We start from the raw sequence: 144,179 nt of genomic DNA on the forward strand, positions 1-144,179 counted from the left end.
AAAGAAAGAATAAGAGCCTGACTAGCTTAGGGTAAGAGTTCTAAACCTAAAGAATCTTAGGATTAAAGAATAAAAACAACAGTTTTAGTTATCCATGGGGTGGAAAGTTATCTCAAAACTCCTCTGATTTTTATTGAAAATAACTCTTCTTATATAAGGAGGACAAAAGTTGGATCAAGCTCTTTCCAGCCGGCATACAGGCACACCTATTTTACAAAAGTAAAGTACATGATTACATAAGAACAAATAACTAAAGCATAAAGCTAAAGCATACACTTATTACAAAATGACAAACAACTTTAAAAAGTTAAAGGCAAAAGCTTAAAGCAAAAGCTAAAGACACCCATTATTACAAGATGACAAATATCTTAAAGAGAGATGGAGCCATCTTCAGATGATGATTCAGTCTCATCAGGGTCACGATTAGGGTCCTTGTCTTTCTTGAAGATTCTCTCTAGATGAGAACATCCTGGAACACATGGCCAAGGGCAATATTGTCCTTTTGCTAGAGGAATATCTTGTGGAGATATTGGAACTGGTTGAGGATAATGTTCAAGTTGATCAGGCTGAGAGGAAAATGGTGGATATGGAGAAGAGGATGAGCCAAGTTCATATGGCGATGGTGAAGGTACCGGGGTAAAATCTTCATAAGGATCTTGGGAATCTTGGAATAAGAAGTCAGTGTAATCTGGCTTTTCTTCTTTTATGATGATTCCACGATTGAGAGGTTGGGAATGTAAGGATGGTGTAGGGATCATGAACATTTCATGTTTTGGTCCAAGAGATATGTGGAGGATATCTGGTTGGTCTGGAGGAATATGGTTGAGTTCCATGAGGAAGTTCTTCACGGAAGTTTTGATGTGGAAATCTTATTTAAGACAGGCAATGTGAGGAACAGTGTTCCATTCATAACTCTGATTTTGTGTCCAAAAATCCTTGGTATGAGGATGTTGGAAGTATGGACGATGGATGATAAAAACAAAAGTGCATTGTTTTCCTTCTTGGTCTGGGAGTTCTAAAAGATGGTGCGTGTCAGCAATCTATTGTAGCTTTCTGCGCCACCATGGTAATGGTGAAAACCATTAAAAAAGAGTCCAGGTGAGAGAGGTAGAAAACTCTGGGTCATTGAGTTTGGAGAGAAGCGGTAAGACTGGGAAAACCATTTTTGTGGCATATAGAACAGTAAGACACCATGTATACCAAAGCTCATCTTCGATAATATCTCTGTGAGGTGTAATTACTAATCCTGTGAAAGCTGGGGAAAAACATAGGTTCTTTACTCATCGTATAGATGTTCATAAAAAACCTAAAGAGGAATTTTTTGGCGAAGTCTTGGATCTGGTGAGGTGATTGAAAAGTCATGTTGAGTGGGAAAGACTTCTGGGTGAGAGCTGTTTTAGGGAGTGAACTAGCCATGACAATGATTGGGAAGGAAATATGAGAAGTGAGACAGAAGAATTGGAGAGGTTTTGGTTTTGGAGGTTTGGATAGTAAGTCTGGGATGAGGTTATGATCTCCTTTTATATAGCTGAAGTAAGGTTTTTTCTAGAACAACCTTCTGCTTAAAGTTCAAGATATTGGGAAAAGCTGAATTATCCAGTCTGATCAAGAATCTACGACCAATAAAATGGAATTCAAATTTCTTGATACCATTTTTCACGGCTAAGATCTCTGTATAGACTGTGTGATAATGCTTTTGTGCATTAGGAAATTGTCCACTGGCATAAGCAATAAAGTGTTCTTTTCCATTGCATTCTTCAAGGAGAATGGCCCCCCATGATTTGTCACTTCCGTCTGTCTGTAGAATTCGCTTGCCATCTGTGATAAGTTTTAGAGGTGGTGGATTTTGGGCAATCTGTTTTAATTGCTTTACAGCATCTGTGTGGATTTCTGACCAGGATGGTGGATTCTTTTTTAGAACAACAGACAACTTACTTATATGGTGATTGACATGTGGCAAGAAATCACGGATGTAATTGATGATTCCAAGAAATTGTTGGACTTACTTTTTTGTAAAGTTACTTTCGGGAAAGTGGAGTAACTCTTGTGCAATGTGGGGTCCAGGCTGATAATGGCCATCTTGGATTTTCATGCCAAGAAAGTCAATAGAGGTTGTCGCAATCATGCTTTTCTTGTCAGAGATCATGATTCCATGCTCTTGAATGATTTGGAAAAATTGTTGGAGTAACTTGTGATGTTCATCATAAGTACCTGAAAAAAGAAGTAAATCATCAATGTAAACAAGGGTATGGTGCAGGATTGGTTGAAAGATAGTGGTCATGGCCTTTTGAAAAATGGAAGGGGCAGTTTTGAGGTCAAAAGTAAAGACTGTCCATTGGTAATGGGCATTTGGAATACAAAAAGTAGTTTTGTATCGTTCAAAGGGGTGAATGCCAAGTTGCCAAAAACCGGACTTCAAGTCAAATTTTGAAAAGATTCGAACATTTTTGAGGTGGACAAAAAGGGTGTGTCTGTTGGGTGATGGAAATTTTTGATCTTGGAGAAAATTATTGAGTGGTTGATAGTCAGTGACTAATCGTTTTTTTCCACGAAGAATTTCAGACCTTTTTTCAACATAAAAAGCTTGACAAGCCCATTGAGAATTTGTGGGCTCAATGAGGCCTTGTTTTAGAAATTGGGCACATTCTTGTTGGGCCAAAATAAGGTCTTGTGAGGTCATTCCTGTATGGGTAGCTTTGGTTGGGTTGATGTCTTCATTTTGTTTGAAAGGTAAGGATATGAAGAACTTTGGGTTTTTCCACAACAGGCTTGAATGGGTAAAAAGGCTGTGGTTTTCAGGGCAAAATTTGAGAAATTGGTTTGTAATGGCCTGGTATGAGGTTTGTAATCATGGATTTGTAACGGAGACCAGAGGAAGTAATCTGGACATTTTTTGCTTGATGTAGGATGTCAAAACCTACAAGAAGCAAAGATGAACCAATCAGTGTTATCCAAACAACACAATTAGGAAATAACTGGATTTCTATTGGATGCTTAGTAACTAATTTAGTTGTAAAGATCTTTCCGTCTGCTGCTTTGAAGTGTTCCTCTTGAGTTTTCCAATACTCAGTAGGAAGAATAGCAGGATCTAGCATGCTTCGCTGAGCACCAGTGTCGAGAAAACCAATGGCTGTGATAGGTTTATGATATCTGGAAGGGATAATTTGGATTTTGACAGAAGGTATAGGTATGGTACGATCATGAATGAGAATGGAGGAAGGTTGGACTATGTAGATGGGTTCAAAATCAAAACTGTCTGAATCACTAGAGTATGCTGGTAAGGCAAAGATTGTATCATCATTTGGCTCTTCTTGTTCAGAAAATAAGTGTTCAACTTGATCTGTGGTTGGGGAAAATTCTGTAGTGGATTCCAGGTGTTGGATAAGCTTGATTGCTTTATGAGGTTTAACTGGGCAATCTTTGGCAAAATGACCTTTCTTTATGCAAATGAAACATTTGCTTTTCCTTTTGTTAAGAAAATCTATGGAGGAGGATTGTCTCTTTCAAAAAAATCTAAATTTTTTAAGACGCCGTTTCCTGGATGGGAATGGGAATCTGGATTTCTTGAAATGAGACTTTTTCTTCGGTGCACAGTCACACTTCTTTGAATCTTTGCATTTGATGGCCAAATAAGGCTTTTTACAAGTAGATCTGAAAGGTTCTTTGTCTTTGATGAGTTCCTGGAAGAATTTCTTTTGTTCACATAATTTGTCAAGACATCTCAGAGCAATGTGGAATAATTTCCCCAATGATAATGTGTCAATGTTCAGCTTGTGAGCAGTTAACTGATGCTGGATCTCTGGTTGTAATTCTTCTGAAAGAGAGGCCAAAAATACATGTCTGAGGGTAGCATCATTGAATCCATTTACCTTATAATAAAGCAAAGACATTCACTTATAGTGGTAATGAAGATCTTTTGTGTTAAGGGAACAACATTTCATGTTGAGATAATCACGTCTTGCGGCTTCAAAAGTAGCACTTGGTTCTCCAATAAATTGATCATGGAGAATGGCTAAAGCCTGAGAGAAATCAGAAATCTAGATGAACTGAAGTTGTCTATATTGTCCAAGACTATCAAACCAATCTCGAAGAGAACCTGTAAACCGCATATTAAATTCTCATAGAACAGATTGGGTTGTTGCATCTGGAGCTAGCATCTGGAGATCAATCCAAGCAGACAACTCTTGTAGTCTTTCTCTCCACTTTGTGGGAGGAATATCATCAAAAGTAAACCATGGTCCATTTGAGGGTTTGGATACTTTTGGCTGAGGTGGAATTGACTGAGAAGATTCACCAGTTTCACCAGTTTCTTGATTTTCTTCATCAGTGTCAACAGGTTCAGTTCTTGGGCCAATGTCAGTGGCACCAGACTATTCAGTAGGCTCTGCCATGAGAAGTTTGGAAATATCAGCTAGATTTGAATCATAAGTGTCTGAATCAGACAAGTCAGATGACTTAATGGATGATGAATCTGATTGTGAAGGGGAATTTTAGTAGAAGAATCTAGAGATGGAGAATGGGAGATTTGATGAGCAGAATATTAGTACACGAGTTATTTTTCTAGGGAAATAGAAGTTTGGATTAGCGGTGATTGAGTAGATTCAGGTAAAGAAGTTGGTGATGGTTCAAATCTGGATGTCTGAGGATTTTACTGAGGAATAGGTTTTGGAACCGGGACTGATTTTGGTGTTTTCTTTGGTTTTGATTGAGGTCGGAGACTAGGAGGAAACAAGGTATGGGTCATGCCAAAAAGTTTCGAAGGTTCATATGTTCTGGAAGAAGTTGATGGTAAGAAAGGATGATATGTAGGGTTAATTACCAGTAATGGAGCAGAGCTCGTAAAAAGGGTAGGCTGGACCTTTTCTGAATCAATCCTAGCAATTTTAGCTTTCGGGACTATAAACTCGTTGGGCAATCATAGCCTGAAGTTCAGAGTTAAGTTGAGTAACTTTGTTATGAAGATTTTGATAAATCTGATTTAACTTATCTGATATAGTATTAACCTTTTTCTCAACCTGGTTGGTTTTGTGAGTAATGTTGTCTAACTTATGATGCAAGGTAGTGAGTGCTTGGTTTTGTCCAACAGTATTTTGAGTCTGCCAGTTTAAGACTGCCTCAAAAGAACGAGGTTCTTCCAAATGGCCAGCAGGAGTTACTGCAGATGGGACAAATGGTTTGGAAACAAAACTTTTTTGTTAGTCAATTTTTTTTTCCAAAGGTGGAAACTGTGCTTGGTATTTTGTAGAGGTTGATGGGGAAAACATCATACAGGACTGGATTTTAGGAACAGAATTAACAGGGGTGGTTTCATGGGTTGATTGTGTTCTGCAATTGAGCAAAGTGGGTTCATGTTTTCGAATCCAAGCAAGACCTTCGTTGTAGATGGGTAAAGTCGCTTGAGAATCAGGCTCAAGTGGATCTTCAGGATGAGCAGCATGGTATCGACAAGCTGGAAAAATAATCTTTTTAGACTTGCGCTTGCATCTTCTGGGTTCGTCATCATCTTCTTCAATATCTTCCCAACAAGGACAGCCTGCATCACAGTTGCCTGAGGCTGGGACATCCCATAAGAAATGTCCATGGAGTTTTGCTGGGTATATGGGAAAACCTTGATCATTAAAGGCTTGAATGGGTAGGTTTTCTTGTTCTATATGTACAGAAGTGATCATTGAAGGATAGGTAAAAGATAATCTGGGTGGTTCTGAGGATGAACTGGGTGGTGGTTTAAAAGTAAGACGAACAGTTCCATCTGAATTTTTCTAAAAATGACTTTCAGAAGTTTGTATGGGTTCAGAATTTTGATGAAATTGTTCATAATTGGATAACCATTCTAAAGGCATGAGTTTGATCAATTCGTGTTGAGGAATTTGCCTTGGTATTTGAATAATGGTTGGGATCTCTTCAGATTCTGTAAGAATCATAAGAGCTTCTGAATTTGCAGTTTGTGGAGTAGGCAAATCCAAAGCATGATTTTGCAGCCTATAAACAAGCTGATGGTGCAGGGTAGCTATTTTAGCTGAGGTTATTTGTTCATCTCCTTGGAGTTAGATCTAGACCTTTAAAGTGGTGGCAAGATTGGAATCAAGAAGTGAAAGATTAAAGTTAGGATAAAAAGTAAGCAAAGCACTTCCAGCATGGAGGGTGGTGAGAACTGTGACAATGATGGCATACTGGATGTATTCTTTAGGATGAGGTCGTTTGGTGGAAATCAGGGTCTTAATACTTCTAGTAAAAGAAGGTTTTTTATACAGTGATATGGACTGATGAGAGGTAAAGAAGATTCATTGATTTAAATAGATTCAGGAACATAGGAATATTCAACAAGATTCTCTATCTTACTGGTTGTTTGCTTAGTACAAGATTTAGGTAAAGAAATAGTAGAAGAGAGAGTAACTGGAGAACATACAAAAGTAGGAGTAGCTGAGGATGAGGATGAAGCCAAGAGATGAAGACTTTCTATTCTTTAATTCTTTGATTCCTAAGGCATTGAATTCTTATAACCTATACCAAAAATCTGGGAATGGAGTGTATGGCTCTGATACCAACTGGAGCTTCTAAGTACGTGGCGTTGTTATACCAGAGCAATGATAATAGAGTTATCCTTTGGACCAGTAGTCTGCATGCTCGGGTTTCCAGCCGATATACCCAGAAAACGAGAATGACGTGGTTACAAGATACCAGACATTCCGTTCTTACGATGAACTAAGAGCATAGACAACCCAAAAAGACACAGACTCTCCTTGGTCACTTAGTCTAAAGGCAGGGTTCCGTCTATTATCTCAGAACAAAGAAAGAATAAGAGCCTGACTAGCTTTCTGGTGCACAAGATCCTTTTTCAAGGCAAGTGCAGAGCAAACTTACAGAAGATAGACATTTGAACAAGGGTAAAAGTTCTAAACCTAAAGAATCTTAGGATACTAAAAGCTTAAAGCAAAAGCTAAAGACACCCATTATTACAAGATGACAAATATCTTAAAGAGAGATGGAGCCATCTTCAGATGATGATTCAGTCTCATCAGGGTCACGATCAGGGTTCTTATCTTTCTTGAAGATTCTCTCTGGATGAGAACATCCTAGAACACATGGCCAAGGGTAATATTGTCCTTTTGCTTAGGTTTAGAACTCTTCTGCAAGTATGCTCTACACTTGCCTTGAAAAAGGATCTTGTGCAGCAGAAAGCTACTCAGGCTCTTATTCTTGCTTTGTTCTGAGATAATAGACGGAACCCTGCCTTTAGACTAAGTGACCAAGGAGAGTATGTGTCTTTTTGGGTTGTCTATGTCTTAGTTCATCATAAAACGATCATGTGTCTTCTACTCTTTCTTTACCTAAATCTTGTACTAAGCAAACAGCCAGTAAGATAGAAAATCTTGTTGAATATTCCTATGTTCCTGAATTTGTTCAAATCAATAAATCTTCTTTACCTTTCATTAGTCCATATCACCTGTATAAAAAACCTTCTTTTACCAGAAGTATTAAGACCCTGATTTCCACCAAACGACCTCATCCTAAAGAATACATCCAGTCGTCCCGACTCGATCAGTGTGCTTTGCAAGCTACTACAGCTGAACAATATCTCACTCTTGAGATCCCCTCAGAGTTGATCTCTACATGGAAACGTGAAGGCTATACACATCTTCACCTTGGAGGTGTTCGCCTTATCCTCACTCTTCATGGCCGGAAAGGCTTACCTGTTACGGCTAGAATTGCTTTACTTGACACCAGGTTTAAGCAATATCAGCATGCCATCATTGGCACAGTTCTCACCACCCTCCATGCCGGAAGTGCTTTGCTTACCTTTTATCCCAACTTTAATCTTTCATTTCTTGATTCCAATTTTGCCACCACTTTAAAGGTCCAGATCCAACTCCAAGGAGCTAAACAAATAACCTCAACTAAAATAGCTACCCTGCACCATCAGTTTGTTTATAGGCTGCAAAATCATGGTTTGGATTTGCGTACTCCACAAACTGCAAATTCAGAAGCTCTTATGATTCTTGCAAAATCTGAAGAGATCCCAACCATTATTCAAATACAAAGGCAAAGACTGTATCATCATTTGGCTCTTCTTATTCAGAAAACAAGTGTTCAACTTGCGGACAGTGATGTCACAGACATAGCACTGCTCATCATCTCCTACATTATTAAAATTTCTATATTTTGAACTAGAACTTTGATTAGTTCGTTCTCTCTCGATATAACTCAAAATTATGCATATGATATATCATTGGAAAGCTCTCTGAATTAACTTTCAAATGATATGAAATGTTTAGAAAACTAGGTATTGTATCAATAGTTATGAGTAAACAAACTACGGGTTCATGGATTAGGATTTTTGTTTTCTCATAACTTAGGCCACATAGATTTCTGCATTTAATCCAGATATATTCATGTGATTTTAAACCAAAAATCGAGGCCTAACAATTATTGATTTAGTACATACCATTGAAGCGTGTTCTAGATGTGAAAACATATATATCATTAAAGAACATGGCATGTTTCATGCAAATACATTCAAAACATAACCCTCATTGGCTCTGATTTTTGTATATATTTCAGCATACAAAATTAATGGGAGATCTAAGAGCATGCCTTTTGATCCCTAGATGCAAAAGGATCATAACGAGGTTAAGTCATTGTAGACACAGAGGATAATCTCATGGAAAATCCTCATGCCACTCTATGCATATGATCAGAGGATAATCATAATAAAAGAAAATCCCCCCATATCACATTGTAAGAGCTCGTTGCCTTTTCTCTCTCTCGTTTTCACTCTCTGTATTTTCTAATATGTTCTACGTATTTTTTTTTTATCTCTCACACACTTGTATTTTAGATAGAGTAGGTGTGCTTATATAGAAGCTAAAAAGAGTGATTGAAGTTAACCAAAAGACTTCGTAACTCTTAAGTCCAATTAGACTTACAACAATCATATGGAACTCTATCTAAAAGAGGCTTCTAGATGTTCTTTATATTGGACAAGGAGCCATGCCCGGGAAAAATTTCCAATTCAGTAGCAAAGTAGGCAATGAATTCAGCTTGTCCTTTTATAAACCTTATCCTGACAACTTCTCCTTTGTGGTCATCTAATTTGGAGACTATTCACCATAGTACATGTCTTTCTCTAAATGAGAATAATCTTTCTCTTATCTTTGTCGGGTTTTAATAAAGAATTATGATCCACTTTTTGTTTTCTTCTTTCCTTTCCTCTCATTATCATTATAATATAGTGAAAAATTGCTGACTTAATTATTGACATCAAAATAAAAAAACTCAATCATAGCCACTCATTAAGCGATGAGAGAATTTAAAGACAAAGAGCTTCAATTTTTTTTCTATTTTAATAAAGATGAATGTGAATTTAATATCATTGTCCCATTTCTCACATCATATATACTCATTTATTTTCACTCTAATAATTTTATTCGATTTAAATTTATACAAGTCTATTCATATTGTTAAATGTAATTTCATATGAATAATTTATACATATGAAATTATTGTTAAAACAATAATGATTGAAATTTTTACATTTAAGTCTAAATTGTTTTGTGACATTCATCCATTAGATAGTGAATTTTGATAAAAATAATATTCTACCATTCACTAGATGAATAATATATCAACTCAATTGTTGGGATCCCTGACATTATTCTTTTTAAAAATCATGATATTATTAATTAGGATTATTTTATTCATTTTTTCGTTATTAATTCAAATCCTATCCTAATCTTACACGAAACACAATACAATAGAACACTAATAAAATAATATTATTATAACCAAGAAAAATTTATTAATTAAGTAATGTTAACTATTAAGTAATTGACTCATAATTTTGTATGTTTATAATTTTATATGTTGACCTAAATCAAGATTAAGAAAACAAATTATTCAATCAAGATTTTAATTTACCCATAAGAATAAAGAAAGGACATTCACTTTGCACACGTAAATATCATATAAGTTTACATTGCAACACATATCATTAGAATGACTTGTATAATAATGTAAAATGCAAAATGCCAATAAAATTATTCAACACTTTGCACACATAAATATCATATAAGTTTACATTGCAACAAAAGTTCATTTTATTAGAATAACTTGTATAATAAGTAAAATGCAAATAAAATATCTTAGGCTTTATTTTAGAGTAATAGAAGATATTTTTAGGACAATAAGCCAAAAGTATCAGCTTTATTTTCTTTCTACACTTCATTTTCGACTTATGAGGTGGGCTCCATCGACAATTTTGGCTAATACTACCAACGCCGCCCCCCCCCCCCAATGGCTGCTGGAAATTCAAGGCTGAATTCAGACATTTTTGCCTATTGAATATTCATACGTGGGTAAAAGGTTACTTACACAAAATGAAAGGTAAAGAAGCGGGCAGCTTTAGCATGGACCATTTATTTAATTAATATAACAATGAATAATCTTTGTTCACAGATCTTATCAAGAGATAGCATGGCCATTTGAAAAATCTTTCCCAGAGAGATATCAGCTATACTCAGATTTGTGGCTGTGAGTTTTCTTTGAAGATCGGGTTGTAACTCAGGGGGAAGAGAGGCAATGAAGACATGTTTAAGAGATGGCTCATTGAACCCATTTAGCTTGTAGAATAGAATACTCATTCTTTTATAATGAGCATCCAGAAGGTGTCTTTTGAGAGAACAACATTTCATCTGATGGTATTCTTTTCTGTCTGCTTCAGTGGAAACAGTTTTTTCACTGATGAATTGCTCATGAATAATATTGAGGGCTGTACCAACTGGGGATTCCATGAATTGGAGTTGTCTATATTCTCCTAAGCTTTCTAGCCAGTCTCGTAAAGAACCCGTGGAGCGGGCCATGAATTCACGAAGAACGGCTTGAGGTTGAGCATTAGGCTTGGTACCTTGGAGATCAATCCAAGCAGCAAATTCTTGAAGTCTAGCAGCCCATTTGTGACGGGGAATGTCATCAAATGTAAACCAAGATGCTGAAGATGGTTCTGTTGAGTGTTCATGAACTGGTGGTGGTATGGGTTCTGTTTGAGATGCTTGGTCAGAAGGATTGTGTCATCAACAATGGGTGTTGAAGTAGAGGCACTTGGATCTGCAGTTTCAGTGGCCATTAATCTGCCTGTAATGTCAGCATATTCAGACTCGGAGTCAATGGAGGCATTTGATGAGTCATAAGAGGAGGACGAACATGAATTGTGTGTTTCAGGCTCAGAAGAGTCGGAGGAATCTGAAGATTGGGTCTGGATAGTATGATAATGATACTGATCCATTGGGCCTTTATCTTTTTTAAGAGGCTCGGGACGGTCTTGTGGTGATTCGTCTGGAGGGATTGTAGATGTAGAGGAAGAGGAAGTGGCCTTGGGACGTGGTTCGGAGATTTGGACTTTAGATCGTGCCTTTTTGGGTGAAGATGGTTGAGGAGTCGGTTGAAGATGGGAGAAACCAAAAAACTGGTTGTAAACAGGTTGTTGAGGTCTAGATGGTGTGTAGAAAGGTGCATAGGTGTCAAAGAATGGAGGAGATACTGGTGTAGGTTGTGGTTGAGTGAAAAGGGAAGGTCGGGATTTTTCAGCATCAATCTTGGACAACTCAGCTTTGAGTTTTTTTATCTCAGCTTCTTTTTTGTTAAACTCTGGACCCCAGATATGATTGTTGATCATTCATCTGAGATCGGCATCTAACTCAGAGATGCGGTCTTAGAGATGTAGGTACATCTGATCAAGACGATGGCTGATGGAGTCAACTTTAGTTTCAGTCTGGGAGACTTGATTTGCAACACGGTCAATTTTCTTACCGAGTTGTTGGAGAGTATGATTTTGAGCATTGGCATTTTCGGTTTGCCAATTCAAAACAGCTTCATACTGTTTTGGTTCTTCAGGTTGCCCAGAGGCTGTAATTGGAGATTGAACAAAAGGTTTGGAGGTGACACGGGTTTGTGTGTCTGTCTGTTTTTCAAGTGGAGGAAAGGATTCTTCATAGGAATGACATGAAAACATAAGGCAAGATCTGATTGGATGGACAGGAGGTTTGGGATCTGGTGGAGGATGTGGAGGAAAGGATTTGCAAGATGATGGTGGATAAGAAGATTTTTTCTTTTTCTTTATCTTTCTCCGCATAATTTCCAATTCTTCGTCAATATCCGTATCATCCAAGCAAGGACAATCTGGGTTGCACATATGGGCTTCAGGAACATCCCATAGAAAATGACCATTGATTTTATCAGGATATACTGGATACCCTTCGGAGGAAAACCCATGAATAGGAAGTTTCTTTTCTTGAGCAGTTTGAACTGCTGTGATCATAGCAGTATAGGAAAGCTGTGGACTGTTTGAAACAAGCTCGGTGTCAGGAGTTTGAAAAGACAGTTTGACTTGACCATTTGGTCGTCTGTCAAACGTGGCTTCTGTGGTTTGTACTGGTTCTGAATTTTGGTGAAAATGCTCATAGTTGGTTAGCCATTCAAGAGGCATGAGCTTGAGCAAGTCTTGTTTCTGGATTTGTTTGGGGATTTGGATAATGGTTGGAATTGTGTCTGTGTCTGCCAAGATCATCAAGAGATAGACTATTTGATGATGGAGGGTTGCAATCTTTGATGTGGGTGTTTGTTCTGCTCCTTGGAGCTGGATCTGGACTTTAAGGTTTGTTGGAAGGTTGGGATCCTCAAGAGAGAGGTTGAAATTGGGTAAAAGGTTAATAAGACACTGCCAGCATGAAGGGTTGTCAAAACGGTGCCTACAACAGCGTGTTGGTACTCCTTGAACCTGGTGTCTAGGAGAGCAATTCTAGCTGTAACAGGTAAGCCTTTTCGACCATGAAGAGTGAGAATTAATCGTACACCACCAAGATGGAGGTGTGTGTAGCCTTCTCGTTTCCAGTTGGCGACGAGATCTGAAGGTATTTCCATAGTGACATATTGTTCACTCTGTGAGGCTTGTAGAGCACACTGGTCCAGTCTAGAAGACTGGATATACTCTTTTGGGAGTGGTCTTTTAGTGGAGATGAGGGTCCGAATACTTCTAGTGAAAGAAGTTTTCTGTTTGTAGAGATTGTAAGGACTCATGATGGGAAACTGGGACTCATGGATTTGAGCAGATTCTGGAATATAAGAATATTCAACAAGATTCTCGATTTTGGAGGTTATGTGTTTAGAGCATGATTTGGGAAGAGAGAGAGTAGAAGAAAGAGAAATATGAGATGAAGAGGATGTAGAAATTGAAGATGTATTTGTTTCCATGGTTGATGAATCTTCTTCTAGGAGATCAAATTCAAATTACTAATGATACCACCTCAACAAGCCTAATTCTCTCTATTATTTCTCCTATTCATAATTATTCAAAAGTTAAAATTTTTGTTCTTAATAAAAATTTTAAATTTGATAATCTTCACCTTAAAAATAGCATTTATTTTTTATTAGAAATTACTAATTCTCTTTATTATTACTCCCATTCATAATTATTAAAAAAATTAAGATTTGTTTTCTTAATAAAAATTCTAAAATAGATAATTTTCACCTTAAAAACAACATTTATTTTTCGATAAAAATTCCATATTTGATAATCTTCACATACAGTAGAATTAATGGTTTCACCAATTAATTCTTTATTTTGCTAATCCTTCTAAAAAAAATTAAATACTTTCACTTTCCAAAAAAGAATACTCTATTGAAATTGTTAACATTAGCAGAGACTTTTAATACTCCGTTAAAACTCTATTAATAACCTCAAAACTAATAGACATAGAATCAATAATAATCTCAACTAAAAAATTTCTTGCTCTCTTTGCTACGAAGAAAATTATTTTCCGATCATCTAACCATCATATTCATTTCAACTAGCTAACTTTTTAGATACTATTATTCTATTATTTATTTTAAATTATTATTGTTCTTATTTTTTACAAATTTAATTTATTTTTATTTTTTAAAATGACATACGACTCATATAATCTACTATATTTTTATTTTATATTCTTTTGAGAGTTGATGTTCTTTAATGTACAAAAACTTTAAAAAGAAATTCACTTAGTGCCTCAAATCCTTAAAGCCTGCCCTCGCAAGTTATGCAATTTGTTCCTCTTGACGAGAATTTTGAAACGATTTAATTTACGTCCAAACCAATGTCTTTGATCCTATCAAGATATCCTACATCAGATCTGTGAGTTGATTTTGAATGTTGATATTGATGAATTTTTTTTCAACTTATCAACCACTCAAAGTTCCACGAAGTGGGCCAATTTAACATGGACAAAAATTGATTCAAGATTGAAGAGACATTGAAAAGAACTAATTAACTGGATGAAATTATAGCAGCATAATGTTCAGACCATAAACAAAAGAGCTATTAATTAATCAACATTAATTCATAGAGTATATTTGTAATAAAAATATATTTTAATTAATTAAAATTTCATTATATTTTACAAATCAATTAATTGAATATATTAGTTAATTCACTAAATAAACATTAAATAAACCAAAACAATGAATACATTGTACTAATATTCTTAATTGAATATATTAGTTAATTCACAAATATACATTAAATAAACCAAAACAATGAATACATTGTACTAATATTCTTAATTACTTATTGAATTACCATGATAGAAATTATGTAAGTTAAGAGGTTTCAAATTATGAAGAAATTAAATCATTGCGAACACCACTAAAAATCCAGCTGAGGATGATACAACAGATTTGGAGCTCAATTAGACTAATTGGTATTTTCTTTAGTTAGACTAATTTATATTATTATTACTACTATTATTTTATTTTAAATCTTGCTTTAGAGTTGATAATAAATATAACTAGCATAATCTTCGTGAATCGATCCCTACTCGCTCTGTACTAATTATTTATACTAGTAGTAAGATTTTAAATTTAGTGCACCCTAACGACACTACCAAATTTTTGGCGCTGTTGCTGAGGACTAACGTCTAGTTTGTTTATTATCACTATTTTATTTTATTATTTTTACTTATTTTTTCTCTTATTCTATTTTTATTTTATTTTAATTAGTTATTTTCTATTTTATATTTAGACTTTCATGAGCATAGAGAACATTTAGCTGAAACTCGAACAACTTAGAGCAACCTCGTCACATTCAGAGCCAGGCAGCCCAGAACCTGAAACAATGGCTGAGAACAACTAAACACTTAAAGAATTGGCAGCTCCTAACTTGGACCAACAACCATTATGCATTTAGAATCCCAATCCTCATGTAAACTTCGAACTCAAATATGGGATGATTCATCTTCTTCCTACTTTTCATGGTCTTGCAGGAGAGGACCCAAATAAGCACTTGAAGGAGTTCCATGTGGTATGCTCCACAATGAAACCAACCAGAGTTTCTGAAGAGTAAGTTAAGTAGATGGTCTTCCCATTCTCTTTGGCGGATTTAGCCAAGGAATGGCTTTACTATCTTCCCTCCGGTACTATCGCCACATGGAATTAGATGAGTCGACCATTTTTAGAGAAATACTTTCCAGCATCAAAAGCTGGCAGCATTCAAAAAGAAATTTGTTGAATCCAACAATATAATGGAGAGTCACTTTACGACTATTGGGAACGATTCAAAAAGTTATGTGCTAGTTGCCCCCACCATCAGATAAGTGATCAACTCCTTATTCAATACTTTTATGAGGGTCTAATGCTTATGGATAGGAGTATGATTAATGCCGCTAGTGGAGGAGCACTCATGGATAAGACACCAGAAGCAGCCTGAAATTTCATTAATGCCACTTCAATGGCTCTCTAATTATGAGCAGTTTCATCAGAATTCTGAACCAATCAAGGGAGTGAGATGGTCCTATGGAGGTGTGGTAGATGTTTGATGGGGCTGGATGAACATTGGTTAGGAAGTCTGGATAGTTGGTGGTGGTTCAAGATGTTTTGAAGTTGTTTATGCCACCATGTAACACTAGGAACGATCTATTGCCACCACCTAAGCGAGTCAATGAGGTAAGTACTACTTCCCTAGAACAACAAGTTTCAAATCTTACATCTTTGGTGCAACAATTAGTCCTAGAGCAACAGGTGAGACTGTGTGGCATATCTTCCATGGTCGGGAATGTGACTAATATGTGCCTTGCTCTCCAAGAGGGTTCACATGAGTAGGCCAACGTAGTTGAGGGGTTCCTAGGGCAACCAAGACAAAGGTATGATTTCTACTCTAATTTTTACAATTAAGGGTGGAAGGATCACCTTAATCTTAGGCATAGGAACCAATAGTAAGGCATTTCTAATTTGGCACCATATCGACCACCGAGCTACCCCCAACAGCGGGTGCAATAGCCTTACCAAGTTCGGCCACCTCCACCTCCTCAAAGTCAAGGTACGTCTTTGGAAGATTTTGTAAAAACTCTCGCTACTAACTCTATACAGTTCCAACAGACTACCCAGACACAGATCCAACACTTTGAGAATCAAATTGGCCAACTGGCCACATCTATGAGTATGATAGAGGCTAGAACGTTAGGAAAGTTATCTTCTTAACCAAAAATTAATCCAAAGGAAAATACTGGTGCTATGTCTCTTAGGAGCGGAAAGCAGTTGGAACCATTATTAGCTAAGCCATCAAAGGTGTCCACAACATCATCACACTCTATGACAAATCTATCCCCTGAGGCTCTTCATTTAATAAGGAAAGACGATTCCCACTCTGCATTGTCAGTCGACCTATCTAGTCAGGTAAGTACCCCATCGCCTTGAATTAAGACCCTTTCCACCATTTCCTAGCAGGTTTAAACAATCCAAAAAAGAGGAACAAGAAAAGGAGATCCTTGAGACCTTTCGTAAAGTAGTGGTAAATATTCCTCTACTTGATGCTATTAAACAGGTGTCGCGTTATGCAAAGTTTTTTAAGGAATTATGCAGCAACAAGCAAAAGTTGAGTGGTCACTAAGTCTAAAGGCAGGGTTTCGTCTATTGTCTCAGAACAAAGAAAGATAAGAGCTTAACTAGCTTTCTGATGCACATGATCCTTTTTCAAGGCAAGTGCAGAGCATACTTACAAAAGATAGACATTGAACAAGGGTAAGAGTTCTAAACCTAAAGAATCTTAGGATTAAAGAATAGAAATGAAGGTTTTAGTTATCCATAGGGTGGAATATTGAAACTTGAAATGTTATCAAAAACCTCTTGATCTTTTATTCAAAATAACTCTCCTTATATAAGGATAAGAAGGAGAAAAGACAAACAAGTTGGATCAACCTCTTTCCAGCTGGCATACAGGCACACATATTTTACAAAAGTAAAGTACATGATTACATAAGGACAAACAACTTTTAAAAAGCTAAAGCAAAAATCTAAAGCGTAAAGCTAAAGCAGACACTTATTACAAAATGACAAAAAACTTTTAAAAAGTTAAAGTTAAAAGCTAAAGACACTCATTATTACAAGATGACAAATATCTTAAAGAGAGATGGAGCCATCTTCAGATGATGATTCAGACTCATCAGGGTCACGATCAGGGTCCTTGTCTTTCTTGAAGATTCTCTCTCGATGAGAACATCCTGGAACACATGGCCAAGGGCAATATTGTCCTTTTGGTAGAGGAATATCTTGTGGAGATGAAGGAACTAGTTGAGGATAATGTTCAGGCTGGTTAGGCTGAGAGGAAAATGGTGGATATGGAGAAGAGGATGATCCAAGTTTATATGGTGATGGTGAAGGTACCGGGGTAAAATCTTCATAAGGATCTTGGGAATCTTAGAATAAGAAGTCAGTGTAATCTGGTTTTTCTTCTTTTATGATGATTCCACGGTTGGGAGGTTGGGAATGTAAGGATGGAGTAAGGATCATAAACATTTCATGTTTTGGTCCAAGAGATGTGTGGAGGATTTCTGGCTGGTCTGGAGGAATATGGTTGAGTTTCATAAAGAAGTTTTTCAAGGAAGTCTTGATCTTTAAATCTTGTTCGAGACAGGCAATGTGAGGGACTGTCATCCATTCATAATTCTGATTCTGGATCCAAAAATCTCTGGTATGAGGATGTTGGAAATATGGACGGTGAATGATAAAAACAGAAGTGAACTGTTGTCCTTCTTGGTCTGGAAGGTCGAGAAGGTGGTGTGTCTCAGCAATCTGTTGCAGCTTCTTGCGCCACCATGGTAATGGTGAAAGCCATTTAAAAAGAGTCCAGGTAAGGGAGGTGGATAACTTTGGATTATTGAGTCTGTTGAGAAGGGGTAAAACAGGGAAAACGATTTTTTGTGGCATACAGAATAGTAAGACACCATGTGTACCAAAGTTCATCTTCGGTAATATCTCTACTCATCTGATAGATGTTCATAAAAAAGCTACAGAGGAATTTCCTAGCAAAGTCTTGAATTGAGTGAGGTGACTGAAAAGTCATGTTGAGTGGGAAAGACTTCTGGGTGACAGCTGTTTTAGGGAGTGAACTAGCCATGGCAATGATCGGGAAAGAAATCTGAGAAGTGATACAAAAGAACTGGGAAGGTTGGGATTTTGGAGGTCTGGATAGTAAGTCTGGAATAAGGTTATGATATCCTTTTATATGCTGGACATGGTAATCATATCTTGAAAACCATTCTTTAAGCCGAAGGAGGGTTTTTTCTGGGACAACTTTCTGCTTAAAGGTCAAGCTATTGGGAAAAACTGAATTATCTAGTCTGATCAAGAATCTATGACCAATCAAATGGAATTCAAATTTCTTGATACCATTTTTCATGGCTAAGATTTCTTTGTAGACTGTGTGATAATGCTTTTGTGCATTAGAAAATTGTCCACTTGCATAAGCAATAAAGTGTTCTTTTCCATTGCATTCTTCAAGGAGGATGGCCCCCCATGACTCATCACTGGCGTATGTTTGCAGGATTTGCTTGCCGTCTGTAATCAGCTTTAGAGGTGGCGGATTCTGAGCAATCTGCTTTAATTGCTTTACAACATCTGTGTGGATATCTGGCTAGGATGGTGGATTCTTTTTTAGAAGGGCAGACAACTTGCTTGTGTGGTGATTGACATGTGGCAGGAGATCACGGATGTAATTGATGATTCCAAGGAATTGTTGGACTTGCTTTTTGGTAAAGTTACTTTCGGAAAAGTGGAGTAGCTCTTGTGCAATGTGGGGTCTAGGCTGATAATGGCCATCTTGGATTTTCATGCTAAGAAAGTCAACATAAGTTTTTGCAATCGTGCTTTTCTTTTCAGAGATCATGATTCCATGCTCTTGAATGATTTGGAAAAATTGTTAGAGTAACTTGTGATGTTCATCATGAGTACTTGAAAGAAGGAGCAAATCATCAATGTAAACAAGGGTATGGTGCAGGATTGGTTGAAAGATGGTGGTCATGGCCTTTTGAAAAATGGAAGGGGCAGTTTTGAGGCCAAAAGGAAGGACTGTCCATTGGTAATTTAGAATACAAAAAGCATTTTTGTATCGTTCTGAGGGGTGAATGCCAAGTTGCCAAAAACTAGAATTCAAATTGAATTTTGAAAAGAGTCGAGCATTTTTTAGGTGGACAAAAAGGGTGTGTCTGTTGGGTAATGGAAATTTATGATCTTGGAGGAAATTGTTGAGTGGCTGATAGTCAATGACTAATCGTTTTTTTCCATGAAGAATTTTAGACCTTTTTTCAACATACAAAGCTTGACAAGCCAATTGAGAATTTGTGGGTTCAATGAGGCCTTGTTTTAGCAATTGGGCACATTCTTGTTAGGCCAAAATAAGGTCTTGTGGGGTAATTCCTGTATGGGTAGCTTTGGTTGGGTTGTTGTCTTCATTTTGTTTGAAAGGTAAGGATATGAAGAACTTTGGGTTTTTCCACAATGGGTTTGGATGGGTAAAAAAACTGTGGTTTTCAGGGAAAAATTGGAGAATTTGATCTGTAATGGTCTGGTATGAAGGTGGTGAATTGGCTAAAGAATAAATCTTTAGAGTGCTGGTGAATGGTTTAATCATGGATTTGTAACGGAGACTAGAGGAAGTAATTTGGACATTTTTTGCTTGATGTAGGATATCAAACCCTAGGAGGAGATCTTTGTTTGGCAAAGATGAACCAATTAGTTTGATCCAAACAACACAATTAAGAAATAACTAGATTCCTATTGGATGTTTAGTAACTAATTTAGTTGTAAAGATCTTTCTGTTTACTGCTTTGAAGTGTTCCTCTTGAGTTTTTCAATACTCAGTAGGAAGAATAGCAGGATTAAGCATGCTTCACTGAGCACCAGTGTCGAGAAAACCAATGGCTGAGATAGGTTTATGATATCTGGAAGGGATAATTTGGATTTTGACAGAAGGTATGGGTATGGTACGGTCATGAATGAGAATGGAGGAATGTTGGACTGTGTAGATGGGTTCAAAATCAGAACTGTCTGAATCACTGGAGTCTACTGGTAAGGCAAAGACTGTATCATCATTTGGCTCTTCTTGTTCAAAAAACAGGTGTTCAACTTGATCTGTGGTGGGGAAAATTTTGTAGTGGATTCCAGGTGTTGGATAAGCTTGATTGCTTTCTGAGGTTTAACTGGGCAATCTTTGGTCAAATGACCTTTCTTTTTGCAAATGAAACATCTGCTTTTCCTTCTGTCAGGAAACCGTTTGGAATGGGATTGCCTTTTTCTGAAAAAGCAAAACTGTTTGGTACGCTGTTTCCTGGATGGAAATGGGAATCTGGACTTCTTGAAGTGAGACTTTCTCTTGGGTGAGCAGTCACACTTCTTTCGATCTTTGCACTTGATAGCCAAGTAAGGCTTTTTGCAAGCAGATCTGAAAGGTTCTTTGTCTTTGATGAGTTCCTAGAAGAACTTTTTTTGTTCACACAATTTGTCAAGACATCCCAGAGCAATTTGGAATAATTTTCCCAATGATAATGTGTCAATGTTGAGCCTATGAGCAGCCAACTGACGCCGAATTTCTGGTTGTAATTCTTCTGGAAGAGATGCCAGAAATACATGCCTGAGTGTGGGATCATTGAATCCATTCAGCTTATAATAGAGCAAAGACATTCGCTTGTAGTGGTAATGAAGATCTTTTGTGTTGAGAGAACAACATTTCGTGTTGGGAGAACAACATTTCATGTTGAGATAATCACGTCTTACGGCTTCAAAAGTAGCACTTGGTTCTCCAATAAATTGATCATTGAGAACGGCTAAAGCCTAAGAGACATCAGAAATCTAGATGAACTGAAGTTGTCTATACTGTCCAAGACTGTCAAACCAATCTCGAAGAGAACCCGTAAATCGAGTACTGAATTCTCTTAGAACAGATTGGGTTGTTGCGTCTGGATCTAACATTTGGAGATCAATCCAAGCAGACAACTCTTGTAGTCTTTCTCCCCACTTCGTGGGAGGAATATCATCAAAAGTAAACCATTGACCATTGGAAGATTCACCAGTTTCACCAGTTTCTTTATTTTCTTCATCAGTGTCAACAAGTTCAGTAGGTTCTGCCATGAGGAGTTTGGAAATATCAGCCAGATTAAATCAGAACTGTCTGAATCTGACAAATCAGATGACTCAATGGATGATGAATCTGATTGTGAAGGGGAATTTTCAGTAGAGGAATCTAGAGATGGTGAATGGGAAAGTTATTGAGCAGAATACTGGGACATGGGTTGTTTTTCTAGGGAAATAGAAGTTTGAATTGGTAGTGGTGGTGTAGATTCAAGTAAAGAAGTTGGGGATGGAGAGGGTGATGGTTCAAATCTAGAGGTCTGAGGATTTTGCGGAGGAATGGGTTTTTGACTGGAGCTGGTTTTGGTGTCTTCTTTGGTTTTGGTTGAGGTCGTGGATGTGGAGGAAACAAAGTATGGGTTATACCAAAAAGTTTAGAAGGTTCATATGTGCGAGAGGAAAAAAATGGCAAGAAGGGATGATAGGTAGGATTAATTACTAGTAATGGAGCAGAACTTGTAAACAGGGTAGGTTGGACCCTTTCTGAGTCAATTCTGGCAATTTCAGCTTTCAAAGCTCTTATCTCAGCTTATTTTTTATCAAAATCAGGACCATAGACTCGTTGAGCAAGCATAGCCCGAAGTTTAGAGTCAAGTTGAGTAACTCTGTTATGAAGATTTTGATAAATCTGATTTAACTTATCTGAGATAGTATCAACCTTTTTCTCAACCTGGTTGGTTTTGTGTGTAATGTGGTCTACCTTATGATGCAAGGTAATGAGTGCTTGGTTCTGTGCAACAGTATTTGAGTTTGCCAGTTTAAGACTGCCTCAAAAGAACGAGGTTCTTCTAAACGGCCAGCAGGAGTCACTGCAGAGGGAACATATGGTTTTGAGATGAAATTCTTTTGTTGGTCAGTTTGTTTTTCCAAAGGTGGGAACTGGACTTGGTATTCTGTAAATGTTGAGGGGGAAAACATCATACAGGACTGTATTTTGGGAGTGGAACTAACATGGGTAGTCTCATGGGTTGATTGAAGTCTGCAGCTGAGCAAAGCGGGTTCATGTTTTCGGATCCAGGCAAGACCTTTATCATAGATGGGTAAAGGTGCTTGAGAATCACGCTCAGGTGGATCTTCAGGATGAGCAGCATGATAGCAGCAAGCTGGATAAATGATCTTTTTAGACTTGCGCTTGAGTCTTTTTGGTTCGTCATCATTTTCTTCAATATCTTCCCAACAAGGACAGCCTGTATCACAGTTGCTAGAGGTTGGGACATCCCATAAGAAATGTCCATGGAGTTTTGCTGGGTAGATAGGAAAACCTTGATCATTAAAGGTTTGAATGGGTAGGTTTTCTTGTTCTGTGTGTACAGAAGTGATCATTGAAGAATAGGTAAAAGATAACCTGGGTGGTTCTGAAGACGAACTAGGTGGTGGTTTGAAAGTAAGACAAACAGTTCCATCTGAATTTTTCTGAAAATGACTTTCAGAAGTTTGTATGGGTTCGGAATTTTGATGAAATTGTTCATAATTGGACAACCATTCTAAAGGCATGAGTTTGATTAATTCTTGTCGGGGAATTGGCCTTGGGATTTGAATGATGGTTGGAATCTTTTCAGATTCTACAAGAATCATAAGAGCTTCTGAATTTGCAGTTTGTGGAGTAGGCAAATCCAAAGCATGATTTTGCAGCCTATAAACAAGCTGATAGTGCATGGTAGCTATTTTAGCTGAGGTGATTTGTTCAGCTCCTTGGAGTTGGATCTGGACCTTTAAAGTGGTGGTCAAATTGGAATCCGGCATGGAGGGTGGTTAGGACAATGCCAATGATGGCATGCTGATATTGCTTAAACCTGGTGTCAAGTAAAGCAATCCTGGCGGTGACAGGTAAGCCTTTTCTCCCCATGAAGAGTGAGAATAAGACGAACACCTCCAAGGTGAAGATGTGTATAGCCTTCACGTTTCCATGTAGAGATCAATTCTGAGGGGATCTCAGGAGTGACATATTGTTCAACTGTGGTAGCTTGCAAAGTACACTGATCAAGTCGAGATGACTGGATATATTCCTTCGGATGGGGTCGTTTGGTGAAATCAGGGTTTTGATACTTCTGGTAAAGGAAGGTTTTTTATACAAGTGATAGAAGAGGTAAAAAGGATTCATTGATTTGAACAGATTTAGGAACATAGGAGTATTCAACAAGATTTTCTATTTTACTGGCTGTTTGTTTAGTACAGGATTTAGGTAAAGAAAGACTAGAAGAAAGAGTAACTGGAGAAGATGACGAAGCAGGAGTAGCTGAGGATGATAATGAAGCAATAAGATTAAGATTTTCTATTCTTTAAAGCTTTGATTCTGAAGGTATTGAACTCTTATAACTTATACTAATATATGAGAATTTCGAGCATGGCTCTGATACCAACTGGGGATAATTTGGATTTTGACAGAAGGTATGGGTATGGTACGGTCATGAATGAGAATGGAGGAAGGTTGGACTGTGTAGATGGGTTCAAAATCAAAACTATCTGAATCACTAGAGTCTGCTGGTAAGGCAAATACTGTATCATCATTTGGGTCTTCTTGTTCAGAAAACAGGTGTTCAACTTGATCTGTGGTTGGGGAAAATTCTGTAGTGGATTCCAGGTGTTGGATAAGCTGACTGTGCACCTATTAGGTACTTGCTCACTAAAAAAGATGCTAAGTCATATCTTATTCGATGGATACTTCTATTGCAAGAATTTGACTTAGAGATTTTAGACAAGAGAGGTTCTGAGAATTTGGTGGCAGATTGTTTGAGTCGACTTACCCATAACGAAGATGCACTTCCAATGGATGAGAACTTTTGAGATGAGCAGTTACTACAAGTAGGTACAATTCCTCCTTGGTACGCATATATTGTAAATTACTTGGTTACCAGAATAGTTCCAGAGGAGTTGACCCGTGCACAAAAGGCCAAGATCAAGAGTGATGCAAAGTATTATGTGTAGGATGAACCACATGTTGAATACTCTTACATCCCTAAGTCAGCATAGATTAATGAGTCACAATTCCCAATAATGAGCCCTTACCAACTCTATAAACAAAAAACCTCTTTAACCAAAAGCATTCGAACCCTGATCTCTACAAAAAGACCTATTCCTAAAGAGTATATTCAATCCTCTAGACTAGATCAATGTGCTCTTCAAGCCTCCCAAAGTGAACAATATGTTACACTTGAAATACCTACTGAATCTCATTACCAGTTGGAAATGAGAAGGGTATACGCACCTTCATCTTGGAGGTGTAAGATTAATTCTCACTTTGCATGGAAGAAAAGGTTTGCCAATTTTGACCAGAATTGCCTTGCTAGACACCCGATTCAAGGAATACCAACACGCTGTCATCGGTACTGTTTTAAAAACACTCCATGCTGGAAGTGTTTTGTTAACCTTCTATCCTAATTTCAACATGTCCCTTGAAGACCCAAATCTGCAAACAACCATAAAAGTTTAGGTTGAGCTCCAAGGAGTAGATCAAATATCTATTTTTAAAAAAAGCTACACTTTATCACCAAATAGTGTATCGATTATAGAATCATGCACTGGATCTCCCCACTTCACAAACAACCACAGATGCATTAATGATCCTTGCAGATACATACACAATCCCAACCATCATTCAGATTCCAAAGCAAATCCAAAAACAAGAATTGCTCAAGTTAATGCCATTGGAATGGCTTTCCAATTATGAGCAATTTCATCAGAATTCAGAACCAATCCAAACTTCTGAAGCTATCTTTCATAGAAGATCTGATGGCCAAGTTAAATTATCTTTTCAGCAACCAGGACAATCTTCAGCTCCAGAAGCTCCAAGGCTTTCTTATACAGCCATGATCAAAGCTGTATCAATAGGACAAGAAGAAAATCTTCCAATCCATGGTTTTTCTTCAGAAGGATAACTAGTATATCCTGATAAAATTAATGATCACTTCTTATAGGATGTTCCTGAAGCCCATATGTGCAATCCAAATTGCCCTTTTTTGGATGATCCTTATGATGATAATGAAGATTTTGAAATCATGAGGCGACAAAAAAGGCAGAAAAAGTCTTCTCACCCAAAAACTCCTTGTAAAACTTATTCTCTAGAGCCACCGGATGATCCAGCCTCAAGCTAACCTTTGCTGATTTATAAAAAAGCCCTCAGATGGATAGAAAAGGAAGACAAAAAGGCCATTCAACAAGAACCCATTCCTTCTCCACCAAAACTCAGATCGTGTTTAATGTTTTCTTCCTCCAGCCAGTCTTACCAAGAGTCTTTTCCCCCTCTGGAAAAACAAACAGATCCACAAACAAATGTTATTTCTCAACCTTTTGTGCAATCACCCATAACTTCCTCTAGCCAACCAGAACCCCCAAAACAATATGAGGCGGTCCTAAATTGGCAAACTCAAAATGCCAATGCTTAAAACCAGGCACTTCATAATCTTGGTAGAAAGATTGATAAGGTGGCAACACAAGTGTCAAAAACTGAAACAAAGGTGGATTCAATTAGTGCTCAGCTTGAACAGAATTATCTAAATCTTCAAAACAGAATCTCTAAGTTAAATACTAATCTCAGAACGATGATCAATAATCATATTTGGGGTCCAGAATTTAACAAAAAAGAAGCAGAGATTAGAAAGCTCAAAGTAGAATTAGCCAAAATTGATGCAAAGAAAGAACAACCATCTCTTTTCACCAAAACTCAATCTTTACCCATTCGTGCTCTCGAGTCTTCTCTATAGAAAACAAGAACCTACTCAATCTACTCCAAAGAAGCCAGCAACAAAAGTCAAAATCTCGAAACCAAGACCGAGAGAAACCTCACCTGTGCTAGAAGACTCTCCAAAAGCAACTCCAGAGCCATCAAAGAAAGATAAGGCTCCTGTTCACCTATACTATTACCAAAGTGTTGGTTTACAAGACAATGGTACTGATTCAAACTCATCTTCCAATGATAGTTCCAGTTCCTATGAACAATCTTCTTCAGACTTAGAATCTCAATATGCAGACATCTCTGGATTACTCATGGTCCAACCAAGTACATCTACACCAGGTGTGCATGAGTCAGATGAGGAAAGTGACGATAAAGACCAGACTGAACTAGTTCCCCCTTTCTCAGCCTCTGAGTCTTCTTCTAAACCATTTTCAACACCATGGTTTACTTTTGATGATATTCCTTGCCACAAATGACCAGTTAGATACTAAGAGTTTGCTGCATGGATTGATGTCCAAATGACACGACCTAATGCTCAGTCTTAAGCAGTTCTCTGAGAATTCTGTTCAGGATTTACCGGTTCATTACGAGATTGGTTTGAAAGTCTAGGAGAATACAGACAACTTCAACCAATTTAAACTACTCCCACCACAGCTCTTGCAGTCATTCATTGTTATTGGAGAACCAACTGCAGCAAATGAGGCAGCCAGAAAAGAATTTCATCAGATGAAATGTTGCTCCCTTAAACGCAACCATCTGGAGATACATTACAAAAGGATGAGCATGCTCTACTACAAGCTAAATGGATTCAATGATCCAACCTTAAAGCATGTTTTCATTGCTTCACTTCCTCCAAAACTCCAGCCAGAACTTCAAAGACAGATAACGGCTTTCAACCTAGACATAGCCAACATCTCTCTTAGAAAAATCTTCCAGTTGACTATGTTATGTCTCGACAAGATATGTGAACAGAAAGATTTCTTCAAAGACCTCATTGAAAACAAGCAACCCTTTGCTTTAGCCTGCAAAAAGCCGCATCTAAAGATTCAGTGCAAAGATGACAAGGTCATTTCTAGAAGCACTCTTACAAATCTTCTTCCAAGAAATTCAAAAAGCCCTAAAAGAAGTATAACAAATGCTTTATCTGCAAGAAACAAGGTCATTTTACCAGAAACTGTCCAAACAAGTCTGCCAAAGCTGTTCGTCTTATGCAACATTTACAACAATCTTCAATGCTTTCTGATCAAGAAGATGTTGAATCAAATTTCTCTGAACAGACAGAACAAGATGATCAAATGGCATTTATCCTTGCAGAATCCACAAATGATTCTGACATTGAGGAAATTTATGTTATCTCTATTGTTCAGGAAATCAGTCAAGCTCATTCTAATCCTACTATACCCTCAGTAAAAATTTCAGTCCTCCCTTTAAAGTTCCATAAACCTATTCCTGTCATTGGTTTTCTTGACACAGGTGCACAACGAAGCATGCTTAATCCTCCATTCTTCTTGTTGGGAAAATCACACAAAATTCTTCAAAGCAGCCAATGGTGAGATCTTTGAAACCTCTTTGATTACCAAAAAACCCATTGGAATCCAGTTTTTTTGCAAATTGTGTCATATGGAAAAAATTCGTTGGTTCAGATTTACCAGATAAAGACCTTCTCATAGGGTTTGATATTTTTCATCTAGTTAAAAAGCTTTACATCACACCAACTGGAATCAAGTTCAAACAAATGTTTTTGCCTTATACAGATGTTTTACGTTTGTATACTCTCTCTAATACAATTCCTCGCTATTCCTCCATTACACAAAAACTTCTTCAGTTCTGTCCTGAAAACCATTCTCAGTTCAATCATCCTTTTCCTCTCTGGAAGAATAGTGAGTTCTTCATTCATCTCCCCTTCAAACTAAATGAAGTTATCAATCCCACAAAAGCAACTCATCCAGGAATGTCACCTTCTGATCTTCTTTTAGCCAAACAAGAGTGTGATCAATTGCTACAGCAAGGGTTCATTGAGCCAACAACTTCAGATTGGGCATCTCAAGCTTTTTATGTTGAAAAAAAGGTCTGAATTAGTTCGAGGAAAAAAGAGATTAGTCATTGATTATCAGCCTCTGAATGCTTTTCTCAGAGATGATAAATTTCCTCTTCCAAAAATCCAGTCTTTGTTCGTGCATCTTCAAGGTGCCACAGTCTTTTCCAAATTTGATCTTAAAGCGGGTTTTTGGTAACTTGGCATTTCACCCACTGATAGACCTAAAACAGCCTTTTGCATTCCAAATGGCCATTACCAATGGACGGTAATGCCTTTTGGTCTTAAAGTTGCACCTTCCCTTTTTCAAAAAGCAATGGTCAAAATATTTTCTCCCATCCTCCATCATGCTTTGGTGTATATCGATGACATTTTGTTGTTTTCCACTAACCACCAGACCCACCAAAAGTTACTTTCGGATTTCTTTGACATTGTGCAATCACATGGCATAATGCTTTTTGAAAAGAAAAGTAGCATTGGAAAGGAATCCATTGACTTTCTTGGCATGGTCTTAAAAGATGGTCACTACCATCCAGGGCCACACATTGTAGAAGAATTGACAAAATTTCCGAATACAGATCTCAATAAAATGAAAATTCAACAGTTCCTAGGAATTATGAATTATTTGAGAGACTTTATTCCCAAAGTTGTGGTCCACACCAGCAAATTGTCACGCATGCTAAAAAAGCAAGCTCCACCATGGGGTCCCGAACAGACAATAGATATCCAACAGCTCAAAAAGATTTCCCAGTTACCACCAACACTCAAGATTCCAACAACAGGACAAAGAATTCTCCAGATAGATGGCAGTGATGAATACTAGAGTGCAGTTCTTTTAGAAAAAATTGGAGAACCAGAATTCTATTGTGCTCATGCAAGTGGACAATTCAAGGATGCAGAGAAGAATTACCATGTCATTTACAAAGAGATTTTAGTGGTTAAGTATGGAATCAAAAAATTTGAATTCCATCTGATCAGCCATAATTTCCTTATCAAGATGGAAAACTCATCTTTTCCAAAGATTCTTAACTTTAAGAACAAATTGCTACCTGATAAACAATTGCTTAACTTGAAAGCTTGGTTTGCCAAGTATGATTTCACAGTCCAACACATCAAAGGTGATAAAAATCTCATCCCTGATTTTCTCACCCGTCCGTCTATGAATAAACCCACTCTTGTCACTTCTATTTCGGCAATCCTAATCATAGCCATGAATCGTTCTCTTCCTTTCAAAGCTTGAACCCAAAAGACTTTCCCTCTCAATCTCTCCTTCAAGATGAGCAGCATGGTATTGGCAAGCTGGAAAAATAATCTTTTTAGACTTGCGCTTGCATCTTCCCAACAAGGACAACCTGCATCATAGTTGTCTAAGGCTGGGACATCCCAAAAGAAATGTCCATGGAGTTTTGCTAGGTATATGGGAAAACCTTGATCATTAAAGGCTTGAATGGGTAGGTTTTCTTGTTCTGTATGTACAGAAGTGATCATTGAAGAATAGGTAAAAGATAATCTTGGTGGTTCTGAGGACGAATTGGGTGGTGGTTTAAAAGTAAAATGAACAGTTCCATCTGAATTTTTCTGAAAATGACTTTCAGAAGTTTGTATGGGTTCAGAATTTTGATGAAATTGTTCATAATTGGATAACCATTCTAAAGGCATGAGTTTGATCAATTCATGTCGAGGAATTTGCCTTGGTATTTGAATAATGGTTGGGATCTCTTCAGATTCTACAAGAATCATAAGAGCTTCTGAATTTGCAGTTTGTGGAGTAGGCAAATCCAAAACATGATTTTGCAGCCTATAAACAAGCTGATGGTGCAGGGTGGCTATTTTAGCTAAGGTTATTTGTTCATCTCCTTGGAGTTGGATCTAGACCTTTAAAGTGGTGGCAAGATTGGAATCAAGAAGTGAAAGATTAAAGTTGGGATAAAAGGTAAGCAAAGCACTTCCAGCATGGAGGGTGGTGAGAACTGTGCCAATGATGGCATGCTGATATTGCTTAAACCTGGTGTCAAGTAAAGCAATTTTAGCCATAACAGGTAAGCCTTTCCGGCCATGAAGAGTGAGGATAAGGCGGACACCTCCAAGGTGAAGATGTGTATAGCCTTCACGTTTCCATGTAGAGATCAACTCTGAGGGGATCTCAAGAGTGACATATTGTTCAGCTGTAGTAGCTTACAAAGCACACTGATCGAGTCGGGACGATTGGATGTATTCTTTAGGATGAGGACGTTTGGTGGAAATCAAGGTCTTAATACTTCTAGTAAATGAAGGTTTTTTATACGGTGAGAGGTAAAGAGTCTGGTCTGCACGGTCCTGTTTTCTAAATCAACGTTTTCCTGACCAAAATAGTATAATTTAAGGCTTTTTCTATTTTGCTCTCTAGAACTTCAGGCGCAGAGAGAACTTCTCATTTATGGCTTCCACTTCATCTTCCCCTCCTGTTACTCTTTCTTCTACTCTTTCTTTGCCCAGATCTTGCACTTCTCATACCACTAATAAGATTGAAAACCTTGTCAAATATTCCTATATCCCTGAATCAGCCCAAATAAGTGAGTCCTCCTACCCTCTTATTAGCCTTTATTAGTTGTACAAACAACCTAACTCCTTTACCCGCAGTATCCGCACCCTCATCTCTACCAGACGCCCTCACCCTAAAGAATATATCCAGTCTTCCCGCCTGGATCAGTGTGCTCTTCAGGCCACCTCTGCTGAGCAATATGTCACTCTGGAGATTCCCTCCGCGTTGCTCTCCAATTGGAAACGAGAAGGTTATACTCATCTTCATCTTGGAGGCATCAGATTAATCCTTACTCTTCATGGAAGAAAAGGGTTACCGGTTACAGCTCGTATTGCTATGCTTGACACCCGGTTTAAACAGTACCAAGATGCTGTTATTGGCACTGTTCTTACAACCCTCCATGCAGGAAGTGTTTTGCTTACCTTTTACCCAAACTTCAATATTTCTCTCCAAGATCCCAACTTGCCCACAACCTTGAAGGTTCAAGTCCAAATTCAAGGTGCTGACCAAATTTCTTCTGCCAAAATTGCCACCTTACACCACCAATTGGTCTATAGGCTTCAAAATCATGCCTTAGATCTACCCACTCCTGAACATCATTCTGATACCCTCATGGTCTTAGCCGAATCTGACCAGATCCCAACCATAATCCAGATCCCAAGACAAATTCCCCGCCATGAGCTCATCAAGCTTATGCCTCTTGAATGGATCTCCAACTATGAACAGTTCCATAACAATACAGCTCCAATTCAGACCTCATGGTCTTAGCTGAATCTGACCAAATCCCAACCATAATCTAGATCCCAAGACAAATTCCCCGCCATGAGCTTATCAAGCTTATGCCTCTTGAATGGATCTCCAACTATGAATAGTTCTATAACAATACAGCTCCAATTCAGACCTCTGAAAGCATGTTTGAAAGACGCCAAGATGGAACAGTCCGAATGACTTTTAAATCATCTCCAAGTGCTCCACAAGAGCCTCCTCGACTCTCCTTTACCTATTCTTCAATGCTCACAGCTGTCCAGACAGCCCAAGAAGATCTGCCCATTTCAGGGTTCACTTCTGAAGGATACCCTATTTATCCAGCCAAGCAAAATGGCCATTTCCTATGGGATGCCCCTGGCTCCGGCATGTGTGACCCAAATTGTCCCTGCTGGGATGATTGGGAAGAGGATGATGATTATGCCACCACAAGGAAAAAGAAACCCAAAAAGAAAAAATCTCCAGTCTCATGCCACCCCTATGATCCTAAACCACCACAAGATCCTCCACCTCCACCAGCTCCATTACCCTTTTACCAAAAAGAACTCAAATGGATTGCAAAGCATTGTAAATCTGAGACTCCATCACCAATCTCACTTCCCATACCACCACTCACTTGTATGATGTTTTCATCCACTTCTTCAGCCTATTCTTCCTCTTTTCCTCCTTTAGACACTCACACAGATTCCCAACGACATGTCGTGTCTAAACCCTTTGTCCCTTCACCAATTACCTCATCTGGCCACCTAGAACCTCCCAAACCTTTTGAATCAATCCTCAACTGGCAAACCCAAAATGCCAGAGCACAGAATGATACTTTGTTGAATATCAACTCCAAAGTTGAGAACATCAGTTTACGAACTGAACAACTTGAGACAAAAGTTGACTCCATCTTTGCACAGATGCAGCAGATCCACCAAAATCTCCAGTCTCGAATTACCCAACTCGATTATGAACTACGAGCTATGCTTGCCCAGCGCTATTATGGCCCAGAATTTGACCAAAAGGAAAGGGAAATCAGACGCTTAAAAGCTGAACTTGATCAGATTGAATCTGAAAAACAAAGACCTACCCTTTTTACCACATCACCTCCTATCCCTTCCATAGGTCCAACTTATCATCCTTTTGCCTCTATGCTTTCTCCCATCAGACAGTATGATCCTTCCAAGTTATTTGGCATGACCCATACTCTTTTCAGAGACAATCCCTTACCACCACCACCTAAACCTAAACCAAAGCCTAAACCTCAACCGCGACCCGTCATATTTCATCCATCATCCATTACCATCCCTGGTCAACACTCTCCTGGTCATACTCCGGCATCGCCACCAGTACCTCCACCACCAACTGAATCCCAACCACCTTCTCAATCCAAAGATAAACAACCAATGCACCAGTTTAGTGCCCATACAGTCGACCACTCTTCTACTACAGATGACCAAACTTCTTATTCAAATCTAGCTGTTTCTGATAACCATACTGAGACTGACATAGAATCTTCAGTATCCACTAGTGATTCTGAAAAGTCCTATGCTGATATCACCAGAATCTTGATGGCCCAACCTGATCACCCTCCTCAAGGCCAAACCTCCCATACAGAACCGTACGTCGATATTCCCTCAGAAGTTGAAGAAGAGATGCTTGAATCTTCTACAACCACTCAACCTCCTCCAACTCAAGCCCAAACCAGTCCACCCAGTCAAAAATCTTCTAATGGCCCATGGTTCACATTTGATGATCTTCCATCTCATAAATGGCGTGATCATCTTAATGAAATGTCTGCTTGGATTGACCTTCAAATGCTACGTCCAAGAGCCACAACTCAACCAGTCCTTAGAGAGTTTGCTACTCGTTTTATGGGTGCTCTAAGAGATTGGTTTGATTCTTTAGGCAACTACAGACAATTGCAGTTTGTTCAATTACCAGAAGTCTCAAGTGCCCTTACGGTTATCCATGATCAATTCCTTGGAGACCCCTCTGCAGTCTTTGAAGTTGCACGACGAGACTATCTCAACATGAAATGTTGTTCCCTTAATGCTAAGGATCTTGACTTCCATTACAAGTGGATGTCTTTGCTATTCTATAAACTTAATGGATTCAATGAACCGACATTAAAGCATGTCTTTCTAGCCTCTCTTCCAGATGAACTCCAACCCGACATCCAACGACAACTCACAGCCTCCAATCTTTCCCTTGACAACATCTCTCTTGGCAAAATCTTCCAGCTTGCGAAAACTTGTCTCGATAAACTCTGCGAATAGAAGCAGTTTTTCAAAGAACTGTTGAAAGACAAAGAACCATTCCGGACTGCCTGCAAAAAGCCTTACTTGCAGATCAAATGCAAGCAGAAGAAGGATTGTGATTGCAGTCCTAAAAAGAAAAGGCATTTTAAGAAATTCAGAAATCCAGAATTTTCATCCAGACCTCGTCGATCCAGAAAGCCTTACAGCTTCTTCCGAAAGAAGTCATCTTCTTCCAAAGACTTTAAACGGAGACAATCAAGCAGATGTTTCATCTGCAAGAAGAAAGGCCATTATGCTAAAGATTGTCCCAACAAACGAGAAAAATCTATTCGGTTAGTTGAGCATCTCCAAGCCACTACAGATTACTCTCCAGAAAAGGATGAACTGAAATTCTATTTCTCTGAACAAGACGAACCCAATGATGACACAGTGTTCGCACTGCAGAACTCCTCTGATGATTCAGACAGTGATCAATCCCAAGTTATTTTCCATCAACAGTTATTGTCCCTTGACACTACTATTCCTATACCATCCATCAAACTCCAAATCTTGCCCTCGAAGTTCCAAAGGCTCATTCCAGCAATTGGTCTCATCGACACTGGCGCCCAATGCAGCATGTTAAACCCACATCTTCTTCCACCAGAATACTGGACAGACTATGAAGAACATTTCAAAGCTGTCAATGGCAAACTCTTCACCACCTCTTTGATTACCAAAAAACTCATTGGTATTCAAATCTTCCCAAATTGTGTCATTTGGAGCAAAGTTATCGGTTCAACTCTTCCTAATAAGGATATCTTGTTAGGTTTTGACATCCTTCACCAACTCAAACACCTCCAAATCCTTCCCAATGGAATTCGAGTCAAGTCCATGTTCAAACCTTTCACAGACATTCTAAAACTCTACAATCTGTCTGAAACCCCTTAACCCTACCAGGATATTTCAAACAAGCTTTTGAGTTTCTATCCCAAGTCCCATTCTGAGTTCACCCATCCAAACCCATTGTGGAAAAATAAGTCTTTCTTCATTAATTTACCTTTCAAACTCAATGAAGACATTAACCCAACCAAAGCTACTCATCCAGGAATGAGTCCTTCTGACTTACTCCTAGCCCAACAGGAATGTTCCCAATTGTTAGCCCAAGGTTTAATCGAACCCACACATTCTCAATGGGCTTGCCAAGCCTTTTATGTTGAAAAGCATTCTGAAATTGTCAGAGGCAAGAAACGCCTAGTTATTGACTACCAGCCATTAAACATGTTTTTACAAGATGACAAGTTTTCCTTGCCCCGTCGACAAAGCATGTTTACTTTTCTAAAAAATGCCCAGATCTTTTCAAAATTTGATTTAAAATCAGGTTTCTAGCAATTAGGCATTGAACCCTCTAAGCGTTACAAAACTGCTTTTTATATCCCAAATGCCCATTTCCAATGGACCGTCCTACCCTTTGACCTCAAAACTGCCCCATCCATGTTCCAAAAATCCATGGTCAACATCTTTCAGCCTATTCTGCATCATGCATTAATTTATATTGATGATATTTTGCTTTTTTCAGGATCACATGATGAACATCGTCAGCTGTTAACTCAATTCTATGATATTGTCCAAAGTCATGGAATTATGTTATCGGCCAAGAAAAGTCCCATTGCTACCGACAATATTGAATCCTTGGTATGATCATAAAAGATGACCATTATCAGCTAGGAAAGCATATTGCCCAAGAATTGCTTCATTTTCCAAATCAGCAACTTTCCAAAAAGCAAGTTCAACAGTTTCTCGGCATCATCAATTACATCAGAGACTTCATCTCACATGTGGATCACTACACTCATCACCTTGCGACTTTATTGAAAAAGAAGCCCCCAGAATGGCATGCTGACCACACAAATGATGTCACTACTCTCAAGCAAATTGCGCAAAATCCGCCTCCTTTAAAGTTGATTACTGATGGAAAGCGCATATTGCAGACAGACGCAAGTGATGACTCATGGGGTGCCATCCTCCTTGAAGATATCAATGGAAAAGAACACTTCATCGCTTACGCTAGCGGACAATTTTCTAACACACAAAAGCATTACCATAGCGTGTTCAAAGAAATCTTAGCGGTAAAGAATGGCATCAAAAAATTTGAGTATCATCTTATTGGACACCATTTTCTCATCCATATGGACAGTTCAACCTTCCCCAATATTCTCAATTTCAAAGGTAAAACTGTTCCCGAAAAAATGTTACTCAGATTAAAAGATTGGTTTTCCAAATATGACTTTTCGGTCAAGCATATAAAGGGATCCCAGAACCTCATCCCTGATATGCTATCCAGACTCTCAAAACCAGAAAAACCTCTCACCCTGTTTTCCACTACATACCACTTTCTGATCATCTCCATGGCTACATCACTACCCCCAGAAGCTCTCACCAAGAAACCTTTTCCCTTTAATAAAACCTTTTCTTCTGTCTTTGCCATCGAAGAGTTTACAAGAAAAGCTCTCTTTCGCTTCTCCATGAAAGCCTACCTTGTAACATAACCCTTTCCATTTTCCTCCTTCCACCCAGAAAATCTGTTCCTTATAGGTTTAACCCTTGATCCATCCAGAGAAACCACTGAAGATGTGTTATGGTATATCTGGTGCCTAACAGTCCTTTATGCCACTAAGTTAGTCCTACAAATTTCTCCCACTTTGGAACATCTCCTTGACCCAAACAAAGCCACTTCTCTTACTTGGACATTACTTGAATGGTTCTCCCCAATACCATGGTGGAGAAAAAAGCTACAGCAATTGTCCGAGATCTACAATCTTGAACGTATGCCTACCCCTGAAGCACAATTGTTCACCTCAGTATTTATTATCCACAGGCCATACTTCCAACATCCCGATACAAATCTCTTTTGGACTCAAGACCAGGTATATAAATGGTTTACTGCACCTCACCCAGCTGTCATTGACAATGAAATCCAAGATGTCCTTTACAACTACCTTTGCCAATTAAACCACCAACCTCCGCCACTTAAAGACATCTTCCACACCTCCTTAGGCCCACAACATGACCTCCTCATGATCCCCACTCCATCCGCCATATCTAAACCTAAGTCCACAGGTATCATCATTAAAGAAGAACGACCCGACTACACTGACTTTCTATACCAAGACTCCCAAGACCCATGGGAAGATTTCCTTCCCCTCAGTCAACATCTCAAACAGTTTCCACAACCATCCATGAATGAACCAGGATCCTCATCCCAACCTCCCAAAGCTGACACGGCCACTAAACCCTTCAAAGTTGACAAAGCCACTCAAACATCACCTAGGCCAGGATACCGAAGAGATTGTCCTTATCCCCCTTGCCGTGGTCCCCAGTGTAAGCATCCAAAGCTCTCCAAAACCTTTTTCCCAAAATCCAACTGTGACACTGACCCCGATGAAACTGAAATCTCATCCGAAGACGATTATATGAATCTCCGCTCTCCATAAAGTTGTTTGCCTTGTTGCTTTCAATAAAGTAGTTTGTCTTGTTGTAATAATTATGTTTTATTTTATGGTTTTGTCTTGGCTTGCCTTACGCTTTGGCTTTTGCCAGTTGTAAAAGTCTTTGTAAGCATGCTTTATCTTTTGTCCATTTGTCCAAGTCTTGATCGGTGGGCTTGGCTTTCTAAAAAGGTGTGCTACAGGTCATAATCACTTGAGAAGTCATGTTACTTTTGCTTTTGAAAAAAGATAGGGGTCCTATCCTATCTTCTCTAAGAATTCTCCTATATAAAGGATTCTCCCCTTGCTTGTAAACTATAGAAGTTTGAAGCAATAAACTCTCGTGTGTTTTTATCACTATGAATCTCTAAACCTCTCTCCTCTCTCTGCAAATGAAGCTCTCTAGAGAAAGAAAAAGAATAAAGCATTAAATTTGTTCATTTTGAAACTTAAGGAAGTATGCTCTGCACTTGCCTCTAGCAAGGATCCTGTGCATCAGAAAACTTATGATGATTTCTTATCTGGTTTGGTACCCTATTTTAGACTAAAAGAAAGTCTGTTTTGGGTTATATAACCCGAGATAAAAAATTATTTAAAAGTTTTTCTGATTCCCCATTTGAGTATATCGACGGGAAACCGACGACGTAAATTCCAGAGGTGATCCTGAATAGGCACTAGTCTGGTCTGCACTGTTGGATAACTAGTCAAGTACTTTCTCAATGGTATCAGGGCCATACCCATCCTTGAAACTTATTTAAAAGTTTTTCTGATTCCCCATTTGAGTATATCGACGGGAAACCGATGATGTAAATTCCAGAGGTGATCCTGAATAGGCACTAGTCTGGTCTGCACTGTCGGATAACAAATCACGTACTTTCTCGACGGGAAACCAATGACGTAAATTCCAGAGGTGATCCTGAATAGGCACTAGTCTAGTCTGCACTGTCGGATAACAAGTCACGTACTTTCTCAATGGTATCAGAGCTCTTATATGGACTGATGAGAGGTAAAGAAGATTCATTGATTTGAACAGATTCAGGAACATAGGAATATTCAACAAGATTCTCTATCTTACTGGCTGTTTGCTTAGTATAAGATTTAGGTAAATAAAGGGTAGAAGAGAGAGTAACTGGAGAAGATACAGAAGTAGGAGTAGCTGAGGATGAGGATGAGGATGAAGCCATGAGATGAAGACTTTCTATTCTTTAATTCTTTGATTCCTAAGGCATTGAACTCTTATAACCTATACCAAAAATCTGGGAATGGAGTGTATGGCTCTGATACCAACTAGAGCTTCTAAGCACGTGGCGTTGTTATACCAGAGCAATGATAATAGAGTTATCCTTTGGACCAGTAGTCTGCATGCTCGGGTTTCCAGCCGATATACCTAGAAAACGAGAATGACGTGGTTACAAGATACCAGACATTCCATTCTTACGATGAACTAAGAGCATAGACAACCCAAAAAGACATAGACTCTCCTTGGTCACTTAGTTTAAAGGCAGGGTTCCATCTATTATCTCAGAACAAAGAAAGAATAAGAGCCTGACTAGCTTTCTGGTGCACAAGATCCTTTTTCAAGGCAAGTGCAGAGCATACTTACATGATTCAGTCTCATTAGGGTCACGATCAGGGTTCTTGTCTTTCTTGAAGATTCTCTCTGGATGAGAACATCCTAGAACACATGGCCAAGGGCAATATTGTCCTTTTTCTTAGGTTTAGAACTCTTACCCTTGTTCAAATGTCTATCTTCTGCAAGTATGCTCTGCACTTGCCTTGAAAAAGGATCTTGTGCACCAGAAAGCTACTCAGGCTCTTATTCTTGCTTTGTTATAAGATAATAGACGGAACCCTGCCTTTAGACTAAGTGACCAAGGAGAGTATGTGTCTTTTTGGGTTGTCTATGTCTTAGTTCATCGTAAAACAATCATGTGTCTTCTACTCTTTCTTTACCTAAATCTTGTACTAAGCAAACAGCCAGTAAGATAGAAAATCTTGTTGAATATTCCTATGTTCCTGAATCCGTTCAAGTCAATGAATCTTCTTTACCTCTCATCAGTCCATATCACCTGTATAAAAAACCTTCTTTTACCAGAAGTATTAAGACCCTGATTTCCACCAAACGACCTCATCCTAAAGAATACATCCAGTTGTCTCGACTCGATCAGTGTGCTTTGCAAGCTACTACAGCTGAACAATATGTCACTCTTGAGATCCCCTCAGAGTTGATCTCTACATGGAAACGTGAAGGCTATACACATCTTCACCTTGGAGGTGTCCGCCTTATCCTCACTCTTCATGGCCGGAAAGGCTTACCTGTTACAGCTAGAATTGCTTTACTTGACACCAGGTTTAAGCAATATCAGCATGCCATCATTGGCACAGTTCTCACCACCCTCCATGCGGGAAGTGCTTTGCTTACCTTTTATCCTAACTTTAATCTTTCACTTCTTGATTCCAATTTTGCCACCACTTTAGAGGTCCAGATCCAACTCCAAGGAGCTGAACAAATAACCTCAGCTAAAATAGCTACCCTGCACCATCAGCTTGTTTATAGGCTGCAAAATCATGGTTTGGATTTGTGTACTCCACAAACTGCAAATTCAGAAACTCTTATGATTCTTGCAGAATCTGAAGAGATCCCAACCATTATTCAAATACAAAGGCAAAGACTGTATCATCATTTGGCTCTTCTTATTCAGAAAACAAGTGTTCAACTTGCGGACAGTGATGTCACAGACATAGCACTGCTCATCATCTCCTACATTATTAAAATTTCTATATTTTGAACTAGAAGTTTGATTAGTTCGTTCTCTCTCAATATAACTCAAAATTATACATATGATATATCATTGGAAAGCTCTCTGAATTATCTTTCAAATGATATGAAATGTTTAGAAAACTAAGTATTGTATCAATAGTTATGAGTAAAACAAACTACGGGTTCATGGATTAGGATTTTTGTTTTCTCATAACTTAGGCCACATAGATTTCTACATTTAATCCACATATATTCATGTGATTTTAAACCAAAAATCGAGGCCTAACAATTATTGATTTAGTACATACCATTGAAGTGTGTTCTAGATGTGAAAACATATATATCATTAAAGAACATGGCATGTTTCATGCAAATACATTCAAAACAAAACATAACCCTCATTGGCTTTGATACCAATGTTGATTTTTGTATATATTTCAACATACAAAATTAATGGGAGATCTAAGAGCATGCCTTTTGATCCCTGGATGCAAAAGGATCATATTATGTCATTGTAGAGACAGAGGATAATCTCATGGAAAATCCTCATGCCACTCTATGCATTTGATCAGAGGATAATCATAATAAAAGAAAATCCCCCCATATCACATTGTAAGAGCTAGTTGCCTTTTCTCTCTCTCGTTTTCACTCTGTATTTTCTAATACGTTCTACGTATTTTTTTTTATCTCTCCCACACTTGTATTTTAGATAGAGTAGGTGTGCTTATATAGAAGCTAAAAAGAGTGATTGAAGTTAACCAAAAGACTTCGTAACTCTCAAGTCCAATTAGACTTACAACAATTACATGGAACTCTATCTAAAAGAGGCTTCTAGATGTTCTTTATATTGGACAAGGAGCCATGCTTGGGAAAACTTTCCAATTCAGTAGCAAAGTAGGCAATGAAAACTTATCCTGAAAACTTCTCCTTTGTGGTCGTCTAATTTGGAGACTATTCACCATAGTACATGTCTTTCTCTAAATGAGAATAGTCTTTCTCTTATCTTTGTCGGGTTTTAATTAAGAATTATGATCCACTTTTTGTTTTTTTCTTTCCTTTCCTCTCATTATCATTATAATATAGTGAAAAATGGCTGACTTAATTATTGACATCAAAATAAAAAACTCAATCGTAGCCACTCATTAAGAGATGAGAGAAATTAAAGACAAAGAGCTTCAATTTGTTTTCTATTTTAATAAAGATGAATGTGAATTTAATATCATTCTCCCATTTCTCACATCATATATACTCATTTATTTTCACTCTAATAATTTTATTCGATTTAAATTTATACAAGTCTATTCATATTGTTAAATGTAATTTCATATGAATAATTTATACATATGAAATTATTCTTAAAACAATAATGATTGAAGTTTTTACATTTCAGTCTAAATTGTTATGTGACATTCATCCATTAGATAGTGAATTTTGATAAAAATAATATTCTACCATTCACTAGATGAATAATATATCAACTCAATTGTTGGGATCCCTGACATTATTCTTTTTAAAAATCATGAAATTATTAATTAGGATTATTTTATTCATTTTTTCGTTATTAATGTTAACTATTAAGTAATTGACTCATAATTTTGTATGTTTATAATTTTATATGTTGACCTAAATCAAGATTAAGAAAACAAATTATTCAATCAAGATTTTAATTTACCCATAAGAATAAAGAAAGGACATTCACTTTGCACACGTAAATATCATATAAGTTTACATTACAACACATATCATTAGAATGACTTATATAATAATGTAAAATGCAAAATGCCAATAAAATATCTCAGGCTTTATTTTAGAGTAATAGAAGATATTTTTAGGACAACAAGCCAAAAGTAGCAGCCTTATTCTCTTTGTAGACTTCATTCGTGACTTATCAATAAACCAGATACCCCCGCCCGTGCAGATTGTAGATTTAGCTCACCCTACAATAAAATCAAACCCAAAAGGTAAAAATTAATTGGTCGAGAGATTGTGTTAAGATTTTTTTTTTTAATATTGTGATGGTAATTATTGAATAAAAATATAAATAATTTAATCTTAACATATATATTCACATATGCCAGAGAAGAATATAAAAAGATAGGGGTAAATGATCGGCTCGGAAAGGGCCTAAAATTCAAAACAATGAATAAGAAAACAAGCAATAACAGGCTAGCTAGGATAAGAATTAAGGGCGTACTTAGAGCAATCAAGATCATGTGTAAGTTTATAAGGACATTTACTCCGACAAATGTCAGGAAGCATATTAACACGATCATAGTCGAGTCCAGGGATCCTAGCAGCGCCTTCCTTCACACAATTACATTGGGTCCTTCTATCTTCTGTGGTTTTTGAAGCAGCATTCAAAGCTCTAATGCCTTCACAACAAGCTGGCTGAACAGCCCCACCTAATACACCATAGCTGATGCATGGTGTCAGCCAGATTGTCACTTGCTCACATGTTATTGCTGTTGCTACATTCAGGGGAGCCGTAGTGGCAGCCAACAATAACAATAGCACTGTTGCAAGAGACACTGTGCCATTGTAATTATGGTTTATGCATTGCTTGCTAATCTGGTTCTGTGGCGTTTATATAGAATACAAAAATGAGGTGGGTTCCATCGACAATTTTGGCTAATACTACCAATGCCGCCCCTTCCCCCTCAAGCCCCAAATGGCTGTTGGAAATTTAAGGCTGAATTTAGAAATTTCTTTTTGTTGAATATTCATACGTGGGTAAAAGGTTACTTACACAAAACAAAAGTAATTTAATACCATTCTCCCATTTCTCACATCATATATACTCATTTATTTTCACTCTAACAATTTTATTCAATTTAAATTTATACAAGTCTATTCATATTGTTAAATATAATTTCATATGAATAATTTATACATATGAAATTATTGTTAAAACAATAATGATTGAAATTTTACATTGTTATGTGACATTCATCTTTTGGTTAACTTCAATCACTCTTTTTCATCTCTCACACACTTGTATTTTAGATAGAGTAGGTGTGCTTATATAGAAGCTAAAAAGAGTGATTGAAGTTAACCAAAAGACTTCGTAACTCTCAAGTCCAATTAGACTTACAACAATCATATGGAACTCTATCTAAAAGAGGCTTCTAGATGTTCTTTATATTGGACAAGGAGCCATGCCTGGGAAAACTTTCGAATTTAGTAGCAAAGTAGGCAATGAATTCAGCTTCTCCTTTTATAAACCTTATCCTGACAACTTCTCCTTTGTGGTCATCTAATTTGGAGACTATTCACCATAGTGCATGTCTTTCTCTAAATGAGAATAATCTTTCTCTTATCTTTGTCGGGTTTTAATTAAGAATTATGATCCACTTTTTTTTTCTTTCCTTTCCTCTCATTATCATTATAATATAGTGAAAAATGGCTGACTTAATTATTGACATCAAAAATAAAAAACTCAATCGTAGCCACTCATTAAGAGATGAGAGAAATTAAAGACAAAGAGCTTCAATTTCTTTTCTATTTTAATAAAGATGAATGTGAATTTAATATCATTCTCTCATTTCTCACATCATATATACTCATTTATTTTCACTCTAATAATTTTATTCGATTTAAATTTATACATATGAAATTATTGTTAAAACAATAATTTTGTATGTTTATAATTTTATATGTTGACCTAAATCAAGATTAAGAAAACAAATTATTCAATCAATATTTTAATTTATCCAGATTATATTGTACGTACAAAAGAATGAAGAAAGGACATTCACTTTGCACACATAAATATCATATAAGTTTACATTGCAACAAAAGTTCATTTTATTAGAATAACTTGTATAATAAGTAAAATGCAAATAAAATATCTTAGGCTTTATTTTAGAGTAATAGAAGATATTTTTAGGACAATAAGCCAAAAGTATCAGCTTTATTTTCTTTCTACACTTCATTTTCGACTTATGAGGTGGGCTCCATCGACAATTTTGGCTAATACTACCAACGCCGCCGCCGCCGCCCCCACCCCCCCCCCCCCCCAAGGGCTGCTGGAAAGTAAAGGCTGAATTCAGACATTTCTGCCTATTGAATATTCATACGTGGGTAAAAGGTAAAGAAGCGGGCAGCTTTAGCACGGAACATTTATTTAATTAATATAACAATGAATAATCTTTTAAGATTTCAAAAATTTTATTTAAGTCAGGTATATATGAAAGCCTAATTCTCTCTATTATTTCTCCTATTCATAATTATTCAAAAGTTAAAATTTTTGTTCTTAATAAAAATTTTAAATTTGATAATCTTCACCTTTTAAAAATAGCATTTATTTTTTATTAGAAATTACTAATTCTCTTTATTATTACTCCCATTCATAATTATTAAAAAAAATTAATTTTCACCTTAAAAACAACATTTATTTTTTGATAAAAATTCCATATTTGATAATCTTCACATACAGTAGAATTAATGGTTTCACCAATTAATTCTTTATTTTGCTAATCCTTCTAAAAAAAATTAAATACTTTCACTTTCCAAAAAAGAATACTCTATTGAAATTGTTAACATTAGCAGAGACTTTTAATATTCCGTTAAAACTCTATTAATAACCTCAAAACTAATAGACATAGAATCAATAATAATCTCAACTAAAAAATTTCTTGCTCTGTTTGCTACGAAGAAAATTATTCTCCGTGAAATCTATTGCCATCATCTAACCATCATATTCATTTCAACTAGCTAATTTTTTAGGTACTATTATTCTATTATTTATTTTAAATTATTATTGTTCTTATTTTTTACAAATTTAATTTATTTTTATTTTTTAAAATGACATACGACTCATATAATCTAATATATTTTTATTTTATATTCTTTGAGAGTTGATGTTCTTTAATGTACAAAAACTTTAAAAAGAAATTCACTTAGTGCCTCAAATCCTTAAAGCCTGCCCTCGCAAGTTATGCAATTTGTTCCTCTTGACGAGAATTTTAAAACGATTTAATTTTCGTCCAAACCAATGTCTTTGATCCTATCAAGATATCCTACATCAGTTCTGTGAGTTGATTTTGATTGAAGGGACATGGAAAAGAACTAATTAACTGGATAAAATTATAGCAGCATAATGTTCGGACCATAAACAAAAGAGCTATTAATTAATCAACATTAATTCATAGAGTATATTTGTAATGAAAATATATTTTAATTAATTAAAATTTCATTATATTTTACAAATCAATTAATTGAATATATTAGTTAATTCACTAAATAAACATTAAATAAACCAAAACAATGAATACATTGTACTAATATTCTTAATTGAATATATTAGTTAATTCACAAATATACATTAAATAAACCAAAACAATGAATACATTGTACTAATATTCTTAATTACTTATTGAATTACCATGATAGAAATGATGTAAGTTAAGAGGTTTCAAATTATGAAGAAATTAAATCACTGCGAACACCACTAAAAATCCAGCTATGATGAAGCTGAGGATGATACAACAGATTTGCAGCCAATTATGTGTAAGGAAGCAGTCAAATCAACAACAACAATTCATAATTTTTTATTATAATTCAAGAATTCAACACTAAAGTTTCTAGATACAATAAGAAAAATTAGAGATGAGAATCAACCATATTTAAATTTTAAGTAACAATATCATAGTTAATTGAATTTGTAATTTTAGTAAATTATTAATTCAAGATATAAATGAGACCTGATAAGTGCATATTTTCTCTATATTTTACTAATTAATTTCTCCATTTTTTCCTTGTTACTGGCCTTAAATATTCTAATTACTTTAGTTAATTTTTTAAATCATATTTTATTATGTTAATTTTTATCTTAGTTTTTATATTCTGTTATTTAGATATATTTTGGGATTAAAGAGGAATTAAATCGGGACATTCAGGAAAGAAATTTGATTGAAAGAATCAGAATAGGAAAAGAATTGAAGATTGGAAAAAAAAAAAAAAAGTGCCTAAGTGATCAAGAATTGGAAAGAATTAAAGAAATAAAGAATATTTTCCAATTAGAGCTTGTACGGGCCAAGCAAAATTGATGATAGAATTGATAGATCATGTGCATGTTTGGTGGTGGTAGATGATCATTTAACCAAAGTTTTCATCATTATTATTTCTTTCTCCTTTAATAGAATTTTTATTATATTATTGTTTGTAGTTTTTATTTCTTTATTTCTTGCTATTTATTTAAAATTCATAAACCTCTTTTTTTATTTATAATTGGTATTTTCTTTAGTTAGACTAATTTATATTATTATTACTACTATTATTTTATTTTAAATCTTGCTTTAGAGTTGATAATAAATATAACTAGCATAATCTTCGTGAATCGATCCTTACTCGCTCTGTACTAATTATTTATACTAGTAGTAAGATTTTAAATTTGGTGCACCCTAACGAAACTACCAAATTTTTGGCGCTGTTGTTGAGGACTAACGTCTAGTTTGTTTATTATCACCATTTTATTTTATTATTTTTACTTATTTTTTCTCTTATTCTATTTTTTATTTTATTTTAATTAGTTATTTTCTATTTTATATTTAGACTTTCATGAGCATAGAGAACATTTAGCTGAAACTCGAACAACTTAGAGCAACCTCGTCACATTCAGAGCCAGGCAGCCCAGAACCCGAAACAATGGCTGAGAACAACAACTAAACACTTAAAGTTGGACCAACAACTATTATGCATTTAGAATCCCAATCCTCATGTAAACTTCGAACTCAAATATGGGATGATTCATCTTCTTCCTACATTTCATGGTCTTGCAGGAGAGGACCCAAATAAGCACTTGAAGGAGTTCCATGTGGTATGCTCCACAATGAAACCAACCAGCGTTTCTGAAGAGTAAGTTAAGCATATGGTCTTCCCATTCTCTTTGGCGGATTTAGCCAAGGAATGGCTTTACTATCTTCCCTCCGGTACTATCACCACATGGAATGAGATGAGTCGGCCATTTTTAGAGAAATACTTTTCAGCATCAAAAGCTGGCAGCATTCAAAAAGAAATTTGTTGAATCCAACAATATAATGGAGAGTCACTTTACGACTATTGGGAACGATTCAAAAAGTTATGTGCTAGTTGCCCCACCATCAGATAAGTGATCAACTACTTATTCAATACTTTTATAAGGGTCTAATGCCTATGGATAGGAGTATGATTAATGCCGCTAGTGGAGGAGCACTCATGGATAAGACACCAGAAGCAGCCTGAAATTTCATTAATGCCACTTCAATGGCTCTCTAATTATGAGCAGTTTCATCAGAATTCTGAACCAATCAAGGGAGTGAGATGGTCCTATGGAGGTGTGGTAGATGTTTGATGGGGGTGGATGAACATTGGTTAGGAAGTCTGGATAGTTGGTGGTGGTTCAAGATGTTTTGAAGTTGTTTATGCCACCATGTAACACTAGGAACGATCTATTGCCACCACCTAAGCGAGTCAATGAGGTAAGTACTACTTCCCTAGAACAACAAGTTTCAAATCTTACATCTTTGGTGCAACAATTAGTCCTAGAGCAACAGGTGAGACTGTGTGGCATATCTTACATGGTCGGGCATGTGACTGATATGTGCCTTGCTCTCCAAGAGGGTTCACATGAGTAGGCCAACGTAGTTGAGGGGTTCCTAGGGCAACCAAGACAAAGGTATGATTTCTACTCTAATTTTTACAATTAAGGGTGGAAGGATCACCTTAATCTTAGGCATAGGAACCAATAGTAAGGCATTTCTAATTTGGCACCATATCGACCACCGAGCTACCCCCAACAGCGGGTGCAATAGCCTTACCAAGTCCGGCCACCTCCACCTCCTCAAAGTCAAGGTACGTCTTTGGAAGATTTTGTAAAAACTCTCGCTACTAACTCTATACAGTTCCAACAGACTACCCAGACACAGATCCAACACTTTGAGAATCAAATTGGCCAACTGGCCACATCTATGAGTATGATAGAGGCTAGAACGTTAGGAAAGTTATCTTGTTAACCAAAAATTAATCCAAAGGAAAATGCTGGTGCTATGTCTCTTAGGAGCGGAAAGCAGTTGGAACCATTATTAGCTAAGCCATCAAAGGTGTCCACAACATCATCACACTGTATGACAAATCTATCCCCTGAGGCTCTTCATTTAATAAGGAAAGACGATTCCCACTCTTCATTGTCAGTCGACCTATCTGGTCAGGTAAGTACCCCATCACCTTGAATTAAGACCCTTTCCACCATTTCCTAGCAGGTTTAAACAATCCAAAAAAGAGGAACAAGAAAAGGAGATCCTTGAGTCCTTTCGTAAAGTAGTGGTAAATATTCCTCTACTTGATGCTATTAAACAGGTGTCGCGTTATGCAAAGTTTTTTAAGGAATTATGCAGCAACAAGCAAAAGTTGAGTGGTCACTAAGTCTAAAGGCAGGGTTCCGTCTATTGTCTCAGAACAAAGAAAGATAAGAGCTTAACTAGCTTTCTGATGCACAGGATCCTTTTTCAAGGCAAGTGCAGAGCATACTTGCAAAAGATAGACATTGAACAAGGGTAAGAGTTCTAAACCTAAAGAATCTTAGGATTAAAGAATAGAAACGAAGGTTTTAGTTATCCATAGGGTGGAATATTGAAACTTGAAATGTTATCAAAAACCTCTTGATCTTTTATTCAAAATAACTCTCCTTATATAAGGATAAGGAGGAGAAAAGACAAACAAGTTGGATCAAGCTCTTTCCAGCTGGCATACAGGCACACATATTTTACAAAAGTAAAGTACATGATTACATAAGGACAAAAAACTTTTAAAAAGCTAAAGCAAAAATCTAAAGCGTAAAGCTAAAGCATACACTTATTACAAAATGACAAAAAACTTTTAAAAAGTTAAAGTTAAAAGCTAAAGACACTCATTATTACAAGATGACAAATATCTTAAAGAGAGATGGAGCCATCTTCAGATGATGATTCAGACTCATCAGGGTCACGATCAGGGTCCTTGTCTTTCTTGAAGATTCTCTCTCGATGAGAACATCCTGGAACACATGGCCAAGGGCAATATTGTCCTTTTGGTAGAGGAATATCTTGTGGAGATGAAGGAACTAGTTGAGGATAATGTTCAGGCTGGTTAGGCTGAGAGGAAAATGGTGGATATGGAGAAGAGGATGATCCAAGTTTATATGGTGATGGTGAAGGTACTGGGGTAAAATCTTCATAAGGATCTTGGGAATCTTAGAATAAGAAGTCAGTGTAATCTGGTTTTTCTTCTTTTATGATGATTCCACGGTTGGGAGGTTGGGAATGTAAGGATGGAGTAAGGATCATAAACATTTCATGTTTTGGTCCAAGAGATGTGTGGAGGATTTCTGGCTGGTCTGGAGGAATATGGTTGAGTTTCATAAGGAAGTTTTTCAAGGAAGTCTTGATCTGGAAATCTTGTTCGAGACAGGCAATGTGAGGGACTATCATCCATTCATAACTCTGATTCTGGATCCAAAAATCTCTGGTATGAGGATTTTGGAAATATGGACGGTGAATGATAAAAACAGAAGTGAACTGTTGTCCTTCTTGGTCTGGAAGGTCGAGAAGGTGGTGTGTCTCAGCAATCTGTTGCAGCTTCTTGCGCCACCATGGTAATGGTGAAAGCCATTTAAAAAGAGTCCAGGTAAGGGAGGTGGATAACTTTGGATTATTGAGTCTGTTGAGAAGGGGTAAAACAGGGAAAACGATTTTTTGTGGCATACAGAATAGTAAGACACCATGTGTACCAAAGTTCATCTTCGGTAATATCTCTACTCATCTGATAGATGTTCATAAAAAAACTAAAGAGGAATTTCCTAGCAAAGTCTTGAATTGAGTGAGGTGACTGAAAAGTCATCTTGAGTGGGAAAGACTTCTAGGTGAGAGCTGTTTTAGGGAGTGAACTAGCCATGGCAATGATCGGGAAAGAAATTTGAGAAGTGATACAAAAAAACTGGGAAGGTTGGGATTTTGGAGGTCTGGATAGTAAGTATGGAATAAGGTTATGATATCCTTTTATATGCTGGACATAGTAATCATATCTTGAAAACCATTCTTTAAGCCGAAGGAGGGTTTTTTTCTGGGACAACTTTCTGCTTAAAGGTCAAGATATTGGGAAAAGCTGAATTATCTAGTCTGATCAAGAATCTATGACCAATCAAATAGAATTCAAATTTCTTGATACCATTTTTCACGGCTAAGATTTCTTTGTAGACTGTGTGATAATGCTTTTGTGCATTAGAAAATTATCCACTTGCATAAGCAATAAAGTGTTCTTTTCCATTGCATTCTTCAAGGAGGATGGCCCCCCATGACTCATCACTGGCGTATGTTTGCAGGATTTGCTTGCCGTCTGTAATCAGCTTTAGAGCTGGCGGATTCTGAGCAATCTGCTTTAATTGCTTTACAGCATCTGTGTGGATATCTGGCTAGGATGGTGGATTCTTTTTTAGAAGGGCAGACAACTTGCTTGTGTGGTGATTGACATGTGGCAGGAAATCACGGATGTAATTGATGATTCCAAGGAATTGTTGGACTTGCTTTTTGGTAAAGTTACTTTCGGAAAAGTGGAGTAACTCTTGTGCAATGTGGGGTCCAGGCTGATAATGGCCATCTTGGATTTTCATGCCAAGAAAGTCAACATAAGTTTTTGCAATCATGCTTTTCTTTTCAGAGATCATGATTCCATGCTCTTGAATGATTTGGAAAAATTGTTGGAGTAACTTGTGATGTTCATCATGAGTACTTGAAAAAAGGAGCAAATCATCAATGTAAACAAGGGTATGGTGTAGGATTGGTTGAAAGATGGTGGTCATGGCCTTTTGAAAAATGGAAGGGGCAATTTTGAGGCCAAAAGGAAGGACTGTCCATTGGTAATTTGGAATACAAAAAGCAGTTTTGTATCGTTCTGAGGGGTGAATGCCAAGTTTCCAAAAACCAGACTTCAAATCGAATTTTGAAAAGAGTCGAGCATTTTTAAGGTGGACAAAAAGGGTGTGTCTGTTGGGTAATGGAAATTTCTGATCTTGGAGGAAATTGTTGAGTGGCTGATAGTCAATGACTAATCATTTTTTTCCACGAAGAATTTTAGACCTTTTTTCAACATACAAAGCTTGACAAGCCCATTGAGAATTTGTGGGTTCAATGAGGCCTTGTTTTAGCAATTGGGCACATTCTTGTTAGGCCAAAATAAGGTCTTGTGGGGTAATTCCTATATGGGTAGCTTTGGTTGCGTTGCTGTCTTCATTTTGTTTGAAAGGTAAGGATAAGAAGAACTTTTGGTTTTTCCATAATGGGTTTGGATGGGTAAAAAAACTGTGGTTTTCAGGGAAAAATTGGAGAATTTGATCTGTAATGGTCTGGTATGAAGGTGGTGAATTGGCTAAAGAATAAATCTTTAGAGTGCTGGTGAATGGTTTAATCATGGATTTGTAATGGAGACTAGAGGAAGTAATTTGGACATTTTTTGCTTGATGTAGGATATCAAACCCTAGAAGGAGATCTTTGTTTGGCAAAGATGAACCAATTAGTTTGATCCAAACAACACAATTATGAAATAACTAGATTCCTATTGGATGTTTAGTAACTAATTTAGTTGTAAAGATCTTTCCGTCTACTGCTTTGAAGTGTTCCTCTTGAGTTTTCCAATACTTAGTAGGAAGAATATAAGGATTAAGCATGCTTCACTGAGCACCAGTGTCGAGAAAACCAATGGCTGAGATAGGTTTATGATATTTGGAAGGGATAATTTAGATTTTGACAGAAGGTATGGGTATGGTATGGTCATGAATGAGAATGGAGGAATGTTGGACTGCGTAGATGGGTTCAAAATCATAACTGTCTGAACCACTGGAGTCTATTGGTAAGGCAAAGACTGTATCATCATTTGGCTCTTCTTGTTCAGAAAACAGGTGTTCAACTTGATCTGTGGTGGGGAAAATTCTGTAGTGGATTCCAGGTGTTGGATAAGCTTGATTGCTTTCTGAGGTTTAACTGGGCAATCTTTGGCAAAATGACCTTTCTTTTTGCAAATGAAACATCTGCTTTTCCTTCTGTCAGGAAACCGTTTGGAATGGGATTGCCTTTTTCTGAAAAAGCGAAACTGTTTGGTATGCCGTTTCCTAGATGGAAATAGGAATCTGGATTTCTTGAAGTGAGACTTTCTCTTGGGTGAGCAGTAACACTTCTTTGGATCTTTGCACTTGATAGCCAAGTAAGGCTTTTTGCAAGAAGATCTGAAAGGTTCTTTGTCTTTGATGAGTTACTGGAAGAACTTTTTTTGTTCACACAATTTGTCAAGACATCCCAGAGCAATCTGGAATAATTTTCCCAATGATAATGTGTCAATGTTAAGCCTATGAGCAGCCAACTGACGCTGAATTTCTGGTTGTAATTCTTCTGGAAGAGATGCCAGAAATACATGCCTGAGTGTGGGATCATTGAATCCATTCAGCTTATAATAGAGCAAAGACATTCGCTTGTAGTGGTAATGAAGATCTTTTGTGTTGAGAGAACAACATTTCATGTTGAGATAATCACGTCTTGCGGCTTCAAAAGTAGCACTTGGTTCTCCAATAAATTGATCATGGAGAACGGCTAAAGCCTGAGAGACATCAGAAATCTAGATGAACTAAAGTTGTCTATACTGTCCAAGACTGTCAAACCAATCTCGAAGAGAACCCGTAAACCGAGTACTGAATTCTCTTAGAACAGATTGGGTTGTTGCGTTTGGATCTAACATTTGGAGATCAATCCAAGCAGACAACTCTTGTAGTCTTTCTCCCCATTTCGTGGGAGGAATATCATCAAAAGTAAACCATGGACCATTGGAAGGTTTGGAAACTTTTGGGTGAGGTGGAATTGGCTGAGAAGATTCACCAGTTTCACCAGTTTCTTTGTTTTCTTCATCAGTGTCAAAAAGTTCAGTTCTTGGGCCAGGGTCAGTGGCACCAGACTATCAAAAAGTAGGTTCTGCCATGAGGAGTTTGGAAATATCAGCCAGATTAAATCAGAATTGTCTAAATTTGACAAATCGGATGACTCAATGGATGATAAATCTGATTGTGAAGGGGAATTTTCAGTAGAGGAATCTAGAGATGGTGAATGGGAAAGTTATTGAGCAGAATACTGGGACATGGGTTGTTTTTCTAGGGAAATAGAAGTTTGAATTGGTGGTGGTGGTGTAGATTCAGGTAAAGAAGTTGGTGATGGTTCAAATCTAAAGGTCTGAGGATTTTGCAGAGGAATGGGTTTTTGAACTGGAGTTGGTTTTGGTGTCTTCTTTGGTTTTGGTTGAGGTCATGGATGTGGAGGAAACAAAGTATGGGTCCCAAAAGAGTATATCCAAATGGCAAGAAGGGATGATAGGTAGGATTAATTACTAGTAATGGAGCAGAACTTGTAAACAGGGTAGGCTGGACCCTTTCTGAGTCAATTCTGGCAATTTCAACTTTCAAAGCTCTTATCTCAGCTTCTTTTTTATCAAAATCAGGACCATAGACTCGTTGAGCAAGCATAGCCCGAAGTTTAGAGTCAAGTTGAGTAACTCTATTATGAAGATTTTGATAAATCTGATTTAACTTATCTAAGATAGTATCAACCTTTTTCTCAACCTGGTTGGTTTTGTGTGTAATGTGGTCTACCTTATGATGCAAGGTAGTGAGTGCTTGGTTCTATGCAACAGCATTTGAGTTTTCCAGTTTAAGACTGCCTCAAAAGAACGAGGTTCTTCTAAACGGCCAGCAGGAGTCATTGCAGAGGGGACATATGGTTTTGAGATGAAATTCTTTTGTTGGTCAGTTTGTTTTTCCAAAGGTGGGAACTGGACTTGGTATTCTGTAGATGTTGAGGGGGAAAACATCATACAGGACTGTATTTTGGGAGTGGGACTAACATGGGTAGTCTCATGGGTTGATTGAAGTCTGCAGCTGAGCAAAGCGGGTTCATGTTTTCGGATCCAGGCAAGACCTTTATCATAGATGGGTAAAGGTGCTTGAGAATCAGGCTCAGGTGGATCTTCAGGATGAGCAGCATGATAACGGCAAGCTGGATAAATGATCTTTTTAGACTTGCGCTTGAGTCTTTTTGGTTCGTCATCATTTCCTTCAATATCTTCCCAACAAGGACAGCCTGCATCACAGTTGCTAGAGGCTGGGACATCCCATAAGAAATGTCCATGGAGTTTTGCTGGGTAGATAGGAAAACCTTGGTCATTAAAGGTTTGAATGGGTAGGTTTTCTTGTTCTGTGTGTACAGAAGTGATCATTGAAGAATATGTAAAAGATAACCTGGGTGGTTCTGAAGACGAACTAGGTGGTGGTTTGAAAGTAAGACGAACAGTTCCATCTGAATTTTTCTGAAAATGACTTTCAGAAGTTTGTATGGGTTCGAAATTTTGATGAAATTATTCATAATTGGACAACCATTCTAAAGGCATGAGTTTGATTAATTCTTGTCGGGGAATTGGCCTTGGGATTTGAATGATGGTTGGGATCTCTTCAGATTCTACAAGAATCATAAGAGCTTCTGAATTTGCAGTTTGTGGAGTAGGCAAATCCAAAGCATGATTTTGCAGCCTATAAACAAGCTAATGGTGCAGGGTAGCTATTTTAGCTGAGGTGATTTGTTCAGCTCCTTGGAGTTGGATCTGGACCTTTAAAGTGGTGGTCAAATTGGAATCCGGCATGGAGGGTGGTTAGGACAGTGCCAATGATGGCATGTTGATATTGCTTAAACCCGGTGTCAAGTAAAGCAATCCTGGCTGTGACAGGTAAGCCTTTTCTCTCCATGAAGAGTGAGAATAAGACGAACACCTCCAAGGTGAACATGTGTATAGCCTTCACGTTTCCATGTAGAGATCAATTCTGAGGGGATCTCAGGAGTGACATATTTTTCAACTGTGGGGATGACTGGATATATTCTTTCGGATGGGGTCGTTTGGTGGAAATCAGGGTTTTGATACTTCTGGTAAATGAACGTTTTTTATACAAGTGATAGGGACTGATGAGAGGTAAAAAGGATTCATTGATTTGAACAGATTTAGGAACATAGGAGTATTCAACAAGATTTTCTATTTTACTGGTTGTTTGTTTAGTACAAGATTTAGGTAAAGAAAGAGTAGAAGAAAGAGTAATTGGAGAAGATGATGAAGCATGAGTAGCTGAGGATGATAATGAAGCCATAAGATTAAGATTTTCTATTCTTTAAAGCTTTGATTATGAAGGCATTGAACTCTTATAACCTATACTAATATATGAGAATTTCGAGCATGGCTCTAATACCAACTGGGGATAATTTGGATTTTGACAGAAGGTATGGGTATGGTACGGTCATGAATGAGAATGGAGGAAGGTTGGACTGTGTAGATGGGTTCAAAATCAAAATGTCTGAATCACTAGAGTCTGCTGGTAAGGCAAAGACTGTATCATCATTTGGCTCTTCTTGTTCAGAAAACAAGTGTTCAAGTTTTCTGTGGTTGGGGAAAATTCTGCAGTCTAGAGGATTGAATATACTCTTTAGGAAGAGGTCTTTTTGTAGAGATCAGGGTTCGAATGCTTCTGGTTAAAGAGGATTTTTGTTTATTTTTAATGTCAATAATTAAGTCAGCCATTTTTCACTATATTATAATGATAATGAGAAGAAAGGAAAGAAAAAAAAGTGGATCATAATTCTTAATTAAAACCCGACAAAGATAAGAGAAAGATTATTCTCATTTAGAGAAAGACATGCACTATGGTGAATAGTCTCCAAATTAGACAACCACAAAGGAGAAGTTGTCAGGATAAGGTTTATAAAAGGAGAAGCTGAATTCATTGCCTACTTTGCTACTGAATTCGAAAGTTTTCCCAGGCATGGCTCCTTGTCCAATATAAAGAACATCTAGAAGCCTCTTTTAGATAGAGTTCCATATGATTGTTGTAAGTCTAATTGGACTTGAGAGTTACGAAGTCTTTTGGTTAACTTCAATCACTCTTTTTAGCTTCTATATAAGCACACCTACTCTATCTAAAATACAAGTGTGTGAGAGATAAAAAAGAGTGATTGAAGTTAACCAAAAGATGAATGTCACATAACAATGTAAAATTTCAATCATTATTGTTTTAACAATAATTTCATATGTATAAATTATTCATATGAAATTATATTTAACAATATGAATAGACTTGTATAAATTTAAATTGAATAAAATTGTTAGAGTGAAAATAAATGAGTATATATGATGTGAGAAATGGGAGAATGGTATTAAATTACTTTTGTTTTGTGTAAGTAACCTTTTACCCGCGTATGAATATTCAACAAAAAGAAATTTCTAAATTCAGCCTTAAATTTCCAACAGCCATTTGGGGCTTGAGGGGGAAGGGGCGGCATTGGTAGTATTAGCCAAAATTATCGATGGAACCCACCTCATTTTTGTATTCTATATAAACGCCACAGAACCAGATTAGCAAGCAATGCATAAACCATAATTACAATGGCACAATGTCTCTTGCAACAGTGCTATTGTTATTGTTGGCTGCCACTACGGCTCCCCTGAATGTAGCAACAGCAATAACATGTGAGCAAGTGACAATCTGGCTGACACCATGCATCAGTTATGGTGTATTAGGTGGGGCTGTTCAGCCAGCTTGTTGTGAAGGCATTAGAGCTTTGAATGCTGCTTAAAAAACCACAGAAGATAGAAGGATCCAATGTAATTGTGTAAAGGAAGGCGCTGCTAGGATCCCTGGACTCGACTATGATCGTGTTAATATGCTTCCTGACATTTGTCGGAGTAAATGTCCTTATAAACTTACACATGATCTTGATTGCTCTAAGTACGCCCTTAATTCTTATCCTAGCTAGCCTGTTATTGCTTATTTTCTTATTCATTGTTTTGAATTTTAGGCCCTTTCCGAGCCGATCATTTACCCTTATCTTTTTATATTCTTCTATGGCATATGTGAATATATATGTTAAGATTAAATTATTTATATTTTTATTCAATAATTACCATCACAATATTAAAAAAATCTTAACACAATCTCTCGACCAATTAATTTTTACCTTTTGGGTGTGATTTTATTGTAGGGTGAGCTAAATCTGCAGTCTGCACGGGGGGTATCTGGTTTATTGATAAGTCACGAATGAAGTCTACAAAGAGAATAAGGCTGCTACTTTTGGCTTGTTGTCCTAAAAATATCTTCTATTACTCTAAAATAAAGCCTGAGATATTTTATTGGCATTTTGCATTTTACATTATTATACAAGTCATTCAAATGATATGTGTTGCAATGTAAACTTATATGATATTTACGTGTGCAAAGTGAATGTCCTTTCTTTATTCTTATGGGTAAATTAAAATCTTGATTGAATAATTTGTTTTCTTAATCTTGATTTAGGTCAACATATAAAATTATAAACATACAAAGTTATGAGTCAATTACTTAATAGTTAACATTACTTAATTAATAAATTTTTCTTGTTTATAATAATATTATTTTATTAGTGTTCTATTGTATTGTGTTCCGTGTAAGATTAGGATAGGATTTGAATTAATAACGAAAAAATGAATAAAATAATCCTAATTAATAATATCATGATTTTTAAAAAGAATAATGTCAGGGATCCCAACAATTGAGTTGATATATTATTCATCTAGTGAATGGTAGAATATTATTTTTATCAAAATTCACTATCTAATGGATGAATGTCACATAACAATTTAGACTTAAATGTAAAAATTTCAATCATTATTATTTTAACAATAATTTCATATGTATAAATTATTCATATGAAATTACATTTAACAATATGAATAGACTTGTATAAATTTAAATCGAATAAAATTATTAGAGTGAAAATAAATGAGTATATATGATGTGAGAAATGGGAGAATGATATTAAATTCACATTCATCTTTATTAAAATAGAAAAAAAATTGAAGCTCTTTGTCTTTAATTTCTCTCATCTCTTAATGAGTGGCTACGATTGAGTTTTTTATTTTGATGTCAATAATTAAGTTAGCCATTTTTCACTATATTATAATGATAGTGAGAAGAAAGGAAAGAAAAAAACAAAAAGTGGATCATAATTCTTAATTAAAACCCGACAAAGATAAGAGAAAGATTATTCTCATTTAGAGAAAGACATGTACTATGGTGAATAGTCTCCAAATTAGACGACCACAAAGGAGAAGTTTTCAGGATAAGGTTTATAAAAGGACAAGCTGAATTCATTGCCTACTTTGCTACTGAATTCGAAAGTTTTCCCAGGCATGGCTCCTTGTCCAATATAAAGAACATCTAGAAGCCTCTTTTAGATAGAGTTCCATGTGATTGTTGTAAGTCTAATTGGACTTGAAAGTTACGAAGTCTTTTGGTTAACTTCAATCACTCTTTTTAGCTTCTATATAAGCACACCTACTCTATCTAAAATACAAGTGTGGGAGAGATAAAAAAAAATACGTAGAACGTATTAGAAAATACAGAGTGAAAACGAGAGAGAGAAAAGGCAATGAGCTCTTACAATGTGATGGGGGGATTTTCTTTTATTGTGATTATCCTCTGATCATATGCATAGAGTGGCATGAGGGTTTTCCATGAGATTATCCTCTATCTCTACAATGACATAACCTCGTTATGATCCTTTTGCATCCAGGGATCAAAAGGCATGCTCTTAGATCTCCCATTAATTTTGTATGTTGAAATATATACAAAAATCAACATTGGTATCAGAGCCAATGAGGGTTATGTTTTGTTTTGAATGTATTTGCATGAAATATGCCATGTTCTTTAATGATATGTACTAAATTAATAATTGTTAGGCCTCGATTTTTGGTTTAAAATCACATGAATATATGTGGATTAAATGCAGAAATCTACATGGCCTAAGTTATGAGAAAACAAAAATCCTAATCCATGATACAATACTTAGTTTTCTAAACTTTCATATCATTTGAAAGATAATTCAGAGAGCTTTCCAATGATATATCATATGCATAATTTTGAGTTATATTGAGAGAGAATGAACTAATCAAAGTTCCAGTTCAAAATATAGAAATTTTAATAATGTAGGAGATGATCAGAAGTGCTATGTCTGTGACATCACTGTCCGCAAGTTGAACACTTGTTTTCTGAATAAGAAGAGACAAATGATGATACAGTCTTTGCCTTTGTATTTGAATAATGGTTGGGATCTCTTCAGATTTTGCAAGAATCATAAGAGCTTCTGAATTTGCAGTTTGTGGAGTACGCAAATCCAAACCATGATTTTGCAACTTATAAACAAGCTGATGGTGCAGGGTAGCTATTTTAGCTGAGGTTATTTGTTCAGCTCCTTGGAGTTGGATCTGGACCTTTAAAGTGGTGGCAAAATTGGAATCAAGAAGTGAAAGATTAAAGTTAGGATAAAAGGTAAGCAAAGAACTTCCCGCATGGAGGGTGGTGAGAACTGTGCCAATGATGGCATGCTGATATTGCTTAAACCTGGTGTCAAGTAAAGCAATTCTAACCGTAACAGGTAAGCCTTTTCATCCATGAAGAGTGAGGATAAGGCGGACACCTCCAAGGTGAAGATGTGTATAGCCTTCATGTTTCCATGTAGAGATCAACTCTGAGGGATCTCAAGAGTGACATATTGTTCAGCTGTAGTAGCTTGCAAAGCACACTGATCGAGTCGAGACGACTGGATGTATTCTTTAGGATGAGGTCGTTTGGTGGAAATCAGGGTCTTAATACTTCTGGTAAAAGAAGGTTTTTTATACAGGTGATATGGACTGATGAGAGGTAAAGAAGATTCATTGATTTGAACAGATTCAGGAACATAGGAATATTCAACAAGATTTTCTATCTTACTGGCTGTTTGCTTAGTACAAGATTTAGGTAAAGAAAGAGTAGAAGACACATGATCGTTTTACGATGAACTAAGACATAGACAACCCAAAAAGACACATACTCTCCTTGGTCACTTAGTCTAAAGGCAGGGTTCCATCTATTATTTCATAACAAAGCAAGAATAAAAGCCTGAGTAGCTTTCTGGTGCACAAGATCCTTTTTCAAGGCAAGTGCAGAGCATACTTGCAGAAGATAGACATTTGAACAAGGCTAAGAGTTCTAAACCTAAGAAAAAGGACAATATTGCCCTTGGCCATGTGTTCTAGGATGTTCTCATCCAGAGAGAATCTTCATGAAAGACAAGAACCCTGATCGTGACCATGATGAGACTGAATCAACATCCGAAGATGGCTCAATCTCTCTTTAAGATATTTGTCATCTTGTAATAATAGGTGTCTTTAGCTTTTGCTTTAAGCTTTTTGGTATCCTAAGATTCTTTAGGTTTAGAACTTTTACCCTTGTTCAAATGTCTATCTTCTGTAAGTATGCTCTGCACTTGCCTTGAAAAAGGATCTTGTGCACCAGAAAGCTAGTCAGGCTCTTATTCTTTCTTTGTTCTGAGATAATAGACAGAACCCTGCCTTTAGACTAAGTGACCAAGGAGAGTCTGTGTCTTTTTGGGTTGTCTATGCTCTTAGTTCATCGTAAGAACGGAATGTCTGGTATCTTGTAAACACGTCATTCTCGTTTTCTAGGTATATCGGCTGGAAACCCGAGCATGCAGACTACTGGTCCAAAGGATAACTCTATTATCATTACTCTGGTATAACAACGCCACGTACTTAGAAGCTCCAGTTGGTATCAGAGCCATAAGAGTTCAATGCCTTAGGAATCAAAGAATTAAAGAATTGAAAGTCTTCATCTCATGGCTTCATCCTCATCCTCAGCTACTCCTACTTCTGTATCTTCTCCAGTTACTCTCTCTTCTACTCTTTCTTTACCTAAATCTTGTACTAAGCAAATAGCCAGTAAGATAGAGAATCTTGTTGAATATTCCTATGTTCCTAAATCTATTCAAATCAATGAATCTTCTTTACCTCTCATCAGTCCATATCACCGTATAAAAAACCTTCTTTTACCAGAAGTATTAAGACCTTGATTTCCACCAAACGACCTCATCCTAAAGAATACATCCAATCGTCCCGACTCGATCAGTGTGCTTTGTAAGCTACTACAGCTGAACAATATGTCACTCTTGAGATCCCCTCAGAGTTGATCTCTACATGGAAACGTGAAGGCTATACACATCTTCACCTTGGAGGTGTCCGCCTTATCCTCACTCTTCATGGCTGGAAAGGCTTACCTGTTACGGTTAGAATTGCTTTACTTGACACCAGGTTTAAGCAATATCAGCATGCCATCATTGGCACAGTTCTCACCACCCTCCATGCGGGAACTGCTTTGCTTACCTTTTATCCTAACTTTAATCTTTCACTTCTTGATTCCAATTTTGCCACCACTTTAAAGGTCCAGATCCAACTCCAAGGAGCTGAACAAATAACCTCAGCTAAAATAGCTACCCTGCACCATCAGCTTGTTTATAGGCTGCAAAATCATGGTTTGGATTTGCCTACTCCACAAACTGCAAATTCAAAAGCTCTTATGATTCTTGTAGAATCTGAAGAGATCCCAACCATTATTCAAATACCAAGGCAAATTCCTCGACACGAATTGATCAAACTCATGCCTTTAGAATGGTTATCCAATTATGAACAATTTCATCAAAATTCTGAACCCATACAAACTTCTGAAAGTCATTTTTAGAAAAATTCAGATGGAACTGTTCATCTTACTTTTAAACCACCACCCAGTTCGTCCTCAGAACCACCCAGATTATCTTTTACCTATTCTTCAATGATCACTTCTGTACATATAGAATAAGAAAACCTACCCATTCAAGCCTTTAATGATCAAGGTTTTCCCATATACCCAGCAAAACTCCATGGACATTTCTTCTGGGATGTCCCAGCCTCAGGCAACTGTGATGCAGGTTGTCCTTGTTGGGAAGATATTAAAGAAGATGATGACGAACCCAGAAGATGCAAGTGCAAGTCTAAAAAGATTATTTTTCCAGCTTGCCGATACCATGCTGCTCATCCTAAAGGAGTGATTGAGAGGGAAAGTCTTTTGGATTCAAGCTTTGAAAGGAAGAGAACGATTCATGGCCTAAATAGAAGTGACAAGAGTGGGTTTATTCATAGACGGACGGGTGAGAAAATCAGGGATGAGATTTTTATCACCTTTGATGTGTTGGACTGTGAAATCATACTTGGCAAACCAAGCTTTCAAGTTAAGCAATTGTTTGTCAGGTAGCAATTTGTTCTTAAAGTTAAGAATCTTTGGAAAAGATGAGTTGTCCATCCTGATAAGGAAATTGTGGCTGATTAGATGGAATTCAAATTTTTTGATTCCATACTTAACTGCTAAAATCTCTTTGTAAATGACATGGTAATTCTTCTCTGCATCCTTGAATTGTCCACTTGCATGAGCACAATAGGATTCTGGTTCTCACTGCCATCTATCTGGAGAATTCTTTGTCATGTTGTTGGAATCTTGAGTGTTGGTTGTGACTGGGAAATCTTTTTGAGCTGTTGGATATCTATTGTCTGTTTGGGACCCCATGGTGGAGCTTGCTTTTTTAGCATGCGTGACAATTTGCTGGTGTGGACCGCAACTTTGGGAATAAAGTCTCTCAAATAATTCACAATTCCAAGGAATTGTAGAATTTTCTTTTTATTGAGATCTGTATTCGGAAATTTTGTCAATTCTTCTACAATGTGTGGCCCTGGATGGTAGTGACCATCTTTTAAGACCATGCCAAGAAAGTCAATGGATTCCTTTCCAATGCTACTTTTCTTTTCAAAAAGCATTATGCCATGTGATTGCACAATGTCAAAGAAATCTGAAAGTAACTTTTGGTGGGTCTGGTGGTTAGTGGAAAACAACAAAATGTCATCGATATACACCAAAGCATGATGGAGGATGGGAGAAAATATTTTGACCATTGCTTTTTGAAAAAAGGGAAGGTGCAACTTTAAGACCAAAAGGCATTACCGTCCATTGGTAATGGGCATTTGGAATGCAAAAGGCTGTTTTAGGTCTATCAGTGGGTGAAATGCCAAGTTGCCAAAAACCTGCTTTAAGATCAAATTTGGAAAAGACTGTGGCACCTTGAAGATGCACGAACAAAGACTGGATTTTTGGAAGAGGAAATTTATCATCTCTGAGAAAAGCATTCAGAGGTTGATAATCAATGACTAATCTCTTTTTTCCTCGAACTAATTCAGACTTTTTTTTCAACATAAAAAGCTTGACATGCCCAATCTGAAGTTGTTGGCTCAATGAGCCCTTGCTGTAGCAATTGATCACATTCTTGTTTGGCTAAAAGAAGATTAGAAGGTGACATTCCTGGATGAGTTGCTTTTGTGGGATTGATAACTTCATTTAGTTTGAAGCGGAGATGAATGAAGAACTTACTATTCTTCCAGAGAGGAAAAGGATGATTGAACTGAGAATGATTTTTTAGGACAGAACTGAAGAAGTTTTTGCGTAATGGAGGAATAGCGAGGAACTGTATTAGAGAGAGTATACAAACATAAAACATCTGTATAAGGCAAAAACATTTGTTTGAACTTGATTCCAGTTGGTGTGATGTACAGCTTTTTAACTAGATGAAAAATATCAAACCCTGTGAGAAGGTCTTTATCTGGTAAATCTGAACCAACGAATTTTTGTCATATGACACAGTTTGCAAAAAAACTGGATTCCAATGGGTTTTTTGGTAATCAAAGAGATTTCAAAGATCTCACCATTGGCTGCTTTGAAGAATTTTGTGTGATTTTCCCAACAAGAAGAAGGGAGGATTAAGCATGCTTCGTTGTGCACCTGTGTCAAGAAAACCAATGACAGGAATAGGTTTATGGAACTTTAAAGGGAGGACTGAAATTTTTACTGAGGGTATGGTAGGATTAGAACGAGCTTGACTGATTTCATGAACTATAGAGATAACATAAATTTCCTCAATGTCAGAATCATCTGTGGATTCTGCAAGGATGAATGCCATTTGATCATCTTGTTCTGTCTGTTCAGAGAAATTTGATTCAACATCTTCTTGATCAGAAAGCATTGAAGATTGTTGTAAATGTTGCATAAGACGAACAGCTTTGGCAGACTTGTTTGGACAGTTTCTGGCAAAATGACCTCGTTTCTTGCAGATAAATCATTTATTATGCTTCTTGTAGGGCTTTTTGAATTTCTTGGAAGAAGATTTGTAAGAGTGCTTCTAGAAATGACCTTTCTTTTTGGTAGAACAAGTGCATTTCTTGTCATCTTTGCACTGAATCTTTAGATGCAGCTTTTTGCAGGCTAAAGCAAAGGGTTGCCTATTTTCAATGAGGTCTTTGAAGAAATCTTTTTGTTCACATATCTTGTCGAGACATAACATAGTCAACTGGAAGATTTTTCTAAGAGAGATGTTGGCTATGTCTAGGTTGAAAGCCGTTATCTGTCTTTGAAGTTCTGGCTGGAGTTTTGGAGGAAGTGAAGTAATGAAAACATGCTTTAAGGTTGGATCATTGAATCCATTTAGCTTGTAGTAGAGCATGCTCATCCTTTTGTAATGTATCTCCAGATGGTTGCGTTTAAGGGAGCAACATTTCATCTCATGAAATTCTTTTCTGGCTGCCTCATTTGCTGCAGTTGGTTCTCCAATAAATTGTTCATGAATGACTGCAAGAGCTGCGGCGGGAGTAGTTTGAATTAGTTGAAGTTGTCTGTATTCTCCTAGACTTTCAAACCAATCTCGTAATGAACTGGTAAATCTTGAACAGAATTCTCAGAGAACTACTTAAGACTGAGCATTAGGTCGTGTCATTTGGACATCAATCCATGCAGCAAACTCTTAGTATCTAACTGGTCATTTGTGGCAAGGAATATCATCAAAAGTAAACCATGGTGTTGAAAATGGTTCAGAGGCTGAGAAAGGGGGAACTGGTTCAGTCTGGGAACTGTCTTGGTCTTTATCGTCACTTTCCTCATCTGACTCATGCACACCTGGTGTAGATGTACTTGGTTGGACCATAAGTAATCCAGAGATGTCTGCATATTGAGATTCTAAGTCTGAAGAAGATTGTTCATAGGAACTGGAACTATCATTGGAAGATGAGTCTGAATCAGTACCATTGTCTTGTAAACCAACACTTTGGTAATAGTATAGGTCAACAGGAGCCTTATCTTTCTTTGATGGCTCTGGAGTTGCTTTTGGAGAGTCTTCTGGCACAGGTGAGGTTTCTCTTGGTCTTGGTTTCGAGATTTTGACTTTTGTGGCTGGCTTCTTTGGAGTAGATTGAGTAGGTTCTTGTTTTCTGTAGAGAAGACTCGAGAGACCAAAGAACTTGTTATAGTCCATGGGTGGCTTAGAAGGATGATAAAAGGGTTGGTAAGTATCAAAGAAAGGGGCACGAATGGGTAAAGATTGAGTTTTGGTGAAAAGGGATGGTTGTTATTTCTTTGCATCAATTTTGGCTAATTCTGCTTTGAGCTTTCTAATCTCTGCTTCTTTTTTGTTAAATTCTGGACCCCAAATACGATTATTGATCATCGTTCTGAGATCAGTATTTAACTTAGAGATTCTGTTTTGAAGATTTAGATAAATCTGTTCAAGCTGAGCACTAATTGAATCCACCTTTGTTTCAGTTTTTGACACTTGTTTTGCCACCTTATCGATCTTTCTACCAAGATTATGAAGTGCCTGGTTTTAAGCATTGGCATTTTGAGTTTGCCAATTTAGGACCGCCTCATATTGTTTTAGGGGTTCTGGTTGGCTAGAGGAAGTTATGGGTGATTGCACAAAAGGTTGAGAAATAACCTTTGTTTGTGGATTTGTTTTTTTTTTTTCAGAGGGGGAAAAGACTCTTGGTATGACTGGCTGGAGGAAGAAAACATTAAACACGACCTGAGTTTTTGTGGAGAAGGAATGGGTTCTTGTTGAATGGCCTTTTTGTCTTCCTTTTCTATCCATCTGAGGGCTTTTTTATAAATCGGCAAAGGCTGGCTTGAGGCTGGATCATCTGGTGGCTCCGGAGAATAAGTTTTGCAAGGAGTTTTTGGGTGAGAAGACTTTTTCCGCCTTTTTTTTCGCCTCATGATTTCAAAATCTTCATTATCATCATAAGGATCATCCAAACAAGGGCAATTTGGATTGCACATATGGGCTTCAAGAACATCCTATAAGAAGTGACCATTAATTTTATCAGGATATACTAGATATCCTTCTGAAGAAAAACCATGGATTGGAAGATTTTCTTCTTGTCCTATGGATACAGCTTTGATCATGGCTGTATAAGAAAGCCTTGGAGCTTCTGGAGCTGAAGATTGTCCTGGTTGCTGAAAAGATAATTTAACTTGGCCATTAGATCTTCTTTGAAAGATAGCTTCAAAAGTTTGGATTGGTTCTGAATTCTGATGAAATTGCTCATAATTGGAAAGCCATTCCAGTGGCATTAACTTGAGCAATTCTTGTTTTTGGATTTGCTTTGGAATCTGAATGATGGTTGGGATTGTGTATGTATCTGCAAGGATCATTAATGCATTTGTGGTTGTTTGTGAAGTGGGGAGATCCAGTGCATGATTCTGTAATCGATACACTATTTGGTGATAAAGTGTAGCTTTTTTTTAAATAGATATTTGATTTGCTCCCTGGAGCCGAACCTGAATTTTTATGGTTGTTTGCAGATTTGGGTCTTCAAGGGACATGTTGAAATTAGGATAGAAGGTTAACAATACACTTCCAACATGGAGTGTTTTTAAAACAGTACCGATGACAGCATGTTGGTATTCCTTGAATCGAGTGTCTAGCAAGGCAATTCTGGTCGAAATTGGCAAACCTTTTCTTCCATGCAAAGTGAGAATTAATCTTACACCTCCAAGATGAAGGTGCGTATACCCTTCTCATTTCCAACTGGTAATGAGATTCAATAGGTATTTCAAGTGTAACATATTGTTCACTTTGGGAGGCTTGAAGAGCACATTGATCTAGTCTAGAGGATTGAATATACTCTTTAGGAAGAGGTCTTTTTGTAGAGATTAGGGTTCGAATGCTTCTGGTTAAAGAGGTTTTTTGTTTATAGTTATTTATTTTCACTCTAATAATTTTATTCGATTTAAATTTATACATATGAAATTATTGTTAAAACAATAATTTTGTATGTTTATAATTTTATATGTTGACCTAAATCAAGATTAAGAAAACAAATTATTCAATCAATATTTTAATTTATCCAGATTATATTGTACGTACAAAAGAATGAAGGACATTCACTTTGTTCATTTTATTAGAATAACTTGTATAATAAGTAAAGTGAAAATAAAATATCTTAGGCTTTATTTTAGAGTAATAGAAGATATTTTTAGGACAATAAGCCAAAAGTATCAGCTTTATTTTCTTTCTACACTTCATTTTCGACTTATGAGGTGGGCTCCATCGACAATTTTGGCTAATACTACCAACGCCCCCCCGGCTCCCCCCCCCCCCCTCCCCCAATGGCTGCTGGAAATTCAAGGCTGAATTCAGACATTTCTTGCCTATTGAATATTCATACGTGGGTAAAAGGTTACTTACACAAAACGAAAGGTAAAGAAGCGGGCAGCTTTAGCACGGAACATTTATTTAATTAATATAACAATGAATAATCTTTTAAGATTTCAAAAATTTTATTTAAGTCAGGTACATATGAAAGCCTAATTCTCTCTATTATTTCTCCTATTCATAATTATTCAAAAGTTAAAATTTTTGTTCTTAATAAAAATTTTAAATTTGATAATCTTCACCTTAAAAATAGCATTTATTTTTTATTAGAAATTACTAATTCTCTTTATTATTACTCCCATTCATAATTATTAAAAAAAATTAAGATTTGCTTTCTTAATAAAAATTCTAAAATAGATCATTTTCACCTTAAAAACAACATTTATTTTTTGATAAAAATTCCATATTTGATAATCTTCACATACAGTAGAATTAATGGTTTCACCAATTAATTCTTTATTTTACTAATCCTTCTAAAAAAAATTAAATACTTTCACTTCCAAAAAAGAATACTCTATTGAAATTGTTAACATTAGCAAAGACTTTTAATATTCCGTTAAAACTCTATTAATAACCTCAAAACTAATAGACATAGAATCAATAATAATCTCAACTAAAAAATTTCTTGCTCTCTTTGCTACGAAGAAAATTATACTCAGTGAAATCTATTGCCATCATCTAACCATCATATTCATTTCAACTAGCTAACTTTTTAGGTACTATTATTCTATTATTTATTTTAAATTATTATTGTTCTTATTTTTTACAAATTTAATTTATTTTTATTTTTTAAAATGACATACGACTGATATAATCTAATATATTTTTATTTTATATTCTTTTGAGAGTTGATGTTCTTTAATGTACAAAAACTTTAAAAAGAAATTCACTTAGTGCCTCAAATCCTTAAAGCCTGCCCTCCCAAGTTATGCAATTTGTTCCTCTTGACGAGAATTTTGAAACGATTTAATTTACGTCCAAACCAATGTCTTTGATCCTATCAAGATATCCTACATCAGTTCTGTGAGTTGATTTTGAATGTTGATATTGATGAATTTTTTTTCAACTTATCAACCACTCGAAGTTCCACGAAGTGGGCCAATTTAACACGGACAAAAATTGATTCAAGATTGAAGGGACATTGAAAAGAACTAATTAACTGGATGAAATTATAGCAGCATAATGGTCGGACCATAAACAAAAGAGCTATTAATTAATCAACATTAATTCATAGAGTATATTTGTAATAAAAATATATTTTAATTAATTAAAATTTCATTATATTTTACAAATCAATTAATTGAATATATTAGTTAATTCACTAAATAAACATTAAATAAACCAAAACAATGAATACATTGTACTAATATTCTTAATTGAATATATTAGTTAATTCACAAATATACATTAAATAAACCAAAACAATGAATACATTGTACTAATATTCTTAATTACTTATTGAATTACCATGATAGAAATGATGTAAGTTAAGAGGTTTCAAATTATGAAGAAATTAAATCACTGCGAACACCACTAAAAATCCAGCTATGATGAAGCTGAGGATGATACAACAGATTTGGAGCTCAATTATGTGTAAAGAAGCACTCAAATCATCAACAACAATTCATAATTTTTTATTATAATTCAAGAATTCAACACTAAAGTTTCGAGATACAATAAGAAAAATTAGAGATGAGAATCAACCATATTTAAATTTTAAGTAACAATATAATAGTTAATTGAATTTGTAATTTTAGTAAATTATTAATTCAAGATATAAATGAGACCTGATAAGTGCATATTTTCTCTATATTTTAGTAATTAATTATTCCATTTTTTCCTTGTTATTGGCCTTAAATATTCTAATTACTTTAGTTAATTTTTTAAATCATATTTTATTATGTTAATTTTTATCTTAGTTTTTATATTATGTTATTTAGATATATTCTGAGATTAAAGAGGAATTAAATCGGGACATTCAGGAAAGAAATCTGATTGAAAGAATCAGAATAGGAAAAGAATTGAAGATTGGAAAAAAAAAAGTGCCTACGAGATCAAGAATTGGAAAGAATTAAAGAAATAAAGAATATTTTCCAATTAGAGCTTGTACGGGCCAAGCAAAATTGATGATAGAATTGATATATCATGTGCATGTTTGGTGGTGGCGGATGATCCTTTAACCAAAGTTTTCATCATTATTATTTCTTTCTCCTTTAATAGAATTTTTATTAAATTATTGTTTGTAGTTTTTATTTCTTTATTTCTTGCTATTTATTTAAAATTCATAAACCTCTCTTTTTTATTTATAATTGGCATTTTCTTTAGTTAGACTAATTTATATTATTATTACTACTATTATTTTGTTTTAAATCTTGCTTTAGAGTTGATAATAAATATAACTAGCATAATCTTCGTGAATCGATCCTTACTCGCTTTGTACTAATTATTTATACTAGTAGTAAGATTTTAAATTTGGTGCACCCTAACGACACTACCAAATTTTTGGCGCTGTTGCTGAGGACTAACGTCTAGTTTGTTTATTATCACCATTTTATTTTATTATTTTTACTTATTTTTTCTCTTATTCTATTTTTTATTTTATTTTAATTAGTTGTTTTCTATTTTATATTTAGACTTTCATGAGCATAGAGAACATTTAGCTGAAACTCGAACAACTTAGAGCAACCTCGTCACATTCAGAGCCAGGCAGCCCAGAACCCGAAACAATGGCTGAGAACAACAACTAAACACTTAAAGAATTGGCAGCTCCTAACTTGGACCAACAACCATTATGCATTTAGAATCCCAATCCTCAGGTAAACTTCGAACTCGAATATGGGATGATTCATCTTCTTCCTACTTTTCATGGTCTTGCAGGAGATGACCCAAATAAGCACTTGAAGGAGTCCCATGTGGTATGCTCCACAATGAAACCAACCAGAGTTTCTAAAGAGTAAGTTAAGCAGATGGTCTTCCCATTTTCTTTGGCGGATTTAGCCAAGGAATGGCTTTACTATCTTCCCTCTAGTACTATCGCCACATGGAATGAGATGAGTTGGCCATTTTTAGAGAAATACTTTCCAGCATCAAAAGCTGGCAGCATTCAAAAAAAAATTTGTTGAATCCAACAATATAATGGAGAGTCACTTTACGACTATTGGGAACGATTCAAAAAGTTATGTGCTAGTTGCCCCCACCATCAGATAAGTGATCAACTCCTTATTCAATACTTTTATGAGGGTCTAATGCCTATGGATAGGAGTATGATTAATGGCGCTAGTGGAGGAGCACTCATGGATAAGACGCTAGAAGCATCCTGAAATTTCATTAATGCCACTTGAATGGCTCTCTAATTATGAGCAGTTTCATCAGAATTCTGAACCAATCAAGGAGTGAGATGGTCCTATGGAGGTGTGGTAGATGTTTGATGGGGTTGGATGAACATTGGTTAGGAAGTCTGGATAGTTGGTGGTGGTTCAAGATGTTTTGAAGTTGTTTACTAGGAACGATCTATTGCTACCACCTAAGCGAGTCAATGAGGTAAGTACTATTTCCCTAGAACAACAAGTTTCAAATCTTACATCTTTGGTGCAACAATTAGTCCTAGAGCAACAGGTGAGACTGTGTGGCATATGTTCCATGGTCGGGCATGTGACTGATATGTGCCTTGCTCTCCAAGAGGGTTCACATGAGTAGGCCAACGTAGTTGAGGGGTTCCTAGGGAAACCAAGACAAAGGTATGATTCCTACTCTAATTTTTACAATTAAGGGTGGAAGGATCACCTTAATCTTAGGCATAGGAACCAATAGTAAGGCATTTCTAATTTGGCACCATATCGACCACCAAGCTACCCCCAACAGCAGGTGCAATAGCCTTACCAAGTCCGGCCACCTCCACCTCCTCAAAGTCAAGGTACGTCTTTGGAAGATTTTGTAAAAACTCTTGCTACTAACTCTATACAATTCCAACAAACTACCCAGACATAGATCCAACACTTTGAGAATCAAATTGGCCAACTTGCCACATCTATGAGTATGATAGAGGCTAGAACGTTAGGAAAGTTATCTTCTTAACCAAAAATTAATCCAAAGGAAAATGCTGGTGCTATGTCTCTTAGGAGCGGAAATCAGTTGGAACCATTATTAGCTAAGCCATCAAAGGTGTCCACAACATCATCACACTCTATGACAATTCTATCCCCTAAGGCTCTTCATTTAATAAGGAAAGACGATTCCCACTCTGCATTGTCAGTCGACCTATCTGGTCAGGTAAGTACCCCATCACCTCGAATTAAGACCCTTTCCACCATTTCCTAGCAGGTTTAAACAATCCAAAAAAGAGGAACAAGAAAAGGAGATCCTTGAGACCTTTCGTAAAGTAGTGGTAAATATTCCTCTACTTGATGTTATTAAACAGGTGTCGCGTTATGCAAAGTTTTTTAAGGAATTATGCAGCAACAAGCAAAAGTTGAGTGGTAACGAAAAGGTAAGTGTAGGAGAGAATTTTTCTACTATACTTCAAAGAAAACTTCCTCCTCAGTGCAAGGATCCATGTACTTTTACTATCCCCTACACTATTGGCAATACCAAATTCAAAAGATGTATGCTAGATTTAGGGGCCTCAATTAATGTTATGCCATATTCGATTTATAACTCCTTCAATTTAGGTCCAATGGAAGAAACTGGTATAATTATTCAATTGGCTGATAGATCTAATGCTTACCCGAAAGGGGTTGTGGAAAATATTTTTGTGATTTTTATATCCTTTAAATTGGAGGATGAGTCATCGCCAATCCTATGCCTATTCTATTAGGGCAACCATTCCTTAAGACAGCTCGACCTAGATTGATGTTCACGATGGAACCCTCGCAATGGAATTCGATGGTTAAGTGATCTGTTTTAATATCTTTGAGGCAATGAGGTATACTAGTGATGTACATTCTATCTTTGCCATAGATGATACTAATACTTTGGTGCAGAATTTCTTTGAGTTATCCAGTAATGACAGTTTCGAAATTGCCATAAGTAAAAATCTTATGAAAGATGATTCTAAGGAACAACTAAATTTGATAAAGCTGGATGATGAGGTAGAGGAAGCTATCGGGATCTTAGATGGAGCAGCCCCATTACGTACCAACGAGTATAGTGTTTCTTACCTTGAATTGCCTTTATCAAATGAGAAACTTTTACCTTCAATTATGCAGGCACCTACCTTAAAACTTAAGCCACTCCCAAAGCACCTACAATATATTTACTTGGGTGAGAATGAAACACTTCCTATCATAATTGCTAAAACCCTCACTCTAGTTCAACAAGAAAAGCTAATTAGGGTGCTTTGGGATCACAAGACGATGATTGGCTGGACCATGGCCGACATTAAGGGAATTAGTCATTCCATGTGTATGCATCACATTTTGCAAGAGATGCACAACGCCGCCTTAATTCACCAATGATGGAAGTCGTAAAATAAGAGATTGAAACTCCTTAATGTGGGGACTATCTATTCCATTTCTAACAGTAAATGGATGAGTCATGTGCAAGTAGTTCCAAAACAATCAGGCATCACAATGGTCAAGAGTGAAGAAAACGAGCCTGTGCCAACCAAAGTTCAAATTAGGTGGAGAGTTTGCATTGACTATTGTAAACTAATGCAACCATTAGCAAGGATTATTTTCCTTTGCCATTCATTGATCAAATGCTTGAAAGGTTAAATGGTCACTCTCATTATTGTTTTCTTGATGGCTACTCAAGTTATAATCATATCGTTATCACTCCGAAAGACTAAGAGAAAATGACCTTCACATGCCCCTTCGTCACATTTGCTTACCGACACATGCCATTTGGTCTCTATAATGCTCCTGCCACTTTCCAAAGGTGTATTATGAGTAGTTTTCATTAAGGTATTTATGGATGATTTTATGGTTTATGGTGATTCTTTCATTAGACGTTTAGATAACGTTACACTTGTGCTTAAACGATGCATTGACACTAACCTTGTGCTTAATTGGTAAAATGTCATTTTATGGTTAATCAAGGTATTGTATTGAAGTTGATAAATCTAAGATAGATCTTATTCGCATCTTACCACCTCCCAATAGTGTGAGGGAGGTTCGTTCTTTTATTGGTCATGTAGGTTTCCATCGTAGGTTTATCAAGGAGTTCTCCAAGATAGCATTACCCCTCTGCAACTTACTTCAAAATGATGCAACTTTTGACTTCAATGAAGAGTAACAAAGAGCCTTTGAGAAATTAAAAGAGTTTTTGACACCAGCCTCTGTGATTTAACCACCGAATTGGGATTTACCATTTGAGATCATGTGCAATACTAATGACTATGCTGTTGGATCCATGTTGAGCCAGCTTATAGGCAAGCCCATACACTGAATGATGCACAACTCAACTACTCCACCACCTAGAAAGAACTTTTGGCAGTTATCTTTGCTTTAGAGAAATTTTGTTCTATACCAACTGGGGATTCTAAGTACGTGGTGTTGTTATACCAGAGCAATGATAACAGAGTTATCCTTTGGACCAGTAGTCCGCATGCTCGGGTTTCCAGCTGATATACCTAGAAAATGAGAATGACGTGGTTGCGAGATACTAGACATTTCGTATCTTACGATGAACTAAGAACCTAGACAACCCAAAAAGACACAGACTCTCCTTGGTCATGTAGTCTAAAGGCAGGGTTCCATTTATTGTCTCAGAACAAAGAAAGAATAAGAGGTTAACTAGCTTTCTGATGCACAGGATCCTTTTTCAAGGCAAGTGCAGAGCATACTTGCAGAAGATAGACATTGAACAAGGATAAGAGTTCTAAACCTAAAGAATCTTAGGATTAAAGAATAGAAACGAAGGTTTTAGTTATCCATAGGGTGGAATATTGAACTTGAAATGTTATCAAAAACCTCTTGATCTTTTATTCAAAATAACTCTCCTTATATAAGGATAAGGAGGAGAAAAGACAAACAAGCTAGATCAAGCTCTTTCCAGCTGGCATACAGGCACACATATTTTACAAAAGTAAAGTACATGATTACATAAGGACAAACAACTTTTAAAAAGCTAAAGCAAAAATCTAAAGCGTAAAGCTAAAGCATACACTTATTACAAAATGACAAACAGCTTTTAAAAAGTTAAAGTTAAAAGCTAAAAGCAAAAGCTAAAGACACTCAATATTACAAGATGACAAATATCTTAAAGAGAGATGGAGCCATCTTCAGATGATGATTCAGACTCATTAGGGTCACGATCAGGGTCCTTGTCTTTCTTGAAGATTCTCTCTGGATGAGAACATTCTGGAACACATGGCCAAGGGCAATATTGTCCTTTTGGTAGAGGAATATCTTGTGGAGATGAAGGAACTAGTTGAGGATAATGTTCAGGCTGGTTAGGCTGAGAGGAAAATGGTGGATATGGAGAAGAGGATGATCCAAGTTCATATGGTGATGGTGAAGGTACCGGGGTAAAATCTTCATAAGGATCTTGGGAATCTTGGAATAAGAAGTCAGTGTAATATGGCTTTTCTTCTTTTATGATGATTCCACGGTTGGGAGGTTGGGAATATAAGGATGGAGTAAGAATCATAAACATTTCATGTCTTGGTCCAAGAGACGTGTGGAGGATTTCTGGCTGGTCTGGAGGAATATGGTTGAGTTCCATAAGGAAGTTTTTCAAGGAAGTCTGATCTGGAAATCTTGCTCGAGACAGGCAATGTGAGGGACTGTCATCCATTCATATGATTCTGGATCCAAAAATCTCTGGTATGAGGATGTTGGAAATATGGATGGTGAATGATAAAAATAGAAGTGAATATAGAAGTGAATTGTTGTCCTTCTTGGTCTGGAAGGTCGAGAAGGTGGTGTGTGTCAGCAATCTGTTGCAGCTTCTTGCGCCACCATGGTAATGGTGAAAACCATTCAAAAAGAGTCCAGGTAAGGGAGGTGGATAACTCTGGATTATTGAGTCTGTTGAGAAGGGGTAAAACAGGGAAACCCATTTTTTGTGGCATACAAAACAGTAAGACACCATGTGTACCAAAGTTCATCTTCGGTAATATCTCTACTCATCTGATAGATGTTCATAAAAACCTAAAGAGGAATTTCCTAGCAAAGTCTTGAATTGAGTGAGGTGACTGAAAAGTCATCTTGAGTGGGAAAGACTTCTAGGTGAGAGCTGTTTTAAGGAGTGAACTAGCCATGGCAATGATCGGGAAAGAAATCTGAGAAGTGATACAAAAGAACTGGGAAGGTTGGGATTTTGGAGGTCTGGATAGTAAGTCTGGAATAAGGTTATGATATCCTTTTATATGCTGGACATGGTAATCATATCTTGAAAACCATTCTTTAAGCTGAAGGAGGGTTTTTTCTAGGACAACTTTCTGCTTAAAGGGCAAGATATTGGGAAAAGTTGAATCATCTAGTCTGATCAAGAATCTATGACCAATCAAATGGAATTCAAATTTCTTGATACCATTTTTCACGGCTAAGATTTCTTTGTAGACTGTGTGATAATGCTTTTGTGCATTAGAAAATTGTCCACTTGCATAAGCAATAAAGTGTTCTTTTCCATTGCATTCTTCAAGGAGGATGGCCCCCCATGACTCATCACTAGCATATGTTTGCAGGATTTGCTTGCCGTCTGTAATCAGCTTTAGAGGTGGCGGATTCTGAGCAATCTGCTTTAATTGCTTTACAGCATCTCCGTGGATATCTGGCCAAGATGGTGGATTCTTTTTTAGAAGGGTAGACAACTTGCTTGTGTGGTGATTGACATGTGGCAGGAAATCATGGATGTAATTGATGATTCCAAGGAATTGTTGGACTTGCTTTTTGGTAAAGTTACTTTCGGAAAAGTGGAGTAACTCTTGTGCAATGTGGGGTCCAGGCTGATAATGGCCATCTTGGATTTTCATGCCAAGAAAGTCAACATAAGTTTTTGCAATCGTGCTTTTCTTTTCAGAGATCATGATTCCATGCTCTTGAATGATTTGGAAAAATTGTTGGAGTAACTTGTGATGTTCATCATGAGTACTTGATAAAAGGAGCAAATCATCAATGTAAACAAGGGTATAGTGCAGGATTGGTTGAAAGATGGTGGTCATGGCCTTGTCCATTGGTAATTTGGAATATAAAAAGCAGTTTTGTATCGTCCTGAGGGGTGAATGCCAAGTTGCCAAAAACCAGACTTCAAATCGAATTTTGAAAAGAGTCGAGCATTTTTGAGGTGGACAAAAAGGGTGTGTTTGTTAGGTAATGGAAATTTCTGATCTTGGAGGAAATTGTTAAGTGGCTGATAGTCAATGACTAATCTTTTTTTTCCATGAAGAATTTCAGACCTTTTTTCAACATACAAAGCTTGACAAGCCCATTGAGAATTTGTGGGTTCAATGAGGAGGCCTTGTTTTAGCAATTGGGCAAATTCTTGTTAGGCCAAAATAAGGTCTTGTGGGGTCATTCCTGTATGGGTAGCTTTGGTTGGGTTGCTGTCTTCATTTTGTTTGAAAGGTAAGGATATGAAGAACTTTGGGTTTTTCCACAATGGGTTTGGATGGGTAAAAAGACTGTGGTTTTCAGGGAAAAATTGGAGAATTTGATCTGTAATGGTCTGGTATGAGGGTGGTGAATTGGCTAAAGAATAAATCTTTAGAGTGTTGGTGAATGGTTTAATCATGGATTTGTAACGGAGACTAGAGGAAGTAATTTGGACATTTTTTGCTTGATGTAGGATATCAAACCCTAGAAGGAGATCTTTGTTTGGCAAAGATGAACCAATTAGTTTGATCCAAACAACACAATTAGGAAATAACTGGATTCCTATTGGATGTTTAGTAACTAATTTAGCTGTAAAGATCTTTCCGTCTGCTTTGAAGTGTTCCTCTTGAGTTTTCCAATACTCAGTAGGAAGAATAGCAGGATTAAACATGCTTCACTGAGAACCAGTGTCGAGAAAACCAATGGCTGTGATAGGTTTATGATATCTGGAATGGATAATTTGGATTTTGACAGAAGGTATGGGTATGGTATGGTCATGAATGAGAATGGAGGAATGTTGGACTGTGTAGATGGGTTCAAAATCAGAACTGTCTGAATCACTGGAGTTTACTGGTAAGGCAAAGACTGTATCATCATTTGGCTCTTCTTGTTCAGAAAACAGGTGTTCAACTTGATCTGTGGTTGGGAAAAATTCTGTAGTGGATTCCAGGTGTTGGATAAGCTTGATTGCTTTATGAGGTTTAACTGGGCAATCTTTGGTAAAATGACCTTTCTTTTTGCAAATGAAACATCTGCTTTTCCTTCTGTCAGGAAACCATTTGGAATGGGATTGCCTTTTTTTGAAAAAGCGAAACTGTTTGGTATGCCGTTTCCTAGATGGAAATGGGAATATGGATTTCTTGAAGTGAGACTTTCTCTTGGGTGAGCAGTCACACTTCTTTGGATCTTTGCACTTGATAGCCAAGTAAGGCTTTTTGCAAGCAGATTTGAAAGGTTCTTTCTCTTTGATGAGTTCCTGGAAGAACTTTTTTTGTTCACACAATTTGTCAAGACATCCCAGAGCAATCTGGAATAATTTTCCCAATGATAATGTGTCAATGTTGAGCCTATGAGCAGCCAACTAACGCTGAATTTCTTATTGTAATTCTTCTGGAAGAGATGCCAGAAATACATGCCTGAGTGTGGGATCATTGAATCCATTCAGCTTATAATAGAGCAAAGACATTTGCTTGTAGTGGTAATGAAGATCTTTTGTGTTGAAAGAACAACATTTCATGTTGCAATAATCAAAAGTTGCACTTAGTTCTCCAATAAATTGAGTTTGCTAGTTTAAGATTGCCTTAAAAGAATGAGGTTCTTCTAAACGGCCAGCAGGAGTCACTGTAGAGGGGACATATGGTTTTGAGATGAAATTCTTTTGTTGGTCAGTTTGTTTTTCCAAAGGTGGGAACTAGACTTGGTATTCTATAGATGTTGAGGGGGAAAACATCATACAGGACTGTATTTTGGGAGTGGGACTAACATGGGTAGTCTCATGGGTTGATTGAAGTCTGCAGTTGAGCAAAGCGGGTTCATGTTTTTGGATCCAGGCAAGACCTTTATCATAGATGGGTATAGGTGCTTGAGAATCAGGCTCAGGTGGATCTTCAGGATGAGCAGCATGATAGCGGCAAGCTGGATAAATGATCTTTTTAGACTTGAGCTTGAGTCTTTTTGGTTCGTCATCATTTTCTTTAATATCTTCCCAACAAGGACAGCCTGCATCACAGTTGCTAGAGGCTGGGACATCCCATAAGAAATGTCCATGGAGTTTTGCTGGGTAGATAGGAAAACCTTGATCATTAAAGGCTTGAATGGGTAGGTTTTCTTGTTCTGTGCGTACAGAAGTGATCATTGAAGAATAGGTAAAAGATAACCCGGGTGGTTTTGAAGACGAACTAGGTGGTGGTTTGAAAGTAAGACGAACAGTTCCATCTGAATTTTTCTGAAAATGACTTTCAGAAGTTTGTATGGGTTCGGAATTTTGATGAAATTGTTCATAATTGGACAACCATTCTAAAGGCATGAGTTTGATTAATTCTTGTCGGGGAATTTGCCTTGGGATTTGAATGATGGTTGGGATCTCTTCAGATTCTGCAAGAATCATAAGAGCTTCTGAATTTGCAATTTGTGGAGTAGGCAAATCCAAAGCATGATTTCGCAGCCTATAAACAAGCTGATGGTGCAGGGTAGCTATTTTAGCTGAGATGATTTGTTCAGCTCCTTGGAGTTGGATCTGGACCTTTAAAGTGGTGGTCAAATTGGAATCCGGCATGGAGGGTGGTTAGGACAGTGCCAATGATGGCATGCTGATATTGCTTAAACCTGGTGTCAAGTAAAGTAATCCTGGCTGTGACAGGTAAGCCTTTTCTCCCATGAAGAGTGAAAATAAGACGAACACCTCCAAGGTGAAGATGTGTATAGCCTTCACGTTTCCATGTAGAGATCAATTCTGAGGGGATCTCAAGAGTGACATATTGTTCAGCTGTGGTAGCTTGCAAAGTACACTGATCGAGTCAGGATGACTGGATATATTCCTTCGGATAGGGTCGTTTGGTGGAAATTAGAGTTTTGATACTTCTAGTAAAGGAAGGTTTTTTATACAAGTGATAAGGATTGATTAGAGGTAAAAAGGATTCATTGATTTGAACAGATTTAGGAACATAGGAGTATTCAACAAGATTTTCTATTTTACTGGCTGTTTGTTTAGTACAAGATTTAGGTAAAGAAAGAGTAGAAGAAAGAGTAACTGGAGAAGATGATGAAGCAGGAGTAGCTGAGGATGATGATGAAGCCATAAGATTAAGATTTTCTATTCTTTAAAGCTTTGATTCTGAAGGCATTGAACTCTTATAACCTATACCAATATATGAGAATTTCGAGCATGGCTCTGATACCAATTGGGGATAATTTGGATTTTGACAGAAGGTATGGGTATGGTATAGTCATGAATGAGAATGGAGGAAGGTTGGACTGTGTAAATGGGTTCAAAATCAAAACTGTCTGAATCACTAGAGTCTACTAGTAAGGCAAAGACTATATCATCATTTGACTCTTCTTGTTCAGAAAACAAGGGTTCAACTTGATCTGTGGTTGGGGAAAATTCTGTAGTGGATTCCAGGTGTTGGATAAGCTGACTGTGCACCTATTAGGTACTTGCTCACTAAAAAAGATGCTAAGTTATATCTTATTCAATGGATACTTCTATTGCAAGAATTTGACTTAGAGATTTTAGATAAGAGAGGTTCTGAGAATTTGGTGGCAGATCATTTGAGTCGACTTACCCATAACGAAGATGCACTTCCAATGCATGAGAACTTTTGAGATGAGCAGTTACTACAAGTAGGTACAATTCCTCCTTGGTACGCATTTATTGTAAATTACTTGGTTACCAGAATAGTACCAGAGGAGTTGACCCGTGCACAAAAGGCCAAGATCAAGAGTGATGCAAAGTATTATGTGTGGGATGACCCACACTTGTGGATGAGCTTTGATACCACTAAAGGATAAGGGTATATCGGCTGGAAACCCGAACTTGCGAACTACTGGTCCAAAGAACAGGTTCAACCTGTTATAGTTCTGGTATAACAATGCCACGTACTCTGATCCCCGACTATCAGAGCCAAACGAACTCAAGCAGAGGTGGTATCATAGTTTAACGTTCAAGTGTTACTTGTAAACCTAGGAGAAACTTCATTCATATGGCATCCTTATCTACAAATCCAACTTCTTCTCAATCTTCTCATATCTCTCTTTCTTCTTCTCTTTCTCTTACTCATTCTTGTATGTTGGTACTGTTTGAACCTGGTGTCTAGGAGAGCAATTCTAGTTGTAACAGGTAAACCTTTTCTACCATGGAGGGTCAGAATCAATCTAACACCCCAGATTTGTGAGGACAGTTTCAAGCAAAATGACCGCGTTTCTTGCAGATAAATACCGATCTCAGACGAATGATCAACAACCACATGTTGAATACTGTTACATCCCTAAGTCAGCATAGATTAATGAGTCACAATTCCCAGTAATGAGCCCTTACCAACTCTATAAACAAAAAACCTCTTTAACCAGAAGCATTCGAACCCTGATCTCTACAAAAAGACCTCTTCCTAAAGAGTATATTCAATCCTCTAGACTAGATCAATGTGCTCTTCAAGCCTCCCAAAGTGAAAAATATGTTACACTTGAAATACCTACTGAATCTCATTACCAGTTGGAAATGAGAAGGGTATATGCACCTTCATCTTGGAGGTGTAAGATTAATTCTCACTTTGCATGGAAGAAAAGGTTTGCCAATTTCGGCCAGAATTGCCTTGCTAGACATCCGATTCAAAGAATACCAACATGCTGTCATCGGTACTGGTTTAACAACACTCCATGCTGGAAGTGTATTGTTAACCTTCTATCCTAATTCCAACATGTCCCTTGAAGACCCAAATCTGCAAACAACCATAAAAGTTCAGGTTCAGCTCCAAGGAGCAAAAAAAAGCTACACTTTATCACCAAATAGTGTATCGATTACATAATCATGCACTGGATCTCCCCACTTCACAAACAACCACAGATGCATTATAAGCAAATCCAAAAACAAGAATTGCTCAAGTTAATGCCATTGGAATGGCTTTCCAATTATGAGCAATTTCATCAGAATTCAGAACCAATCCAAACTTCTGAAGCTATCTTTCAAAGAAGATCTGATGGCCAAGTTAAATTATCTTTTCAGCAACCAGGACAATCTTCAGCTCCAGAAGCTTCAAGGCTTTCTTATACAGCCATGATCAAAGCTGTATCCACAAGACAAGAAGAAAATCCTCCAATCCATGGTTTTTCTTCAGAAGGATATCTAGTATATCCTGATAAAATTAATGGTCACTTCTTATAGGATGTTCCTGAAGCCCATATATGCAATCCAAATTGCCCTTGTTTGGATGATTCTTATGATAATGATGAAGATTTTGAAATCATGAGGCGACAAAAAAGGCGGAAAAAGTCTTCTCACCAAAAAACTCCTTGCAAAACTTATTCTCTGGAGCCACTGGATGATCCAGCCTCAAGCCAGCCTTTGCCGATTTATAAAAAAGCCCTCAGATGGATAGAAAAGGAAGACAAAAAGGCCATTCAACAAGAACCCATTCCTTCTCCACCAAAACTCAAGTCGTGTTTAATGTTTTCTTCCTCCAGCCAATCTTACCAAGAGTCTTTTCCCCCTCTGGAAAAACAAACAAATCCACAAACAAAGGTTATTTCTCAACCTTTTGTGCAATCACCCATAACTTCCTCTGGCAAACCAGAACCCCCAAAACAATATGAGGCGGTCCTAAATTGGCAAACTCAAAATGCCAATGCTCAAAACCAGGCACTTCATAATCTTGGTAGAAAGATTGATAAGGTGGCAACACAAGTGTCAAAAACTGAAACAAAGGTGGATTCAATTAGTGCTCAGCTTGAACAGATTTATCTAAATCTTCAAAACAAAATCTCTAAGTTAAATACTAATCTCAGAACGATGATCAATAATTGTATTTGGGGTCCAGAATTTAACAAAAAAGAAGCAAAGATTAGAAAGCTCAAAGTAGAATTAGCCAAAATTGATGCAAAGAAAGAACAACCATCCCTTTTCACCAAAACTCAATCTTTACCCATTCGTGCCCCTTTCTTTGATACTTACCAACCCTTTTATCATCCTTCTAAGCCACCGATGGATTATAACAAGTTCTTTGGTCTCTCAAGTCTTCTCTACAGAAAACAAGAACCTACTCAATCTACTCCAAAGAAGCCAGCCACAAAGTCAAAATCTTGGAGCCAAGACCAAAATAAACCTCAACTGTGCCAGAAGACTCTCCAAAAGCAACTCCAGAGCCATCAAAGAAAGATAAGGCTCATGTTCACCTATACTATTACCAAAGTGTTGGTTTACAAGACAATGGTACTGATTCATACGCATCTTCCAATGATAGTTCCAGTTCCTATGAACAATCTTCTTCAGACTTAGAATCTCAATATGCAGACATCTCTGGATTACTCATGGTCCAACCAAGTACATCTACACCAGGTGTGCATGAGTCAGATGAGGAAAGTGACGATAAAGACCAAGACAGTTCCCAGACTGAACCAGTTCCCCCTTTCTCAGCCTCTGAGTCTTCTTCTAAACCATTTTCAACACCATGGTTTACTTTTGATGATATTCCTTGCCACAAATGGCCAGTTAGATACCAAGAGTTTGCTGCATAGATTGATGTCCAAATGACACGACCTAATGCTCAGTCTCAAGCAGTTCTCTGAGAATTCTGTTCAAGATTTACCGATTCATTACGAGATTGGTTTGAAAGTCTAGGAGAATACAGATAACTTCAACTAATTCAAACTACTCCCGCCATAGCTCTTGCAGTTATTCATGAATAATTTATTGGAGAACCAACTGCAACAAATGAGGCAGCCAGAAAAGAATTTCATCAGATGAAATGTTGCTCCCTTAAACGCAACCATCTGGAGATACATTACAAAAGGATGAGCATGCTCTACTACAAGCTAAATGGATTCAATGATCCAACCTTAAAGCATGTTTTCATTGCTTCACTTCCTCTAGAACTCCAGCCAGAACTTTAAAGACAGATAACGGCTTTCAACCTGGACATAGCCAACATCTCTCTTGGAAAAATCTTCTAGTTAACTATGTTATGTCTCGACAAGATATGTGAACAGAAAGATTTCTTCAAAGACCTCATTGAAAACAGGCAACCCTTTACTTTAGCCTGCAAAAAGCCGCATCTAAAGATTCAGTGCAAAGATGACAAGAAATGCACTTGTTCTACCAAAAAGAAAGGTCATTTCTAGAAGCACTCTTACAAATCTTCTTCCAAGAAATTCAAAAGGCCCTATAGATATTTCAAGAAGAAAGATCCATCCCAGTTCAGAAAAAAGAGGCATAACAAATGCTTTATCTGCAAGAAACGAGGTCATTTTGCCAGAAACTGTCCAAACAAGTCTGCCAAAGCTGTTCGTCTTATGCAACATTTACAACAATCTTCAATGCTTTCTGATCAAGAAGATGTTGAATCAAATTTCTCTGAACAGACAGAACAAGATGATCAAACGGCATTCATCCTTGTAGAATCCACATATGATTCTGACATTGAGGAAATTTATGTTATCTCTATAGTTCAGGAAATCAGTCAAGCTCGTTCTAATCCTACCATACCCTCAGTGAAAATTTCAGTCCTCCCTTTAAAGTTCCATAAACCTATTCCTGTCATTGGTTTTCTTGACACAAGTGCACAACGAAGCATGCTTAATCCTCCTTTCTTCTTGTTGGGAAAATCACACAAAATTCTTCAAAGCAGCCAATGGTGAGATCTTTGAAACCTCTTTGATTACCAAAAAAGCCATTGGAATCCAGATTTTTTACAAACTGTGTCAAATGGCAAAAATTCGTTGGTTCAGATTTACTAGATAAAGACCTTCTCATAGGGTTTGATATTTTTCATCTAGTTAAAAAGCTTTACATCACACCAACTGGAATCAAGTTTAAACAAATGTTTTTGCCTTATACAGATGTTTTACGTCTGTATACTCTCTCTAATATAGTTCCTCGCTATTCCTCCATTACACAAAAACTTCTTCAGTTCTGTCCTGAAAACCATTCTCAGTTCAATCATCCTTTTCCTCTCTAGAAGAATAGTAAGTTCTTCATTCATCTCCCCTTCAAACTAAATGAAGTTATCAATCCCACAAAAGCAACTCATCCAGGAATGTCACCTTCTAATCTTCTTTTAGCCAAACAAGAATGTGATCAATTGCTACAGCAAGGGCTCATTGAGCCAACAACTTCAGATTGGGCATGTCAAGCTTTTTATGTTGAAAAAAAAGTCTGAATTAGTTCGAGGAAAAAAGAGATTAGTCATTGATTATCAACCTCTGAATGCTTTTCTCAGAGATGATAAATTTCCTCTTCCAAAAATCCAGTCTTTGTTCGTGCATCTTCAAGGTGCCACAGTCTTTTCCAAATTTGATCTTAAAGCGGGTTTTTGGCAACTTGGCATTTCACCCACTGATAGACCTAAAACATCCTTTTGCATTCCAAATGCCCATTACCAATGGACGGTAATGCCTTTTGGTCTTAAAGTTGCACCTTCCCTTTTTCAAAAAGCAATGGTCAAAATATTTTCTCCCATCCTCCATCATGCTTTGGTGCATATCGATGACATTTTGTTGTTTTCCACTAACCACCAGACCCACCAAAAGTTACTTTCGGATTTCTTTGACATTGTGCAATCACATGGCATAATACTTTCTGAAAAGAAAAGTAGCATTGGAAAGGAATCTATTGACTTTCTTGACATGGTCTTAAAAGATGGTCACTACCATCCAGGGCCACACATTATAGAAGAATTGACAAAATTTCTGAATACAGATCTCAATAAAAAGAAAATTCAACAGTTCCTTAGAATTGTGAATTATTTGAGAGACTTTATTCCCAAAGTTGCGGTCCACACCAGCAAATTGTCACGCATGCTAAAAAAGCAAACTCCACCATGGGGTCCCGAATAGACAATAGCTATCCAAAAGCTCAAAAAGATTTCCCAGTCACCACCAAAACTCAAGATTCCAACAACAGGACAAAGAATTCTCCAGATAGATGCCAGTGATGAATTCTAGAGTGCAGTTCTTTTAGAAAAAATTGGAGAACTAGAATCCTATTGTGCTCATGCAAGTGGACAATTCAAGGATGCAGAGAAGAATTACCATGTCATTTACAAGGAGATTTTAGCAGTTAAGTATGGAATCAAAAATTTTGAATTCCATCTGATCAGCCATAATTTCCTTATCAGGATGGACAACTCATCTTTTCCAAAGATTCTTAACTTTAAGAACAAATTACTACCTGACAAACAATTGCTTAACTTGAAAGCTTGGTTTGCCAAGTATGATTTCACAATCCAACACATCAAAGGTGATAAAAATCTCATCCCTGATTTTCTCACTCGTCCGTCTATGAATAAACCCACTCTTGTCACTTCTATTTAGGCCATCCCAATCATAGCCATGAATCGTTCTCTTCCTTTCAAAGCTTGAACCCAAAAGACTTTCCCTCTCAATCTCTCCTTTAGGATGAGCAATATGGTATCAGCAAGCTAGAAAAATAATCTGTCATCATCTTCTTCAATATCTTCCCAACAAGGACAGCCTGCATCACAGTTGCCTGAGGCTGGGACATCCCACAAGAAATGTCCATGGAGTTTTGCTGGGTATATGGGAAAACCTTGATCATTAAAGGCCTGAATGGGTAGGTTTTCTTGTTCTGTATGTACAGAAGTGATCATTGAAGAATAGGTAAAAGATAATCTGGGTGGTTCTGAGGATGAACTGGGTGGTGGTTTAAAAGTAAGACGAACAGTTCCATCTGAATTTTTCTGAAAATGACTTTCAGAAGTTTGTATGGGTTCAGAATTTTGATGAAATTGTTTATAATTGGATAACCATTCTAAAGGCATAAGTTTGATCAATTCGTGTCGAGGAATTTGCCTTGGTATTTGAATAATGGTTGGGATCTCTTCAGATTCTGCAAGAATCATAAGAGCTTTTGAATTTGCAGTTTGTGGAGTACGCAAATCCAAACCATGATTTTACAGCCTATAAACAAGCTGATGGTGCAAGGTAGCTATTTTAGCTGAGGTTATTTGTTCATCTCCTTGGAGTTGGATCTGGACCTTTAAAGTGGTGGCAAGATTGGAATCAAGAAGTGAAAGATTAAAGTTGGGATAAAAGGTAAGCAAAGCACTTCCGCCATGGAGGGTGGTGAGAACTGTGCTAATGATGGCATGCTGATATTGCTTAAACCTGGTGTCAAGTAAAGCAATTCTAGCCGTAATAGGTAAGTCTTTCCGGCCATGAAGAGTGAGGATAAGGCGGACACCTCCAAGGTGAAGATGTGTATAGCCTTCACGTTTCCATGTAGAGATCAACTCTGAGGGGATCTCAAGAGTTACATATTGTTCAGCTGTAGTAGCTTGCAAAGCACACTGATCGAGTCGGGACGACTGGATGTATTCTTTAGGATGAGGTCGTTTGGTGGAAATCAGGGTCTTAATACTTTTGGTAAAAGAAGGTTTTTTATACAGGTGATATGGACTGATCAGGGGTAAAGAAGATTCATTGATTTGAATAGATTCAGGAACATAGGAATATTCAACAAGATTTTCTATCTTACTGGCTGTTTGCTTAGTACAAGATTTAGGTAAAGAAAGAGTAGAAGACACATGATCATTTTACGATGAACTAAGACATAGACAACCCAAAAAGACACATACTCTCCTTGGTCACTTAGTCTAAAGGCAGGGTTCCATCTATTATCTCAGAACAAAGCAAGAATAAGAGCCTAAGTAGCTTTCTGGTGCACAAGATCCTTTTTCAAGGCAAGTGCAGAGCATACTTGCAGAAGATAGACATTTGAACAAGGGTAAGAGTTCTAAACCTAAGCAAAAGGACAATATTGCCCTTGGCCATGTGTTCTAAGATGTTCTCATCCAGAGAGAATCTTCAAGAAAGACAAGAACCCTGATCATGACCCTGATGAGACTGAATCATCATCTGAAGATGGCTCCATCTCTCTTTAAGATATTAGTCATCTTGTGATAATGGGTGTCTTTAGCTTTTGCTTTAAGCTTTTTGGTATCCTAAGATTCTTTAGGTTTAGAACTTTTGCCCTTGTTCAAATGTCTATCTTCTGTAAGTATGCTCTGCACTTGCCTTGAAAAAGGATCTTGTGCACCAGAAAGCTAGTTAGGCTCTTATTCTTTCTTTGTTCTGAGATAATAGATGGAATCCTGCCTTTAGACTAAGTGACCAAGGAGAGTGTGTGTCTTTTTGGGTTGTCTATGCCTTAGTTCATCGTAAAATGATCATGTGTCTTCTACTCTTTCTTTACCTAAATCTTGTACTAAGCAAACAGCCAGTAAGATAGAAAATCTTGTTGAATATTCCTATGTTCCTGAATCTATTCAAATCAATGAATCTTCTTTACCTCTCATCAGTCCATATCACCTGTATAAAAAACCTTCTTTTACCAAAAGTATTAAGACCCTGATTTCCACCAAACGACCTCATCCTAAAGAATACATCTAGTCGTCCCGACTCGATCAGTGTGCTTTGCAAGCTACTACAGCTGAACAATATGTCACTCTTGAGATCCCCTCAGAGTTGATCTCTACATGGAAATGTGAAGGCTATACACATCTTCACCTTGGAGGTGTTCGCCTTATCCTCACTCTTCATGGCCGGAAAGACTTACCTACTATGGCTACAATTGCTTTACTTGACACCAGGTTTAAGCAATATCAGCATACCATCATTGGCACAGTTCTCACCACCCTCCATGGCGGAAGTGCTTTGCTTACCTTTTATCCCAACTTTAATCTTTCACTTCTTGATTCCAATCTTGCCACCACTTTAAAGGTCCAGATCCAACTCCAAGGAGCTGAACAAATAACCTCAGCTAAAATAGCTACCCTGCACCATCAGCTTGTTTATAGGCTGCAAAATCATGCTTTGGATTTGCGTACTCCACAAACTGCAAATTCAGAAGCTCTTATGATTCTTGCAGAATTTGAAGAGATCCCAACCATTATTTAAATACAAAGGCAAAGACTGTATCATCATTTGGCTCTTCTTATTCAGAAAACAAGTGTTCAACTTGCGGACAGTTCATCTCCTACATTATTAAAATTTCTATATTTTGAACTAGAACTTTGATTAGTTCGTTCTCTCTCGATATAACTCAAAATTATGCATATGATATATCATTGGAAAGCTCTCTGAATTATCTTTCAAATGATATGAAATGTTTAGAAAACTAAGTATTGTATCAATAGTTATGAGTAAAACAAACTACGGGTTCATGGATTAGGATTTTTGTTTTCTCATAACTTAGGCCACATAGATTTCTGCATTTAATCCACATATATTCATGTGATTTTAAACCAAAAATCGAGGCCTAACAATTATTGATTTAGTACATACCATTGAAGTGTGTTCTAGATGTGAAAACATATATATCATTAAAGAACATGGCATGTTTCATGCAAATACATTCAAAACAAAACATAACCCTCATTGGCTTTGATACCAATGTTGATTTTTGTATATATTTCAACATACAAAATTAATGGGAGATCTAAGAGCATGCCTTTTGATCCCTGGATGCAAAAGGATCATAACGAGGTTATGTCATTGTAGAGACAGAGGATAATCTCATGGAAAATCCTCATGCCACTCTATTCATATGATCAGAGGATAATCATAATAAAAGAAAATCCCCCCATATCACATTGTAAGAGCCCGTTGCCTTTTCTCTCTCTCGTTTTCACTCTCTGTATTTTCTAATACGTTCTACGTATTTTATTTTTATCTCTCACACACTTGTATTTTAGATAGAGTAGGTGTGCTTATATAGAAGCTAAAAAGAGTGATTGAAGTTAACCAAAAGACTTCGTAACTCTCAACTTCCTTCACACAATTACATTGGGTCCTTCTATCTTCTGTGGTTTTTGAAGCAGCATTCAAAGCTCTAATGCCTTCACAACAAGCTGGCTGAACAGCCCCACCTAATACACCATAGCTGATGCATGGTGTTAGCTAGATTGTCACTTGCTCACATGTTATTGCTGTTGCTGCATTCAAGGGAGCCGTAGTGGCAGCCGACAATAGCAATAACACTGTTGCAAGAGACGCTATGCCATTGTAATTATGGTTTATGCATTGTTTGCTAATCTGGTTCTGTGGCGTTTATATAGAATACAAAAATGAGGTGGGTTCCATCGACAATTTAGAATACCAATGCCGTCCCTTCCCCCTCAAGCCCCAAATGGCTGCTGGAAATTTAAGGCTGAATTTAGAAATTTCTTTCTGTTGAATTACTTACATGAAACGAAAGTAATTTAATACCATTCTCCCATTTCTCACATTATATATACTCATTTATTTTCACTCCATCAATTTTATTCGATTTAAATTCATACAAGTCTGTTCATATTGTTAAATATAATTTTGATAAATTCATATGAAATTATTGTTAAAACAATAATGATTGAAATTTTTACATTTAAGTCTAAATTGTTATGTGACATTCATCCATCAGATAGTGAATTTTGATAAAAATAATCTTTTACCATTCACTAGATGAATAATATATCAACTCAATTGTTGGGATCCTTAATATTATTCTTTTTAAAAATCATGATATTATTAATTAGGATTATTTTATTCATTTTTTCCATTATTAATTCAAACCCTATCCTAATCTTACATGGAACACAATACAATAGAACACTAATAAAATAATATTATTAGAACCAAGAAAAATTTATTAATTAAGTAATGTTAAGTAATTGACTCATAATTTTGTATGTTTATAATTTTATATATTAATCTAAATCAAGATTAAGAAAACAAAATATTCAATCAAGATTTTAATTTATCCAGATTATATTGTAGGTACAAAAGAATAAAGAAAGGACATTCACTTTGCACACGTAAATATCATATATGTTTACATTGCAACACATAACAAAAGTTCATTTTATTAGAATGACTTGTATAATAATGTAAAATGAAAAATGCCAATAAAATATCTCAGGCTTTATTAAGATATTTTTAGGACAATAAAACAAAAGTAGCAGCCTTGTTCTCTTTCATTTGCGACTAATGAGGGGGGCTGCATCGACAATTTCAGCTTGTCCTTTTATAAACCTTATCCTGACAACCTCTCCTTTGCGGTTCTCTAATTCGGAGACTATTCACCATAGTACATGTCTTTCTCTAAATGAGAATAATCTTTCTCTTATCTTTGTCGGGTTTTAATTAAGAATTATGATCCTCTTTTTGTTATTTTCTTTCCTTTCCTCTCATTATCATTATAATATAGTGAAAAATGGCTGACTTAATTATTTACATCAAAATAAAAAACTCAATCGTAGCCACTCATTAAGCGATGAAAGAAATTAAAGACAAAGAGCTTCAATTTTTTTTTCTATTTTAATAGAGATGAATGTGAATTTAATATCATTCTCCCATTTCTCACATCATATATACTCATTTATTTTCACTCTAATAATTTTATTCAATTTAAATTTATACAAGTCTATTCATATTGTTAAATGTAATTTCATATGAATAATTTATACATATGAAATTATTGTTAAAACAATAATGATTGAAATTTTTACATTTAAGTCTAAATTGTTATGTGACATTCATCCATTAGATAGTGAATTTTGATAAAAATAATATTCTACCATTCACTAGATGAATAATATATCAGCTTAATTGTTGGGATCCCTGACATTGTTCGTTTTAAAAATCATGATATTATTAATTAGGATTATTTTATTCATTTTTTTCGTTATTAATTCAAATCCTATCCTAATCTTACACGGAACACAATACAATAGAACACTAATAAAATAATATTATTATAACCAAGAAAAATTTATTAATTAAGTAATGTAACTATTAAGTAATTGACTCATAATTTTGTATGTTTATAATTTTATATGTTGACCTAAATCAAGATTAAAAAAAAATTATTCAATCAAGATTTTAATTTACCCATAAGAATAAAGAAAGGACATTCACTTTGCACACGTAAATATCATATATGTTTACATTGCAACACATATCATTAGAATGACTTGTATAATAATGTAAAATGCAAAATGCCAATAAAATATCTCAGGCTTTATTTTAGAGTAATAGAAGATATTTTTAGGACAATAAAACAAAAGTAGCAGCCTTGTTCTCTTTCATTTGCGACTAATGAGGGGGGCTGCATCGACAATTTCAGCTTGTCCTTTTATAAACCTTATCCTGACAACCTCTCCTTTGCGGTTCTCTAATTTGGAGACTATTCACCATAGTACATGTCTTTCTCTAAATGAGAATAATCTTTCTCTTATCTTTGTCGGGTTTTAATTAAGAATTATGATCCTCTTTTTGTTATTTTCTTTCCTTTCCTCTCATTATCATTATAATATAGTGAAAAATGGCTGACTTAATTATTTACATCAAAATAAAAAACTCAATCGTAGCCACTCATTAAGCGATGAAAGAAATTAAAGACAAAGAGCTTCAATTTTTTTTTCTATTTTAATAGAGATGAATGTGAATTTAATATCATTCTCCCATTTCTCACATCATATATACTCATTTATTTTCACTCTAATAATTTTATTCAATTTAAATTTATACAAGTCTATTCATATTGTTAAATGTAATTTCATATGAATAATTTATACATATGAAATTATTGTTAAAACAATAATGATTGAAATTTTTACATTTAAGTCTAAATTGTTATGTGACATTCATCCATTAGATAGTGAATTTTGATAAAAATAATATTCTACCATTCACTAGATGAATAATATATCAGCTTAATTGTTGGGATCCCTGACATTGTTCGTTTTAAAAATCATGATATTATTAATTAGGATTATTTTATTCATTTTTTTCGTTATTAATTCAAATCCTATCCTAATCTTACACGGAACACAATACAATAGAACACTAATAAAATAATATTATTATAACCAAGAAAAATTTATTAATTAAGTAATGTAACTATTAAGTAATTGACTCATAATTTTGTATGTTTATAATTTTATATGTTGACCTAAATCAAGATTAAAAAAAAATTATTCAATCAAGATTTTAATTTACCCATAAGAATAAAGAAAGGACATTCACTTTGCACACGTAAATATCATATATGTTTACATTGCAACACATATCATTAGAATGACTTGTATAATAATGTAAAATGCAAAATGCCAATAAAATATCTCAGGCTTTATTTTAGAGTAATAGAAGATATTTTTAGGACAATAAAACAAAAGTAGCAGCCTTGTTCTCTTTCATTTGCGACTAATGAGGGGGGCTGCATCGACAATTTCAGCTTGTCCTTTTATAAACCTTATCCTGACAACCTCTCCTTTGCGGTTCTCTAATTTGGAGACTATTCACCATAGTACATGTCTTTCTCTAAATGAGAATAATCTTTCTCTTATCTTTGTCGGGTTTTAATTAAGAATTATGATCCTCTTTTTGTTATTTTCTTTCCTTTCCTCTCATTATCATTATAATATAGTGAAAAATGGCTGACTTAATTATTTACATCAAAATAAAAAACTCAATCGTAGCCACTCATTAAGCGATGAAAGAAATTAAAGACAAAGAGCTTCAATTTTTTTTTCTATTTTAATAGAGATGAATGTGAATTTAATATCATTCTCCCATTTCTCACATCATATATACTCATTTATTTTCACTCTAATAATTTTATTCAATTTAAATTTATACAAGTCTATTCATATTGTTAAATGTAATTTCATATGAATAATTTATACATATGAAATTATTGTTAAAACAATAATGATTGAAATTTTTACATTTAAGTCTAAATTGTTATGTGACATTCATCCATTAGATAGTGAATTTTGATAAAAATAATATTCTACCATTCACTAGATGAATAATATATCAGCTTAATTGTTGGGATCCCTGACATTGTTCGTTTTAAAAATCATGATATTATTAATTAGGATTATTTTATTCATTTTTTTCGTTATTAATTCAAATCCTATCCTAATCTTACACGGAACACAATACAATAGAACACTAATAAAATAATATTATTATAACCAAGAAAAATTTATTAATTAAGTAATGTAACTATTAAGTAATTGACTCATAATTTTGTATGTTTATAATTTTATATGTTGACCTAAATCAAGATTAAAAAAAAATTATTCAATCAAGATTTTAATTTACCCATAAGAATAAAGAAAGGACATTCACTTTGCACACGTAAATATCATATATGTTTACATTGCAACACATATCATTAGAATGACTTGTATAATAATGTAAAATGCAAAATGCCAATAAAATATCTCAGGCTTTATTTTAGAGTAATAGAAGATATTTTTAGGACAATAAAACAAAAGTAGCAGCCTTGTTCTCTTTCATTTGCGACTAATGAGGGGGGCTGCATCGACAATTTCAGCTTGTCCTTTTATAAACCTTATCCTGACAACCTCTCCTTTGCGGTTCTCTAATTTGGAGACTATTCACCATAGTACATGTCTTTCTCTAAATGAGAATAATCTTTCTCTTATCTTTGTCGGGTTTTAATTAAGAATTATGATCCTCTTTTTGTTATTTTCTTTCCTTTCCTCTCATTATCATTATAATATAGTGAAAAATGGCTGACTTAATTATTTACATCAAAATAAAAAACTCAATCGTAGCCACTCATTAAGCGATGAAAGAAATTAAAGACAAAGAGCTTCAATTTTTTTTTCTATTTTAATAGAGATGAATGTGAATTTAATATCATTCTCCCATTTCTCACATCATATATACTCATTTATTTTCACTCTAATAATTTTATTCAATTTAAATTTATACAAGTCTATTCATATTGTTAAATGTAATTTCATATGAATAATTTATACATATGAAATTATTGTTAAAACAATAATGATTGAAATTTTTACATTTAAGTCTAAATTGTTATGTGACATTCATCCATTAGATAGTGAATTTTGATAAAAATAATATTCTACCATTCACTAGATGAATAATATATCAGCTTAATTGTTGGGATCCCTGACATTGTTCGTTTTAAAAATCATGATATTATTAATTAGGATTATTTTATTCATTTTTTTCGTTATTAATTCAAATCCTATCCTAATCTTACACGGAACACAATACAATAGAACACTAATAAAATAATATTATTATAACCAAGAAAAATTTATTAATTAAGTAATGTAACTATTAAGTAATTGACTCATAATTTTGTATGTTTATAATTTTATATGTTGACCTAAATCAAGATTAAAAGAAAATTATTCAATCAAGATTTTAATTTACCCATAAGAATAAAGAAAGGACATTCACTTTGCACACGTAAATATCATATATGTTTACATTGCAACACATATCATTAGAATGACTTGTATAATAATGTAAAATGCAAAATGCCAATAAAATATCTCAGGCTTTATTTTAGAGTAATAGAAGATATTTTTAGGACAATAAGCCAAAAGTAGCAGCCTTATTCTCTTTGTAGACTTCATTCGTGACTTATCAATAAACCAGATACCCCCGCCCGTGCAAACTGCAGATTTAGTTCACCCTACAATAAAATCAAACCCAAAAGGTAAAAATTAATTGGTCGAGAGATTGTGTTAAGATTTTTTCTTAATATTGTGATGGTAATTATTGAATAAAAATATAAATAATTTAATCTTAACATATATATACACATATGCCAGAGAAGATTATAAAAAGAAAACAAGCAATAACAAGCTAGCTAAGATAAGAATTAAGGGCGTACTTAGAGCAATCAAGATCATGTGTAAGTTTATAAGGACATTTACTCCGACAAATATCAGGAAGCGTATTAACACGATCATAGTTGAGACCAGGGATCCTAGCAGCACCTTCCTTCACACAATTACATTGGGTCCTTCTATCTTCTGTGGTTTTTGAAGCAGCATTCAAAGCTCTAATGCCATCACAACAAGCTGGTTGAACAGCCCCACCCAATACGCCATAGCTGATGCATGGTGTCAGCCAGATTGTCACTTGCTCACATGTTATTGTTGTTGCTGCATTCAGGGGAGCCAACAATAACAACAACATTGTTGCAATAGACACTGTTAATGGCACCTTTCGAAATTGAGCAGCCATTGTAATTATGGTTTATGCAATGCTTGCTGATCCGGTTCTGTGGCCTTTATATAGAATACAAAAATGAGGTGGGCTCCATCGACAATTTTGGCTAATACAACCAACGCCGCCACCCCCCCCCCCCCCCCCCCCCCCCCCCCCCCCAGCCCCAAATGGCTGCTGGAAATTCAAGGCTGAATTTAGATATTTCTGCCTATTGAATATTCATACGTGGGTAAAAGGTTACTTACACAAAACAAAAGTAATTTAATACTATTCTCCCATTTCTCACATCATATATACTCATTTATTTTCACTCTAACAATTTTATTCGATTTAAATTTATACAAGTCTATTCATATTGTTAAATATAATTTCATATGAATAATTTATACATATGAAATTATTGTTAAAACAATAATGATTGAAATTTTTACATTGTTATGTGACATTCATCTTTTGGTTAACTTCAATCACTCTTTTTTATCTCTCACACACTTGTATTTTAGATAGAGTAGGTGTGCTTATATAGAAGCTAAAAAGAGTGATTGAAGTTAACCAAAAGACTTCGTAACTCTCAAGTCCAATTAGACTTACAACAATCATATGGAACTCTATCTAAAAGAGGCTTCTAGATGTTCTTTATATTGGACAAGGAGCCATGCCCGGGAAAAATTTCCAATTCAGTAGCAAAGTAGGCAATTAATTCAGCTTGTCCTTTTATAAACCTTATCCTGACAACTTCTCCTTTGTGGTCGTCTAATTTGGAGACTATTCACCATAGTGCATGTCTTTCTCTAAACGTGAATAATCTTTCTCTGATCTTTGTCGAGTTTTCATTAAGAATTATGATCCACTTTTTGTTTTTTTCTTTCCTTTCCTCTCATTATCATTATAATATAGTGAAAAATGGCTGACTTAATTATTGACATCAAAAATAAAAAACTCAATCGTAGCCACTCATTAAGCGATGAGAGAAATTAAAGACAAAGAGCTTCAATTTTTTTTTCTATTTTAATAAAGATGAATGTGAATTTAATATCATTCTCCCATTTCTCACATCATATATACTCATTTATTTTCACTCTAATAATTTTATTCTACCATTCACTAGATGAATAATATATCAACTCAATTGTTGGGATCCCTGACATTATTCTTTTTAAAAATCATGATATTATTAATTAGGATTATTTTATTCATTTTTTCGTTATTAATTCAAATCCTATCCTAATCTTACACGGAACACGATACAATAGAACACTAATAAAATAATATTATTATAACCAAGAAAATTTATTAATTAAGTAATGTTAACTATTAAGTAATTGACTCATAATTTTGTATGTTTATAATTTTATATGTTGACCTAAATCAAGATTAAGAAAAAAAATTATTCAATCAATATTTTAATTTATCCAGATTATATTGTACGTACAAAAGAATAAAGAAAGGAGATTCACTTTGCACACATAAATATCATATAAGTTTACATTCCAACAAAAGTTCATTTTATTAGAATAACTTGTATAATAAGTAAAATGCAAAATGCCAATAAAATATCTTAGGCTTAATTTTAGAGTAATAGAAGATATTTTTAGGACAATAAGCCAAAAGTATCAGCTTTATTTTCTTTCTACACTTCATTTTCGACTTATGAGGTGGGCTCCATCGACAATTTTGGCTAATACTACCAACTCCTCCCCCCCCCCCCCCCCCCCCAATGGCTGCTGGAAATTCAAGGCTGAATTCAGACATTTCTGCCTATTGAATATTCATACGTGGGTAAAAGGTTACTTACACAAAACGAAAGGTAAAGAAGCAGCTTTAGCACGGAACATTTATTTAATTAATATAACAATGAATAATCTTTTAAGATTTCAAAAATTTTATTTAAGTCAGGTATATATGAAAGCCTAATTCTCTCTATTATTTCTCCTATTCATAATTATTCAAAAGTTAAAATTTTTGTTCTTAATAAAAATTTTAAATTTGATAATCTTCACCTTAAAAATAGCATTTATTTTTTATTAGAAATTACTAATTCTCTTTATTATTACTCCCATTCATAATTATTAAAAAAAATTAAGATTTGCTTTCTTAATAAAAATTGTAAAATAGATAATTTTCACCTTAAAAACAACATTTATTTTTCGATAAAAATTCCATATTTGATAATCTTCACATACAGTAGAATTAATGGTTTCACCAATTAATTCTTTATTTTGCTAATCCTTCTAAAAAAAGTTAAATACTTTCACTTTCCAAAAAATAATACTCTATTGAAATTGTTAACATTAGCAGAGACTTTTAATATTCCGTTAAAACTCTATTAATAACCTCAAAACTAATAGACATAGAATCAATAATAATCTCAACTAAAAAATTTCTTGCTCTCTTTGCTACAAAGAAAATTATTCTCCGTGAAATCTATTGCCATCATCTACCCATCATATTCATTTCAACTAGCTAACTTTTTAGGTACTATTATTCCATTATTTATTTTAAATTATTATTGTTAAAATGACATACGACTCATATAAGCTAATATATTTTTATTTTATATTCTTTTAAGAGTTGATGTTCTTTAATGTACAAAAACTTTAAAAAGAAATTCACTTAGTGCCTCAAATCCTTAAAGCCTGCCCTCGCAAGTTATGCAATTTGTTCCTCTTGACGAGAATTTTGAAACCATTTAATTTACGTCCAAACCAATGTCTTTGATCCTATCAAGATATCCTACATCAGTTCAGTGAGTTGATTTTGAATGTTGATATTGATGAATTTTTTTTCAACTTATCAACCACTCGAAGTTCCACGAAGTGGGCCAATTTAACACGGACAAAAATTGATTCAAGATTGAAGGGACATTGAAAAGAACTAATTAACTGGATGAAATTATAGCAGCATAATGGTCGGACCATAAACAAAAGAGCTATTAATTAATCAACATTAATTCATAGAGTATATTTGTAATAAAAATATATTTTAATTAATTAAAATTTCATTATATTTTACAAATCAATTAATTGAATATATTAGTTAATTCACTAAATAAACATTAAATAAACCAAAACAATGAATACATTGTACTAATATTCTTAATTGAATATATTAGTTAATTCACAAATATACATTAAATAAACCAAAACAATGAATACATTGTACTAATATTCTTAATTGAACATATTAGTTAATTCACAAATATACATTAAATAAACCAAAACAATGAATACATTGTACTAATATTCTTAATTACTTATTTCAAATTATGAAGAAATTAAATCACTGCAAACACCACTAAAAATCCAGCTATGATGAAGCTGAGGATGATACAACAGATTTGGAGCCCAATTATGTGTAAAGAAGCACTCAAATCATCAACAACAATTCATAATTTTTTATTATAATTCAAGAATTCAACACTAAAGTTTCTAGATACAATAAGAAAAATTAGAGATGAGAATCAACCATATTTAAATTTTAAGTAACAATATCATAGTTAATTGAATTTGTAATTTTAGTAAATTATTAATTCAAGATATAAATGAGACCTGATAAGTGCATATTTTCTCTATATTTTACTAATTAATTTCTCCATTTTTTCCTTGTTACTAGCCTTAAATATTCTAATTACTTTAGTTAATTTTTTTAAATCATATTTTATTATGTTAATTTTTATCTTAGTTTTTATATTCTATTATTAATTAAGTATTCACTGTTTGAAATTGTTTATGGTTTTAATCCTTTAGTTCCACTTTAGTGGAACCATGTCTTTCAAGTCAACATAGTGCTGCAAGTCAACCACATTAGTAACATCTTGATTTAAATCGTTTAAAATCTAGCCATAGTGGCCTCTAGTTCTTCTTCAACGTTGGCTCGAATCATGATTATTTCCATCTCATTGTGGTAATCTTCCACACTTCTGGAACCTTGTGTAAGACTTTGAAGCCTTTGGTGCAGCTCCCTATAATAATGACTAGGAACAAATCTCCTCCTCATGATAGCCTTCATGTCCTCCCAAGTGTTTATTATAGCATATTATAGCATAATCAGTAAATTTAATAGCAGCTAGTTTTACCTTTTTCTCTTTAGAGTAGTTGTGGCAATCAATTACTAGCTCCACCTTTTTTCCCACTCCAAATAAGCTTCCAAATCATTTTTACCTTGAAAAGAAGGAATAGCGCGATGGGCACACGTCTCCTATTTTTGTCTCATATTGTCGCTTGTGCCAACGCCTCTGTCTCTGGTCGAGATACGCCTCAGTTTGCTGATACTTTTCTTCATCAGCTTCAAACATGTGCTGTAAGGTAGATGCAGCAGGAGAGTCTGGATTGGTGACAGCATAATGGGGAGTGTCAGTATGGAGAAGGGACTGAAAGTCTTCCCATGGGTCCTGAGCGTCTTGGAATAAGACATTCGTGTAATCAGGACGTTGTTCCATGACAAGGATTCCTTGAGGACTTGAACTTGAACCTGGAGTACAGCCTTGTGTTTTTGGAATTATTTCAAGAGTGTGTGATGGTCCAATGGAGATGTGGTGAATGTTTGTAGCAGGTGGAGGAACATTGTTAAGTTCCATGAGATAGGCTTTGAGAACGGAGGTGACCGCTGTATCATGGATGAAGGTATAAGGATGAGGGTAAGTTTTCCATTCATATGCCATGTCCCGTGTCCAGTAGTCTCGTGCTGGGGCCACCAAGTGAGGGGAGAATACCATTCAAAAAGAGTTCATAGAAGGTCTGGGGAGAACTCTGGAGTGGTAAGGTGAGTCAGGACTGGTTTGATGGGGAAAAACTAGCTTTGTAGCATACAAGGTGGTGAGACACCACATATACCAAAGCTCATCTTCGGAGATGGATAGAGAGGATAGAGTGAGGCCTGTGAGAAATAGGTGCTCCATGCAAAGATTAGGAAATCGTTCGGGTTTTTTAGTCTGAACATTAAAGAAAAATCGGTAAAGAAACTTCTTTGCAAAATCTTGCAATTGGTAAGCCGATTGGAAAGAGATGTTCATGGGGAAATTTCTTTGGTTGAGAGCTTTGAAAGGAAGTTGGCGATTCATGGCTATAACTGGAATGGTTTGAATCGAGGAGATGAGTGCGGGTTTATTTATAGCTGGACGGGTGAGGAAGTCTGGAATGAGGTTTTGGTTGCCTTTTATGTGTTGAACAGTGAAATCATATTTAGCAAACCAGGTTTTAAGGCTGAGTAATTACTTGTCAGGTAGCAATTTGTTCTTGAAGTCAAAGATTCGGGGAAAAGAAGAATTATCCATGTTGATAAGGAATTTGTGGCCGATGAGATGGAATTCAAATTTTTTAATGCCATACTTGACTGCCAAAATCTCTTTGTAGATCACATGGTAGTTCTTTTCAGAGTCTTTGAACTGGCCGCTTGCATGGGCACAGAAATGATGCACGACATTGATGTCTTTGAGAAGAATGGCACTCCAATAATCATCGCTGGCATCAGTCTGGAGGATACGTTGTGCACTTGTGGGAATTCGGAGTGGAGGAGGTGATTGCGCTATCACCTTTAGCTACTTGACAGCTTCTGTCTGAGCAGGGCCCCATGGAGGGCACTGTTTTTTGAGCATGCGTGACAGTTGGCTGGTGTGGATTGCAACATTTGGGATAAAATCACGGACATAAGTAACAATTCCAAGGAATTGCTGTATCTGCTTTCTGTTGAGATGTGTGTCCGGAAACTTTAGTAATTCGATTGCAATATGGGGACCAGGCTGATACTGGCTGTCTTTAATCACCATGCCAAGAAAGTCAATTGATTCCTTTCCTATGCTGCTTTTCTTTTCGGAAAGCATGATGCCATGTGCCTGCACAATATGAAAGAAATCTAAAAGGAGCTTCTAGTGGCTCTCATGGTCAGAAGAAAATAACAAGATATCGTCAATGTAGACTAATGCATGATGGAGAATAGGACTAAAGATTTTTGTCATGGCTTTTTGAAATAAGGAGGGAGCGACTTTGAGACCAAAAGGCATAACCGTCCATTGGTAATGAGCATCAGGGATGCAGAAGGCAGTTTTGTGACGATCAATTGGTGAAATACCAAGTTGCCAAAAACCAGCTTTTAAATCAAACTTAAAGAAGATACGAACCCCTTGAAGATGGACAAACAGGGTCTGGATTTTTGGAAGGGGAAACTTATCATCTTTAAGAAAAGAATTGAGTGGTTGGTAATCAATTACTAATCTCTTTTTTCCACGAACTAATTCAGATCGTTTTTCAACATAAAAGGCTTGACAAGCCCAATCTGAATCAGTAGACTCAATAAGACCTTGTTGAAGTAACTGAGAGCATTCTTGCTTAGCAAGCAAGAGATCGGAAGGAGACATACCCGGGTGTGAGGCTTTTGTGGGGTTTATGTCTTCGTTGAGTTTAAAAGGAAGGTGAATGAAAAATTGTTCATTTTTCCAAAGAGGTGAAAGATGATGGAACTGTGAATGGTTTTCTGGACAGAACTGTAAGAGCTTTTGTGAGATTTGACTGTATGGAGATTGTGTTTCAAAAAGTGTATACAGACGTAGTGTATCTGTATAAGGCAAGAACATTTGTTTATAGCGAACTCCAGAATTAGTGAGGAATAGGTTTTTAACTAAATGAAGAATGTCAAAACCTATAAGTAAATCTTTATCTGGAAGTTTGGAGGCTATAATCTTTTTCCAAATTATACAATTCGGAAAGAATTGAATACCAATGGGTTTTGGTAATCAAAGTGGTTTCAAAGATTTCACCATTAACTGCTCGGAAGAGCTTGGAATGATGTTCCCAACAGTCGGAGGGTAGAACAGAAGGATCAATCATACTGGTATCCGCACCAGTGTCAATAAACCCGATGACAGGAATAGGTTTATGGAATTTGGAAGGAAGGATGGACATCTTGAGAGAAGGTCTAGGAATAGTGGAAACATGATTAACAGTCTGGACTGTAGAGATGACTGAGATATCTTCAGAATCTAAAGATTCTGCGATAAGAAAGGCAGTTTGATCATCTTGGGCTGATTGTTCGGAAAAATTTGATTCGACATCCTCATTCTCATATAACAGGGAAGAATGTTGAAGATGTTGGATAAGTCGAACAGTTTTGGCCGATTTGTGAGGACAATTTCGGGCAAAGTGACCGCGTTTTTTGCAGATAAAACAACGGTTGGATTTTTTCTTTCGGTACTGAGAAACATCTTTCTTTCTGAAATACCGAAAAGGTTTTTTAGAGGATGATTTTTTGTGGAAGTGTTTCTGAAAATGTTTTTTCTTTTTAGTCGAACAAACACACTTCTTTTCATCTTTACACTCCATCCTGAGATGAGGTTTTTTACAAGCTTTAGAGAAGGGTTTTTTGTCTTCCATGAGATCTTTGAAGAATTCTTTCTGTTCACAGATCTTATCAAGAGATGGCATGGCCATTTGAAAAATCTTTCCCAGAGAGATATCAGCTATGCTCAGATTTGTGGCTGTGAGTTTTCTTTGAAGATCGGGTTGTAACTCAGGAGGAAGAGAGGCAATGAAGACATGTCTAAGAGATGGCTCATTGAACCCATTTAGCTTGTAGAATAGAATACTTATTCTTTTGTAATGAGCATCCAGAAGATGTCTTTTAAGAGAACAACATTTCATCTGATGGTATTCTTTTCTGTCTGCTTCAGTGGAAGCAGTTTTTTCACCGATGAATTGCTCTTTTAAGAGACATGTTTAAGAGATGGCTCATTGAACCCATTTATCTTTTTTAAGAGGCTCTGGAAGGTCCTGTGGCAAATCTTCTGGAGGTATGGTTGAAGTAGAGGAAGATGAAGGGACCTTTGGCTTTGGTTCTGAAATTTTGACTTTGGTTAAAGGTGGTTGAGGATGGTTGAGGAGTTGGTTAAAGGTGCGAGAACCCAAAGAACTGATTATAAACAGGTTGTTGAGGTCTGGATGGGATGTTCCACACATGTCAATAGTGGCCTAGTCATCAAAATTATCTAGGTCATCACCATCTTCTTCTCCCATGGCAGCACGCCCTTGATTACCTCTTACATTAGGAGCTATTGGTTGTTGCTCCCTTTGTCGATTGGCTATGGCAGTGTCTTGCCTCTCCAATTTGTCATGGATCTCTCCAAACATCAAATTATTACACTCAAATTGTTGTTGCATGGCTTTGAGCATGATTGATTGGTCTATAGCTTCTTGATCTTTTGACATATTTGTGATCTAAAAAGATTGTTAGCAAAAAGACCGCACAACACTCCCTCAATTTGATGTTACTTAATTCTCGTGTTTAACACACAAATTGGCTTTTACCCACCACACTTAATTCTCTCTTTCAATTCTTTATTGAACTAAATAAACAAAATAAAAAAAAACCAAGGTGGCACACCAAATATGACAAACCAACACACAAAACAAAGAAAAGAAATTAAGAGGACACAAAGAACGACAGAGGAAATTGATGAAAAGAAAGCAAGAAAGCAATGGAACACAATTGATATTGTGTGTAAACAATGTCAAGGAAAATGAATAACTAAAATTCAATTTGATGAAAGTAGGAATATTCGATTCCTTTTCCAATCTATTTTTTTTGTAAGTTTTTTCTTCATTTTTTGATAATAAAAATAAATAAGATATTCAAACCTGATTAGAAACTAGCTCTGATGCCAAATGATGTGAACTCCATAATGAAACTTTGAAACCCACACTTAATTTGTAGTTTCAACTTCCCAAGAAAGTTCTAAACAGATTTAAGTGAAATAAAAATCTTGACCCAATGTTTAAGAAAACATGAACCAGAGATATATAGAAGGATATGGATGCCACACTCAAGATTTAGATGAGAATGTGAGTGATAAGCCTATTTTGGAATGCCACAAGAATTTAAATTTTTGAACCAAAGAAAGAATGATCTTTCAAATTCAAAATAACATTTATCTCTCATTGTCTTACATTGCAAGGTTGCTAAGTTTGAATAGGCTAATGGAAACCCAAGATCCTAAAAATACAAATGAAAACATTGGAATAACCCTTCAAGTATAGGTTTGTCAAATGATGTTTCAAAAGTCTTCATCAACCCATCACTAATAATGCTAGTCATTGACAAACTTAATGCTAGCCTACCATAATTAATGTTATCATTGACAAACTTAATGTTAGCCCACCATCATTGATGGTAGAATTACCTTACAAATTGACAAATTTGAAACAAAACAAACAAATGAAATTGAATAAACAAAGGAGTCGTTGGAAATCCTAAGTCTGAACAAGTTGTAATAAATTGGTCATAACACCTTCTAGAGAACTCCAAATCAAGCTCTGTAAATTGCATTAGAAAGTTAACTTAATTATCTTTCCAACAGTATATAGCTTGCACATTACTTTTGGCTCAATCAATACCAGTATTATTCCAAATTTAACTTTTCTGCATTTGATCCAAATTGTGTATTTGGCTACCCAATCTTGAATAATGCCCACAATGCCTTGTCTTCTCTCCAAGCCCAATTCGTGATGTCTTGCATCTTGAATTGCATTTTCAATCTATATTTTCTCAATTAATCCATTTAAAGCAACTCATATCTTTTTTGCTCTAGCTCTCTTAATTGAGCCTCCATGAATGTGCAAAGGATCAGTTGAATCTTTAATAGTATTTCCTTGATGGTTCTCATCAAAAAGTTGCACACCAAATTCTCATAAAACACTCAAAACAATAAACAGTCTAGCAGCATAAACTTAAACACACCATAACTGTAAAGAAACACACCAAACCTTAAATACACTAGTAGTTGTTTTAGAATTTAAACACACCAAACTTTAAAAATAACACACTTCAAAGTGTAGCACTTTTAATCGATCTTCACATGTCAACAGTTAAATGGTCAATTTTGCCATTTGGATCTTCAAAAAAATCTGAAACATCCAAATTAGCTACATTAATTGGATTTTCATGATCCATGAAATTTGTCTCAATTTCTTTTCCTTTTGTCTTTTTGGATGGTCGATAAAAATTAACTAAATGTTTTAGTGTACTATAAACATGAGACCAGTGTCCTTTCACACCATATCTGAAGTAAACATTTTCATGATCCTTTGAATATTTCGTTTGTGGATCCTTTTCTTGCTTCTCATTACTGTTACTCCACTTTGAGTGGTTTGATTGATATTTCTTGCTATAGCCACAACGACTTTGATTATTTTTGTAACCGTGGCTCGATAGTTGTACGTGGCGTTGTTACACTAGATCTATAACAGAACAAAGTTTGTTCTTAGGACCAGTAGTCCGCAAGTTCTGGTTTCCAGCCGATATACACTTATCCATTAAATACCAAATCTGAAAATCATTCTTGAAAACAGTTTTTCACGATACTACCCAAAAACACGGCACTCTTGGCCTTCAAAGAGAGTGAACGTTGTGAGAAAACAATTTCATTTTACAAAAATCAGTTTTGGAGGATGAAACAGAACCTTTCTGATGCACAGGATCCTTAGGCTTAAGGCAAGTGCAGAGCATACTCAGTTTAGAAAATTAGAGGTGAGCGTATCATTATTAATCCAAATAATTTCTTTGATTCCTAGAAGAGAGAAAAAGTTTTAGAGAAACATGATGTAAAGAAAACTGATTTGTATTCCAAATTAACTCCTGCCTTACAAAGTGAAAGAGAGATCCTTACATAGAGATCTCGAGGAAGGAGAGATAAGGTGGGACCCTTATCTTTTACAAAAGTAGAATGATTAAAGCACACCACGCCAAAATAAAAAAGGAAAAGCAGAAAACACACTTTAGACAAGACAGAACCCTTATATAATTATTAAAGCAAACTTTAAAAAAGCAAAAGCTAAAGATTCCCATGCGTGTCTGCAATCATGGAGTGGATAGGTAGTGTGATGGAGAAACATCGCCAGTTTCTTTCTCATATTAGCGTTTGGCACGACAGATCTATCTGTGATCAAGATAAGCTTCAGCTTGTAGATAGGCTTCTTTATCAGCATTAGTCATCTCTTTTGGGGCTAATGTAGCAGGAGGGTCTGGGTCTATGACAATGTAATGAGGATTTTCAGTATGGAGAAGAGACTGAAAATCTTCCCATGGATCCTGAGCATCTTGGAATAAGACGTTAGTGTGGTCAGGACGTTGTTCCATGACAAGGATTCCTTGAGGACTTGAACTGGAACCTGGAGTATAAGTCTGTGTCTTTATGACAATTTCCAAGGTGTGTGATGGTCCAACAGAGGTGTGATGGATGTTTGTGACAAGTGGCTAAACATTGTTGAGTTCCATGAGGTATAACTTGAGAACAGTGGTAACAGATGTATCATGGATGAGGGTATAAGGATGGGGATAAGTTTTCCATTCATAAGCCATATTTTATGTCCAGAAGTCTCTTGTTTCTGGGTGCTGGAAGTAAGGTCTATGAACGATGAAAACTGTAGTGAACGTGTTGGCTTCTTGTTCAGGCATTTTGTCTAATCCATGAAAAGTACACATATTTTTGAGTTGTTTTCGCCACCACGTGAGTTGGGAATACCATTCAAGGAGAGTCCACAGAAGGTCTGGTGAGAATTCAAGAGTGGTGAGATGGCGGAGGATTGGTTGGACAGGGAAGACCAGTTTTGTAGCATACAGGGTAGTGAGGCACCACATGTACCATAACTCATCTTCGCATATCGTTAAGGAAGAGATGGTAAGACCTGTGAGAAACAGGTTTTCCACATAGAGGGAAGGAAAACGATCAGGCTTTTTGCTCTGAACATTGAAGAAATATCGGTAAAGGAATTTCTTTGCAAAGTCTTGGATATGGTAGGCTGAATGAAAAGGAATGTTTATGGGAAAGGTTCGCTGGTTGAGAGCATTGAAAGGAAGTTGGCGATTCATGGCTATAACTGGGATAGTGTAGATGGAGGAAATAAGTGAAGGTTTATTTATAGCCGGACGTGTAAGGAAGTCTGGGATGAGGATCTGTCTGCCTTTTATGTGTTGGACAGTAAAATCATATTTAGCAAACCAGTTTTTGAGGTTGAGCAACTGTTTGTCAGGGAGCAACTTATTTTTGAAGTTAAAGATTCGAGGAAAAGAGTTGTCCATGTTGATAAGGAATTTATGGCTGATTAGATGAAATTCAAACTTTTTGATTCCATACTTGACCGCCAAAATCTCTTTGTAGATCACATGGTAGTTCTTTTCAGAGTCTTTGAATTGTCCGCTTGGATGTGCACAGAAGTGGCGTACACCATTTATTTCTTCAAGAAGGATGGCACTCCAGTAATCATCACTAGCATCAGTTTGTAGAATGCGTTGTCCAGTTGTGGGAATTCAGAGAGGAGGAGGTGACTGGGCTATCACCTTTAGTTGTTGGACAGCTTCTGTTTGTGCTGGTCCCCATGGAGGGCACTGTTTTCTAAGCATGCGGGACAACTGACTTGTGTGGATTGCAACTTTAGGGATAAAATCATGGACATAATTAACAATCCCGAGGAATTATTGGATCTGCTTTTTGTTGAGAAGTGTGTCCGAAAACTTTAATAATTCAGTTGCAATGTGTGGACCAGGTTGATAATGGCCATCTTTAATCACCATGCCAAGAAAGTCAATTGATTCCTTTGCTATGCTGCTTTTCTTTTCAGAAAGCATGATTCCGTGTTCCTGCACAATATGAAAGAAATCCAAAAGGAGCTTCTGGTGACTCTCATGGTTAGAAAAAAATAATAAGATATCATCAATGTATACTAAAGCATGATGAAGAACAGGACTAAGACCAAAAGGCATAACAGTCCACTGATAATGGGAATCAGGGATGCAGAAGGCAATTTTATGATGGTCAACTGGTGAAATACCAAGTTGCCAAAAACCAGCTTTTAAATCAAACTTAGAGAAGATACGAGCCCCTTGAAGATGGACAAACAGGGTCTGGATTTTTGGAAGGGGGAACTTATCATCCTTAAGGAAAGAATTAAGTGGCTAGTAATCAATAACTAACCTTTTTTTACCATGAATTAATTCCAAAAGGTGTCTTTTGAGCGAGCAGCACTTCATCTGATGATACTCTTTTCTATCTGCATCGGTAGACGTTGTCTTTTCACCGATGAATTGTTCATGGATGATATTGAGTGTTGTGCTAATTGGAGATTGCATGAATTGGAGTTGCTGGTATTCTCCCAAGCTTTCTAACCAATCACGGAGAATAGCTTGACGTTGAGCATTAGGTTTGGTTCCTTGGAGGTCAATCCATGCGGCAAATTCTTGAAGTCGAGCAAGCCATTTGTGACGAGGAATGTCATCAAATGTGAACCAAGATGCTGAAGATGGTTTCGTTGAGTGATCAGGAACTGGTGGAGGCAATGATGGCTCTAGTTCTGTTGGAGATGCTTTATTTTCAGTATCAGAAGAATTGTCTTCAACAATGGGTGTGGCAGTTGAAGTGCTTGGATCTTCAGTTTTGGTGGCCATTAATATGCTTGTAATGTTAGCATATTCAGATTTAGAGTCAGTGGAGGTACCGACAGAGTTTGGAGGAGATGAGGAAGAGGAAGATGGGTTGGACTCTGATGGATTTGACTCATAGACTATTTCTGGCTTAGAGGAGTCAGAAGATGTGTTTTGGACAGTATGATAATGATACTAATCCATTGGGCCTTTGTCTTTTTTCGGAGGTTCTGGAGTGGCTTCTGGTGAATCTTCTGGTGGGACCGGAGGAACAGATGAAGATGAAGTGGCCTTTGACTTTGGTTCTGAGATCTTGACTTTGGATTTTGATTTTTTGGGTGAAGATGGCTTTGGTTGAAAAGTTGGTTGAAGGTGGGAGAATCAAAAGAACTGATTGTAAACAGGTTGTTGAGGTCTGGATGGTGTAAAAAGGTGCATAAGTTTCAAACATTGGAGGGGGTACTGGTGTGGTTTGTGTTTGAGTAAAAAGTGATGGACGAGCCCTTTCAGTATTAATTCTTGCTAATTCAGCTTTGAGCTTTATGATTTTAACTTCTTTTTTATTAAACTCTGGACCCCAGATGTGGTTGTTGATCATTCATCTAAGATCAGTGTCTAGTTCAGAGATATGATTTTGTAGATGGATGTACATCTGATCAAGACGATTGCTGATTGAATCAACTTTAGTTTCAGTCTGAGAGACTTGACTAGCAACTTGATCAATTTTCTTTCTGAGTTGTTGAAGAGTTTGATTCTGAGCATTGGCATTTTTGGTTTGCCAATTTAAAACAGCTTCATACTGTTTTGTCTCTTCAGGTTGCCCAAAGGCCGTAACTGGGGATTGGACAAAAGGTTTTGAGATAACTCTGGATTGTGTGTCTGTCTGTTTTTCAAGCGGAGGAAATGATTCCTCATAAGATTGGCTTGAAAACATTAGGCATGATCTTATTGGATGCACATGAGGTTTGGGATCTGGTGGAGGTTATGGAGGAAAGGATCTGCAAGATGTTTTTGGATGAGAAGGTTTTTTCTTTTTCTTTTTCTTTCTCCTCATAACTTCCAGTTCGTCATCAACATCCGTGTCGTCCAAGCAAGGACAATCTGGATTGCACATATGGGCTTTAGGAACATCCCATAAAAAGGACCATTGATCTTGTCAGGGTACACTGGATACCCTTCTGATGAGAAACCATGAATGGGAAGTTTCTTTTCTTGACCAGTTTGAACTGCTGTAATCATAGCAGTGTAGGAAAGCTGTGAAGTGTCTGAAATAGGCTTGGTTTTAGGTGTTTGAAAAGATAGTTTGACTGGACCATTTTACCGTCTTTCAAACGTGGCATCTGTTATTTGAACTGGTTTAGAGTTTTGGTGGAAATGCTCATAGTTGGTCAACCATTCAAGAGGCATAAGTTTGAGCAATTCTTGTTTCTGGATTTGTTTGGGAATTTGGATGATGGTTGGAATTGTGTCTTTGTCGGCAAAGATTATTAAGGCATCAAATGTAGTGTGTGGTGTAGGAATATCTAGTGCATGATTCTGTAATCGATATACTATTTGGTGATGAAGAGTTGCTATTTTTGATGTGGGTGTTTGTTCTGCTCCTTGGAGCTGGATTTGGACCTTAAGGGTTGTGGGAAGGTTGGGATCCTTAAGAGAGAGGTTGAAATTTAGGTAAAAGGTTAACAAGACACTGCCAACATGGAGTGTGGTTAGGACGGTTCCTACAACAGCATGTTGGTACTGTTTGAACCTGGTGTCTAAGAGAGCAATTCTGGCTGTAACAGGTAAGCCTTTTCTACCATGGAGGGTCAGAATCAATCTAACACCGCCAAGATGAAGATGTGTATACCCCTCTCGTTTTCAGTTTATTACGAGATTTGGAGGTATTTCTAAAGTGACATACTGCTCATTCTGAGAGGCTTGTAAAGCACACTAATCTAGTCTAGAAGACTGGATGTATTCTTTTGGGAGTGGTCTTTTGGTGGAGATCAGGGTTCGAATACTTCTAGTGAAAGAAGTTTTTTGTCTGTAGAGATTATAAGGGCTCATGATGGGAAACTGAGATTCATTGATTTGGGCAAACTCAGGGATACAGGAATATTCAACAAGATTTTCAATTTTGGAGGCTATGACTTTGGAACATGACTTTGGAAGAGAAAGATGATGAAGGAGGATGCTGAAGGAGTTGAGATTGAAGATGAAGTTGTTTCCATGTTTGGTTAAGTCATATTATTTGACATTATAAGCTAAAGTACCATTCGCTTTAGGGATAAGTACAGATCCAGACGGATGAGACTGATGGTTTCTCAACAAAAGTTTATTATTTTTTTTCAACTACTAAAAGACATGAGATAATTCGGAATACTTTCTAAATCTCCTATCTCGATATTGTTGCTGTAAGAGCAAATTCGAAGCATGTAAAGAAAAAAATGTCTTTTCCATCAAATCTGCACCAATAATCTCCATTTCACATAATTTTAATTGAAAAACAATTTTGAATAATACAGAATTGTATTGACTGACAGATTTAAAAATCTTGTGATTGTAAGTGCATCCAATCATAACGAGCTTTTGGAAGTATAATAATTTTTTGGTGATTAAATCTTTCATTAAGACATTCCCAAAGGACATATGGTTCTTTGACCATAAGATACTTTTCAATTGTTCACAAAGATGGTGGCGAAGAAAAATCATCACCTAGGCATGCTCTTGGGTTGATGCATCATTGTTTTCTTTAATATTATCTCCAAGATTCACTACATCAAGATAGATTTCAGCATCCAAAACTCATGATAGATAATTATCGTCAAATATATCAAGTGCCACAAATTCAAGTTTCGCGAGATTCGACATTTTTAGATTGTTATAAAAGATAAATAATTAATTCATTATTAACAAGTAATTTTTTAGATGTCATATAATCACTCATGGTATTATTGGCATTCTCCATAGTCAATTTATTGGAGAACCAAGTGCTACTTTTGAAGCCGCAAGATGTGATTATCTCAACACAAAAGATCTTCATTACCACTACAAGCGGATGTCTTTGCTTTATTATAAGCTAAATGGATTCAATGATGCTACCCTCAGACATGTATTTTTTGCCTCTCTTCCAGAAAAATTACAACCAGAGATCCAGCGTCAGTTAGCTGCTCACAAGCTCAACATTGACACATTATCATTGGGAAAATTATTCCAGATTGCTTTGGGATGTCTTGATAAATTGTGTGAACAAAAGAAATTCTTCCAAGAATTTATCAAAGACAAAGAACCTTTCAGATCTGCTTGCAAAAAGCCTTACTTGGCTATCAAATGCAAAGATCCAAAGAAGTGTGACTGTGCACCAAAGAAAAAGTCTCATTTCCAGAAATCCAGATTCCCATTTCCATCCAGGAAACGACGTCCTAAAAAATTCAGATTTTTCAGAAAGAGACAATCCTCCTCCAGAGATGTCCTAACAAAAGGAAAAGAAAGGTCATTTTGCTAAAGATTGCCTGGTTAAACCTCAGAAAGCAATCAAGCTTATCCAACACTTGGAATCCATTACAAATTTTTCCCCAAGCACGGACCAAGTTGAACACTTGTTTTCTGAACAAGAAGAGCCAAATGATGATACAGTCTTTGCCTAACCAGCAAAATCTAGTGATTCAGACAGTTCTGATTTTGAACCCATATCTACACAGTCCAACCTTCCTCCATTTTCATTCATGACCGTACCATACCCACACCTTCTGTCAAAATCCAAATTATCCCTTCCAAATATCATAAACCTATCACAGCCATTGGTTTTCTCGACACTAGTGCTCAGCGAAGCATGCTTGATCCTACTATTCTTCCTACTGAGTATTGGAAAACTCAAGAGGAACACTTCAAAGCAGTAGATGAAAAGATCTTTACAACTAAATTAGTTACTAAACATCCAATAGGAATCCAGTTATTTCCTAATTGTGTTGTTTGGATAAAACTAATTGGTTCATCTTTGCCAAACAAAGATCTTCTTGTAGGTTTTGACATCCTACATCAAGCAAAAAATGTCCAGATTACTTCCTCTGGTCTCCGTTACAAATCCATGATTAAACCCTTTACCAGCACTCTAAAGATCTATTCTTTAGCCAATTCACCACCCTGATGCCAGGCCATTACAGACCAAATCCTCAAATTTTGCCCTGAAAACCACAGCTTTTGACCTATCCAAACCCGTTGTGGAAAAACCCAAAGTTCTTCATATCCTTACCTTTCAAACTAAATGAAGACAAAAACTCAACCAAAGCTACCCATATAGGAATGACCCCACAAGACCTTATCTTGGCCCAACAAGAATGTGTCCAATTGTTAAAACAGGGCCTCATTGAGCGCACAAATTCTCAATGGACTTGTCAAGTTTTTTATGTTGAAAAACGGTATGAAATTCTTCGTGGCAAAAAATGATTAGTCATTGACTATTAGCCACTCAACAATTTCCTCCAAGATCAGAAATCTCCATTACCTAACAAACACCCTTTTTGTCCACATTAAAAATGCTCGGATCTTTTCAAAATTCGACTTGAAGTCCGGTTTTTGGCAACTTGGCATTCACCCCTCTAAATGATACAAAACTACTTTTTGTATTCCAAATGCCTATTACCAATGGACAGTCCTTCCTTTTGGCCTCAAAATTGCCCCTTCCATTTTTCAAAAGGCCATGACCACCATGTTTCAACCAATCCTGCACCATACCCTTGTTTACATTGATGATTTGCTACTTTTTTCAGGTACTCATGATGAACATCACAAGTTACTCCAACAGTTTTTCCAAATCATTCAAGAGTATGGAATCATGATCTCTGAAAAGAAAAGCACAATTACAACAACCTATGTTGCCTTTCTTAGCATGAAAATCCAAGATGGCCGTTATCAACCAGGACCCCACATTGCACAAGAGTTACTTAGCTTTCCCGAAAGTAACTTTACAAAAAAGCAAGTCCAATAATTTCTTAGAATCATCAATTACATCCGCGATTTTCTGCCACATGTCAATCACCATACAAGCAAGTTGTCTACTCTTCTAAAAAAGAATCCACCATCCTGGTTAGAAATCCACACAGGTGTTGTAAAGCAATTAAAGTAGATTGCCCAGAATCCGCCACCTCTAAAACTTATCACAAATGGCAAGAAAATTCTACAAACAGACGCAAGTGATCAGTCATGGGGGGCCATCCTCCTTGAAGAATGCAATGGAAAAGAACACTTTATTGCGTATACAAGTGGACAATTTCCTGATGCACAAAAGCATTATCACACAGTCTACAAAGAGATTATCAAGAAATTTGAATTCCATTTGTTGGTCATAGATTCTTGATCAGACTGGATAATTCAGTTTTTCCCAATATCTTGAACTTTAAACAGAAGGTTGTTCCAGAAAAAACCTTACTTCGGCTTAAATAATGGTTTTCAAGATATGACTACCATGTCCAGCATATAAAAGGAGATCATAACCGCATCCCAGACTTACTATCTAGACCTCCAAAACCAAAACCTTCCCAGTTCTTCTGTATTACTTCTTAGATTTATTTCCTAGAAGTCTTTCCCACTCAACATGACTTTTCAATCACCTCACCAGATCTAAGACTTTGCCAGAAAATTCCTCTTTAGGTTTTTTATGAATATCTATACAATGAGTAAAGAACCCATGTTTTTCCCCAGTTTTCACCCTGGTCATCTTTTCCTCACAGGATTAGTAATTACACCTCACAGAGATATTATCGAAGATGAACTTTGGTATACATGGCGTCTTACTGTTTTGTATGCCACAAATATGGTTTTCCCAGTCTTCCCCCTTCTCTCCAAACTCAATGATCCAAAGTTTTCTACCTCTCTCACATGGACTCTTTTTTAATGGCTTTCACCATTACCATGGTGGCGCAGAAAGCTGCAACAGATTGCTGACACGCACCAGCTTCTAGAACTCCCAGACCAAGAAGGAAAACAATTCACTTCTGTTTTTATCATACACCGCCCATACTTCCAGCATCCTCATACCAAGGATTTTTGGACATAGTACAGAGTTATGAATGGAACACTGTTCCTCACATTGCCTGTCTTGAACAAGATTTCCACATCAAAACTTCCTTGAAGAACTTCCTCATGGAACTCAACCATATTCCTCCAGACCAATCAGATATCCTCCACACATCTCTTGGACCAAAACATGAAATGTTCATGATCCCTACACCATCCTTACATTCCCAACCTCCCAACCGTGGAATCATCATAAAAGAAGAAAAACCAGATTACACTGACTTCTTATTTCAAGATTCCCAAGATCCTTACGAAGATTTTACTCCGGTACATTCACCCTCACCATATGAACTTGGATCATCCTCTTCTCTATATCCACCATTTTCCTCTCAGCCTGACCAACTTGAACATTATCCACAACCAGTTCCTTCATCTCCACAAGATATTCCTCTACCAAAATGACAATATTGCCCTTGACCATGTGTTCCAAGATGTTCTCATCCAGAGAAAATCTTCAAGAAAGACAAAGACCCTGATCGTGACCCTGATGAGACTGAATCATCATCTGAAGATGGCTCCATCTCTCTTTAAGATATCTGTCATCTTGTAATAATGGGTGTCATGTCTTTAGCTTTTGCTTTTAGCTTTTGCCTTTAACTTTTTAAAAGTTGTTTGTCATTTTGTAATAAGTGTATGCTTTAGCTTTATGCTTTAGTTGTTTGTCCTTATGTAATCATGTACTTTACTTTTGTAAAATATGTGTGCCTGTATGCCAGCTGGAAAGAGCTTGATCGAGCTTGTTTGTCTTTTCTCCTCCTTATCCTTATCTAAGGAGAGTTATTTTGAATAAAAATCAGAGGAGTTTTGAGATAACTTTCTCAGTTTCAATATTCCACCCCATGGATTACCAAAACTCTCATTTCTATTCTTTAATCCTAAGATTCTTTAGGTTTAGAACTCTTACCCACTGGTATCAGAGCCACACTTCATGTTGAGGTGGTATCATTAGTAATTTAAATAATCTTATCTGATCTCCTAGAAGAAGATTCATCAACCATGGAAACAAACACATCTTCAACTTCTACATCCTCTTCATCTCATATTTCTCTTTCTTCTACTCTCTCTCTTCCCAAATCATGCTCTAAACACATAACCTCCAAAATTGAGAATCTTGTTGAATATTCTTATATTCCAGAATCTGCTCAAATCAATGAGTCCCAGTTTCCCATCATGAGTCCTTACAATCTCTACAAACAGAAAACTTCTTTCACTAGAAGTATTCGGACCCTTATCTCCTCTAAAAGACCACTCCCAAAAGAGTATATCCAGTCTTCTAGACTGGACCAGTGTGCTCTACAAGCCTCACAGAGTGAACAATATGTCACTATGGAAATACCTTCAGATCTCGTCGCCAACTGGAAACGAGAAGGCTACACACACCTCCATCTTGGTGGTGTACGATTAATTCTCACTCTTCATGGTCGAAAAGGCTTACCTGTTACAGCTAGATTTGCTCTCCTAGACACCAGGTTCAAGGAGTACCAACACGCTGTTGTAGGCACCGTTCTAACAACCCTTCATGCTGGCAGTGTCTTATTAACCTTTTACCCCAATTTCAACCTCTCTCTTGAGGATCCCAACCTTCCAACAACCCTTAAAGTCCAGATCCAGCTCCAAGGAGCAGAACAAACACCCACATCAAAGATTGCAACCCTCCATCATCAAATAGTCTATCAATTACAGAATCATGCCCTCGATCTTCCTACACCATACACAACTTCTGATGCCTTGATGATCTTGGCAGACACAAACACAATTCCAACCATTATCCAAATCCCCAAACAAATCCAGAAACAAGACTTGCTCAAGCTCATGCCTCTTGAATGGCTAACCAACTATGAGCATTTTCACCAAAATTCAGAACCAGTACAAACCACAGAAGCCACGTTTGACAAATGACCAAATGGTCAAGTCAAACTGTCTTTTCAAACTCCTGACACCGACCCTGTTTCAAACAGTCCACAGCTTTCCTATACTGTTATGATCACAGCAGTTCAAACTGGTCAAGAAAAGAAACTTCCTATTCATGGGTTTTCCTCCGAAGGGTATCCAGTATATCCTGATAAAATCAATGGTCATTTTCTATGGGATGTTCCTGAAGCCCATATGTGCAACCCAGATTGTCCTTGCTTGGATGATACGGATATTGACGAAGAATTGGAAATTATGCGGAGAAAGAAAAAGAAAAAGAAAAAGAAAAAATCTTCTTATCCACCATCATCTTGCAAATCCTTTCCTCCACATCCTCCACCAGATCCCAAACCTCCTGTCCATCCAATCAGATCTTGCCTTATGTTTTCAAGTCATTCCTATGAAGAATCCTTTCCTCCACTTGAAAAACAGACAGACACACAAACCCGTGTCACCTCCAAACCTTTTGTTCAATCTCCAATTACAGCCTCTGGGCAACCTGAAGAACCAAAACAGTATGAAGCTGTTTTGAATTGGCAAACCAAAAATGCCAATGCTCAAAATCATACTCTCCAACAACTCGGTAAGAAAATTGATCGTGTTGCAAATCAAGTCTCCCAGACTGAAACTAAAGTTGACTCCATCAGCCATCGTCTTGATCAGATGTACCTACATCTCCAAGACCGCATCTCTGAGTTAGATGCCGATCTCAGACGAATGATCAACAATCATATATGGGGTCTAGAGTTTAACAAAAAAGAAGTTAAGATCAGAAAACTCAAAGCTGAGTTGTCCAGGATTGATGCTGAAAAATCCCGACCTTCCCTTTTCACTCAACCACAACCTACACCAGTATCTCCTCCACTCTTTGACACCTATGCACCTTTCTACACACCATCTAGACCACAACAACCTGTTTACAACCAGTTTTTTGGTTTCTCCCATCTTCAACTGACTCCTCAACCATCTTCACCCAAAAAGGCACGATCTAAAGTCCAAATCTCCGAACCACGTCCCAAGGCCACTTCCTCTTCCTCTACATCTACAATCCCTCCAGAAGAATCACCACAAGACCGTCCCGAGCCTCTTAAAAAAGATAAAGGCCCAATGGATCAGTATCATTATCATATTGTCCAGACCCAATCTTCAGTTTCCTCCGACTCTTTTGAGCCTGAAACACACAATTCATATTCGTCCTCCTCTTATGACTCATCAAATGCCTCCACTGACTCCGAGTCTGAATATGCTGACATTACAGGCATATTAATGGCCACTGAAACTGCAGATCCCAGTGCCTCTACTTCAACACCCATTGTTGATGACAATCCTTCTGACCAAGCATCTCAAACAGAACCCATACCACCACCAGTTCATGAACACTCAACAAAACCATCTTCAGCGTCTTGGTTTACATTTGATGACATTCCCCGTCACAAATGGGCTGCTAGACTTCAAGAATTTGCTGCTTGGATTGATCTCCAAGGTACCAAGCCTAATGCTCAACCTCAAGCCGTTCTTCGTGAATTCATGGCCCGCTTCACGGGTTCTTTACGAGACTGGCTAGAAAGCTTAGGGGAATACAGACAACTCCAATTCATGGAATCCTCGGTTGGTACAGCCCTCAATCTTATTCATGAGCAATTCATCGGTGAAAAAACTGCTTCCACTGAAGCAGACAGAAAAGAATACCATCAGATGAAATGTTGTTCTCTTAAAAGACATCTTCTAGATGCTCATTACAAAAGAATGAGTATTCTATTCTACAAGCTAAATGGGTTCAATGAGCCATCTCTTAAACATGTCTTCATTGCCTCTCTTCCCCCTGAGTTACAACCCGATCTTCAAAGAAAACTCACAGCCACAAATCTGAGCATAGCTGATATCTCTCTGGGAAAGATTTTTCAAATGGCCATGCTATCTCTTGATAAGATCTGTGAACAAAAAGAATTCTTCAAAGATCTCATGGAAGACAAGAAACCCTTCTCTGAAGCTTGTAAAAAACCTTATCTCAAAATCGAGTGTAAGGATGAAAAGAAATGTGTTTGTCCAACCACAAAGAAATGACATTTCCGGAAACACTTCCACAGAAAGTCATCCTCCAAAAAACCTTTTCGGTATTTCAAAAAGAAAGATGTCTCTTAGTACCGGAAGAAAAAATCCAACCGTTGTTTCATTTGCAAGAAACGCGGTCACTTTGCCCGCAATTGTCCCCACAAACCAGCCAAAGCTGTTCGTCTTATACAACATCTTCAACATTCTTCTCTGCTATCTGAGAATGACGATGTCGAATCAAATTTTTCAGAACAGTCCACACAAGATGATCAGACTGCCTTTCTAATTGTAGAATCTTTAGATATTTTTGTCATCTCTACAGTTCAAACTGTTAACCATGTTTCCACTATTCCAAGGCCTTCTCTCAAGATGTCCATCCTTCCTTCCAAATTCCATAAACCTATTCCTGTTATTGGGTTCATTGACACTGGTGCGAATACCAGTATGATTGATCCTTCTGTTCTTCCATCAGACTGTTGGGAACCTCATTCTAAACTTTTCAGAGCAGTTAATGGTGAGACCTTTGAAACAACTTTGATTACCGAAAAACCCATTGGTATTCAATTCTTTCCGAATTGTATAATTTGGAAAAAGATTGTAGCCTCTAAACTTCCAGATAAAGATTTACTCATCGGTTTTGACATTCTTCATTTGGTTAAAAGCCTTTTCCTTACCAGTTCTGGAGTTCACTACAAACAGATATTCTTGCCCTATACAGACACTCTCCGTCTGTATGCCCTTTCAGAGACACCATCCCCATACAGTCATATCTCACAAAAGCTCTTAGAGTTCTGTCCAAAAAACCACTCACAGTTCCACCATCCTTCACCTCTTTGGAAAAATGAACAATTCTTCATTCACCTTCCCTTCAAACTCAATGAAGACATAAACCCCACAAAAGCATCACACCCGGGTATGTCTCCTTCAGACCTCTTACTTGCCAAGCAAGAATGCTCTCAGTTACTCCAACAAGGTCTTATTGAGTCTACTGATTCAGATTGGGCTTGTCAAGCCTTTTATGTTGAAAAACGATCTGAATTAGTTCGTGGAAAAAAGAGATTAGTAATTGATTACCAGCCACTCAATTCTTTTCTTAAAGATGATAAATTTCCCTTTCCAAAAATCCAGACCTTGTTTGTCCATCTTCAAGGGGCTCGTATCTTCTCTAAGTTTGATTTAAAAGCTGGTTTTTGGCAACTTGGTATTTCACCAGTTGACCGTCACAAAACTGCCTTCTGCATCCCTGATGCCCATTACCAATGGACGGTTATGCCTTTCGGTCTCAAAGTCGCTCCCTCCTTATTTCAAAAAGCCATGACAAAAATCTTTAGTCCTATTCTCCATCATGCATTGGTTTACATTGACGATATCTTGTTATTTTCTTCTGACCATGAGAGCCACCAGAAGCTCCTTTTGGATTTCTTTCACATTGTGCAGGCACATGGCATCATGCTTTCTGAAAAGAAAAGCAGCATAGGAAAGGAATCAATTGACTTTCTTGGTTAAAGACGGCCAGTATCAGCCTGGTCCCCATATTGCAATCGAATTATTCAAATTTCCGGACACACATCTCAATAGAAAGCAGATACAACAATTCCTCGGGATTGTTAATTATGTCCGTGATTTTATCCCAAAAGTTGCAATCCACACCAGCCAGCTGTCACGCATGCTCAAGAAACAGTGCCCTCCATGGGGCCCTGCTCAGACAAAAGCTGTCAAGCAGCTAAAGGTGATAGCACAAGCACCTCCTCCACTTCGAATTCCCACAAGTGGACAACGCATCCTCCAGACTGATGCCAGCGATGATTATTGGAGTGCCATTCTCCTTGAAGACATCAATGGCGTGCGTCATTTCTGTGCACATGCAAGCGGATAGTTCAAAGACTCTGAAAAGAACTACCATGTGATCTACAAAGAGATTTTGGCAGTCAAATATGGAATTAAGAAATTTGAATTCCATCTCATCAGCTACAAATTCCTTATCAACATGGATAACTCTTCTTTTCCCCGCATCTTTGACTTCAAGAACAAATTGCTACCTGACAAGCAATTACTCAGCCTCAAAACCTGGTTTGCTAAGTATGATTTCACTGTTCAACACATAAAAGGCAACCAAAACCTCATTCCAGACTTCCTCACCCGTCCAGCTATAAATAAACCCGCACTCATTTCCTCAATTCAAACCATTCCAGTTATAGCCATGAATCGCCAACTTCCTTTCGAAGCTCTCAACCAAAGAAATTTCCCTTTGAACATCTCTTTCCAATCGGCTTACCAATTACAAGATTTTGCAAAGAAATTCCTTTACAGGTTTTTCTTTAATGTTCAGACCAAAACACCTGACCGCTTTCCTAATCTTTGCATGGAGCACCTGTTTCTCACAAGCCTCACTCTGTCCTCTCTGTCCATCTTTGAAGATGAGCTTTGGTATATGTGGTGTCTCACCACCTTGTATGCTACAAAGCTAGTTTTTCCCATCAAACCAGTCCTGACTCACCTTACCACTCCAGAGTTCTCACCAGACCTTCTCTGGACTCTCTTTGAATGGTATTCCCCCCTCACTTGGTGGCGCCAGCAACTCCAACATTTGTCTACCTTTCATGGATTAGACAAAATGTCAGCACAAGAAGCTAACATGTGGACTACAGCCTTCATTGTCCACATGCCTTATTTTCAGCATCCAGAAACACGGGACTACTGGACACAGGACATGGCACATGAATGGAGAACTTACCCTCATCCTTATACCTTCATCCATGATACATCGATCACCTCCGTTCTCAAAGCCTATCTCATGGACCTTAACAATGTTCCTCCACCTGCCACAGATATTCCCCACACCTCCATTGGACCATCACACACCCTTGAAATAATTCCAAAAACACAAGGCTGTACTCCAGGTTCAAGTTCAAGTCCTCACGGAATTCTTGTCATGGAACAACGTCCTGACTACACCAATGTCTTATTCCAAGACGCTCAGGACCCATGGGAAGACTTTCAGTCCCTTCTCCATACTGACACTCCCCATTATACTGTCACAAACCCAAACTCTCATGCTCCATCTACTTCACAGCACATGTCTGAAGTTGATGAAGAGAAGTATCAGCAAGCTGAGGCGTATCTCGACCAAAGACAGAGGCGTCGGCACAAGCGCCAATATGAAAAAGACATAGGAGACGTGTCACCATCCCACTATCCATCCACTCCATGATGACACGTTGTCACTCTCACACAGCTTTTGATGCAATCACCCATGTGACTCCCATTTGTCTTTTGTTAAAGTCCTTATCCACATGCTACTTTTGTCAAAGTCTTTGTCTGTATGCTTTACTTTTGCTAAAGTCCTTGTCGGTATGCTTTACTTTTGCTAAAGTCCTTGTAGGTATGCTTTCCCTTTTGTAAAAGTCCTGATCGGCGTGCTTTGCTTTAAAAAAAGGTGTGCCATGTGATATGATCATTCGAGAGGCCTGTTCTCAATGATCCTCTATAAAAGGCACCTTTGGTCTCAGTTGTAAGGGAGCCAATCTGAAATAAAAAAGCTTAAGTTTTATACATCATGTTTCCCTAAACCTCTCTCTCTCTTCTAGGAATCGAAGAAATTATTCGAATTAAAAATGATACGCTCACCTCAAAATTTCTAAACTGAGTATGCTCTGCACTTGCCTCAAGCCTGAGGATCCCGTGCATCAGAAAGGTCTTGTTTATCCTCCAAAACTGATTTTTCTAAAATAAAAGTGTTTTCTTACAACGTTCACCCTCTTTGAAGGTTTTCGGGTGGTATCGTGAAAAAATTGTTTTCAAAAATGAATTTCAGATTTGGTATTAACTGGATAAGTGTATATCGGCTGGAAACCAAAGTGTGCGGACTACTGGTCCAAAGGAGATTTAAATATCTTGGCTTGCCAAGGATCTCATCACTCTGGTGTAACAACGCCACGTACAACTACCCACTGGTATCAGAGCAAGTATGCTCTGTACTTGCCTTGAAAAAGGATCCTGTCACCAGAAAGCTAGTCAGGCTCTTATTCTTTCTTTGTTTTGAGATAATAGACGGAACCCTGCCTTTAGACTAAGTGACCAAGGAGAGTCTGTGTCTTTTTAGGTTGTCTATACTCTTAGTTCATCGTAAGAACGTAATGTCTGGTATCTTGTAACTACGTCATTCTTGTTTTCTAGGTATATCGGCTGGAAACCCGAGCATGCGGACTACTAGTCCAAAGGATAACAATGCTACGTACTTAGAAGCTTCAGTTGGTATCAGAGCCATACACTCCATTCCCAGATTTTTTATATAGGTTATAAGAGTTCAATACCTTAGGAATCAAAGACTTAAAGAATAGAAAGTCTTCATCTCATGGCTTCATCCTCATCCTCAACTACTCCTACTTCTTCATCTTCTCCAGTAACTCTTTCTTCTACTCTTTCTTTACCTAAATCTTGTACTAAGCAAACCGCCAGTAAAATAGAGAATCTTGTTGAGTATTCCTATGTTCCTGAATCTGTTCAAATCAATGAATCTTCTTTACCTCTCATCAGTCCATATCACCTATATAAAAAAACATTCTTTTACCAGAAGTATTAAGACCCTGATTTCCACCAAACGACCTCATCCTAAAGAATACATCCAGTCATCCCGACTCTTGCAAGCTACTACAGTTGAACAATATGTCACTCTTGAGATCCCCTCAGAGTTGATCTCTACATGAAAACGTGAAGGCTATACACATCTTCACCTTGGAGGTGTTCGCCTTATCCTCACTCTTCATGGAAGAAAAGGCTTACTTGTCACAGCCAGGATTGCTTTACTTGACACCAGGTTTAAGCAATATCAACATGCCATCATTGGCACAGTTCTTACCACCCTCCATGCCGGAAGTGCTTTACTTACCTTTTATCCCAATTTTAATCTTTCACTTCTTGATTCCAATCTTGCCACCACTTTAAAGGTTCAAATCTAACTCCAAGGAGTTGAACAAATAACCTCAGCTAAAATAGCTACCCTGCACTATCAGCTTGTTTATAGGCTGTAAAATCATGCTTTGGATTTGCCTACTCCATATACTGCAAATTCAGAAGCTCTTATGATTCTTGCATTATTCAAATACTAAGGCAAATTCCTCGACACGAATTGATCAAATTCATGCCTTTAGAATGGTTATCCAATTATGAACAATTTCATCAAAATCCTAAACCCATACAAACTTCTGAAAGTCATTTTTAGAAAAATTCAAATGTAAACTTTTAAACCACCACCCAATTCGTCCTCAGAACCACCCAAATTATCTTTTACTATTCTTCAATGATCACTTCTGTCCACACAGAACAAGAAAACCTACCCATTCAAGCCTTTAATGATTAAGGTTTTCCCATATACCCAGCAAAACTCCATGGACATTTCTTGTGGGATGTCCAAGCCTCAGGCAACTATGATGCAGGCTATCCTTGTTGGGAAGATATTGAAAAAGATGATGACGAACCCAAAAGACGCAAGCGCAAGTCTAAAAATATTATTTTTCCAGCTTGCCGATACCATGATGCTAATCCTAAAGATCCACCTGAGCCTGATTCTCAAGCACCTTTACCCATCTACAATAAAGGTCTTGCTTGGATCCGAAAACATTAACCCGCTTTGCTCAATTACAGAACACAATCAACCCGTGAAACCACTCCTGTTAATCCTGTTCCTAAAATACAGTCCTGTATGATGTTTTCCCCATCAACATCTACAGAATACCAAGCCCAGTTTCCACCTTTGGAAAAACAAATTGACCAACAAAAGAGTTTCGTCTCCAAACCATTTGTCCCATCTGCAGTAACTCCTGCTGGCCATTTAGAAGAACCTCGTTCTTTTGAGGCAGTCTTAAACTGGTAGACTCAAAATGTTGTTGCATAGAACCAAGCACTCACTACATTACTCACAAATCTAACCAGGTTGAGAAAAAGGTTGATACTATCTCAAATAAGTTAAATCAGATTTATCAAAATCTTGACTCTGAACTTCGGGCTATGCATACCAAAAATTTAGGATGTCATATCATACTATTATCATAGGATTCATTTCAAATCTTATCCCATCAGCTATGCATATTTCAAGAGACACAATGAAGACAAGCAATATACGTACATCATTGAGAAGTTAATCTTATTACAAATACAGACGTGATAATAATAGTTATTATGACATGTTATTAGTGACGAATGATTATAGTTATATAATAATTAAAATTGCTAGGTCTAAGAAACAAAATAATTAATACCTCATCAAAGTCTTATGCTGATAACGTGTTAGAAAAGCTATTAGCCAGCAACACAAAATAAAGAAGCAACACAAGATGAAGAATAAATGAGAGAGCAATATATTATAGAGTGATTTTATTCATTCCAAGTGTATACAAAACAAAGAGATGAGCTCTCCTTTTACAGTTACATAATCACTTCATGAAATTAATGGAAACATTATGGATCATAATTCATTGTGAGATAGTGGGAGTTATAGAGAAGCCAAATTTTGCTAGTGAGAGATAGTGGGGAGACTAAGAGATATATGTTATGAACATCTAAATTTATTTTAATAAATTCATAACAAAAACTATATTTAAAAGTAGACTTATTAAATAATTTGATGGGTTCAGATAGTCTCACCTAATTAAATTTTAGTGTGGCCGACGTCCAAGGTTTGAATTTGCATGAAAGTAATGTTTTAACTTTAATTTTCTTAACATCATGCCAACTCATACCCATGTAACAAGTTCCCAAAATTTTCAGCCCATAAAACTTTTGAATCCAGCCCACGAGATTAACCTGAACATAGCTTATTTATACAATTCGCTACTCCACGATGATAACTCTATGAAATAAGAGTTATCATATCACTTTTAGACTTAAATCAATAATACTTAGAGAGTAAATAATGTGTTTTCATTGCATTTTTGTTACATTTTGCTAAATTTATTTTAGTTTATTCGTAATAAATTTTGTTTGATTTAGAATAATTTGTGTGCTAAATCATATACATAATTGTAGGTGTCCGGAAGCCCAAATTTCAAGGAAGGAATGCTAATGCAATAGGCTTGCAAAAAGATAGAAAAGAACTTGGCTATAAAAGAATTGAAACAAATATGGAACAGTGCAATTGCTGTAGCAATCCTGGAGCAACGACAGAGAAAATTCTACACTGGATAATTGCAGAATTACGATATGCAGTTTCCTAATCTGACTTATGCACGACCTAAGCTTCTGTTTACCCTATTTTCAGTTATAAAAGAAGCACACATCATAAGAAATAAGGAGAGACGTCACCCAAGGAGAAAAACCACAAAGAAACAAAAGAAAACAGGATTCAAGAAAGAGATTGAGGGCTGTACAAGAGGAGAATTTGCATAAATCAATCGGGAACTCAGTCCTTCTTATTCTTCTCTTGTTTTCTTGTTTACTTTTTATTCATGGGGATGTGTTTGATGGCTGAAACTTTGTTCTTTATTTTTCTTTTACAAATCATGAACTAAATTTATTTACAGTTGAGTGATAGACAATCTTGATGGTTTATTGACTGAAAATATGAGTTGCTGCATGTTTGCTGCATCATTTTGTTTTGATAGTATTTATTTTTATTCATTATTTCGGCTGATCACCCATTTAATGATATTAGCTAAGGAAGAGCCACAAAAGGGTCTGTCTTAGTGGAACATATCAGAGCAATACTTGGTTTTAGATTGGGTTTCCTGAATTAAGTTTTACTTGAGTTCCAAAAGAGCCATGCTTAATCTAAAATTAGTGATGAACTAGACATAGAGATTCACCTTGTAGGGTAAATAGAACCTAAGTGTGCAGTCTTATATCTTATGTTGACATAACAATTGATTATTGTTAGGTTGCATATAGATATAAGATATTCAACATGCGACGACTGAGGATACATAAGGATTCTGCCCAGTGCTGTATCAAATATTGTAGAAACCGAGCCAAACATTAGAAAAATAGTCAAAACCATTAAGAAAGTTTATTCACTCAACTACTCTATATTCTCATTGGTTTTATCCATAAGTTTGACGTGATAATTTATTTTGTTGCATTTTATTTATTACGTTTTTATTTTAATTAGTATATTAGTTTCATTAATTGTTTTATTTTAATTTAGAACAAAATCTGCACTGTTAAAATTGCTGTAACAAGTCTGATAACATTAATCCATGTGGAGACGATCTTGAATACTTATCATTATATTACTTATTTTGTACACTTGCACATTGACACTAATAGCATTTGAATTCATACCAACACACGACCACATCAAAAACCCAATAGGACTATTTACACCTCTATAAATCTATAAAAATCTATTTTCTTTATTCAGCCAATTCAAATATTCAAAGATAATACATATTCTGTGCAAGTGGTATCTGAAGAAGCGGATGTCCAAATTTTGAAATGCTTATAGAATTAAAAGATAAACAAACATAAGGACTTTAATGTATTTTTTTTCTTTTACTGCATTAAAATTTATATATTTTTATTTTTAATTTCATCCGAATTGATTTTAAAATATATATGGTCTGTACCTAAACATGATTCTATTACTTGTAACACTATTTCTTTGATAAATTTAATATGAATTAAATTCACTCCATATGAAACCCATTTTTCATCTATGCTTTTTACAATTGCAGCAAAATCATGACATAAAATTTACCACAAACAATCACAATGATTACAGCATTGCAAATAAAAACAACAGTCATCACTAGACTTGACAACTCTAATTACATATAATCACTAGACTTGACAACTCTAATTACATATAATTAAAGTAATATTTTTCTTTTTTCATTTTTTTGTTATTTTAATTTTTTAACTCTACATTTTGTATTTAAGAACAAATACCATATCAAATGACTCATTTTCCTCTCATTTTCTTTAATGTTTTGTTCATAGAGGGTAATGGCTCTTATAAAAAAAAGATAAATTTACCATATTTTTATTTCTTAAATGTGTGCAAACTTTAATTTACCATATTTTTATTTAAAAGATGAAGATAAATTGAAGGTTTGAAAAGTGACAATCCAATTTAGGGACTCCACAATAAATATTAAATACCGCTAAATTAAACTAAAAGAAGTAACACACATCAGGAGCCTGTATTACAGTGTCAGGACATAATGTCTTGGTAATATGCAGAGTAATTAATTTGCCACTAAATACAATGATTTTTAAAATTAGAAAAAAATTGGCTATCCTTGCAACTGGTTAAATATATCTCTCAAACCCCTAAACGTTTTCTATTCTAAAATTCAATCTCTCTCTCAGAACCTACATGAACTTAAAACTATTTTTCTCTAAAATCTCTCATTGACAAATTCAGTCTCTCTAATCCCTAAATTTTCCATTCTCAAAGTTGGCCTCTCTATCTCAAAGCCCTACTTTTTCATTCTCAATTTTGATCTCTCTATCAAAGCCCTACATTGCATAGTGGGAAGCATGACTCAAAATGAATAAAGGTATTCTTTCTCTTTTTGTATTTTTTTAACTAAATTTCTCCTAATTTTTCAAACTTGATCTTTCTTTCTTAAAGCCGTACATTAGCTCACTTGACTGCAACGTGAAATGAATAAAAGTTATTTTTTATATTTTATTTTGTCTTAAATTTCTTATTTTTGGGATTTCTAACCATAGTTAATTGGATTTTTTTTCTGAATTATAATTTCTTTTCAGAGCCATCATTTTATCAATTGTTTAAAAAATAGTTAGACTATTAAATTTATATATGTAATTTCATGAACACATTTATACTTTATGTACAAGTTGAATAAAAATTAGTTAATTAGATATATTCCCATGTATAGTTATTGGGCAAATTTTGAATTTAATTCAATTTTAATGTTTTATTAATTAAGTCTATTTTAGTAAAATAACGTATATCAAATGAGTACTTAATGGGGTTTTACCACAAACTTAAGCTCAAAATATTCATCCACACACATACACACACACACGCACACACACACACATAGAGAGAGAGAGAGAGAGAGAGACAGGGCGTCAAATATTTCAAACACAAGAGATTTTATAATTCCTATTTTATAGCAAAGTATTTACTAATTTTTTTGTTATGTTTTACAAATTTATAATTTATAATTTTTTTTTTGTTATAGTAGGCTTTAAAAGTTGGGCTTAAAGGATTTAAAATTATAAATATATGTTATGTGGGAGTTAAATATGTATAAAAAATTATTTTAATTAAAATAATATATATTTTTAATTTTTTTAAGTGTTTCTCGGGCTTTTGAGTTGGGCTCAGGCCTTTTAGGTGAAGCTCGAGCCTGATTTAAGCATTCAAAAATTATTTAAAAAATATTGTCGTGGCTTGGCCCAACACATCTGGGCTTAGGTTAGGTCGAACTTTTTTGTCGTCCCTAGTTTTTTGGGTGTTTAAAACCCATTTCAAATTGCTTTTATAAGACTCACAGGTGATTTTGAAAATCTAAAATGTACTTTTGGAGTTTACTAAATTTTTTTTGGAAATTACTTTTGTCAAAATCACTTCATTTTATAGCAGATTTTGAAAAGTAGGAAAGAAGTAACTTTTCAAAATCTAGTTTTAAGAATCAATTTTATATTTAATACAATTACATATATATCCTCATATATATTATAAAAATCTAAATCTTTTCTTATTAGTTAGGAAGTAATATTATTAATTTTAAAGAGATTATTATTACTTCTAATTATATTGAGATAACAAAATAAAAAAATAAAATTAATAATATAAAATATTTATTGTAGTTATCAATTATTATATATACAAAATAAAAAAAATATTTTATATACGTGTTCATAAATATATAGTAAATTTTATTCTATGTTATGATCAATTCAGTCATTTATATTATAATATAGTAAATCTATTTTAATAATAAGATTTATCAAATACATCCACTGCTTTAAAACTTACAACACTTTTGAAAATAAAATTTACCAAACAATCAACTGATTCTCTTCACAGCTAATTATTTTACAACATAGCTAACAACAATTATTTTAAAAAATACAATATTACCAAACTGGCCCTTAATTCAGGAGTATTCATTCGATTGAAACTGAACACTTTGATTGGCCACCCGAGTTTGAATCTCAAAAAATTAATATATTTAAATATTTTCCTTTGACTTATATTCTCCTAAGGCAACTCCTGAACCTCCAAAGAAAGACAAAGCTCCAGCTTACCAATACCATTATCAACAAATTGATACTCAAAACAATGATTCTGATTCAACCTCAGAAGAATACAAATTAGTTAACTAGCTTTATTATTACTTATAATATTTGTAATACAAATCAAAACAATTAATTTTATATAATTAATTACAATACAGAATTAAAAAACATTGAAAAATATATCATATTCACTCATATAGATATTCAATTCAAACGTATAATATCTGTAATAGAAGTATGTCTGGACTAATTGAATTCAATATAATATTATCTAACATATTTCTATATATATCATTTTAACTAATAATTGAATTGGGCAATTAAAATCTATGTATATATTTTTATTAACAAATTTAAAATGAAACGTGACATTTATAAATGAAACAAATAACACAATGTACCATATGAAACGAAGAACATCAAATATGAGTACTAGTAAACATTGTACATGTAAACGTTAAACATGAAACTGAGATAAAAGTAAATTTTTTGGTTACTTACAATATGAAACATAGAACTTCAAACATGCAACAATTAGCGTAAACGTGAAACATAGCATTTATTTTGATGTAAGTGGTCATATTCTGTTGATATTTTGTATGCAACAATAGACACCCAATTAGAGGTGGCAAGAAAACGCGGCTCCTGTTAACAAATAAGGCAGCTTCGAGTATCGACTTTAAATACCTAGCTCTAATTGGGTATGGGTATATGAGCAAACTAAAAACTTGAAACCTGGATCTATGCCCGGTTAGATTTTTAATTTTAATAAATAAATATAAAAAATATATAAATAAACGAAGATATGAATACTATATTTATCAATTTTAAACCCCAAACTCTTATAATTGACACAAGCTGCCACCCACCTCTACCTATCGAAGCCAGTAGCTGCCACCCCCCGTTGCATCGCACCTCCACTTACAAGTCATAAAAATGACTACCCCTCTGTTGTAAGCTGCACCATCTCTTCTTGAAACTCAGGTCTGTGCTCGGTTAGATTTTTAATTTTAATAAATAAATATAAAAAAATAATAATAAAATGATGATATGAATATAATATTTATCAATTATAAACCCCAAACTCTTATAATTAACACAAGTTGCCACCCACCCACCAATGCATCGCACCTCCACTTGTAAGTCGTAAAAACGAGTGCCCCTATGTCCCAAGCTGCACCATCTCTTCTTATTTCTCAATAGGCAACAACTAACGTTCCTTGTGTTGGCACTCCTTATTCTTTATTATTATGACTATTGTTTTTTCAATTTGTTATCTGATGCAGCGGAAGTTTAATGTTTAAAATATTCCATTGATTCTAGAGAATACCGGAACAAAGAACAACTAAATTCACGTTGATTCAAAAGAATACTGCGAATTTAGGGTTAAGACTCGTTGATTCCACAGAATACCGATAATTAATTATTCAAATACTCACAAAGAGATTTGAAAATTGAAATATTATTAAACTCAAAATTCTGCCTTCAATGGTTACAAGAGGAAGCTATTTATAGTAGTAGTAATTATCCTAATTCATGAAGTAAAAACAAAATCCTAAATTGAAAGGGAAACAAAATTCTAAATTAGAAAGGAATTTAAGTCTTAAACTTTAGTTAATAAGGAAACTAATCCTAGTATAATATGGATTCCTACTCTTCATCATTCCCCCCAGGGTGGAGAGAATTCGCCCTCGAATTCGGATTGTCAGCAACAACATCTTCATCGTGATCACCTCTGTAAGGAATAAGATGCTTAATATTAAATACATCTGCAGTGCGGATATGACTAGGAAGCTTTAATCTGAAGGCATTAGGATTTATCTTCTCTATAATCTCCAAAGGGCCGATTTTCCTGGCAGAAAGCTTGTTGTACTCACCAACTGAGAATCTATCTTTAGTTAGGACAACCCAAACAAAATCTCCCACTTGAAATTCCAAAGCTCGACGTTTTTTGTCTGCCATAATTTTATAACCTTCGGTCGTCTGCTTCAAAGACTCTTGCGTAGTTTCATGAATCTTCTGAAGCTGCTCAATAAAGTCTTCTGCTTTACCGCTTTTGCGAACTAAATTTGGAACTGGAGCCAAGTCGATGGGAGCTCGTGGATTATATCCGTAATTCACCTGAAAAGGGCTTAAACCAGTATTACGCTTAACTGCACGGTTATAAGTAAACTCGACTTGATATAACTTTTGATCCCACATTTTCAAGTTATCGCCAACTAGACTACATAGATGGTTTCCTAAAGAGCGGTTGACAACTTCAGTTTGACCATCTGTTTGTGGGTGGTAAGCACTACTAAAATTCAGGCGAGTGTTAGTCAACTTCCATAATGTCTTCCAAAAATGGCTAAGAAATCGTGTATCCCGGTCAGATACTATAGAACTTGGTAAACCATGCAATCTATAGACTTCCTTGAAGAATAGGCGAGCAACAGTCAAAGCATCTGTAGTCTTCTTGCAAGCAATGAAGTGAGCCATTTTCGAGAATCGATCAACAACAACAAATATTGAATCCATACCCCTCTGAGTGCGGGGTAATCCTAAAACAAAATCCATGCTAATGTCAACCCAAGGTTGTGATGGAATCGGCAGCGGCATATATAACCCAGCATTAGTTGCTGTGCCCTTGGAAACTTGACAAATGCGACAAGTCTTGACATAGTGATAGATTTCACGCCTCATAGTAGGCCAAAAATAAGTGTTGGCTATTAGAGCCAGGGTTTTGTCACGACCCATGTGCCCTTCGTTATATAACTCTGCAATGATTTTCAATCTCAAACTTGAGTCAGGAACACACAACTGATTACTCTTGAAAAGGAATTTGTCATGTAAATGATAATCTAAGCGAAACCCTGCAACAACGTCTTCTAATATAGGAGCAAAGTAAGGATCAGAAGCATATAACTCTCGAAATGTGTCAAATCTGAGAACTTGATTATGCATCTGTGTCAATAAAGAAGTTCGTCAACTAAGTGCATCTGCTACCCGGTTGGATTCACCAGAGGTATGCTTCACCACAAAAGTAAATTGTTGAAGGAATGTTGTCCACGTGGCATGTCTGTGAGAGAGTTTGTCTTGACTATTGAGGTATTTTAATGCGGCATGGTTAGTGTATAAAACAAAGTCTTTATGAATTAGATAATGTCGCCAATGTTTTAACGCTTGAACTACTGCGTAAAATTCCACGTCATAAGTGCTGTAGTGTGCCTTTGCTCCATTCAACTTCTCACTGAAATAAGCTATAGTCTTACCTTGTTGGCTAAGAACAGCTCCAATGCCAACCTTAGAAGCATCACAATGTACCTCAAAAGTGAGCGAAAAATCTGGTAGAGCAAGTACTGGGGCAGTAATCAACTTTTCTTTGATAATCTTGAATGCCTTAGTAGCTGCCTCTGTCCAAGAGAATTGTCCTCCTTTCATACAATCCGTGATTGGTGCCATAATAGTACTGAAATGAGGAATGAATCGCCTGTAAAAAGAGGCCAATCCATGGAAACTTCTGGTGGCGAATAAAGTAGTTGGTTGAGGCCAATCTCGAATAGCATCCACTTTTGATTGGTCAACAGATATACCATCCTTTAACACCACATATCCCAAAAATAATACTTTCTCTGTCAAGAAAATACACTTGTTTACTGCTGTGTATAAACTTGTTGCTCTTAAGGCTAAAAGCACTTCTCTCAAATGTTGTAGATGTAACTCGTGACTGGTGCTATATATAAGTATATCATCGAAGTAAACAACCACAAACTTTCCAATGAAAGGGCGAAGAACTTGATTCATGACTTGCATAAAAGTACTCGGAGCATTAGATAAGCCAAACGACATTACCAACCACTCGTATAACCCTTCGCGAATTTTAAAAGCTATTTTCCACTGATCTCCAGGCTGTCTTCGAATTTGATGGTAGCCACTTTTCAAATCAAGTTTGGTAAAAATTGTTGCTCCACTGAGTTGATCTAACAAGTCATCTAATCGAGGGATTGGAAAATGATATCGAACTGTAATTTTATTGATAGCTCGACTGTCCACGCACATCCTCCAAGAACCATCTTTCTTTGGAGTCAATAAAGCAGGGACTGCACAGGGACTAAGACTTTCACGGATAAATCCCTTTTCTAGTAACTCTTCCACTTGGCGCCTTAATTCTTCATGTTCTGTAGGACTCATACGATAATGAGGTCGATTTGGCAATGTAGAACCTGGTACCAAATCAATTTGGTGTTGTATATCCCGAAGAGGTGGTAAACCCTGTGGTAGCTCATTGGGGAACAAATCTTGAAATTCCGCCAGAATATGTGTCACAGCTTCAGGAATCTTCAAATCACCATTACTCTCTTTTCCCAATAAAATGTAGACTCTCTTTGTCTCTGCTACAACATCTATAAATTGCTTCTTGCCTAACAAATAATTACCCGAGTCTTGCTGGAGAGTAAACTCCTTGTTAGGTAGGAGAACGATCTTGGTGTTGTTAAACATAAAGCTGTAGGTGTTTCTCTTCCCATCATGCACTACGTTTCGATCATATTGCCAAGGTCTACCCAGTAATAGATGACAAGCATCCATAGCCACAACATCACACCAAATTTTGTCTTTATAAATTGAACCAATGGATAAGGAAACTAAGCAACGTTTCGATACTGTCATTTGATTTCCCTTCTTCAGCCATGTGAGCTTGTATGGAGTTTGATGAGGTTCTGTCTTTAAATTTAGCTTTGTTATGGCTTCTTCTGAAATGACATTCTCGCAACTGCCGGAGTCTATGACCATACGACATACTTTACCCCCAATTGTGCAAGTAGTCTGAAAGATATTTTGTCGTAGCCACTTGTCGTTGTCTTGACCTTTAGGAGTGAAGAATGCACGGTTCACAATCAACATTGGTCCACTATCACCATGTTCTTCAACAGATTGAGCGCTACCACTACTATCAAAAGTTTGTTCTACAGCAAACTCTTCAGTTTCTTCCTCCTGATAGTCTTCGCTTTCCTCTGTGCCTACGAATAAGCCTTTACCATATTTTCCTTCCTTTTTACATTCTGTCATTCGGTGCCCATTTTCTCCGCAATTAAAACAGCGTAATCCTGAACCCGAGGATTGGGTTTTGCTGCTTTGACCGATTTCACCAGGCTTACTAGTTTTATTTGGAGGATTTGGAGGAGTGAAAGTACGAAATTGGGAAGTCGGGTTTGAATTATCACGAACAACACTTCGAGCACCCCGAAAGCTTGAGTCATTAGTACGTCGACTAAATTGCTTCTCCAACTGTAAGGCTTGTTGGTGTGCCTCTGAAACAGAGTATGGGTCAAGTAAATTTAATTGGTCTTGAAATTGAGATCGTAGGCCTCCAATGTAGCGGGAAACCTGTTGTTCTTCTGTCTCTGTTAAGTCATTGCGTGCCACCAACCAATGGAATTCTGTAGTGTAATCATCCACTGATCGATTACCTTGCCTTAAATTCTGTAGCTGTTGGTATAACAGTTTGGCGTAATTATAAGGCAAGAATGCTCCACGCAAGTGCTTCTTGAACTTTTCCCAAGAATCAATCTTCTTTTTGCCTTGCCTAATCCTTGTGAGCTTAGTTTGTTGCCACCAAGCTGCTGCTCTTCCACGAAATTGAGTTGCAGCAAGCGAAGCTATTTTATTTTTAGGAACTTCTTTATATTTGAAAACTTCCTCAATGGCGTTAATCCAATCTAATAATTCTTCAGGTCGACCACTTCCTTGAAATTCGGGAATGTCAATTCTCAACCCAGATTCCCATCTTCTGTCATCAGTAGACTCAGTTCTAGGTCGACGCCCAGAGAATGGGTTAGCAAAGTTTCCACTTGATTTGTCTTCACATTCTGGAGTACGATGGCGTTCGTCAAGTAACTCTGCCATTCGTGCCATTTGTGCAGCTAACATATCAATTCTGGCTGTCATACTAGCCAGGGCTTCATCTTTAGAAACGTCTTCTTGATTGTAAGTTGCAGTATGAGCATCACGAGCTTTTCTTGGAGGCATTTTTTCAATTTCGGGTTTAAAAAGGTAGTGGGGCTAAACTGAAAGTAAATAAAAAGTTTAGGCTGAAACTGTAATTAAGCAAAAGTTTTAGATTTCCGATGATGGTGGTCGGAAATCGAGTAAGGATGGGTGGATCTGAAAAATTTTGGGTTGGTAAGTATGATGGTGGTGGTGGTTTGTCCGAAAAAGTGGTGCTTTGGCCGGAAATTGTAGATAAAGCCGGCGGTTTTGGAGGGCTTCGATTTCCGGTGGTTTGAGCATCGATCGCCGGTGAGGAATGGTGGGAAAGGTTCAGTTGATGGAGAGGAATGGACTGATGGTGGTGCTTCTGGCCAAATCGCGCCGGAAAGTGATGAACAGAGGTGGCGGCGATCGCGGCTGTTTTGGCTTTGCTTCCGGCGATCTGTGGCTAACCGATGGTGGAAGATGCTTGGGGTTTGATGGCCAGCGATTTATGATCAGTTTAGTGGTGGTTGCGTCTGGATCGGTGATGGAAAACGAGAGCCGGCAGCCTTGGACGGTGGCCGCGGGCTGAAGCTTTTGTTTCTGTTCTTGTTTCGGTTTTTTTTTTTTTTTAATAATGAAGCTAAACGGAAGAAAACAAAAAAGGAAAAAAGGAAAGGCTTGGTGGTAGATGAAGTTAGATTGGTGAGACCAGGTTTTAGCTCTGATACCAAACTGATGCAGCGGAAGTTTAATGTTTAAAATATTCCGTTGATTCTAGAGAATACCGGAACAAAAGAACAACTAAATTCACGTTGATTCAAAAGAATTCCGCGAATTTAGGGTTAAGACTCGTTGATTCCACAGAATACCGAGAATTAATTATTCAAATACTCACAAAGAGATTTGAAAATTGAAATATTATTAAACTCAAAATTCTGCCTTCAAAGGTTACAAGAGGAAGCTATTTATAGTAGTAGTAATTATCCTAATTCATGAAGTAAAAACAAAATCCTAAATTGAAAGGGAAACAAAATTCTAAATTAGAAAGGAATTTAAAAGTCTTAAACTTTAGTTAATAAGGAAACTAATCCTAGTATAATATGGATTTCTACTCTTCATCATTATCTCTTTGATTTATCTCTTTGCTACCACCTGTATTTCACCAAGTATAGTCTGATTAAAATCTTGATGTGAAGATCTTGAAAAATCTAGGGACTAATTTTTTCTTATTTTATTGGAGACCGGCATTCACTAAATTAAGAGACATGAAGATGGAGTAAATTAATAGTGGATTTTAAAAAGGTAGAAAAAGTGGACGGTAGTTCCAAGATTTGGTCCCTTGTTTAAGATGCTTCTAAACTAAAACCAGTAGGCTTAAATTTACTAGGAGAGGGGGAGATTTTGCTATGGCATGATCCACAATGTCCCTTTTTTTTCTTTTAAAGTCACTTATTTGGGTAGCTGAAGCCTAGATAAAAAAACCTGTGCCTAGGAGGTGCTGGGCTTGGCATCGCCTGTGTGTGAAAAAATAAGCACAAACTCAACTTCAAACATTTGTGAAACAATCTGGGCCGGTCTCGGGCAAGTCCAAACCCTACGTGCACCCAATGTTTTGCCATTCCTACATCTAATATGATTATTACGTAAACATGCAACATGATGGTTTACACATGTGACAGATGATGTTATGCATAAAATGTAAATGGCGAACATGACATGATTGTAAAAATTAGGGGTGTTCGCGGATCGGATTTTACGGATTGGACATCAATCTATATCCGATCCATGATTTTACGGATTATAATTTTTCAATCCAATCCAATCCACGGATTGATTAAATTCAATCCAAATCCAATCCATACATCTGCGGATCGGATACGGATTTGAATCAATCCATATCCAATCCATACATCTGCGGATCGGATACGGACTTAACTCAATCCATATCCAAATCCATCATTTTACGAATTGATTTGCGAATTAAAAATTTTAGTTCTCTTCAATCTATAAAATAATGAAATTAAAAAAATCTAATATAAAATAATTTTACTACCAATTAAATTTAAAATTGAATAAAATTTAAACAAATTAATTGTTTGTTTTAATAATACATTCAAAATTTCAAAATATAACACATTGAGATTATCATTTCAAATAAAACTATAATAATACGTTTAAAGTTTTAAAATATAACACATCAAAATTAATTGTTCAAATAAAATTACAATAATATATTAATATAATATCAAAATTAATTGTTCAAATAAAACCACAATAATACATTGAAAGTCTCAAAATAAAACACACCAAAAGGAAAAACTACCAGCTCCAATTTGTGCTTCGTATTTTAGCCTAAACAAAATAAACATAATTGATATAAATAACAAATAAAAAATTTATTAAATAAAAAAATTTATTTAATAAACAAATTAATAAATATTTACACTTATATCAACCTCTAAATCTTTTTCATCATTGACAACATCCGTTACTTCCACATCATCACCATAAAGCAATTTGTATTCCTCATATAAACTATGTAAATAATTCCACACTTTAACAACCAATTCATTAGCTTTAAATTCACCAAACAACACTACAAAACAATATCTCAAAAACCGTTCTTTATGTCGAGGTTCAAGCAAAATAGAAACAAACAAATAAGGTTTGATTGTTTCATAATTTCCCCAATACTTATCATACTTCTTTTTCATATTTTCAGCCATTATCTTCAAAAATAAATCCTTACTATCCCTCCAAGCTTGCAATTGTGTATGAATCAAACATAATTGGCGCAAAAAATTATTGGATGTCACATATAAAGAACCCGAAAATGTCAAAGTGGCATCATGAAAAACCTTCAAGAATTTAATGAAATAACGAGCATATTCCCAATCAATTGACGAAGGACACGTTTTTGGCTCGCTCAAACAAAACTCACGAATGTGTTGTGCATCATGAAGCTCTAACCGATCAAATAATTTTTCATACTTTTCAGCAGCCTCTAACATAAAAAAAAGTGGAATTCCATCTAGTTACGACATCTAGACACAACAACTTATTTGAAGAAATTTTCTCTCGCTCTGCATATGCCTTAAACTTTTGTGTCCTAGAAGGTAAAGATCTAACAAATCTTACAACATTGCGAATTTTAGAAATCGACTGATGATACTCTTTTAACCCCTCTGCAACAATGAGATTTAATATATGTGCACTACACCTCAAATGCATATTTTGACACCCTAAGATTGCACTATTCCAATTGTTCACAACTTTTGACAAATAAAAGACAACACCATCATTAGAAGAAGCATTATCAACCGTTACTGTAAAAACTCTCTCAATACCCCAATCTAATAGGCATGTTTCAATTTGCCTACCAATTGTTTCACCTTTATGGTCAGCAACTTGGCAAAAATTCAATATTTTTTTGTGCAATGTCCAATTATCATCAATAAAGTGAGCTGTAAGACCATATAACAAAGATTTTGAGCTGAAGTCCATGTGTCTGTAGTGAGGCAAACTCTTTGATGACTACTAACAAAAAAATCAGTCAAATCTTTCTTTGTTTTTTTGTAAAGTTGCAAAATATCACGAGCAATAGTAGTGCGAGATGGTACTTTAAATCTATTTTCAAAAACTCCCAACATTTCCCAAAACCCTTCACCCTCTACAACTCTAAATGACATCTCATCTTTTATAATAAACTTAGACATCTCTCTCTTATATGACCCAATAAATTAAATGTTCCTTTATTAAAACCACATTTATATTCTTTTCCACAATATCGACATTTGGATCTAGGATGCAGTGGATCAGAACTTAATTGGATAAAATGCTCCCAAGCTTCTGAAGTAATGGATTTATTGGGCGTACCTTCAGCATTACTGGATGATTTAGAACTTGGGGGGGCTGAATCTACAGCTACGCGTTTTCCTTTATCAAATTGAGAAGTCATCTACACCACCAATATGAAAAATCATTAGAATTAATTACGAAAAATGATAGGAACAAATTAAGCTTAAAAGAGTTTAGTTAGGAAAAGTAAAAGAAGCCAATTCAAAAAGAAAAATCACGAAATTCGTGTGTTGCATTCAGAAAAGGCAATATGATTGTTAGATCCACAGAAGCAACATGATTTAACCACCCCCCACAACAACTCTTTAATCTTCATTTTTTAAAAAAATAGCCCATCAAACAAGAAATTAACAGATTCAGTTTTACTACAGAACAAAAAGCAAAAGCAACCGAATTAAGACATGCAATCAACAAATAATTCTCTCCCTCGATCCCCAACAACCTTATTATTAATAAAAGGATATCAAAATCATTATCCCAAGTCACCATTGATAAAAAAGAAGATAAATAATAATAATTAAAAAAATTAAAACAAATGTTATCGAAGATAAAATCAAAATAATAAATTAAGAGAATGTTTTACGAGCACTGTACCTGGAGAAGGAGATAGAAACACCGTGGTAAAGTTTAATAGTACTCGTCGGAATCGTGCGTGTGATTGTGATGGCAGGGAAGCAGGAAGCAGCTTAGGGTTTTTTTTTTCGTTTGCAGATTGTTGGTCGTGACCACTGATTTGTGATTTTGGGTTATGCTAATGCTAGTTTACTTTTGGGCTTTTGGCGTTATCTAATTTACTTTTGACTTTATGTCATTGTTACTTTTTTTTTTTGAGACAAAAGCTTTACGTTACTTTAGTTTTGGTTTTGGATGAGGATGACTTTATTTCAAGAGTTTTTGACCGCCGATTTGATATTTTTTATTTTTTATTTTTATTAGATAATGGTTGTTATGTTACTTTACTTGATGACTTTACTTTACTTTACTTTAATTTTTTTTTTATTAATTTAATCATTTTTTATTTTTTATTTTTATTAAATAATGGCTAAATTATATTATGGTGTTTATGTAATTACGTAATATCATATTTATAATATTTTTTAAAATAAATAAATAAATATTTTTTTTTGCGGATTCACGGATTTTTGCGGATTCACAGAAGTAAATCCATATCCAATCCACCGACTGTGGATTTTTAAAATTTCAATCCACCAATCCACGGATCGGATTTATACGGACTGGATTTTTACGGATCAGACGGATTGAACGGATCGGATCGGATTCTGAACACCCCTAACAAAAATGAAAATTTTTGACACTATTTGGCACATGAAACACTAAATTCCAAAGATGCAATATGTAATGGGAAGAGGAGACATGAAATATGCAACAATAGACACCCAATATGAATATCATGTAAACATGCAACATGATATTTTATATATATGACAAATGATGTTAAACATAAAATATAAAAGTCAAATACAAAACGGATGGGAATATAAAATTTTTTGGCACCATTTATGACATGAAACACCAAACTTCAAATATACAACATGTGATGTGAATATGAGACATGAAATTTATATATGAAATATGCAAAACAGAAAGTGAAATATGCAGCATTAGATTTTAAACATGAGTAGCATGTACACATGCAACTTGTTACTTTATAAATGTGACAAATGTTCGACATGAAATATGAATGTTGAATATGAAACGGCTGGGAATATAAAAAATTTTGGCGCCATTTATGACATGAAACAACACATTTCAAAGATGTAACATGTGATGTAAATATGAAACATAAAATAATAACAAAAAAATATGCAACCTGATATTTTATACATGTGACAAATGATGTTATACATGAAACATAAATGTCAAATATGAAACAAGCAGGAAAATAAATTTTTTTGTGCTATTTATGACATGAAACACTAAACTTTAAACATGCAACATGTGATTTAACTATGAAGTACTAGGGGTGTTGGAGGATCGGATTTTGTGGATTAGACATCAATTCATATCCGATCTACGATTTTGCGAATTATAAATTTTTAATCTAATCCAATCCACGGATTGGTAAAATTCAATCCAAATTCAATCTATATTCTGTGGATCGAATGAGGAATTGACCCAATCCATATCCAATCCACCATTTTGTAGATTGGTTTACGGGCTAAAATTTTTTAATCATGTCCTATTCACGAACCAACTAAATAAAAAAATGATTTTACCACCGGTCAAATTCAAAATTAAATAAGATTTAAATTAATTAATTGTTTAAATAAAGTTAGAAAATACATTCAAAGTTTCAAAATATAACACATCAAAAAGAAAAAAAATCTCATTTGTTTAGATCAGTATATGAAAATTAACTGCTAAGTAAGTTATATTTTTTTATTTAATTATTTTTATTTTATATTATTGTCGAATAAGACATAATATGGTGTTAATGTAACTATGTTTTAACTTATATATTTATTAGTAAGTATAATACCCTATTTACAAATTTATTTTTTATTAAATATATTTTTTTATTTTTTTACGAATTCGCAGATTTTTACAGATTCACAGAAGTAAATCCATATCTAATCAATTGACCGTTGATTTTTAAATTTTCAATCCAATTTAATCTGCCAATCCACGGATCGGATTTTTACGGATCAAATTTCTGCGGATCAGACAGATTAAGTAGATTGGATTGGATTCTAAACACTCCTATGAAATACGAAATTTATATGTGAAATAATGATAGGAAATATGAGAAATTTAAAGTTAAATATGCGACATTAGATATTAAACATGAGTATTGTTAAATATGAACATTTATCTATAAATATGTAACCCTTAGTGTTATATATGAAATGTGAATGCCAAACATGAAACAAGAAATGAAAAGAAAATTTTGAGGTATTTAGAATAGTAAAAATGAGACAAATAACAAACGGGAGCCCCTATGTTACATTAATTGTAACATAGCATTTGCCATAACAATATATATGAAAATTTTTATGTGAAATTTGAGCTATCACATAGAACATATGAAACAAGCTTTTGTTCTTTATTTATTAAATTTTTTTTATTTTTTCTTTTGATTAGGATAAAATAATAATTTTCTTTCACTTTGTATTTATTTATCTTTTCTTTATTATTAATATTATTTAAAAAAAAATTAATTGACATATTAATTAATTATATAAATTTAATGAATTAATTAAATACAGCCACCGGTTAAACCGGTTAGTTGGCAGCCAAAGAATATTGGACCGTCTTTTTGAGAGCTCGGCATCATGCTGGGATATAACCTGCCGGCATTTTAGTCACACCCATCGCAGGGAAGCCAGGAACCAGAGAAAGAAATTGTCACTAAAAATCTTTTTACGGTCGAAAACTCGCAGACGTTTGCGGTTTTTGTTGTTCGATATTTGCAAAGCAATTTAGCTAAGCGGTTCCGTTATCCTAAATATAAAAAACGAAAGGTTTGTTTATAATCTTCACTTTTAATTTTTAGATTTTCTCTGTTGTTTTTGTTCAGCATTAGGTTTAAAATTTCGTTTAATTAAACAATTGGCGTAGGTTTTTTAAAATGTTGCTGTGGATGGGAGGATCAAGGCGGAAAGTGACGACGGTAAGTTTGAATTTTGATATTTCTTCAATTTCATAATTTATATGTGAATTTGCTGTAATTTATTATTTATCATTTACAATTTTCTTTTATAAACTTTTACGCATGATATCTTTGGGGAAAAAAACTCCAGTCACGCAAGTCTGCACAGAAGAGGTAAACGCATTATTTTAATTTCTTTATTTATGATTGATTAGGTGTTAAATGAATTTTATGTTCTTCAAATCCTGTTTTCCGGAAACAGTTCCAATCGAATTCTCAATCTTTTACCTTATTTATTTATTTGTTATTGATTTAGTGTTTATACATGCAAAAGATGCTATGTGTTTTGTTTTGTGAAAAAAACTCAAGGCAAAAGCAATACTTTGAACAAAGGAAACGACAGCATCAGCAGGCAGCTGTGTTAGACAGCCATGCTGATCCTAAAGAACACAGATCACTGGATGTTCTCAGTTTGCTAAACCTGTCGACAACTGCTGAAGAACGCAAGTGTGCTTGTCTCAATGGT

General features: G+C 36.0%; 3 protein-coding genes and 1 long non-coding RNA gene across 23 annotated transcripts in view; 2 read left to right on the forward strand and 2 right to left on the reverse strand.

Annotated features, from left to right (window-relative positions):
- Positions 1 to 41,565: 41,565 nt before the first annotated feature.
- LOC102619070 (non-specific lipid-transfer protein 1-like) lies at positions 41,566 to 96,104 on the reverse strand. Of its 5 annotated transcripts, none has more exons than XM_052445026.1 (3): positions 95,469 to 96,103; positions 42,122 to 42,286; positions 41,566 to 41,821 (listed from the first exon to the last, which is right to left on the reverse strand). In XM_052445026.1, exons 1-3 carry the CDS (start codon positions 95,614 to 95,616, stop codon positions 41,817 to 41,819), a joined length of 318 nt encoding a protein of 105 aa, XP_052300986.1. In that variant the 5' UTR covers positions 95,617 to 96,103; the 3' UTR covers positions 41,566 to 41,816. The 5 variants fall into 5 exon arrangements, with proteins under 5 accessions (XP_052300986.1, XP_052300985.1, XP_052300984.1 ...); XM_052445025.1 differs by having other exon boundaries at positions 42,079 to 42,286; XM_052445024.1 differs by lacking the exon at positions 41,566 to 41,821 and having other exon boundaries at positions 41,980 to 42,286; positions 95,469 to 96,104.
- On the forward strand, positions 56,311 to 57,200 carry LOC127903815 (uncharacterized). The gene is made up of 2 exons (XR_008056681.1): positions 56,311 to 56,691; positions 56,945 to 57,200. It is a non-coding gene; the product is annotated as an uncharacterized LOC127903815 (long non-coding RNA).
- Positions 96,105 to 133,197: 37,093 nt separating the features above from the next.
- On the reverse strand, positions 133,198 to 136,239 carry LOC127898871 (uncharacterized). Its single transcript, XM_052431369.1, has one exon. The coding sequence runs from the start codon at positions 136,237 to 136,239 to the stop codon at positions 133,198 to 133,200; it is 3,042 nt and encodes a 1,013-aa protein (XP_052287329.1).
- Positions 136,240 to 143,289: 7,050 nt separating this feature from the next.
- The window catches only part of LOC102620047 (uncharacterized), a 7,791-nt gene continuing 6,901 nt past the window's right edge, over positions 143,290 to 144,179 (forward strand). For 10 of the 16 annotated variants that reach the window (XR_372176.4, XM_006491873.4, XM_052444125.1 and 7 more), the window contains exons 1-4: positions 143,290 to 143,525; positions 143,623 to 143,674; positions 143,805 to 143,827; positions 144,023 to 144,177. Coding sequence is in view for 12 of the 16 variants with exons in the window: in XM_006491873.4 (XP_006491936.1) it covers positions 143,633 to 143,674; positions 143,805 to 143,827; positions 144,023 to 144,177 (220 nt within the window). In the remaining 4 variants the exon portion in view is untranslated. Of the gene's footprint in view, positions 143,526 to 143,622; positions 143,675 to 143,804 lie in introns of those variants that run through there. The other 6 variants (XM_052444133.1, XM_052444134.1, XM_052444124.1 and 3 more) reach the window with 5 other exon arrangements.

The sequence above is a fragment of the Citrus sinensis genome, chromosome 7, assembly GCF_022201045.2.
Source record: "Citrus sinensis cultivar Valencia sweet orange chromosome 7, DVS_A1.0, whole genome shotgun sequence".
Taxonomy (NCBI): Eukaryota; Viridiplantae; Streptophyta; class Magnoliopsida; order Sapindales; family Rutaceae; genus Citrus; species Citrus sinensis.

Excerpts from the sequence above, each read along its gene's own strand:
- LOC127898871 (XM_052431369.1), bottom strand. The coding sequence starts at position 136,239 with ATGCCTCCAAGAAAAGCTCGTGATGCTCATACTGCAACTTACAATCAA.
- LOC102619070 (XM_052445024.1), bottom strand. The coding sequence starts at position 95,616 with ATGGCTGCTCAATTTCGAAAGGTGCCATTAACAGTGTCTATTGCAACA. Across the intron at positions 42,287-95,468 it reads CATCAGCTATGGCGTATTGG|GTGGGGCTGTTCAGCCAGCT; the intron begins GTGGGGCTGTTC and ends ATGGTGTATTAG.